A 144,179-nucleotide genomic window follows, 5' to 3' on the forward strand; every position below is an offset into this window, starting at 1 on the left:
AATGACCTCACTCTATATTTCTTCCCATACAGCGTGGTTGTGAACCATTCTCTCAAACATGAGTTGAAAGCGCTGTTCTCCCCTCACAGATATTAAGTAGAGAGTTTTCTCTCTTGTCCAGTTTCTTTCCTTTGCACGCTTTCTCCCGTTTAGCACCTTGTTGGTTGCAGTTAGGATGTGTGGAAACCATAGAAACGCACGACCTAAAGGAAGCAATATAGCACCCACATGGTGACGGGAACGTGACAGCAGGGCGATAACAAACGTACTCCTCCCAAGTCTAATAAAGTTATTGAGATTTCTTGTCCCGTGCGAATTGAGCATTTATTACAGACGTCCTGAGGTAAAATTATTTTACCCCACGTCCCCACGTCAAACTAATCCTGTGCGAATAGGGCTCAGGAGGATAAAACCATCCACCCGTGCATTGATTTGAGGAGCAAATGACAGAAGAGCAAAGAAGAGATCTTACTTTAATCAAGTCTTGTGTGTGAATCAAGCTAGACCTTCACTATACGTTTACGTTGGCCAGTGCCCAGGTTGATCTTATGTGTTGTTGTGGTTGGGGATTACTGCTTGAAGCACAAAGTGTTTAATTTGGGCATTTGAACCACTGCTTGCTGAAGCTGTCATTGATCACCAGTCATGACAACCGGTTGTAAAATGCCTATTTATGATGTGGAAAGATTCTTTTTTTTTTAATGAAATAAAACTGGATGGTGACTGGATATTTGAAGTGCTGCTTTCAACGAAGTTAAACAGATAGATGGGGAGCGACCAGCACTGAGCTGAGCTGGTGACAGCAGGTCAATGGAAGCCTCATCAGGGGTATGTCGCTTATAAGTCACAACCAGGACACGGCTGTTGTCAGGATGGGGTGTCGTACAGTGCTATACAACCCTCCCACTTCAATTTACAGCCTGCTTGCCCTTGACAGCCCAGACACACAGAGGACTGTTAGGAGCACAGTTTGCACTGTCAATGCGGCAGGACCAACCTCTCAGCAAAATAAATTCTGAAACTTTCTGTTGACGTACAGTTCATTGCACATATTGAGCCAAATTGTAAACTGTCTCAGTTGACCTCCCTCAGAGACACGGAGTAGCGTTTCCTACCCAGTGAGCGCCATGCTTGTTGAATCAAATTCTACTCAATTACTTTCTCCTATAAGTGCACCATGACCCCGGTGAAAATATCCAGAAGTGCAGGGCTGGCAGGAGTGGAGGAAGATGGGACTCATTCTGACAGTCTCCAGCAGAGTGTCTGGGGCTGATAACATCCATAACACCCCCCACCCCCACCCACGTGTCCAATTTTTCAAGGTTTCACAGAGTTTGGACATATAAAATACTCCCCCCAAGGCAATCATAGCGGCTTGATTTTAAAGCCACACTATATTCCATAAAATCGTCATGTCATCTCATAACCGGTGTTACTGCACTAGTAACAGTGTATTAGGTTTTATTGATGATGATTAGGTGGTTTTCTTTTCCTTGAACCACTTTCATGGCTCCTGCCTGCAGCAAACCATGCAAACAATAGGGGGTTAATGTCTTTTTATAGTAGCAGCTTCCTAACTCGCTCCTGTGTATTAAAATGTGTTTTTATTATCATTCTCATAGGTGCACTGTCATCCTAAAAGTTTCCCCCATACAATGATGCACCAGTAGCACAGCGATGGCAATATTATAGTTTCAGCAAGTTCTGAGTGTACTTCCAAGAGTTTGCCTAAAGGGGGTATAAAAAATAATTGAAAGGCAACCTGTTGTTTTATGGTCCTTTTCATTTTTGTCAGAACTTTAAGGATTTTCAGATTCATTTCTCTCTCAGGTGTATGATTACTGGGTTTAATTGTAGACAGACTAGATAACTGACAAAAGTCATCATTTCAGAAAGTCGTACTGCACGCAGTGAGGGAGCTCATCTATGAAACTTCCAAAAAGGTGACTCAAAACAGACTAGGAGCTGGAGATCTGCATGGTGCTACAGTCAAATGTTGCCTTACGGCTTCAAGCATAGAAATAATTGCCATTGTTGTTTAGTTATGGAATTATTTTATGTCATTTATTCTATTCATTGGAATGGGCTGTGTAATTTATCCAGAATTTTGTTGAGGGTTTTTTTTTCTTTTTTTTCTACCCATAACCAGCAGTGTAGGGGCATCAAAATATTCATAAGCATCCACTAAAACATTTTCTTTCTTTTTTTTAATAGAATTCACAATTCTGTTTCAAAAACTAGTTACTGATTATATTGCAATTGGTAGATGTGTTCACTGGTGCTGTTTGGTCATTTCATTCTAAAGAAAAAGGGAATGAATTGAAACAAATCTCTACTACTACTACTACTACTACTACTACTACTACTACTACTACTACATAGATATCTACTTTGAGTCAGCAGTTCCATCATTTTCTGCTAAATGGATGGCAGGAGGCACTCCTTACTGTCCTCTTGACATCTGAAAGTGGAAGTTATAATGCGAATATGTGGAGTCGACTGCATGTCAGCATTCGCCCATCGGGCTGGTCGTTCAACACGTCATTGTCAACATCTGAAATGCTGACATTTGAAAAAAAACAAAAATAAACGAATATTCATTTCAACTCCTGCTCTCATTTGTTTCCAACCAAGCGGTGACCCTCCGAGATTAACAACTGAAGTAAATTCAAGCGACAAAAATGGCCATTTGAAGACCTGAATCATGTTCAAATGCTTGAGTTCCCATCCTGGAGTTCATTTTTCCTTTCACGTCACCTGTAGGGGTTTACATAACTCACCTGTCCAGTGTGTTCACTGCTTCATCCAATGTTCCAGTGAAGCTGTAGACCGGTCTTTTGAGATATCTATTTTTTGTTTTTTATGAGCTTGTGCTCATTTAGTTCACCCAAACCTTTGTTTAGTTCACTCTGATTCAGCTGCAGTCAGAGTGTTTGTGTGTTAATGAGCACACAGCTGGATAAAGATGACATGGATGATACCGAACGATGCGCTTGAGAGTTTGGAAACCGACGTTTTTAAGCCATTTTGCTGTTGTTAGCCCGTTTGCTTAAAGTTACACCTACATGGCTGCCCCCTTTTGAATTCTTGGGTCACAGAGAATTGATGCAGGGTTTTAAAAAAAAACACCTTTGTGAGCTCAAGACATCATTCATAGGGAAAATGCACTTATTGGTTGAAGTATCACTTGAACTTGAATAAATTCAGCCTGTCATATTTCCTACTGACACTTAATATGGTTTCCTTGGAAATTATTAACCTGATGAATTAGATAGTGCTCCCTGTAGTTTTCTGGAGGATTTAGAACATAGCAAAATGCAGGCCAAGACTTTTTGTAAAATTTTAATGGGAAGCTGTGTGTGCCAGGTGCTTTGCCAGAGGGCATTAACAGCATGCCGTCCCAAATGTCCTCCTTGGTAAAGTGAACATTTGGATGAGCTGGTGTTCTGACACTGCGGGGTGAGAGCGCCTGTCCACGTATGCCATTAAATTCTTTCATGACGAAGCGCTTATAGTCATCTTGGGCGAACGTCTCTTGGAATGTGAATGCGAAATGTGAAAGCATAATGCATGGGTGTTTTTATTAGTAAGACACTGTTTCCACCAACCCGTGGAGATCATTACATCATTAATGAGCAGCCCACAGCTGATTAAATGAAGTAGGGACAGTCTGTTTAATTCAATCTGAAAAAAAAAAGAGCATCATTTTGAAAATGATTCTACCACTATGATCGTGCAGCAAATGATTTTCGCTAAATGTTTGCAATCAGAGCAAATGAAAAGGCAACCCAATAGAGAGAATATGATAATAATAAAAAAACACGAAATTACCCTGTTTTCTGTTATTCTGATACTACAGTATTGATTTCTAGCTCAAAAGTTCAACTATTTCTTCCAAAGCAAGGCCAGAATATCCAGGAAAGTCCCCAGGCCATCCAGGATTCCACCAGAGAGGCCAGATGTTTGGCCTTAGTTTAAACTTGAATGCTGCCTTAAGAAGAGAAAGCTGTGCAACGCCAGAGAACCAATGCAGCTGGTGCCTGCAGACTGTGAGGGAGGATGTGTTTTGAAATGATCTGTAATCTAATCCCATGCAGCTCCCCAGTTCATCCCTGATGGGGTTCCCTCTCCAGCCTTCTGTTGTGTTGTTCTTTTTTTTTTTTTTTCGAGACAACGCTGGAGAAGTTTCATCTGTACAGTGAGAGACCCTCTTCAACCTCCAGGTGCCTTCGGTTCAGCATGACTTCCTCCTGAGGGGAGCAAACCACAGGCTTTTACTCTAACAAGCCATTCCAGCTGGACTACACAATGTTCCAAGCTGGGTACTTTTATCATGCAGTACGACTGTGATTGTGTTTCACAGAAATTACGAATAAATGGAGGCTTAAAACGGTCCTGAATTTGTATTTATTAATGTTATGACTCATAGGGAACTAGATGTTATACCTCTAATCCTCTCCAGCGGGAAGGAGTTTCTATCCTCAAACTCTGGTCACATTCTATATTCTTAATGTCCTTAAATACACTAAAGACCAACTACAAATGGCGAATATCATCCTGTGTTTACATGTATTTATCACCCACCCTCTCCCTGAACAAATTCCCCATCGCAAATGTAGATGCTTTGTTCTACAGACAGGGTTCAGACATCTAATAACAGGAAATGATACAACAGAATCCCACAGTGCAGTGTCTTGTTCTATACTTCTTTGGGTACGTACAGCTGAAAAATATAACCGTCTTACTCTCACTACACACTCAATAGAGTAAAGCTAAGGTAATACATGGATAGTAGGTGGTAATTTGCAAAAATACCTAGTAATGTACCACCAAATGCAGTGAAGAATACTCCAAACTGGCTGATAAAGTCATGCATCTGAATACACTGAAGTTACACTCTGATACTTCTCCCTGCACAATCAGAGCGATTTCATTGTAGATTCTGTAATTTGAAATGCCTAGATGACCACATTATTAAAAAACAAAACAAAAACAGAAGCCTTATTGTGGAAAAAATATGCATCTCTCAACAAACATGATCAATGTTGCTGCACCAACCGACTACGACGATTATTGGCTACAAAATCGTGGATTGAGTATTTCACACATGAGGAAACAAAAGATGCAAAATAATCTCAAAATTGGCACGTCATGAAGGAAATGAATTAAAAAGTGCTTGTTACACCGACCTCCAAGATTTAAACTTCCATATGTCGAGATCAACTGAATAGGTTCTAACTTCCTGAGCTGGCTCAGTGGAGGAGAAGAGTGAGTTTAAATTTTTGAGGATTATTTCTTGAAAATGTATGAAATTGATCTGAACTAAGTGAAGCAGTTCTCCTATCTTATATTTTCACCTGCTAAACGTACGTCTGCACAACTTTGATTTATATGGAATTCATAGATAGGAACCTCTTTGTTTGTGTGTGTTTAGGGTTTATTTAGGGACTTTTCTCCAATTTTAAGAAGACAATAAGTCGTCCCAAGTGCCCAAAGGCAAACTATAACATTAATAAGGCTCATAAACTACGAGGAGCACTATTACCTGTCTATTGATGCCATAACACGTTGAATATATACAGTGCAAAGAAAAACGATCCATATATAAAACATTTAATGAAATCTTGTTTTTTTCCCCCCTCATTTTCATAAAGGAATTGCACTACAAACGTTGATTGATCTTGATCTTGGCCTGTAAAAAACACATACAAATAATATAATAAAAAAGGAATCAGAGCAAATATGGCAAGTCTCCCTAAAAGTGATAATTGCTGCTAATACTATGTATTATAAACACTAACTCTACAGTTGGCTCCCCTGCTGGAAGTTCTGTTTTGCTCTCAATATCAAGATTCAAATGTATTTCACTAAAGTTTGTGTTCCAGCATTATTATGATATGCTTTTGTGCTTCTACTTGGCTTCTTCTTACTCTGACAGACACAGTTACTCATTGAAATGTTTTCCTCTTTGCCTTGCAGCAAAATTTTTCTGCAAAAAGTAGGCTGCACAGCGAACTCCAACTCCATCTGGCCACCAAATGACAAGTGGGAGGAGAGGCGTGGGGAGAGAGAGGGAGAGAGAGAGAAATAGAGAGAGAGAGAAGTACACAAGAGTGTCTCCCCAATGTCAGCTCAACAGATACAGATTGCAGTGGGAGGGACATGTCCCATGTCTCCATGTGAGTAACACTGAAGGCAGATGACATTATGATCCCAATTACAGAGGCTGTCAGAGATGCTGGGACGGATGGATATAAAGAGGGGAGAGAGCCAAGGATGTCAATAAAACACTACAGACACAAAAACAAGAGTTGGTATGAATGGGTCAAAACAAATCTGGAACTGCTGGGACTCTGTGTAGTCGACTTTGAAAATCGTCTGTGCTGCTCTGTTCAAGGACCCCTTAAAGCGATGCTTCACCCACAATGTGTATTTTTGCCTTTGGAGTACTCAAAATAGTTGTTGAGCTCACAAAGACATTTACACCATTACAGTTCTTTCTGACTCCAGAATACAAAGACAGCCAGCCGTGTATATTTAGCTGGAGGCTAATGGTGGCTAACAACCGCTAAAGCAACGAAACAGCAGCAAAACTGTTTAAAAATGTCCAATTACAAACTCTCAAGGACACTGGCCGGTACAACCCACGTCTTGTTTATCCAGCCATACGTTCTATAGTGATACAACGGCAACACTGTATATATTTTCTTGTTCATATTTTTGGACATATTTGTGGGAACAGCGTTATACCTTCAAATCATAGACGGAAAAGGGACAGGTGATTAACTGTTTAATAAATGCTCAAGTAAAAAAACAAACAAAAAAAACAATACATTTGACTGAAAGAATATTGCAACACTTAATTTCCATATCAATTTTAATGTTAAGCTAATAAATCTAGGTTTTCCTCGCAGCTAACGCTTCAGGTATTTCCCCTATTTCAAACCAATAGGGGGCAGCATATTACCAGAAATTTAGTGCGTCGTGCCTTCCACAACAAACAAGTAAATGCTCACTGAGTGTGACTAGTATTTTATAATTAGCTTCACTGATGAGATCTGGAATGAATAATCCAGATCTGTGGAAAACGCCATCTGAGGCAACAATCTAGCAAATGCCAATGTGAGTGGTGGACATATATCTTTCATTTTGCAGATTCTCTACAGATTAAGGGTTTTACTATTGAATGGAAACCCTAGTAATGGCAGACAAGCATACAGAAGAGGTTGGAACATGAGGGAGGGAAAAAAAATCCTGAAGAAAAACTGACATCACCGAAGTTGTGGAAACACTAAAAACGAGGATTTTTAATGCTCAGCTCACTCTCACAGACAGAAAGCAAACCTGACGGCTTTTTGTAAATCTTCGCTCCTTTAACTGCTCCACTTCCTGCCCGCAGGGCTAAATTGAGGCTTCTAAAAAATTCCTACCCTATGTAAGAACAAATTATGCACTAGAACATTTCACGAATGAGGCCCATTTTGTAATCTTTCGATGACTCTCCTCGCTGTAGCACCCGTGTGGTCCTGTAGAGCAGAGTGAATGTGCAGTTCGCACCTGGACCACCCTGCAGCTGGCTCAGCCCCTCAACAGCTACGCAGACAAATCATGAATGACCCAATCGGATAATTCAGTTGCTGTCCAAATGAGTGTCTGATATGCCTGGATGCTTATTAACCTTTGATTACAGCTCTCACAGATTGCCTTACACACTACAGCCTTCCACGCTCATGTGCCGCAAGCCAATACTGGGTCAAATGAATAATACTGCAGATAGCAATGCGCAGCATTTAGAATGAGCTGATGCCAGCAGCTGTTTGGCTCGGCAGACGGACAACATTCACTGGATTCATTACAAAACTGAACTGAGAGCAATTAAGAAGTGCTACTGCCAGAAAATACTGTTTGCCTTTGTAATGGGGATTAATGATGATGATGAACTCATTGTACCTCAAAAGTCCATGAACCCACCCAGTCAGATTCATGAACTTAACAATATGGATTACTAAATAAATGAAAAATAGAAAGAAATGATTTAATTTTAAGGTCAGTGCTCTTTTCATTGAAGAATTCAGAATTTACAACAGTACAGAGCTGTTGAAAACTGATACATTTCAGAACTTCCTCCCCTATTATGGTGTGAGTGACGACCAACCATTCAACAGATGCAACGCAACATCATGGTTGATGCTTGCAGTTTAGTTTTCAATTGAAAGCCCAAGAGAGTCCATGATGTACAGCAGCTCCAGTAAGACTGTGTTCTTTTATGCTGGCAGGCAGTGGCGTGATTGCTGTTTCTGATAGAATGCTCTGAATATGAATTCATATATGCAGGCTCTGTTGTAGCCAGTCTCATAACAAGAGTTATGTTAGGATCCTCCCAGTGCGGTCCATGGCCGTCCTCCTCTGGCCGGGAGGACCAGCAGCACAGGTGCTGCTAATCAGCAATCAGCCACACCTGCAGCCGATTACCAGCCCAGCTATAAGAGGAAGCCTGGACCTGCACGCAGTGTTTGAACATACTGCACCAATGTGAGTTCCTCTGTGACGCCAACGCCGCTCTAGAACAGCGCCATGACGCCACTGCCTTCCAAGTCCTCCTCCATGATTCCTCTGCCTCCCAAGACCTCCTCTGTGACTACACGACAACCTCGCTTGTGTCCGGGACCCCAACAGTCTCCTTCCCCCTCCGCCTTCAGTTCCTCTGGGACCTCTGACCTCCAGTGTTAGGTATTACCCACCCTGGACTGGTTAGTGTACACACATCTTTGTGAGAACTTTAATTGATATAACACATTCCCTAGCACCTCGGGGCTCCTAGTCACCCTAAACCTAACCATTTAAACTGACTGCCTGACCCTAAACCTAACCAGAAACTTAACTTAGTCTTAGGGTCAAGGTTAGAATTTTGACCTTCAAATGGCCCTTTGAAGATATGGGGACTTGCTAAAATGTCCTCACTCTGGTCCTGTAGCAAGTACAAGAGAACACACCATTCATATAAGGCTCAAGCATCATACCCCCCAGTTCTAGCCCCCTAGTACAGAGTAGGTTTGTTCTCTATTTTTAATAAATAGCTTCCGGGCATTATCCTGCTTCACCGGTGTCCTGTCTGTATGTGGTTGCGCTACTCGGGTCCAAACCCAGTTCGGATCAGCATAACAAGTTACGCAGCATTACTTCTGTTAAAACCAGCCTAGTACTCTTACTGCACATTTATCGGGTTGTGATATTCTGACAGGAGTGCGAGGCGTGTTCACATTCATGACAAATCTGCAAGTTTTGTCCTTTATCAATAGAAATGGCTAAGTTTGGAAAAAAATGAGGCCCATCCACATATTTGCAGGCCCACTATGAATAATGTACTGTATTGGCATTCTGGCTGCAATGCTGGTCACATTCATCCTCCACACAACAGCATCATACAGCAGCAGCATATCAAATGCGCTACATTTTGCTTGCCCTCCTTTAGATGTCACATCAGACATCAGGATACGCGTCAGATACACAGTAATTCATAATTCACATGACAATCATCTTCATGTTTGGACGTTTCCTGATACGACAAAACGCCTTTAGTCCGTCTTGAGAGCCAATCCAAATCTGCACGGCATCACAAACACAATCATTGGTGGTATATTCATTTACTTTAGTCATGTCAATAGCTTTGTAGGACTGACGTGATGTTGGTACATTACGGCACAAAGGCAGATCAGCATTTATTATCCTCAATTATCTGCCTTTTGTATTTTGTCATCTCTCATTTTCTGCTACAAACTAACAAAATAAAAACTTTGAGCCTCCATCTGTGGGCAGACACCTGCTTGTCGGCTGGTTTGAGTCACAGCGTGTGGTTTATTATTTATTTCAAAGAACCCAAATATCTCTAGCTGTCTGTTTGAGACGAGCCTGACCTCTCAAATGAATACGTCTTGTAATCAAGAAAGCAGTTGTTTACCGTACGGAATTCAACAACGGTGTTCTTTTTGTGAACACTTGCGGTGGCATTTTGGTGTGGCACCTGCAGTCAGGAGAGAAGTGTTCTCCCTGGAGAGACGGCTGACTAGCACCAAGTTCTGAATACAAGCCGAAGTAACACTCAAGACTGAGTTTCTACCTAGTGCTCAGTCCAAATACTGACTGTGATTGAGTCGGTTCTGCAGAGAAGGGTGACACTGACTGGATCAGTTTATTATAAAGAATTATTACATCCTCATTGCAGCCATCCAACACTGATTCAACACCCATCCAGTCATATCCGGCATCATCCTCACCCCAGTTGGCAGTTGGGCTGATGAGTCAAGGTCAAAAGCAGCAGGCGATGGGGGGCTGTGAGGAGGAAAAGCTGCCAGCTCCCTCCCTAATACACACACACATTCTTAGTCGTTATATGGGCTGATCTGTGATGGGCCCATATGTTTCTCTGTGCAGTCAGCATGATGCTTGATGTCTTTCTCTCCACGTCCTCTCCATATGGAGTATATGACTTCAAGTTGGTGTTCTGAGCTTGTATTTTCCAGTACGGTTGAGCAAGTGACAAACTTGAGTAGAGTTGACACCGATTCCCACCTGATGATATCCAATGAGTTGAAAGTGGAGTGGTTTCCACTGATCACACAGATACATTTTAAGGAGTATTTAACATACAGGTAAACATGTCGATCTTCGATTTATTAGTTGTATTTGGTTATTTATTAACTCAGTACTTCTACCCCTTTTTTTCAGATCCTTCATCACATTTTTTGCCTTTTCATCGATACATATAGATACTAACAAATCATAATTCATTGGTTTCTTTGTATTTTTACATTGATATTCGATTAGTTAAAAAGTAGTGTCTATATGAACACATACAAATTCATTTCAAGCCATAATATTCAAATGTCAACCTTAATTTCATATACCTTTTTAGTAACCTTAAAGTATGCGTCTACGAGCTAAGATTTGAGTTAGTTAGCTTGCAGTGTCCTTTTGTGGATGTCTGTGTATTCCCTAAATTTAATTTTAAGATTGAATAAAGTCTTGTCTTCTCATTTTATTTATGAAAATTGACTTTTTGTGAATGGCAGCATGGTGGTGCATTGGTCAGCACTGAGGCCTCACAGCAAGAAGGTTCCAGGTTCCAGTCCCGGCTCCAGCACAGGATCTTTCTGTGTGGAGTCTCCATGTTCTCCCTGTTCCTGTGTGGGTTCTCTCTGGTACTCCAGCTTCCTCCCACAGTCCAAAGACATCAAGAGGGGACGAGGCTGATTGATACTCTAAATTGACCGTAGGTGTGACTGTGAGTGTGAATGGTTGTCTGTCTCTATGTGTTGGCCCTGTGATGGACTGGTGACCTGTCCAGGGTGAACCCCGCCTCACGCAGCCCTTAACAGGATTAGGGGTAGAGAATGGATGGATGGACTTTTTATAATGTAGAATTCATACAAATAGAAATAAAAGAACCCGTGTTTTAAAGTAATGTCACTAATGCAAATGTAGTAATAAGTAGCGAGTACAGTAAAATGTTGTCTGAGTTATCAGAGCACAGCTGCCTCCTCCTATCATTTCAGTGAACAAACAGCCGACCATCTGCTTTGCAGAAATGCATTTAGGTTAATGGGCTATCATTAGATCCCAATGCCTCCACATGTTTAACTTGCTCAGTTTGGAGATGCATTTATTGATTCTACTGCTGTGTGACAGCAACAGCTATTTAATGTCAAAGGAAGTAAGCCTGTGTTCTACTTTGTTTTTGAGAGACTAAGATTCAATTTACTTCCTGCACTCTCTCAGTTTAACGTGCCAAGAGTTGTTTATTAAAATGAGAAAGTGTAGCTGATGGAAATTTCATTGGTGTTTTGCAAGTTTTTAAGTCATGAACTAAAGTTGCACACACATTGGTAATATTGGCTGTTTCGACATTTAACAAAAACTACGCGTCAACCTCATCGCAGCACTCGAGAAGTCAGGTGTCCACATCTCCCCAGAATGTCATCCGTACACTGGCTGAGACCATTTATTGCACACTTTCGACACACTGTAATAGATTGTTTGACACCACACACACGCCGCTCCTTGGCAGTCTCGTTAGTTGAATTCTGCTCTGCAGGTGCGCTATTTAAAGAGTCTTTGTCAGGCCTGAATTATCTGGAGCCTCCACCCTTTCCTTTCTTTCCCCTTAATAGTACACTTGTGTATCCCATTGCATCATCTGAAAGTTGGCAGTGGCTTCAATTAGCAGAATGCTGTATCTTATTACAGTGAAACACAATACCGCAACCCTCTGTTCTGACTCCTCACCAGTGTTCCCAATCCACCCAGCATATAATAGCAGGATATATTTCCCTTACTGGGTGACATTTGAAATTCCTTCCCTCTTCATTTCATTTCATCTCTACGTCCACTCACATGAAGTCTTTACTGTTGCTGTCATGTTGCCTTTGAAAGCTCCGGGCTTCTCGCTTACAACTAACATTGATCATTCATCTGAGAAGCATCTGGATGCTAACTGTTTTCCAGTGGCATATTTTAACGTCAGGATTCTTCTTGACCCGGGGTTAGTTTAGCCCTTCCGTTTTTTTTGTTGTTTTTGTTTTTACATTTACATTTTAGATTTGTAACGAAGTCAGGTAGCAGATCACTAATTCCACGTTTATCAGAATACCCTTTGTAACCCGAGCAATAGGTTATGAAGGGTATCCTCTCTTTTTGTTGATGAGAGGAAGGAATCTTTTAATAAAAACTAGAATTATATTTGTATCTATCGGATGTTTCTTTGAAATATAAGTGTAACCAACCCGAGATAATACAGTATGTGCTTATGTGGACAACATCATGCAAAAATTGTGCAAAAATGTTTATTAATGCAAAAATCATGTTATTTACAGATACATTTTGCCATTTTTTCAGCTGGAGGCTAATGCAGGCTCCCCACCAAAATGTTTTTCCTGTTTAAAAAGCCAAGCACTCTCCTGAAAGCACCCAGCTGGGAGCATTAGAGAATGTTTTAGAAGGGCGCCATTTGCTTGTTTTATTCAAGGTATAAAGGCAAAGGTACTTCCTGAACAACAGAGGGGTTAAAAAAAAAAAAAATGGACTCACCGGTTTGTGTGGTATTTTGTTGTTCACAACTCATACATGTAGGATATGGCATTTTGTCTTTGTGGTATTTGTCTTGCCCCTCCCCAGCTGTCACTGAATGATGGAAAAAAGTGGCAGCGATGACGGTGGTGTTTCACTCTAAATGGAACATTTTTCAACTCTGAAAACTCTTAACTGAAAAATATACTTGAAGACTCAGAGCTCGGCGCGGAAAACGCGCTCAGCACTTTTTCATGCCACTGACTTACGTGTTGTAGCATGAAACCATGTTGATCCCATTGAAAACAATTAAAAAGACACGCCAGCTGCCGGAATACGGCTTTGGTAAACAAAGGTAATGCAAACAAAGCAAGCACATCAAGCAGATGTCAGCCACACAGCGAGGTTGCTATTATTTCCTAAGTAATGAATATTTGACTAGAAAACACTTCTAATTTTGATAGAACACTGTCATCACATGTGGGTGGCAGCTTTTGGTGGCAGCGGCAAATTCTACTGATCCAGGGTGAATTATTTGTCACCAGTGGGGGCAAAAAATATCCTCCTAAGATGGAGGGACGAACATCTAAGTGAAGGAACGTGAGAGTCTTAAATGAAAACAACTTTGCAGTCAGATGTGACAGTAGACATGACATACAGTAGCTTCAGGGTACAAGGGTTGTAAGACACTGCTGGGGGTTTGCGAGAGGATTTAAAGAAATCAATATAAGATTGAAAATTGATTGAAAAGGCCTTAATTGTTTTTCTTAAGATAAAAATACTGCTAAAGTGACCAACAAATAATAGTTAAATCATTCAGTTTTGCGATTTTTAGACAGGCCTGTCTGTGTGTAATGTGTGTCTCTGGCACATTTATTTTGAGGGTACTGAGCTTAAAAGTATGGGAACCCCTACTATATATCTTGAGAGCTCCCAAACTTTTCCTGTTAAGCCCCCCCAGATGTACAGGTCTGGCCCTGCACTGCAGTTCCACTCAGCTCTCAGCATCTTTCAGCTGCTGGATTTGGTTTTACAGCCTGCAGCTTTACTGCTTTGGTTTACTCCCACTGATCAGCGGGATCATTACTCATCAGTGTGCAGCTCGGAGAAGCCAACTGCCTGCTACCTGCCTAGCAACTCACTGCCTGCGGTGTTTCCAGCTGGAAGACAGAGCATTTAGCAGCTGAACACAAATAATTCTGATGTTTCCCACAAAACATTGGTGGAATGTTTGGTGGAAGTTAATGGGTACCAAAATAGTGAATATCTGAGAATACGTCACTCTCTGTGGACCTCTCTGAAGGTCCTCTGTGCTGCAAACAATGGAGAATTGCATCAGACCTGCTCACACTGCAGACCCACCACTACTTGAGCTCGAAAGTCGTCCCACAAGTATTATTTTACATATTGTTTTTAAAAAAATACAGAGCAGATTCATGTGGTTTTCATATGTTACTGCAATACTGTCATCACTCTAAAAAAATAAAAACCTCCTTATGTGTTGAAAATGATTTCATTGTATCAGTCCTCTGACCGTCTGGTGATATAACAAACTGCTCAGTCCACTCTGTGCTGATAGAGACTTTAACCCCTTGCAACCACTCACAAGAGAAAATAAAAAGTGAATGAATGATGGAATACTGCATCGCATCACATCCAAGGTATGAAATAAACCTCGATTGCACCTAATAAAGCGTGTCAATTTCATTTTTCCCCGTCTAAAGGAAACTTTACCATCATAGAGCTTTGAGCCATCCAAAACTTTTTATTATTTTTACAAGATTTTCTTCAAACTTGGTGGGACGATGGAGCATCGGAGAGCCCGATGTTTTCAGTGCCTATCCAAATTATGGATGGATTCGGGGTTTTTAAAAAGAATCATTTTATACCACAAGCCAAAACATGTTGGTCTGAGTTAGTTGTTTGATTAACTGCAAGTATCGATGGAGCTTTTTGACCTCTTCGTTCTTTTTCTGTAATACCCGTGCCTAACAGAAAGCATATTATAGTGTGGATTTTGAAAAACTAACAGAAACAAATGTCAGACTTTTTGCAGGTCACTGTTAGCACAGATTTTGATCGAACTTTGGAGGGTAACACAACTTGGGCTGAGTAACAATCAGTGGAGATTTTTTGCATCAATGGAGACCTGATGACTTAATATCAACTTTATGTAGGTATTTGCCCTCCAGTTGACCTCCTAGTTATTTCATTTATGACCTCTGCTAAGGAGGTAACTTCATATTTGTCCATCTATCTGTTAGCAGGATTGGGAAAAACAACCTCGCTGATTGTCACCAAATTTGGTGGAGTGGTGCCGCTGGGAGAAAGGATCGATTCAGTTCGGGGGCGCATCTGTTTACTAAAGAAAAAAAGAGTTTTTTTAAAAAATTTTGATAAACTGAGAGAATTCCTGGTGCATAGCAAGAATAGTGCAGTTAGGGATTAGAACAAGTGGACATGGTTTTGAAAAGTTATTTTATATTTGCTTTCCATTTTAGCTAAACTGACAAAAACATTCTACCTGTTACATTTGCACCGCGACTGTACGTGAACACGGCGAGTTATATGAGGGTCTGACACGAAGCGTAGGAATTCCAGATTTCAGATGAAGCTTCAGGTGTTAGCTAACAGCTAGGTCGCTCCAGTCACAGAGACTCACAGTAAAGTCCGTCCAATGTAACGTAAAGCACCGGCAGTCCACTGTGCTTTAAAAGGTTCTTGTCTGAAATGGGCGTTTGAGCAGAGCCTAGTTAGTGCTCTGAGACTGGTGTGTGTGAAACACTTGGGAATTCTAATCAATCAGAATTGCTCAAAGCAGGACGGTAAGTGCATTACTCATCTTTCTGCTGTAGCACTTAACGCTGAATATTCAACACTCAGCTTCTATTCATGCAGCACATCAACGTGGAGAAAGCAGTGAAAGGCATCCACAGTACTGGAGGCGGTGGATCCGTTTGACCTGAGCGTCAGCTGTGTCAAAACGTAATGTACAAGAGAGGATCCCATGTCATACATCAGTCACCTTCAGCCTGTGTGTTTCCTTGAGGTCAGATCCAACTCTTATATCTTTACTACACACACACACACACACACACACACACACACACACACACACACACACACACACACACACTGACGTTTGAAAACGATGATGGTGATATCATTAGACCCTGACTGGTAAATTATAGATCAGCCAGCAAAATCTCTCTCTCTAACATCATGCTTGAAATTCAGTGATTCTTCATATCAACATTTTAAAATTAGAAACAAACTATTTTGTATTGTTTATTTGTTCGTATTTCTTTCTCTATTGCTTCCATATCATTTGGACTAGTATTTGTGCGTGTCGGATGGGAAAAGCCGTAGATTTGTGAGCTTTTTTTGACAATTTTAACCCAATGACTGATCATGATGTTGAGATTTTAACATTAGACTCCAAACGTCTGGGTTGCCCGAGCGCAAACTTTATTTTTTCCTATTCAAGTGCAAGAGGTGGCTTTTCCTTCTTTAGCGTTCCGCTTCCTCTCCAAGATTCTCCCACTGAAGTTATTAACAGCCCTATTACAGAATCGCTCGGTTTTATTCCCACAAGTACAAGTTTGAAAAACAAACTGTTGGCCACACTGAGCTAATGAGAGAGAGAGAGAGAGTTTGCCAATAGCACCAAACGACCTACTTCCGATCATACGGAGATCCGTTTCAAGTTTTTGGCCCATGGGTGGCAGCTTGGTATGAATGTTTACCCCGTACAGGAAGGGTGGGAACATTTTTGGTGCCGAGCAGAGATTTTGGATTTAAGACTTGCTGTAACCACAACCAGTCACTCGGGAAAGTCTCTTCAAAGCCATATGTGGGGGTGTGAGAGTGCGTGTTGCTCTGACTTTGAAGCTTTCAGTTTTTAGTCCAATCAGAACCCATCTACTGAACAACCTTTTTTTTTTTTTCTCACTGATGTGGGCAGAAATAGTACAAAGGCATAATAATGTATATCAGCTAACACCATCAAAATGTGTCAATGGCTTTTGGGATGAAAGGTTCACCAGTTGCCTAGAAACATTCCTTTCCAGGACTTATTCCCTTAGAAAAGTCTTCTATAATACATGCCTTCTTTGTCAGTTTAGAATGATGAACGATAAAGTTGGCTCTTTTCATGTACGTGTGGTGAGGGAGCTGTGTGAACTCCGCGTGTCTAAATTATGGTTTTTCCATGGTTTTTTTTGTTGTTTTTTTTTTAGACATAACCTATGAAATTCATGTTCATTTGGACAAATCCTTAAAATGTATAATACCGCATTCATTTGACCTCAAAAGGGATTAATAAAAATGTTTTGAAAACACCACATTTTCCAAGCCACGATACCCGTTTATAACAGAACATGTCTCTCTCTCTCTTTTTTTTTTTTTTTGCATTCATAAAGGTTGCAGGTACATTTCTACAGATTTAAAATTCGTGGGAGTCGATATGTGACGAATGTGACACAGTTATAATGCACTAAATATGATATGTCACAAGTAGTACAGTGAGGCATGGAGCAGCCCATTCAGATTGTGATCTCTAGTTGAAACTTCCAAAAGGGAACTTGGAAATTCTAAACTTCGGTGATCAACTAGAATGCTGTAAAAGAGCAAAGGGTAACAAGCAATTTCTCTCTAAAGCAAGGTGATTCCCCACCACCACCACCACACACACACACACACACACACACACACACACACACACACACACAGCCGGTGATAGCAGCTTAGCAACCCACTTGCCTCACTCATTTGCCAATCTCACCAATCTGACCCTTTCTCCAGTAATGAGTCATGTGAGTGGACACGAGAAGAAAAAAACTGTACCACCACTTGTTTGTTTTTCTTCCTCTTTTAAATGAAATACCCTCTCGTTCATTTGTGGCGGACCATCAGAACACATGATGACTATCCTTCAACCGCTGCTACTGAATTCTGAAATTTTATGCGAGGACAAAAATGTAAGCTATATCAGTAAGTGATTACTTGCATCATATTGGAAAAGGTGTAGGGACAAGTTCCCTGGAGACAGATCCCTGTACAGTGAATGTATCGCTGTTGTAGTTAACCTATCTGCTTTGGACGACGTGATTTTTGAAACAACAAAGGACTCTGGCCCTGATATATTGAGCACTGGTCACTCTTATTCCCCACCTTCTTGATATTTAAACCAATAAAGAATAAGACGGAATATTTCATTTGAATATTTTGGGATTGAATAGTGTCAGTGTTCCTGATGTCCTCGAGGAGGAAGGACCAGCACGCTTGGACACACCTGGCTGATGCCTCTCAGCCTTGATGCACACTTTTCTCAGCCCTCCTCTACACCTTCCCTCTGCTGCTTTATCTGCCCTCTCTCCGCGCAGGCACACAGCAGGTCCATTCAAGTGAGCGGCACATGCAGACATTTGTTTTACAGATAACATGGCCCGTTGCCTCTGGTGGAATTGTTATCTAACTAGAAAGGTAATCCGAGAGCACAGATGTTCAGCAGGGCCACTAAACTTCCTTGATGTGCAAATTCCCAGCTGAAACCATAATATATATTTCCGAAACACACATCAATTCACGAATACACTTGTGGTTGAAGGCTTCTAGCCCTTTTTGTGTCGTGACTTTTTATCAGAATCAGGTCTTATAAAATAAATATCTTCACTGCAAAGCAATCCCTGGTATATTTCCTGAGAATTTAATGAAAATATCCAGCAATGTCCTGTCTCAAAATACTTAAAGTGGAAAAAACAAAACAAAACTGGCATTGTTCTTAGATCCAGTCAGTCGTCTTCGCTCAATTCTGCTTACAGAGAGACAAAACTCTGCTCAGAGGTTAATATCTAGTCTGTTGTAAGTAGTGGCAATGTAACACTGTTCAAGAAAGGTCCAGCTGGCCCATTTCTGCTGCTGGTCTGTGTTTCCACTGTTGAAACCCTCCCTTGCCCTGCTCCACTGCAGCTGCATGGCCACGGCTAGTGTCTTATATACATTACTACTCTGACTTGTGTCAAGGACGCCAAAATTCTAACGTACAGCGGTTGTTTCCCGAAATGTATATCATACCTTTCGAGTATTTATGAGTCAGTGTCCCGAGCTCACTTAGACATTCTTTCCTTTCTACATTTCTTCCTCTAGAATGCAGACTGAGCCAGTGATATATACAGTATTTAGCTTGAATATATATTCTGCTGGTTAACAACAGCTACAGCAAAAAAAAACAAAAAACAAAACTGAAAAGCAAGCACCACCCTTTTGATCTGATGTTTATTCATAGTTGCACCGAGCTTTGACCAGCCGGTGCGTTTAGTTGAACCAACTTGTTTGTGCTCAACTTTACTCATTCACAGTCTCACCAAACCGAAGTATTATACTTTAGTTTGTAGCTCAAATCAAAGTATTCACAGATCATAAAGTTGGATAAACAAGACATGCACTTTACAAAATAATATGTTGCCATCAGCTGCTATGAGCTGCTGTGAGCTTCAAGCTCGACATACATGGCTCTTTCTGCATTCTGGAGAGATGAAGAATTGATGCATAGAATGGAAAAAAAAATGGATTTGTGTGCTCAAGACACCTATTTCTGAGGACTTGACAGGCAAAAGAAAAAGAGAAAAAAAACACTTTTTGGGTTGAAGTATTGCTTCAAGTGAGGTTAATGTAGATTAGCAATCTGCCACATGTCAAGTTTTCACTGAAGGATCAGAAACGAAATTCTAAATCAAACCAAAAACTCCAACACACTTGTGAAATGTGCTGGATCCTTAACCGTGACTTTACTGTTGCATCGTCACACTTATTCCATGCGTTTCCACTTTTTTTTTTTTTTTTTAAATGAAATTACAATCTTTAGGTAAATTAAACAAAAAAGTATTGCTGACAACCACAAACAATTTGTGGTTTCGAGGAATTTTCATGTAAATAGAAAAACACACCAAAATGATTTTGCGGTTCTGCAGTGAAACGTCTTTTGTATAATAGACCAGCTATTTCTTGCTGGAGGAGTTTTTCCTTTTAGTTGGCATCAGCTGGCTTTATGATAACACGGCAACCATGGAGACCTTGTTGAGAGGGCGGCTTCTCACTGCTCTTCCAAACCGAGCCTTCATCTGGAGTGAAAACATGATCTGATCGTGATCCCACCCAACCTCAGGAAGCAGTTAACGATGATGTCTGCCTAAAGATGAGAGCCTTCTCCTTTGTCAAATTTCGGAATTATAGTTTACAATAGGCTCGCAAATACCTTCCATGATGCAATATTTTGGAAAAGCTCATATATTAGAATTACCGGCCTCCTCTTCCTCTCCTTATTTGTCTTTATTCCTCTAAGCAGAGATGGAAAGGGAGACAGACGGGTAGACTTTGGCTTCATGCTGCCAGCAGATTCAGGAGGTCTGACTGGGAGCAGATGCAGCAGTTATGAGACAGTCATGTTTGGAGAGGGAGGCTTTGAGGATCCTGGCAAAGCTCTGCGCTAGTGGGAGGACCAGTTGGAAGAGGCCAGAACCTTTCCAAAAGGGTATTCAGGATTACTGAGCAAGAGAGGAAATCATTAAGGAGAGGAGAGGAAGACGTGGCGAGAGAATTAGGAAAGGATAGAGAGGAAGTCAGAAGGAGAGCAGCCAGAAAACTTATAAATGAGCACAAGGACACTCACAAATAGAATATTCACACAGGCACTTTATTCTCAACTTTAATCACTTTAAATTCAGTAAAGTTACAAAGGTACAAGTGTTGCATACAAATATATGCTGCAACATAATTGTTCTCATTTACAGTCATTTATTTTGCTAAATTGAGCTTCCACATTTCCACATTTCCAGAACCCAAACTCTGACCTTTGTGTGTTCGGCATGTTTAGGCCTATAAGGCACTGAAGCACGAAGCCCAGATGTTGTAATCAGAATGGGGAATTATTTAGGTGATTAGAGCGCCCACTGAGTGCACCTTTCAACGCCATGAATGCGGCATTCTGGTTGGAAGGTACTTTACAAAGGAAGGTGTAAGTTTCCTGAAGCTCTTTAGAAAAGATTGCATGGCATTCACTTGTGAATGACAGCTAACTGTAGGAATTATGGCGAATTCTGTCAGACAGAGCTGATAGCGTCACAGCCTGTGACTCATAAGCCACAGAAACAGCCTTAACAACAACACATTGATAGACTGACACAAATACAGAAGGATCTGCGCGGAATTTATTCATTATTCATGTTTTCAGATTAGGTTAATGGGTCAGAGCATGTATACGTGAACACAATCATTATTTTGATTTAAAGACATGTTGTGCTTGAGGCATTGAATGGTTTCTGGGACATTTATGAAATACTGACTCCAGACCAGTCAGCCCACTCTGCTGTTCCTCTTGTTGCTTAATGCATGGTTTCTAAAAGTGGGTGTAACAAGACACAGATGGAGGATTGCAAGATGATATAATTATTTAAAAAAAAATAGCAGTTGAATTCTATATTAATTTAAATTGACTGTGTTTGGATAGACCTATTTGTGTGTGTGTGTGTGTGTGTGTGTGTGTGTGTGTGTGTGTGCGCGCACGCACACAACATTTGTATGCTTCAATGACCTCCGGGAAAAGTAGGGGTTGTGAGTCTCTGGAATCTTTAGTTTTGGGATCCTGAGCTGAAAAGTTTTGGAACTGCTGGCATAGTGTATAGTCCTGTTCAAATAGGCAAGGAAAGAGATAAGCCAACATATTCAGCAGAATGTAACTGAATCCAAATAAAATAAAAAAAATTCCATATCTCAAGAATAGCTGGATAAGCATTTAAACTTGTCCTTATGTGTAAAATAATTGTACTTTCCAAAGCTGGTGTTTTCCTTAAAGCCTGACAGGACCAGTAAATGTTGATATGAGGGAAGTCAGGAGCTCGCTGTCATTAACTGAGATGAAAACTTTGGTGGTAAATATTGAAAAGCAGGACATATGGAAGTGGGACAGTTCCAGACAAATACATGCTTTAGCGTACACTTTTATGTGGTAGCACATTAATATTTAACACACACAGACACACACACACACAAACATTCCATATGAACAAAAGTCAGCCATCTGCTGGTGATTCCTTCGACAAGCTCATGGTCTTCTTATGGAGTTCCTCAACTTCCTCTGCCTCTTGGCTCCTCCTCTCCACTTCGAAGCAGCTCAATCAACACGCTTCCACACAGGGGTCAACCAGATCATTGTGATGGAAAGCTGCACTCCAGAGTATAACGCCGCTTCAAAAACTATAAATGGAGTTTTCCATTTCATTGTTATCTACCTCAGAGCAGTGTGTGTGTGTGTGTGTGTGTGTGTGTGCGCGTGCATGCGTGTCACAGTGAAGTTAGGTAAGCCATTACGCCACTGATGAGGTTTTAGCTTGCATATTCATAAGCACTCTCTCTGTGTCTCTCTCTCTCTCTCTCTCTCGCGCACACACACACACACACACACACACACACACACACACACACACACACCCACGTTCCTCATCTGTCGGTGTTAGTCTAAGTGGAAAATCATTGATCTGGCTCATTACACCTGACCCTCCTCTATTAGCTGAGGAGATTAGAGATTAATGAAAAAATTAGATTCTGCTTTGTTCAGTGTGTTATGGAGGTGCCACAATTCAACGTATACCTCGTTAGCCACTCCGTGTCACATGTTTTCTCCTCTTAATTCATGTTGCATAAAACTGCAAGTGAACAGCGTCCTTAACTCTGAAGAGAGAGGACAAAGAAGAGACATGGATGAAATCCTGTAAAATTACAATGTGGGTGACTTCAATTAATCCATGGCAATGAAAACATCATCATCAGCATCATCATTATCATCTTCATCATCACCTGCTGGAAACTAAACTGAACACTGAGCCTATTATTGCCCTCTAGTGGCAATGAAAGTTTAATGAAGTCAATGCAGTCAAGGTAATTACACAGATACTGATTTGTAAGCTTTTGATTGTTCGAGATTAATAAAATATATCAGTATAATATCATACAAAAGAAAACGATTTTTTTTGATAAAACACACATTTATATACAGCAATACTTTTAAGTCACTTGTATTTTTAACATGAGAAAACACAAGTATATTTAATTGAGAGGAGGAGTTGGAAGAAAAGAGAGGAGCTGGCTTTCTGGTACAGGCTTAGTCCTGGTGCAGGCACGGTAAGACTATAAACTAAAGCTGCCAAACTGACACGCACCCGAATTCTCCTAACATTTTAGACATGTATACCGTTCATTGTAAAATTAAATCAGCCACTAAAACTTAAATGGGGTTGCACAGGTGAAATAAAGATTTATTATTCCGGTCTTTACGTTGTTAGCAAATTTGTGTTTGACTTGTTCCAGATGTGAAAACAGAGCTGTTGCCCCATGAAAAACTCCACGTACCGAGAGCTAACATGACCTATTGTACTGACTGACCCGTTAGTATTTCCGTCACAAACTGGGTGGGATGGAGGGGGGCGCGCGTGCCAGTCCGCGCATGCGCAATAGGTGGGAAACGCGATTGAAAACGAGCAGCTATGCCGCGCGGTGCTGGAAACGGGCTGGAGGCGTCCTCTTGGAAGAACGGTTGGTGCACTCGAGGACTGACCCGGGGACGGCGGGACTGGGAGGCTGCTGACGGGCGTTAACAACGAGTCTATCCCCGGGGATAAGCTCCTCCTGAGACCCAAGCGAGAGTGTTCTCCCCCCTTTCCCCTCTGTTCTGGTTCGGGCACCGCAGAAGAGACAGCGAGACATCCGTGATGTTGCTGCCAAACGTCTAGGATTTACTCCCGTTGTCCGTTCGTTTGCTCAGTCTGTAAATAAAACTGAACCGAGACCAAAGGCAGCGACAGCGGGGCTCACTATGGTTTTATTGGCGGTCCGCAGTCGGAGATGTTTTGATAGCTGCTGTATGGGGACGTTATGCGTGCAGTTGTTGCTGTGGATTTTATGTGCCGTGAACGGAGAGGAGCAGCCGTTCAGCGTGGAGGTAAGGAGCGGGACCGTTCCTCGCTAGCATCACAAGGTTCCAATAAAGATGCCAACCCCTCCTCTCGGCAAGGAACACCAGTGTTACCCCGTTCTACGACCATTTTACCACATTGTGCTCATTGTGCTGGGGTCCAGTTTCACTTATCTTACATATATATATATATTTTTTTACATTTTTTTTAAGTAAAATATTTGTGACTGAAAATCATTCCCCAAATACAAATTTCCACTCAACCCAAGTGCCTGTTAAAGTTTCAGAAATAGTGTCGTTAAGTTTTACCAAACAAAGTGAGCAGTGTAATGTAATCTAAAAGCTATTCTGCTTTAATGAGTAAACCCGCACCACTCATTACTGAGTGTGTTTTCGACGGTCAGAGCATTCACATAACTTGTGTTGGTGTAACAAAGGCAGTACCTTCTTAAAGGCTGTTTTCTCCTTAGAAAGGGATCTAATGAGGCCACAAACAACAATGTGAGACCCTCGCCAAAGTGAGCTGTTAATCCGATCTGTAATGGGTTGTTAAAAGCCTCAAGGCAGCGTGCTGTCACTTTAATACTCAATCAGCTTTTTTCAAAAGCATCATTGTTTGTTCTTGCTGCTCTCATCCTCAAAAACTGATTTTTTAATCATCTATCGGACTTCCCCCTTTGTTAGCAGAGCTCTCTCACCAAAGTTGAAAGCCTGCAGTCAGTTTTTGCACATAGACACACCGCACAGGAACATCTTGGCATCTACCGACAGTCATTCAAGTCCTGCAGCCACATATCCACATGATTTGCAAGTTTGGCATGCCACAGTGTTCCCTGTGGAGAGGCAGGCATTCGATTTCATCCAGATGCTACAGGTTATCCGGTTAAAATATCCCTGCTCGCATTACAGTAAGAAGGGAGAAAGTTGGAGGAATATAAAGAGGCTTTTCATTGAATCATAACTCGCTGACCATTTCCCCTATTCCTGAGCCAATCAGATGCCCCGCTCTTCAATATCTGCCTTGTTCTTTGTGCTGAGGTGCAATGAACAAGATGAACAAATATTGATTGTGGCTGGTATTATTATTATTGTTATTATTATCATTATCACATTCTAGAAGTCTTCCATTTCCCCACATCTTCCCTACTCCATTTCCACATTGTCCTCCCTCAGCTCTCACTTTGCTTTGTCTCTTTTCTTTGTTGCCCTCAGTGTCATAACTCTCTGAACCTTTCTTGTCGTCTGCTGCTACGTATTGTGATGTAATAGTAGGTGGCAGGAGGTAAAACTAGAGACTGCAAGTGCTTTGATCTTAAACATGCGGAATGTGGCTGCAGCTCTTGAGCAATCTTTGGATATTGATAACATCAATTGGTTCTTAAACTGGCAAAACTTGAACATGAGCTGTTGTAAGTGTTAACTATGGAGTCGAATACATCCGTTGAAAATAGTACGCATTCAATGAAAATATAAAGAGGAGGGTACAGCAGAGCTTCCATTCTGCTGGAGGAGACAAAACACTGATTTATTTGTGTTTCTGTTAGGCAGTCTTAATCGTTAGCTGCAACGATGAAGACAGTGTGCTGCCTTGCAAGCTAGCATTACAATAAGTCATGCTTAACATGTGAATTTTTTTTTTTTATGACTGATGGGCAAATATGTAAGAATGTCCCTTTGCGATTGCAAATGTTCTGAACATATTCATGAAGTTACAATAAGGATGCATCATATTGGATTTTTTTGTCAGTAACCAATTTGCTGATATTTTATATCTGAGTTGCTCAATATTCAGTATTTGCTGATGCTGACAAGATCTGTAGCAAAACAAGTTGAGAGTATATTTGCATTCTGTATGTACTGACTGTGACTGTGAAAAGAGATGGAGTCCGAGGAAGACCCGGGTCCATCTTTATTGCATGATCCAAATGTTACCATTTTCAGCATGTAGGTTACTCCGAGCTAGAGAGATAAGAAGTTGTGTTATGAAGCAAAAGAAAAAAAGGCAACACATTAAGAATGGAAGGGATGAAGAATACTGTCTGAACTAGTGGCCCAGTGGCGTGCCTCTACCAGCAGTAAACTAGAGTAATGTTGCACTAAATCAGATGCAGTAAGTGCTTAACATACATTTGTCCTAAAGACAGAGACCAATTTTCCTGCTCATGTCTTTACTGTTATAAACCGTTACTGCTGGTGGCTCAGTTTGTTTGTGCCTGAACTCTCACACCGCAAGGTATGAAGGGGGATAATGATGAGCAAATTGAGTATTTTGTCTGAAACCAGGTAGGGTGGGAAGTGGAAGGTCATCCTGAACCTGCCCTGTAATCTCTGGTCAGGCTGTCAAAAAATGTACCCTTCTGGATGGCTGACTTCCTGGATTTAATTTCATGGCACAATTGGCTTTACTGCTGCCATTGTTCTCCAACAATGTTTCTTCTTTCTTTTCTCCAGGCTTTGGATTGCATTTTTACAGACAGTACAGCCTGTCAGCGAGTGATAAAACAGTAAAAATACTAACTTGTAACAGCTCACTCCAACTCTGTAGATGCACCAGTCTGTGCTTCACTCCTGAAATATTCCTCAAAGCTCTTCTGCTTTTGTTTCACCAACTGTCTTAGCTGAATAAGTCATTTCCTCTGCAAATTAGGCAATGTCATTAACAATGGCACAGCTGCCAGTTAATTTTGGTTATCTCCTTGTGAGTTTTTTTTTTTTTTTTTTTTTGCCACTTCCCCTCAATATTGACTTCATGTGGGAAAATGAACCGGTTTGCTTGTACCAGCTGGTCATTAGAATTTTTTTTCTCTGTGAAGCCAGATGCTGCAGGTGAGCTAGGCTAGAAGTTGAGCTGTAAAATAGGACTCCAGTGTTTTGCTAATGTTGTTGTGGACACATTTTCCAGAGCATTTTGGACATTTTTTTGTCCAGAGTTGTTTGGCTCTGAGTGCTGTAAGAGTTTCCGCTAAAGATGAAGAGCCCATTTCGTAGGTTCATTGTTGCTTTGGGCTGATCCTACCCCAAAATTTTGGCTTTGAAACCATGGCATCATGGGAGTGATTTGCCAACACTGGATTGAAAAAAAATCTTGATATGCTATTGTTTCCATCTGTCTTGAAAACATTGCATACTGTTTTCATTGGATTATCACATCTCTCCTTATTTTTGGGACATTTGAGTGATTTTTTCTCATCGGGGTATTCTTCTTTTTTTTTTTTTTCTTCAAATAACACAACAGCAACAGCAGCACTAAAGCAGCCTGATTAATGTCGCTATGCCTTGGCCACACTGTGTGTCTAGAGAGGCATCAGGTGCAGCGCTCTCACTCTGAGTCACATAATGTGTTTGAATCACACTGCTATGCTCACTAGAGACAAAGCCAAGTGTCTTTGTCAGAGATAATGTGCTGCACAACAAAGACGGCGCAAAGTTGCTCTGGCGTACTCTCCCATCTGTTAGCACGTCCTCCTTCCGGTGGATGAATGAACTCATCAGAGCTGGTGTGACTACGCAGACTGTCATTTGCGGTTATTAACTTTGACAAGGATTTGATCTTTTCCCTCGGTGTGTTTGTGCAGCTGTCAGTACAGTCACTCAAAAACATCAGTGAAATTCAGTGACAGGTTTGCCCGATCTACAACAGATGAAAATGGCTTATTGCATCGACATGGTTCATAGCAATGTGAGGGGACCTGCTGATCCATACAAAGCAACACAGGGATGATGTGTTTTTATTGGCCAGTCCGGATGTTGGCATCACCATGGGTCCCCTCAACCAAAAGCCACTGGGATTTTAACATTGCATTTTGTTCTATTGCAGAAAATAAGGTCTGTGGTAAGGAAAAGTTTCAAACTTACAACATAATCTCCACGAATGAACACCACTTTTATGATTTTTTTTTTTTTCATGCAGAAACGAAGTTGTGCAAACCCTAACGTTATGGTTTGAACAAAATACACTACAGACAAAGGACTTTGAAGTCTGTTGTGTTTTTTTTTTTGTCAACCAGAGAACTTATTTTGGGCCATAAAACAGAAACCCTTTTAAAAAGCCTGATTTTTGAGGCAAGGGAGCTGGACCTTCAACAATGTCTGCGTATTTGCAGGTTTTAAGACTCATTCATGTGTCACTCTATTTAGCATGTTAATGGCAGGTTTTCTCAAGGTGCCATCCTGCATCAGATTTTTTATTAAATGAGTTAGTGGGACCTCAAACATTGCTGCAGTACATTCAGTGGCATACCGGACTCAGGAATGAAATTCCACTCATTGTGTTGTGTCAACCTTACATTTTTATGAACTCCAACTGCAAATTTTTTTGTTGCTTTTCATTTGTAAATGTGAAAAGCAGTGGTCCTACGGAGTAAAAATTCTGTCACTGCATAATTAATACATCGATTATGACAGGACAGTGCAGATAGCGTTAGCCTAAACGACTTCCATGTTCATGACACACACGAGTAATGCTGGAGAGGTTGCTGACGTGTGAGAGGTGTGAAAGTGCATCAGGATCATTTGCTGTATGGTTGACATGTTGATACATGAATTGTTAGAACCCTACTCAGTATCATCATGTAGACTGAGGTGCTTACATCGTCGCTGTCAGTACTCTGCTGATGCCAAAACTACTTAGAGCTGAAGTCTCTACGGGGAATGGTAGAGCCTCATTCTTGGTGCAGGTCAGGTTACTAGCTGGCATGCTCAGCCTCTTAGCTGCATCTCAGTAATGGACATCAACTGTTTTGTGTGTGTGTGTGTGTGTGTGTGTGTGTGTGCCTGCGTGTGTGTGTGTGTGTGTGTGTGTGTGTGTGTGTGTGTGTGCGTGTTTTCCTCCCCATCATATTTACATAGTTTCATTGGCCTCACTGCCCCGAGCTCTCCCTTCAGTCACATTGGTCACCGGACCAAAGAAAAGACCCGAGTGACATTTGTGATTCTGCAAGTTGTTGCTGGGCTTAAAAAATGGGCTGCATAGAATCCAATACAATCCATCTGTTTGATTAGATTTACTATTAAATTTGTTCTTTCTTTCCACCTTATCAACACATATGATAACAATAACAACTTTACACTTAGTCCAGTCTCAGCGTAAGAAGACAGCGACTTCATTAATTTTGCTGACCTGAATACGTTGACTGTTGCGTTAACTGGTGTTTGTTCACCTACGAGCGTCTCTCACGTTGCCCTCGTGATTAATTTGTTGAAAGTTCTATTTATTCTTGGCAATTAATTTGTCACACTTTCAAACTAGCCTTACTCTGTATGTTCTTCAGAATTAGGTTTGTTGCTCTTTGAAGGCTGTGCTGGCATTATTTTGCTATTATGCAATATTATCATTACACCAGTACAATGACAATAAAATCCATCCATCGTCATCTTCCGCTTATTCCTTACAAGTAAGGGTCGCGGGGGGGGGGGGGTGGAGCCTATCCCAGCATCTACGGGCGAGAGGCGGGGTTCACCCTGGACAGGTCACCAGTCCATCACAGGGCCAACACATAGAGACAGACAACCATTCACACTCACAGTCACACCTACAGTCAATTTAGAGTATCAATCAACCTCGTCCCCAATTGCATGTCTTTGGACTGTGGGAGGAAGCTGGAGTACCAGAGAGAACCCACACAGGAACAGGGAGAACATGGAGACTCACACAGAAAGATCCCGCGCCCGAGCCGGGACTTGAACCCGGAACCTTCTTTCTGTGAGGCCACAGTGCTGACCACTGCACCACCGTGCTGCCCTTGACAATAAAATCATTCAGTGATATAATTTCTGGGGCAGTTTATTGTCACTTTTTCATCAGATGCATTTTCCTTGAAATGTAAAATGTATTAATTTATGTTGTGTGTCTGTATGTATATTTGTGTATTTATATTTCTGTGCTTTAATTTTTCACAGGGGATTCATACAGTACACTCAAAAACGCACATTTGTACATACTTCTTTACGTCATTTTTCTCCTTGAAGAAAGCAGGTTTCAAAGCCACTGGGGTGTCTGTATCAGTCTGTTCACCCAGTCCTACAGAAATACACGACACCTACACTGACCTAAATGATTCATAATCTCTCTCTCTCTCTCGCTCGCTCCCTCTCCCTCTCTCTCTCTCTCTCTCCCTCTCTCTCTCTCTCTCTCACACAGTTTTCCTCACACTTGTTATTGCCATGTTTTTCATTCTTTCTCTCTACACGCTCCTAAATCTTGAGTGTGACTGAATGCTAACAGACGATGATGCTAATGAGGCATCACATGCAAGCCTGTCACTGATGTCGTTTGTTCGTATGCTGTGTGCGTGTTCGTGTGTATAATTTTATATATTACACCAGGTTTGTGAGTCGAAGCAACTTAAGCAATTTGTAGTGGTTTGCAGCATCAAATGTTTGATATTTTAATGTATGTTGATTCCAAAGGTACCACAGGTGTGTGTACATGAATGTGAAGCAGCGCTATGAAGGGTTTTCTTCAAAGACTGAGAGTGTTTATGAAAAATCTGATGTCAAATGTCATAATTCAGATGTTTCTTACATTGCCAACAACTTAAGTCATCAAAATGCATTTGGAAACCCTCAAAAAAAGCATCCTCTCTAAAGATAGTATTCTGATCAGTATGTATGATCAGGCTGTGACATTTGTGGGTGACATTTTTGTGACATTTTGTCCTAATAGGGCCTCTGAGATGGCAAGCATGGCATGCGCAAGTGTGTGTTGGGTCCATGGGCTGAATATGTAGCAAATGAACTGCTCAGCCTTTTGGAATAAGCTCAGGGCATCAGTACATGACACCCAGACAGTTGTGTTTTGGAATGTTTTGCTCTCTTCAGTTTTTACAGCAGTATTAATCGAGCAGTCCAAATTACACACACACACTCACTCACTCACTCACTTGCACACGCACACACACACACACACACACACTCAGACATATGAACGTATATGTGTGTGTATATATGAATTATGTATGTATAGAAGTACATATATACACACATGTGTGTATATATGTGTATGTGTATATATGTGTGGGTATGTATGTGTATATATATATTATAGTGTTATTTTATTTTTATTATATATGTATATAATTATATATATAATTATTTATATATATATACAGTATATAATTATTTATATGTATATATAAATAAATTATTTATATATATATATATATATATATATATATATATATATATATATATATATATATATATATATATATATAAATAATTATATTATAGTGTGTGTGTGTGTGTGGGTTTGTGGTTGCTTGTGTGGGCAGGAAGGTCCGCGGTTGCCTTGACGACTTGAGGACCCTGGCATAATCATGAGTGGTTTCTGCTCCCATGAATTATTGAGAGTGGTCACAGGCGGCAGTCTCTCCCAGGAGGCTGGGATCATGTTCCCACGAGTCACCTGTACTAAGAGCTCTGGTCACTCTCCTCACTGATCCACGATGTTTCTGTTGAACTCAAAGAGAACAGATCTTTGATGGTTAAACTAGAAAAATGGAAAGTGTTTTTATTTAAAAAAAAAATACATTAACATGTATTTCCTTAGAATTTACAACATTCAAGCAACTTAATGCTGTAATAAATCTGATGAATGCCAGAGGCATGCTGGTGTGTGTGTGTGTGTGTGTGTGTGTGTGTGTGTGTGTGTGTGTGTGTGGATGAAGGGGCAGTTTACATCCTCTAGCCTGTTCTGGCTCAGCTGTTGGCTGACTTTATGTCAAATATAGTATCTTTTATCTACAGGTTCAAATAGAATCCTATCCTAATTGTCATTTCTTAGTAAATACAGAGCAGCTGACTTACACATGAAACGGTGTGGCACTTGATCGCTGGGTCAGTTCACATGTTTATGTAGTGTTACGGATCAGCTGTATTTTAAAGTTTGAGTTTAATACCAGCCTGCCACACAGAGCTGCCATACGCACTGACGTTGCAAGGTACGCAGGTCCCTTTCAAGTGCGTTTCTGTGTTGGAAATAAACTTCTGGTCATAGGAAGTGTGACTTGTGGGAACAGCCAAATGTTACACAGTCGTTGAAAACTGTTCTGGCTTCACCACCTTGCCTCTTTCTTAATGACAAGTCCTGGCCTATACTTTCAACCAGTTCAAAGTATTTGATAAAACTAGTGTGGTTAGAACCTTGTCAGTGCTGTCGAGCAGCAATGCTGGACCACCACTGGACTGCACAGTGGGAAATGCATGTTCCTCAAAATAAAAGTGTAGGGTTAGAAATTCTGTGCAGACCTTTTCTATACACTCAGCACTTTACCCTTTGCCCACTGTCGTGTCAGCAGTATATATAAGTATAATGGTCGTGACTTTGTGTCTGAAAAAAGTGTGACAGGCAACTGTAAATGTTACATTCCTTAAAAGAGAATGGGCAGTGAAGGTAATTGTCACATCAATGTCAAAAAGGCACCCGAACTTGTCTAAAGCTCAGCTTTCATGTCCTCAACTCATAAATCAATTAATGCACGCAGCTCAAGTCCCTCGCAGTCTCTGTAACCGGAGAGATGAGCTCCTATCAGCTGATCGGCCACAACACCGACGTCAACATCGGCTGCTACCGCACATGCTGTGAGCGTGTTGCCATGCCGACCAGACTTCCTGTGGCACACCTTATCCATAATTGAGTTATTCCATTGCTTTACAGGATGGCCTTTTGGTGGCACCCATTGTCTAATTAGGCCTCCTTCTGCTTGTCAGGTAGTGGGCCAGACCTGCTGCTTGAGAGGTGGTCTGAAGACAATGAATACTCCAAGTTCACATCAGTTCAGTGGTTGTGTGAGGGATCTGGATGAGGACAAGGCCTCTGTCACTGCTGTTCTCTGGCCTTTATTTCACTGTGTGTCAGGGTTGGTGGAGTTTTTGTACACAGGATACAAAGACCATTGACACCTGGAAAGTCTTAGCTGCCGATGTTCAAATTTTAAGTGGTCGGACCATCTGGACCAGGGTTCCAGTGTAAGAGTGTGGATATCATTCACTGAGACCCGTTTGAATCAATCGGCATCTTGTTACACGTTCAATGTTACTGTCTGTGCATCTGAATACGTTTTAAGAAGCCAGTGAATCACTGTTGTCATGAGGCAGCACGGTGGCGTAGGACGAATACAACAACCATCAATGCTATATTTATATTATAGATTTAATAAATCCAGTGACACGAGCAGCCGCACCTATAGGTCAGCGAAAATTTGTTAAAACAAAAAACTGTCTTTAAAAACCCGGAGCTGATCCTCTGCTCCGTATGAAGAATGCTGTGGTTTTGGTGATAGAATTCGACTGCGTGGAGGACGTGGGTGGAGGAACATTTTGATGTTACCTTTTGTGCTTGAAGCTGCAGGTGTTGTTTGCCCTCCCACAGTGAGTCCACAGCATCTCTGGATGTGGGTTAGCAGATTGGTGACTCTATTTTTCTGAGCTTTTTCCATGTTTTGCAGCATTGTCTACCATCTTTCTTGCAAAACCCCAACTTCATCTGCACTGTTGGTGCAGTTTCTTTACGGAAGAGAAGACACTTTTTTTTTTCTTTTTTTTTAGGAAGGGACCGGCTGAGATCCATGAATCCGTATGCCTTATCAATTTAATTGCGATTCCTTTCCAGCTCTTTACTGTTGCAGACTGTCCGTGCATCGTGATTCATCTGTGAATCTTAACTCCCCCACTCCAGTGTGTCTTGTAGATACGGCGTAAAAGCAGCAGCAATGTTTCCCTTTTTAGAGTGCCTATTTCAAACCACAAGCTGTTTTTCTTGTAGTTTAACAAAGGTGAAAAAGAAAAGCACTCTATGTGGAACTGCAGAGCACTGAGGTGAGGCTGGACTTGTCTGACATCAGAAGCAAGACAGAATTCTACTTCAAAGTTGAGAGAAATAAAATGTGGAGAAGCCAGAAATAGGCACTGATGCGTTTCGGACATTTTGGCCTTCATCACCCCGGGCATGCTGCTGGACTCCTTATCTTTCCCTTTCTTAAGTCATTATATCACTCTGCTCTCTCTCAGGAACTTTTTCTTTGTTTTTCTTCACAACGTAAATGGTCAGGTTGCACATGAGTGCCGGCCAGTTTAATTACATCAAAGTTTGGACGACTGGATCAAACAAACATGCCAGAAATAGCTTTGGATAGTTTATTTAGCAACATTTTATCAACTCTCATGGCGTCTGTTTTCCCTTCATCATGCGGCGAGTTATTAAAAACCTTGGTAGTTATTTATAGTAGGTTAAAGGAATTTATCCTCCCTCAAGTAAATCATGTCATTCTTCAAACTGGGGGATTATTACTCGTGCCCTTCCTGAGTGTCGACTCTTAATGTGTTTGAAGGGAAATGTACAAATGTATGATTTTGGCTTGGCTTTATGAATTAATTCATCGAGCCCCCCGCTATGATTCAATGTTCTGGTCAATTATTTTGCCTCAGTGACGTTTTAGACGTTCCAACAGTTTACCGAAGCTCTGTCTGCATTTGTATAACTACGACTGCTCAGTGCTCAGCACTACATGAAGTGTGGTTAGCGTCCTCTCTCATTATTATTACACCAACATGGAGGCTACACCACCGACGCTTACGACTTAGCTCCCTCCATATCCATTTGAGGAGAGAGGACACTGAGGGATTTTTGTCTCATTGAATGAGGAGGCTGTAAAGCTCGAGCCTACTTCTCTCAGGAACCCTTACATTGGCAGAACACTGGGAACCATAGATCATGAGCAGAAAGAGTGAATCAATGAAGAAGAGAACAGGGCAGCAAAGAGAGAGGATAAAGAAAGAAAATGGAGAGAAATCATGACAGAGAGAGAATGAAGGGTTGAGTACAGAGAAGACCTTGGGCCTGATTCAGCAATACATTTTTAGGATCTGCACTCTTCCTCAGAGGATGATAGAAAAAGGTGGGCTGGAATTGAAGCCTTGGCCGACAGCCTCAGCAGTCACCTTTACTAAAATGAGCGGAGTTTCCTAAGTCGGAAAAAAAAAAGACCCACATTGAACGGTACATTCAGTTTTTACTCGCTACCCTCTATAAACAAGACTTTGTCCAGCTGTCTCTTTGGCTTGGCCGCGTTTGATCAGTGTGCGTTCAACCTGCAGTCACAGCAGCAGGAGGATGCTGCTGCCTGGACATTCAGTTTATCTGCAGGGCAGGTGGAGAATTTGCTGCTGTCCCCTGCTGTCCGTAATCTTACTTCGTGGTGGTTGGAAACGAGCTGCAGCAGGGACTTGGAGCTCAGCACCCTCTATTTTTGAGGACCCGCTAGATGCGAGCCATGGAGTTGGTCTGAGCGTCAGAAACTGCTCAAAGGTTGTTGTTTTTTAAGAGGAAGTCTGCATAGAAGATGATAATTGCTTGCTTTGCTTTTTTTATTTTTTTATTGGGCTCCAGACTGTAAATCTGAAAATACAAATATATCACAGTATTTTGTATTAAATATATATAAGAGCTTTACTTTCAATTTAGCGTTGCAAAAAACAACAACATATTTTGCTGTATCTTCTATTGCAGAGTCCTCGTATGTATCCACCTGCGTGAGTAAAAAAGTTCATTGCAGTGTCAAACCCTCTGACTTCCTGTAAGAGGAGAGCTAAGTGAGCAGAACTGCACTGAAACAACCGGCTGCTCTTTTCCTTTCTACGTCTGTCTGACAACTACCACCTCCCATGTCCTGCCTCAGTCTTCATTTGTCATTCTCTCTCTCACTCACTTACTCACACACACTCACTTACTCACACACACACACACACACACACACACACACACACACACACACACACCATCCACATTCATGTTAATGTCAATGAGTGACGGACATATCTAACAGCAGTTTGTGTTTGCCTGTCTCTTCTTTTGGCTGTATTGTCTGGCCTTGCCTCACTTACAACTACCTCCTCTTAGAAAAAAAACAAACAAAACCTTATCGTCTTGTTTTCTTCCAACACGTCATTTACATAAAAGTAAAAAAACCAAACAAAAAAACCTCTTCCTGATACCTTTCCTGAGCAGTGTTCAAGACAGAAGAACTGTTGAGACAAACCTTTTCTGTGCTGTACGACGATGAATATCATTAGAAATACATCCTAGATGTTTCAGACTGAAGTGTCTCACTAATATGACTGCTACTAATATAACTGCAAGTAAATTGAATTTAAAAAAATACTCAGTAAGTGTATGCGTGAGGTGCGTTTTTTTTTTTTCCAAAGGAAGAGGAATAAATAGGACCTTTTCCTTCATCTTCAGAGAAAGTGGTTTTGCTCCTTAAAAGATGAAGTGAGAATTGCACTGAATTGAAAATGTTCTCCACAGTCACTGTCAGGTTGTGTTCTTTAAGAGAGGCTGGGGGGGAAAAAAACATCGACTTAGCCTTTAGATTTCAGTTTGGTTAAATTAAATACGCTCTGCCACGTCTAAGCTGGGTACTTTATAATCAATATCTTTTTTTTTCTCTCTCTCTCTCTCTTTCCCTTCTTTCACTTCAAAAACACCAGGGAATTCACCGGGGCAGTGGTTAGGACAAAGCCAAAATGTGGCTCAGATGTTCTTGAGGAGATCTGAGGGAAGGACGTGGGAAAGGACAGATGATTACAGGAGGAGAAAAAGGGAAAGTAGACATTAGAGAAAGTATGGAGAGTGACATGACACAGCTAAGATGTGGGGAAAGGAAATATTGGAACCAGCACAGCGGAAAGTGACAGAACAAGTCAAGGTCTTACTCTGTGTGTGTGTGTGTGTGTGTGTGTGTGTGTGTGTGTGTGTGTGTGTGTGTGTGTGTGTGTGTGTGTTATGAGTCTGTGAGTTGACGCCTGCGCCGGCTGGTTCAAGAGATTTGAATGAAATAAGCTTTAATTTTATAGAGCCATTAAGATTATTGTTTAGCAAGGTTGTAATTTAATGTAAAGCTATAATTGGAATGTTGCTTGAGATCAAATCTAATTTCCAATCCCTAAAACTGAAATTAAGTTAACCTACAACATGGGGTTTAAAATGTTGAAAGACCATAAGAGACATTTTCAAGCTGCATTTTTGAGAAGTGTGTTATCGTCTCCTTGGAGCTTCACTAATATAAAGGACCAAAATTCAGAACATCCTTGCCTTTCAGAAGATTGTTTTCCTCCTGCTTTATGTCCTCAACATCTCCAAAATAATGTCTTGGAACGTCAATACGAACGTAATAGGATTTGGCCCGACTCAAAGTTAAAAGGTAATTCCATTATTTTTCAAACTCGGCTCTGATTTGTGTGTGACAACGCCATGAAACGGTTACAGCAGTCATAATGCAATGATATTCGATAAATTTCTTTGTCCGTAACCCGGCTTTAAAGTATTTTCGACCTTCCTTTTGAAGTTTCCTTCTCATTTTCTTTTTCCAGATGTTGTGGGGTTTTAACTTGGACACGGACTAAGTGTTAAAAATGATGTATTTCTCAAGTGATGGATAAATATTTAGCTGATTCTGACATGAGAGAGGTATTTGAGCTGCATGGCTGTTCTGTTGGTCGTAGGCATGCCTTGAAGAGATTCAACACTTGTCCAGATTGAAATATGCCCGCTCGGTTTTGCATGCTGAGATCAATCAAACCCTTTTATTGGTGAAGGAAAGGAAAGTCCAATCCATTTGATTTTTATAACCCCATATATGTCAAGTCAAACACAATTCTATTTGTTTAGCGCCAAATCACAACAAAAGTTCTCTGACACAAGTAGAGCAGGTCCAGTACCTCACTCCTTCAATGAATTTACACCCAACAATTCTCCATCAGCAAGAATATCCTGCAACAGCGGCGAGGAAAACCTACCTTTGGGGTGGAAGGAGAGCAGGAGAGCGGGGCAGAGACAAACACAGCTAATAGAAAAAGACATAGAGAAGGGAAGGGATGGACGGATGAAGACAGATAGAGAGAAAGGGGGAGAGAATGACGGACAGACGGGGACGTGAACAGGCTGGTAGGAGAAAGATGGCAAACAACAACAGCTAGTGACCAATAACAACATCTACGGGCTCCTCAAGCAATAGGTAACAACAGTACACGATATGTAAGTTAATGCGCTATCCTGAGGCTCCCCGTTACTGGAAGGAAAACTCCTCTAAAGAACCCCATAGATCTGGTGAAAAATGGACAAAACATCAGATAGCGTAGATGTGTACAGAGTAGATTCTAAAGGCTCATTCAATCGTTTACAGTATGCTTTTCTCTTGGAAGGAATAGTTGTAGCGTTTTGAATTTTCTCTTCATTTTATGAATGTTTAACTTTGATTTGCTGGGGTTCCTCCGAACCAGATTCAAAGGCCAAAACCTGATTAAAAATAGAGAATATGAGAGTGTCTTGTTTTTGATATTTCCATCTTGAGGCCAGTCCTACTGTGGACTGTCGTGTTTGTCAAAGCTAAGCTTTGTCAGTGTTGCTGGACTTAACCAAGCTCCGTCTCTGCACACGTGTAAGAATGTGCGCAGTGCAAATGTTGGATTATTTCAGTACCTGAGCAGCTGAATGAGAGTGTTCATTCAGAGCGTTTAAAAACCTCACACACATCACAATGCTATCACCCCTTAAGTGAGCGCGAGGGGAGGAGGGTTAGTGTCTGTGGCTAGAAACAGGGATGCAGTGGGAAAGCCATGAAAAACGAGAGAGCGAGAGAGAGAGAGAGAAAATGAAAAGGTCAAATTGGAAAGAAGGGTTATATATTAGGAGGAACCCAGTTGTCCAGGAAAGTGCCAAAAAGAATATGAATTGTGGCACATGACTATTTGACATCGACTTCACTTATGACAGTAGGTTATTACAAGCTATTGCTGCATAATGTGCAGCCTAGTCCTCTGGGATAGGAAGTGGGTAGGTAGAGCATCTAGGATTTGTGCCAAACTCTGTACAGATCAACTACAGCGAGAACGTCTGGCTCAGACACCGCAGGTTCCTCTGTTTATTGCTTCTAAAGCCAGTATAAGACACTTATGATTGGGTGGGTTTTGGGACCTTTCTATTGTTAACATTAAATGCAAGAATAGACAGTCCTTTACATATCATGTAAAGGACTTTACATGATCAATATCATGATGTCAGACCCAGTGATGCGCGGGATGGGTTTGCTGAAAACTGGAACAGGAACCCTTAATTTTGGGGTTCTCAATATTTTAAAACATCTTCTCAAGGGTTCCTCATCTTAAATTGTCAAATTTAAGGATGAGACAGTGTTTTTGTAGCTGTGATGATTGTAGATATCTAGACAGCAGCCGTGAAATTTTCCTCGCCAACCTCCTCCATCTGCATAGAAGCTGATTTAAACCTTCAGGCTTTCTCCAACTAAAATCATCCGCCATCTTTACATGTGTAACAGGTGTCTTTTTTTCCCCCAGTTTTGTTGCCCATCCGATGAGTTTCTAAAGCTTGTTGTTACTGCTTGGAACCTGAGATAAGACCCACTCAATAGAATAGATTTTGACTCACATTTGTTCCATTGTTGAGTAATGGTTCGCCTTTTATTGCATTCTCCACACCCCCCCCCCCCCCCCCCCCCCCAATGCTCCCATCCCCGCTCAATGCATTTCGTCCAGTGTGTGCGCTATCACGAGCGACTTGCCGGCCGAATGACTGAAGCAGCTTGACAACTTTGTGTATTGGTGTAGCACTTTCACATCATAGCTCCGCAGAATGAGGGGAATTCACAGCCTGACAGTTTACTGGGTCTTTGAGATTCTAGGTCAGTGTTTTGTGTTGTTTCCATTTCTGTACACTTCAAACAATAGAATGTATTCTTCTCTTTTATTGGTTGGTTGGCTTTGTGTTTCTAAATGCAGCAGCTTGCAAATCTGTTTACCATTTTTATGATGAAAACTGGTAGAATACAGAGTGACTGGGACTATCCAAATCCCTAAAGCCTCTTGTGTGGGGAAGTGCTGCCGATCTCCCCCTCTCTCCTGACTTGTCCCGAGATCTGAGCTGTGATTCCTTTTGGCAGGATTTTATAGGGACACTGAAAGGTCTATTACACCAAAGCCTTTTCCTGACGAGCCAAACAACATGATAACAGATGACAGTCCGCTGTATAAACTTGAGTCTCCTCTATCTTCTTCTGCCCTTTCGAACCGAGATGCACTGAAACAAGAGTCTCTAGAGGGTTGTTTTTTTTCCCTGATCATTCTAGGTTTATCTCTGGCATACGCATAAGGGCATATTTTGGTGACATTTAGCTGGTGTTTTAGGTGACACAAAGCAAAGACTATTTTTATACCTTCATTTATTCAAGCTTAGTCTGTGGTACATAACTTGTTAATATTGTTTTTTTTTTTCCTTTTTTTTTATAGTATACTTTTATATTGTGAGTGCACATTGAAGGAGCTGCTTCTCAAATCTCATTGTACTGTGCATAATGACAATACCGGTAAAGGCTTTCTATTCTATTCTATTCTAATATTACATCATGTCGCCCAGCTACTAAAACATCTAGCATATATTTTCTTTTAGGAAACGGTAAACATTTTTCACTGAAACCCTTTGATTATATCATAACTGCTAGTCTGGCTCTGTCTTAGGGCAAAAAAACAAATCGGATTCATATACCAGCACCTGCAAAAGTCACAGACTACCGTATCGTCTCTCATTTGTTTAATCCATAGTGTAGAAACAGTCGAGTGTTGTTCAGTGTGAGCATAATAGGTTCTAGTAGGCCATTTTTACATCAGTTAGCTGTTTTTCCCATAAAGAGTAGCGAATACGGCATCGGAGGCTGGGCTGTCATTCGTTTTGTCGAATGCTAGTAGGGCCAGAGACTTGCACCGGCAGAGCACTACCTAAAATTGGCTTACATGTCTGTCATTTTTCCTTTAGCAAGGTCTTTTATATGCATTCTATCTCCCTTCGTCCAGTTTTAATGCTGAACTAGAACTGTTGACTGGCTCTAAATCTGTATTTTTACTGTACAACAATCTTATGTAACTCGGCAAGAAAGACTGATGTGTTATACACTTTACATTTAATCCTAAACCTTTAAGCCTCACCCAAACTACCATGGGTAACCCTTCTGTAACCTCTCTTTTTGCATGTTTTTGTCCATAGGCTTGGCTCCAGAGGTATGGCTACCTCCCTCCTGCAGACCCCAGAATGTCAGTGCTGCGGTCTGCTCGAGTCATGCAGTCTGCTATCGCTGCCATGCAGCGCCGCTACGGCCTCAATGTCACAGGAACTCTGGACAGCAGCACTATAGAGTGAGTCACACAAACACGCACACACACACACACACATCTCAGAAAATGTTTTACGGCTTTCTTGAGTATTAAAATCTAAGAGGCATTGATTGGAACTTTGTATTCTGTTAGAATTACATTGCAGATGCTATTCATGAAATTGTAAACAAAGATTTATTTATTAAATGTTAGGATTTTGTCAGTGTGGTAAATGATTGAAGAAAGGCTTTTCAGATCTTTGTAGATGTGGCTTTTAGATGGGTGTTTATTCGTTCCAGTCACAAGATAAAAGTAAGTAACAGGAAGAGTTAACAGGGGCCTGGAGGAATAACGTGCAGAAAACAACAAAGGATAACCACAAAGCACTTGTTATGTTGTAACAGCAATTTACTGATGCAGTGTGTCAAGATGCACAAAGTGGTTAAGATGTCCTCATGAACTTGGACAAATGGTGAAATGGTTGGCTCATTCATCCCCCGCTTTGCATTCTGGAGATGAGCAGGTATTTGGCCAGACACAAGTAACCTTGACATGGATTAAGTGGGTTGTTTTAATTTGATCAAAGGGGTTTTGTAAAGAGAGCACACCTCTGTTGTCAGATGAAAGACTGCAAAATGCCAGAGTATTAATACTCAGTGGAAATGACTTAAGAACAGGGAGAGCTTGTCTGCTCCACGTTTGATCAGTCAAACCTGAACACATCAACCGTGAGCAGACAAGCATGGAGTTTGGGTGTCAGGGAAATCCTCCAATATTTTTTTGGTGTAAAATAAAAGAAAGACACGCTGTCATGGTGTTGAGGTAAAAGTGAATGTGTTAGGATTAAAGTATTATGGCGGCATGAGGTAGACTGGTAGATTGGCATTTACCAATCCATTTACAGTCCAAAAGAATGAGATTGTGGATTCAAGTAAAAGAAAATAGTTTCTCCCTTCGGGTGGTTAATGTTCATCCTAGCCCACATTAGGAGCCCAGACGTGTGGAGTGAGCTCACAATCTAGGTGCTGCTCCTTCGCACCATCGTCTTTTACTGTTGTACTAAGAAATGGTATGGGTCTCATTAGCATCATTCCATATAGCACCTTTTTTGAGTCAAATAATTATCTTAAATGTCCACATGAAGAATCAAAGGGATGTTTGTCACATGGCTGACTGTAGTAACCATAATACGGAATTAATACTCAAACCTGTATGCATGCGGACATCTAAAACACAGCCTAGTTTGAGCTTTTGCACTTCACCCAGACATCACTAAAACAGGCTCGGCCAATGTTTTTCCCCACTGACTCCACGCCCTAAGCAGTGATGAGCTCCATTCGGCCTCCGACCTATAAAATGGCAACGTGGTGGCCGGTGTTGTGAAGGCAGAACATGGATGTCCAACAACCAGATACAGAGTTAAATGTGATAAGCTAACTGTGTGCCGTTTCTCTCTATTTCTTCTTGCTTCTCCTTGCCAATGCAGCAATAACACAATAAGGTGAGGCGTCTTTTGTATGTAATGTGTGTTTACTGAAGGTACCAGTTAATGAATCTCTTAAGACTGGAAAGGTTGGGAGATTTCTACATATATATATATATATATATATATATATATATATATATATATATGCTCAGAAATGACCAATATATGAAATAGTATCTGCTTATTGTAGGCAATTATGAGTGTGCCAATTGTTCATAATCAATGCATCCAAATTAATCATTTACTGTACAGTACATACAAATGCACAAATGGATTCTCTGTCACAAGTATGCTGGCTACAGTGGCTCAGAAAAAGCGTACTGTGTCCGTCATGTGATCCTGCTCTGCGCTCGGCTGCAGGTGGATGAAGAAGCCCAGATGTGGTGTTCCTGACCAGATAGGAGGCGTATCCAGATTCAGTGTCAGAAAACGGCGGTACGCCCTCACAGGGCAGAAGTGGCAACACAAACATATCACATACAGGTGGGTGTTTTTTTTGTTGTTGTTGTTTTTTTTTTTCCAAGTTTAATGGAGAGGCAGGGACTATCAGAAATTTGTTAAGATACAGACAGTAGCATTTACTCGAATATTCAAAAAAATGTTTGCGCGTCTCTCCTGTCACATCCAGATTAAAGCATCCATATTTGTTTTTACTTCTTTATTCATCTCCTTGATGTTTAAAACCAATCAATTTTGGTAGAAATTTGCTGATGTGTTAATCTGTAACCATGAGGCTTTGGGTTTAACATTGTTTCTCATCTCCACTGGTCGAACAAAGGCACATCTACTTATCATAGCATGTATTATTTGAACCTTTGCAATGATGATTTCAGCTACAGAACGTGTGGTTAAACCATAGTTCAACGCATAGCTTGTTGTTCAGAACAGACCGTAAAAACCAGCTTGTCCTGGTAGAACATGGAGCAGAAATGTGAAAAGCATGTACAGGCAACATAAACACACTTAGCAATTTCACGGTTTCGCAAGTGGATTTTCTGACATCCAGCTCCAGGAGTCTTAGCGTATATAGCAGCATCGTTATGTAATATTCCTTTGTTGATTAAGTGAGGTAAGTTGCCCAGATTTCGTAACATTTTACATGTACTATATTGCTGGTTGCCAGCTCCATGTTTCATGGGATAATCCATAAAAATTGAGTTTGTTTCTTTTTTTTTTTGCTCTTCCTTAAGGATAAATGTATAAGCAGTATTACATGAAAAATATAATCTCGTGGATCGGTGGCCTCCGGCTGAATAAGGACTATATATCATTGGTGGCAGAACTGCTCAGGCCCATGCCTATAAATTTGGCTTTGTAAATTATGACTCCAGGCAGTGGTTTCATGTGTGCTTGGTTCATTTGTGATGCCATGGGTTGCAAAGCAAGTAAATGATCAGGCTTGATGAAGAGTGGAAGAGAAGAAATGTGGAAATGAGGATGGAGGGGAGAAAAGGAGATGAGCTAAGAGGGGGAGAGGAGGGGGAGGAAAACCCCAGTGGAAAGCAAAGGGTGCTCTGACAGATTAGGGTTATGTAATGAGAGAGGACAATTTTGTGTGTGTGCGCTCTTGTGGGTTAGGGTCCTGCAGACATCTTAGCTATCTGTCTTTTTATCTCTCTCTCTCCCTCTCTCTATATGTCTATATATGTGTAAATATAAACATATATATGTATACATACACACACGTGTATATATGTATACATATGTATGTATATAGATATACATACACGATATGCAGGAGTAAACCAGGAACAATTAACTCTCATGTAACCGTTTTGCTGTAAGTTAATTGTCTATTTGGGGCGCAAGCAAACCCTCGATTCGGATTGTTTTGAAGTTTTTGTGTCAGAGTTTTGGTTTGCTTTTGCATTAAGGTGGAGAAAAAAACATTCCTACAGAAAACAGCAAAAAGCAGAATCACTCACGTGCGGCTGAAATTATAAACACAAACATGCAGTCGCTACTACGCTCTACTGTCATTTCCTCTGCACTGTCTCGGTGAGCGTGGAGCTGTCAAGCCATTCATAAGCAGATAAACACACCTCTCTAGGCTCTTCAAATTCTAGCACCACAAAGGATATTTTACTGTTCGGAGGAAAATTGTATTCCTTCTCAGAAATATAAAATATATGTTTTATTATTATGTTTACTACAGCTGGGTTTTCTGGATATCCTCAAATACAGTGAGTTACGCCCGAAGCATAAGAAATAAGGCGATCGGACGAACAAGCAAAAGATTTACCGAGATTATTTGTTTGGAGGTCAAAACAAAAAGTCACCACACTCATAATCATCAAACATTTTATGGAGACACAGGGGTCTGGATCTGGGACGGGCTGAAGCGAAAATATATATTCATTTAACACTTTTTACTATCTGTATCTACATGTCTCAATATCCCATTTTAATATACCATAAAATAAACAAATGACAAATATGAATAACAATTTCAATACACCTGGAGTGTTCTTTAAATGGAAGTACAAGGTGTTATGTATATTGTGTCTTTGATCTTTAATTTGCGTCCTGCTGGCTCACACTGAAATGTTTCAGATTCATTTCCAGCTTTGGTCCTTGGACTGATGCCATGTCGCGCCGTCTCCTGTCATAACTTCCTGTTATAACTTGCCACGCTCTCCTTCAAATGGTTTTAATAATCGGAAAAAAACAAACAAACCCAAAGCTGGCATTCGTAAAGCATAACGAATGCATGGCCGCCCCATGTGTGCTTCTCCCTGCGTCAACACTTAACAGCACTTGCCGTTGATGCCACTAATTGGCTTTGGCATTCCTACTGTTTTCCTTGCATGCTCGTACAATTATAGCACATGAGGTGCATCAGTAATAGTTTTCACCTCATGATATGGGCTTTAATATTTGATAAAGGTTTCTTTCATTGGTGAGGTTGCTGGTTCGCCCTGCGTATGTTTCTGTTTCACTGTTTCTTGCCCTTCAAACAGGATGCGCATATTGTGACTTTGGTTGTGGAAACTAATGTGTCCAGTACCTGTGCAGCATCCTGGGCATGTTTCAAATTCTCCTCTCCATTTGTATCTCATAGAAAATATTAGCACCTTTCCAGGCTTGGAAGACAGCTGAAATTGATTAAAATGCATCATTGTTGCCTTTATCATATTTGCACTTTGCCCATCATTACAGTGTCTTCTCAAAGTAAGCACTTCTGAAGGCCCTCATCCTGTCGCCTGCACAATCAAGTAAATGTAGTTAACCCATTCAACAGTCAGCCATTGCACACTCTCAGTGTTGGTTCGGAAATTGGAACATGTTAAGATCCATCGGTGAGTCGCTCACTTGCAACAAATCGAATCCCCGGCATCAACAAGTTGTCAAAACATGGTCATAGCCTGCAGTGATGTGAAACTGCTGCTGTCTGATGTGGCGTCGGAGTACTTTAGATCAGTAATGTCCATGCACCGTTAGTTGTGGCAAAGCATCGCACAACCCCAGCGAGTCATTCCGCTTTTGCAGTTGACTCACCTGATCTCATATTTGGGAAGTCTGAAGGGGTGCACATTTAGAATAGTCACCCACCTTTGTGAAAATGGGTTCTATTCATATATTTATCGTAATTGATTCAGTAATAGTGAAAAGCTACAATTTCAAAGCAGACCTCCTATATCTCGGCTGAAGTGGAAGTTAGCTGTCAGCCTGTCAGAGGAGATGATGTGCACATTCATATACTGTGTATACAATGGTTCTACAGATGTGGCTCACAGTAGCAGCACCACAGAGTGGGAGACAAAAGGCCTGATGTAAGGCTCTGATAGTCATTCCTTTTACATGACAGGCTGACAGCCAACTGGAGGTGCCCGGATTAAAAAAAAAAAATTGAATAAAGGAACATGGTAGGTAGAGAAAATTAGAGAAATTAATTTAAAATTGACAAAACAAATGATAACATTTCATTTACAAACTGTATGTCTGTACACTGATTTGCCAACTCGCCTTCCACCCAACTCAGACACTTTGCTAGCAGCAACCCAGTGTGTGTATTCAAGTATCTTAAGGTGGCTAATGTAAACTATAACTATCTTTCTATCCCTGGGGTGAAACCAAATTTCAATAGAGCGTGTCACTGAGATATTTTCAGAGCAAATAATATGCGGAGAAGTTTTCCTGATTGCTCAGACCAGACTGGGGCTCTCAGCAGGCAGTGGGCTGGTGATAATCCTTAATTAGAAAATAAATTCCAGCAGCAGGAAATTGTCCCATCCTTTCCGCACCTGCAGCAATTCAAAGCCGGCAGGGGAGGACTCAGCTGTTTTCTCCCTCAAGTCGCTCCATTTAGCACTCTGCTGGCTAACAGAATGAGCATGAAATGGTAGCATGCAGGGGAAACTTTTTTCTAGCACCGTGGGATTGTGCAGATTGACATACTATACGATATCCTCTTCTCTGGCACTTTGTCGTACATTACAGTCAAAGGGAAACTCCCCTCCTTTTTATCGATGCATCATAAAAATGAAGGGTTGTATGGTCATATAAGAAATGTTTCAGAAAGAAGAAATCCTTCGACGTTCAAAGACTGTGCTGAAGTGGCTTGTCAATAAAAAAAAAAAAAAAAAGACGGCACACCTGGCAAACAATGTAAAAAGCTTCATTCAGATGAGTGTTACATCATTAAAATGTTAAATGGTAGACAGCACTTTGTCTAAATTGAGCTCAGGAGCAAGCCGCACATAGCACACAAATAGCTTTCCGCTAAGGACATTCTTTTTCATTTTAGTAGATGCAATATCATTTCAAACACCAGAGCGAGAGATCAGTGCATTCCCAGGTGACAAATGCAAATTGAGCACTACAAGCTGTACAAGTATGTTGTGAGAATGTGATGGAAGGAGAAAAAAAAACAACAAAAAAAACTGGAAAACTGGCGATTGAATGCGTTTGTACAACTGGAGTGTCATGAGATTTTTTTGTTGTGATTTTGACGCTATAAAAATGAAACTTAATTGACTTGATTGGTAACAACAACCGCATTTTAAAGACCGGCAGGACACCATCATGTTAACCCCCCTCCCCAAGTCTCCTGCACCAGCATTGTATTAAACAGTCAGATGGAGCTCCTCATCCATTCATCCATCCATCCATTTTCAATACTGCTTATCTGTTGAGGGTCATGGGGGGTGGAGCCTATCCCTGCTGACATTGGGCGAGAGGCGGGGTTCACCCTGGACAGGTTGCCAGTCCATCACTGAGCTCCTCACACTTTTACATCAAAGCAGCTTGTCCACAGTGTTGTCATAGACACCAGGGGCTGGCATGAATATCTGAATATGGAGGAAGTACAAGTACTGTATTGTTACCGTTATCACAGTGTTACAGTGGCCCTGGAAGGTGACTATTCACTGCATTCTTCTAGTTTTTACATTTTCTACCTTGAGTAAAAGTGAATACCACAACCCCTTTCTCTTTTTCAGGACATATAGTACACATTTCCAAATTATATGTGTCTTTCTTTGGCATAGACTGCTCTTTTTAATCAAAAGACAATAACCCAGTGGTGGACTACTTTAAATTGACTTAATTGTTTTCAATTCTTTCACATCCCATTCTTCGAGGAGGCCTTTGTGTCGACTGATTTGATTCTTTTTTTTCTTTTTCCTCTTCATGGTGGACATCCAAGTGAATAAGTTAAACTTTAAGTGTGTTTGTTTCAGCGTATGTCTCGGATCTCTGCTTCGCCCCAGACAAGCTTGAAGGAGAAATGTATGTAGATCACTGGGGCGCGGTCAAGGAAAATGATCTGTTTGTGTGAGACATTTACAAAGACTTAAATTGTTTTCCAGCCTAACGTTTTCCTTCCTGTATGTGGTGTCTCTCCAGCATAAAGAACGTGACGCCCAAAGTGGGTGCTGAGGAGACCCATGATGCCATCCGGCGAGCATTTGACGTTTGGCAAAATGTTACGCCACTGCGCTTCGAGGCTGTACCCTACAGTGAACTCGAGCGTACCAAGAAAGACGTGGACATCACTATCATCTTTGCTTCAGGTTTCCATGGTGACAGTTCGCCCTTTGATGGTGAGGGCGGCTTCCTGGCCCATGCCTATTTTCCAGGTCCAGGAATAGGAGGTGACACTCACTTTGACTCAGATGAGCCATGGACACTGGGCAACCCCAACCATGACGGTGAGTACTTGGAATTTTTATCAGGAGGAAAGTTCGGCTCGTGTTGTAGTGGGTTTTTACATGAAGACTGTGTGTCGGATGTAGGATGCAGCGAGAGTGTGGCAGTAGACTGAACTAGCTTGCAGGCTTCGCTTCACTGACAACAGATTATTAGTCACCATAACGTGTTGCACTTCTGTAATTTATCACACAACTCACACTTCCTGGTTTTCCCTTGATTGGACAAAAACTCATCACCTTACATGAGTTACCTTTGTGAGAACATTTCCAAAATAGAATAACGATAACAAAGTATGAATGACTTTATCATCCGGGATGGTGATGATCCATGTTTTTCAATTCATCAGAATTATTTTGAATTTATCAATTTAGGCATGTATAACCGTTCAAAATGTTGCTATTCAAAATAGATTTTGGTTCATGTGTGAATAAATGAGTAGATAAATGATGCAATTTTATTTTCCATGCTTTTCATTACACCGTTCACACAATCAAAGATCTCCTTTCATAATCAAAAATATGAACATATATTAACTACAGAGACCCAATTACATAGTAAGTAACATCAGGGCCCTGCCCGCCTCCATCATTATTTTACAAAACCACAGAGCGAATTCAATTATGTGAAGGGTCGTCTTCTTTTTTAAAAATTTTCGAGCAGATGAGATACAGCCAAGACATTTTTCTGCCCTCTACTGGTGACTTGCAGCTCTGTATGTGCAAGATAAATACATGCATGGGGTAAAAGGCTTGTTAATTCATTGCATTATTTGTCTTTAGCATTTTATGTCCATAATTGACTAATTAATTCTTTCTTTGTTAAGAAATGCAATCACGCTCCAAGTGTGTAACTACACAGAGCAGAGAACCTCCAAAAACAATAATGTTCCTGCATGAGTGTAGATGTTTCTTTTTCCTTTTCCAGAATTTGAGAGGATGCTGAGAATGTCAGAAAATATGATTGTAACGTTTTTCTCACTACATTGGAGTATGCATGGTTCATACAGTCCCGAATAACCTGGAAAAGCTGTGGAAAATAAATACAAGCAGAACATTTTGGAAGAAAACATGGAAGTTGTGGAAAATAAATACAAGCAGGACATTTTGGAAGAAAACACGGATGTTTTTCCTCTCAAATACCTGGGATTTCTGTATTATATCAATACTTGTTTTAGAGAATCTATGGCCATGACAATGTGCCTCTAAGGCATGTTAACGTCATGGAAATGTATTGATTGGAATGTGTGAACCTTTAATGTTGCATGATGCACACAGTATTACAGGGCACGTGTGTCAAATCATTTGTTGCATTGAATTGTGTTTGTCAAGTCGGCTGCATGTGCGGCGAGACGTTTTATGCTGTTGGGGAGTTGTGTTGTTTTGGATGCACAACCAAATTCATGGAAGATTAAAGTGATGGCTAAAACAGATATCTGCTCTCACTGAACTTTAAATTTGGAGGCTTTGCTAGAAAGTTTCCTCTGATGAAAACGTGAAAAAAAAAAATAATGGTTTTGCTGGTCACTGTCTGTTTTTCTCCCTGAAAACATTAGAGTAGAGGAATGGAGAGCACTGTTGGCGTGGTACTGCACTCATCATATCTGCTTTCCCTCCGCTGTGACCTCAAGCAGGTGCCCCCACTGCGTATTTGCCCTCAGAGATTTACAGCTTGTCGGGCTGCGCGTTTGCCTTTAGCAGGGCCTGAATTACATTCTGTTGTTCAGGTTGCACAATGAACATCTGTGCTAGTGTTTAGTGTTTCGGTGAGGTTCAACTAATCTGTGTGTATGTGTCCATCAATGGCAGCCAGTGGTATGTGGACTAAGCTTTTAGGTTAACCTCTGAACCTTGTGCAGTCTCTGTGTTGTGATGAAAGGGCCATTTTTATCTACGTGAAGAGTAGAAGGGAAGGATGGTGGAAAAAAATCCTGACGGAGACACAATACAACTATAATAAAAGCAAAGAAAATCAAAGCGAGCAGCAAAGGATTCCTGTCACACCAAGGCAACACATTTGTCTCTCAGGCTCGAAAAGATGGATGTTGGCAGCATTCTCCTTATTAAATCTAAGGGGCAAGTCTGCCCCATGGTGCATGGAGACAACTCAAGAGGAGTCATGATGGTTACTGAGTCATGAGTCAAAACAATGACAGAGACGACTGAGCAAGAGACTCCTTAGAAACAGGAAGACAAATGAAAGATTTTAAAGGCTGGCGAGAATGTGGAGTGACTAGCAGTGAGGCGGCAGAGATAAGAGAGGTAGTAGAGGGAAAGAGAGGATAAGAGAGAATGGTGGAGTATCTCTAGACAAATATTGGATGTTCGAGAGCTCACAAGAGAGACAGACGGTGAGGGGAAAGCCTGAGAAAGCAGCATAGCAAGAAGTAAAGAAAACATTTGAAGAGGAAAGGGGAGAGAAGAGATGAGTGGGAGCTGTTGAGCACTGTGTCTGAAATAGAAGTGAGGAACTTGCTGTCGATGACAGAATTTTAAGTAGAAGTGGAGGGGCTTTTGTCGGCTTTGATAATACATTGTGAATGGTTTTATTTAAGGGTTAGTTTGATGGAATCCTTCATGCTAACTGAATATTATGTTCCTCAAGTAAACTATTGATGATTCTGTTGTTCATCTCCCCATGACACACTCATAACCGCTGCAATAAATTTAGACTCACAAGTGAAGGTGAAGACCCACAGCACGTGTGTGCGCACACGCTCACATGCGCACACGTCCAGTGCAGCGATACCGTCCCTGCTCACATGCCTCAGAGGAAGGGGAAGCAGCTGTCATTGAAGGCTATGATTCACTCTCCAACACATATAGACAGTCAGATGCACACTCTACCCTTCAATGCAGTTTTAATGCAGCCCTGCTGTAGCCCACACTTCTATAAAAACATCCCATAATGGGATATTAGGCAGTTTCCAACTGACTTTCTTGCCAAATATGAACATGCACTGGTAAGATCTTTACTGCTTTAGTGGCAGGGGGTGCTCTTCTTCCTCCATGATGCCTAGTGTTACATGTTGAAGGCTCGCACAGCTCCAAGCTGCCTGTATTTTGGGCTGAGATTGTGAATATCTTCACCATTATTGTGCCAAAGAAATGCTACAACTATCAGGTGCTCTGTATGGCTGCCATGTTTTCTCTTGGCGCCATAGCAAAAACCTCTTAGGCAGTGTGCAGCTCTTGGCAGGCCTTGGTTAAAGCCCTGTAAGATAATCTACTGGAAGTCTTACTATTGTGACAGCTATTAAATTTTACACAGCCAAGTGTCACCGTCTGCAGCTGCAACCAGAGTCACAACGATCAGCTGGGTCTGTCAAGACACGGTGTCTACTGAGGCGTGATATCGTTTAAAATTAAAGGTGCACTCAGCTTTGCTGCCTGACGTCACTTCCGTTGACGTTCGTTGTAAATACCAAAAAAAACACAGAGCAAGCAAGCTAACATCGCTAAGATGAGTGAGCAAAACGCCAACTGTTAGGTGAGTAAATTTATATTCTAAGTCTTTATATAATATCTTTAGATATTAGGTTGTGAGTTACAGCTGATATATACACTATGTATATGTGTGTGTGTATATATGTGTGTATATGTGTGTGTATATATGTGTGTGTGTGTGTGTGTATATATATGTATATATGTGTGTGTGTGTGTGTGTGTGTGTGTATATATATATATATATATATATATATATATATATATATATATATATATATATATATATAATGACTTGTTATTGACACAAGGCTCAAGTGAGCAGCACGTGCAGATACAACAATCAATCTTCAGGTTTACCTACCTGTCAAGTAAGACCTTAACCAACTGTGCATCAGTTAGGAAGCCCTTCTGTCGGCGGAGTTCTACCAGCTTTGAAAGGATTCCCCAATGTAAATGCGGGTCTCTTTTGATCGTTCCTTCTCAAGCTCTCTTCTTCTTTCCAAATATTCATCTGAGCGTCTTTTCTTTATGCCTCGGCCATTTCCCAAAGTGTATATATTGAGTTGTTTGATGCCGTCCAGCCATCTAGCCCCCTTGTCTGTAAACGTGGTTTGTTATGTTTATGTTGCACATCCTGTGCAGTCAGTGTTTGTTTGTGTTGTCTCCAGAGACTGGACTTTTTCATAGTGGATTCAGGGGGCAGGCAGCTAGCGGATCAAGGGGAGACGCCTACCCTTTGAGACAAAAATGAAATTGCGTTGAAACCATTCAACAATGGTTAGTGCACCTTTAAATGCTGTCATGATGCTTGTGTTTGATCACCAAATAAGTTGCGTCTAAGATATTCACTCAAAACTTACGCAAGTTATCTTCAGGTGGGTCCTCGTTAGGGATGCACCAACTGCCCAGTCAGGGCCCAGAATCAGCCTGTTTTCAGCACTGCCGTTAAATGAACATTTTATAATTTTGTTTTTGCATAAACCGGGGCAACACATTTGGATATTAAACATATTGTGAGACATTTCAATTATACTGGCGCTCTGTGTATGAAAGATGCAAGTAGTTAGAGAACAAATAAATACAGTTATTCTCTGTTAATAATATGTTCATTCCCAGCTTTAGTGTATGTCATCGTTACTCAAACACATCCCAGTCATATCACAACATGACACTGATAATTCATCCCTGCATCTGTGTACAATGTTGACCTCCTGAAGTGTAGCATATTGTTATAATTGGAGACCTGCTGTAGCTGGTGAACGAAGAGCTAACACATTCTTGGCTGGCTTGCCTCTAATCACTTACAGTTACTAGTCAGTACTGCAGTAACTGTACTCATTGCTAGTATCCATTCTGGACTGTCAGGTGTTTCTTCAGCTATTGTTGGGGGATTTACTGTCAGGCAGCAAATTTGTTATGTTTTGTTTCTGTCGATAACGTATTTTATTTGAATTTGATTTGATTTTAATTTTAATGTAACTGCTGTCTCTGCCAACAGTTGAGCCTGTATACCTCCGATGCAAGCGTTTGAAATTGCAGTCTCCTTTGTTCTGTATGTAGCCTTGTAGTCTTGCTTTCTAGAGAACAGCTGATGCTGCTTAAGACTTGAATAGCACATTGTCTGGCTTTTCTTTACTCTTTTCTCACTTTTAGTCTCTTATGTCTTGTATAGTTCTATATGGAAATGTTATGGCTACACATACGCGTGCACACGCACTCACCCTCTGTCTCACAAACTCGGCAGACACATGCTGGAGATGAGTTCCTGTCCGGTAAGCTGCCCCTGCCTGTCATTTCTAATCCCCCACACTGTTGTCGAGGAGGATCAGTCATAAACAGCGACTGTTGGCAGCATTGCACGGTCGATGTTATTGTTTTTGTTTTTGAATGATGACATCACTTGTGCACACTGGAGAATTAATCCCTGTCCGCATGGAGATAAACACTTGCATGCACGTGTTTAAGTACTTACACATACACTTTCTCTTCCACACACCCACTCCTCACACTGCAAGTCAGGCGTTTGAGAATAGAGGATTACCCAGAAGCAACATCCAGGGGAAAAGTTGTTTTTAGCACCCAAAGCAGAAGGAGGTACTTATTAGGATTAGCTAATGGTGCTTTAAGAGAGACTTGGATGTACAGGATATAGCAGCCACTGTCTATGAGGGTAATTTGCTTCATCACCAAGAGGAGAAAGAAGTGGTCTGTAAAAAAACGGACTTGGAAAAAAATAAAAATGAGACCAATTTGGTTGTAAATAACTTCACCTATTATTGAAAGTTGTTTCTAGTAGAACAATCCATTTCTATTCATCCACCAGCGCCTCTTAACCATTCTAAAAGCGTACATTAGGTTATCTATAATGCACAAAGGCTACGGAAAGCCAATAAATTGACTCTAGACGTTCATTGTCAGCCGGGACGAAGTAATCAGAATCTCAATCTATACGAGCACTTGTATTACCCCCAAGACTTCTGTTGATCAGATGCATGTGATGCAGTCTGTCAGTGCAGTATTGATATTTAAGAGGAGATGGAGTCAGGTAACATGCAACAAATCTAGTCAGAACCAATTTTTAGCATCCTGAATTCTACACCTACATGCTTTAGATGTTTCTCTGTGGTTTTTGTTTTTTGTTGGTATCATTTGAATCACACACATGAGCCACATCCCAGCATTCGATCCTTTTTACATGCAGCTGTGATATATGAAAAGACTTCGGAGCTCCAGTGCGTTTGACAGACATTTGGAGAAATCTTTGTTATGAGACCTGACACACAGATTTTCAGTTGTTTGCTGCAAAGTGCATGTGTCAGCCTTTGGTGCTGCTTTAAAACTTTTTTTTTTTTTTCTCCAGTTACGAGAAGCTTTTTGTTCAAGCAATATAAATTTCTTACTGCGGATTATACATCCGGTTTTAGCTTTAAAAAGTTGTTTGTGGATTGAACTCCGTCACAGATATGGGTTTTATTAACGGAGTAGAAGAACAAATGCATGTCAAACGGACAGAACAGATTAGTTGGATACAGACTGTAGAACCAAACCGTGATCAAATGTGGGTTGGAGCTTGATGTGATTTTGTGTGTGCATGAAAGATCCTTAGTTGATATCTGAGGACACCGTAGACTGACTGTCTCTGTCGCACAGCTCCGTTAAGAAGGGCTGGCTACTGGCAAGGACTTCACAAAACGTGTTATGATACATTAACCTCAGTAATATTTTAGCACATTATATGACTATATAGTACAATATGATACATATTGCAATTCTCTACTTTTTAATAAAATTCAACGTAGAACTGAAAATACAAATTGCTTTGTGCTAGTGATGGGCGGACATCTACTTTTTATCGCTTGAAGCCACGTGTTCATACATTTTCCACCTGCCTTCCACCTCTAATGATTATTTTGCCAAGTTATAGATCCACACCCACCCACCTGCAGATGAAAGATGAACGATACCGTCCAGATAAAACACAAGTAACATTTCACTATTGAAATACAGCTTCTTATTACTCCCGCAGATGCAACAATGTTGTAGACTTGCTTGAAAAAAAGCTTAAAATAACATAAATAATGTTGTCCTCATTACTGATGTATTATGCCACCTGCCTGCGATCCATCCATTGTTAATCGTTATTTTGACCTGCCCATGATATGCAGGTGTAACTGCATCATTTCTTTGTATGACCAAAAAAACTACGACTTTAACATTCTGTGGATTTAATGGCACACCTCAAAAAATGGAGACAGGTTGGCTTTTTGGGGTTAATACTGATATCAGGGAATTAAACAAGACTCTCACTACAATATGATAGATGGTATTTTTAATAATGATGACAGCGACGCTAATGCTTTGTTCTGGTTCCACAGTAAAGCGCCTAGCATTATTTTAGCCTGGTTAGCGCAGTGAGAGACAGAGCACAAGAGGGTGGGCGATGAGCCAATGATCTCCACTGAGAGTGGGACATCCCTTTGGGCAAAATAGTGAGAAGTGATCCTGGAACTCCTACAGCTGCCCTACATTCTCAGCTTGCTTGCTTTACAGACTAATAGATGAACAGCAGTGATGGATCAATAGATGGATGGCTAGAGAGATCTATTGCAGAGTAATCCAAACGCATAATGGGATGCGATGGGAGAGAGCAAAGGTTGGAGGGAGAATTATGTAGGAAGAAGATGAAATATGATTGGCCGACACATCATAGAAAATGTTTCAACAAAGGAAGAGTGAGATGCAAAGGCAGAGCATGGACGGACAAAAAGGAAAGGATTTGTTGGGGATTTACACAGGATAAGAAGGGAAAAAAAATGAAATTCGAATAAAAAGTGATTAGGTTGTCTTTTCATCAGATCTCAATGTGTCACGATCCCTGTGAAAGGGAGCGCATCTGAAGGAGGTGTTTTTCTTGACAGTTTTCGATTTCAGAACCACACAAAAGGCAAACAAGGAGACGCTCATCCGCGCTTTATCACAAGGTCATCTCAGTGGGCTGAAGCCGCTGTGTTTCCTTTGTGAAAAATCAAAGCGATGCGCGCAAGAAGAGATAAGACAGATTCCATTTTGACTTTCGGTTATACTGAATCTGATTGGATTTAAGGAGAAAAAAAAACACAGCAGCTGAAAGAAAGTTTCATAGCAGCCACTGAATACCATGACCAGCTCGATGCACAAACACCCAGTTTCACCCGAGGGTGACTTATAAGGCCTGGTATGTCTCCAAGCACCTCCTGTAAAAACTATGTAGCATAACACAGCATGCAGGCTAGACATACTCAGGAAATTAGAGATTCCTGCACTTTATTATTTACTTCACCCATGCCCCTAAAAGAGGTTAGAAAAACACATCAGCGGGGTTAGAATTTACGTTACCAGGTATTGGAATTAGATCAAGTTGGCCACTCCACAACAAACAATGATTGGCTGCGGGAGTAGTTGTAGGGAGGGGCTTAACATTGATTAGCTGATTGATTGATGGTGCAGAGGAGAAAGCTCAGTTCCCTGGCGTCGATTTGCAGAACAGTTTATCATTGATGGCCGATCCTGTAACTTGATAATACATTCAAAGCAGCAGTCTTTTTTCATCCGTACCAGAGGACAATGAAGGATCGATCTTTAGATTCTCAGCAGGAGACGTGTGAAGCAGAGCTGCATCAGTCAGGGTGTCAAAAAATGGAAAAAAAAGAAAGTAACAGAATAGAAAATGTCCTAGCAGGTTGAATAAAACAGAGGCAAAAGGAAGAGAGATTGCGGAGAGCATATGGTGCCCTTGCAGGTTTATTTTTAGGCTGCTACTCCTACTGAGTGATGAAGAGGATGCAGTGGATACTATCTTTTACAGACTGTTTCTTTTTCTTTTTTCTGTTTGCTCTGTCTTGACATTCATGCTTTCACTCTTTCCGTGAAGGTTTTTTTTGGCATTGCGTTTGATAGGTCGCCAAAGCACTGCTCAAGCACTGTTAATATCACAATGACTTCAGAGGAAACACAGTCAAACCAGTAAAAAGATATGGTTACCTTTAATGGAGAAACCCAGTTCAGTTGCTTGATTCACAAGATGATATTTCCTGATGGTATTTTTGTTGTTGTTGTTGTTGTTGCTGGCAGTAACATTTGAAGTTAGCAGTGTTCATGTTCCATGGTTGTCTCAAGTTTACGATGTTGGTGGGACTGTTTTGTTCAGTTCAGAGCAGAAAAGGGCTTGATGAAGTTTTAATGTCACTTTTTAATTTTAGGATGTTTCTGATGTCGTTAAGTTTAAGCCAATATCTCACTTATGATAGACCGTTAAAGTTCATGAAAAAACATGACATGGCACATCCCATAATGTTACCAAAAGTGCATAAAATCACAGGGTCAATTCAGAAATGTTCAGTTTGAAGTACTTTATGTCAAGGCCTGAAACATTCGGTCTCTTTAAATGGCTGCTGCACCATGTCATCACACCGTGGGAAACAAAAAAATAGACCTTCTGTGGAAAAAACAGGGACATTTTCAGTACGGCCGCTCCAGTTAATTAAAATGATTATTGACTGCATAGACTGCCGCTACATTCAAGTTACGCGTCATGGATTGACCCCGAGTGTTGCGGACTTTAAAGAAATACTGCTGATAGGCGTAATTACCAGCGAATGACGCTACCGTTTAGCAGCTGCTCTCTTGTCAAAGCGCTCTGAAATGCTTTGGCTTTGAACAGGTGATGTCCAACTTCCTTGGTATTAAGCTGTCGACTCTCTTTGTGAACTACTCCTAAACGTCGAGCTGGAGGCATTGATGCTTCAGCTGCTTCTATCATGATTTCATCCATTTCTGCATTGTCGAATGTCTTAAAAATACTGTGATTGAAGAGTCAGTACCATCCACCCTTAGGTTGTTGAGCTTTTCAGAATACCTGTCTTCATCATTGTGCAGGTCCTGTGAATATCTTCAGTCTCATCTTCGTTCTTCCGTCTCTATCTTTGCCTATCCATCCTCAATATCTTGACGCTCCTTCTCTCCACCTCGCAGAGAAAACAAACGGGAGCATTCAGATGCTTTTCCGAGGTACAGATACAGATCTTAATCTTTTACTGGAATCACGTGTATGTGTGAGTCCTGAGGACGTCCTGCCGTGGCTTTGGGGCCGACATTTGGACCAGTATTGATGGCTCGTGGTAAAATAGGTATCCACAAAAGGGTGCACACCAGCTGAAATCGAATGAATTTCAAGGATCCAGTCATAACATGATATCGCATTGTGTTTTTGCTGCACGGTGGTGCAGTGGTCAGCACTGTCTCCTCACAGCAAGAAGGTTCCAGGTTCCAGTCCCAGCTCAGGCACAGGATCTTTCTGTGTGAGTCTGCATGTTCTCCCTGTTCCTGTGTGGGTTCTCTCTGGTACTCCAGCTTCCTCCCACAGTCCAAAGACATCAAGAGAGGACGAGGCTGATTGATACTCTAAATTGACCGTAGGTGTGACTGTGAGTGTGAATGGTTGTCTGTCTCTATGTGTTGGTCCTGTGATGGACTGGTGACCTGTCCAGGGTGAACCCCGCCCTTAACAGGATAACTGATAGAAAATGGATGGATTTTCATTCCCGGTCTGACCCTGGTTTACCAGTATAACAGTCCTTGGAAAAGGAAAAACACATTATTGCCTTGAGGAAGGATAAGACATTTACAGTTTAGCATCGCATTCGCTCTTTGACAAAGAAATTCATGTGAAGAGAAAGAAAGCTGAGATATCACCAAGCGTTTCAGCCCACCAGGCAGCCACTAGAAATAGATGGCCGCCTACTGACAGCAGCAGCACTGTCCATGTGGGCGGCAGTACTCTCTTCCGCCCACACATGAGTACACACACGCTCACACTTACAACCACAGTAGCGCGCGCGCACACACAAACAAATCATGCTCCTGGGGAGGCTTGCCCTCCCACTAGTCAGTCAGATGCTCTTATAACCTCATACTCATAATCCCTCGCAAAGAAAAACTGTAAACAACCTGGCTGTGGTACAGCTCCTTCACACAAGTCTTGACACTTTTCAAGGAGTGTCACTTGTGTCACTTATGGTATGTGCTTTTCCATTCAGAGGTAGCGGGTGCCATGTAATCAACAACATCATACAACACATTTCGAAGGGAACTTCTTTGGTGCACTCCAAGCCGCTTATGTGTAAATAAAATCTCCCCTTGTTACAAAATGGGTCACTGAGGGAAAATATGTTCGCTGCAAACCCAGATACTTGTCACCTATTTACACCTCAGGCTAGAAACGCTGAAGCTCATGCAAAGAGACAGCATTTGACAGTAAGTATCTGAGTTTTAATTCCATTTTTCGAAGCACATTTTAGTGTGCCACATAAAACATTTGACATCGGTGAAATACTGAAATATCTGAAGTTTTATTACGACAGTTGAAATGGAAGTACTGAAAGAGGTTGAAATGACAGAAATGTAAATGCTGAAAGACGTAAAGGTTTAAGAATGACTGACTCGAGTTGGTATCAAAGTTCTGAAGTAAATTTTGTGGGGATGTGAGAGCAGTCGTGGGTGAAGTGGGGGTTGAGGATGGTTGAGGAGATTATGGCAAAACTCATAATCCTGGTTAATTTGGTCAATGTTGAGATCACAATTATTGAATTTGAAAACATTGTGGAACATAAGGCTGGATATTGGCAAGGATCTCACACTATGATACGTAGCATAATTAGGAAATGAACCAATTGTATTCAGAATTTGCGGTTCAGATTTTCCTTCGAAGAACTATACTTAACAGATTATAAAAACATAAAAATAAACTTTTCTTTAAAGGAAAATATTTTTATTTCATTATTACAGAAGATATAACCCCTACAGTTTCCTCCAAATTGTATCTGTTTACTGCGTATTTTCTTACATAAACTCTTCAAATAATAAATGAATAAATCAATAAAGCGGTTTCCTACTGAAAAGAGGTACATATAAAGTCCTACTGAAGATGAGCTGCTGTATATGCAGCTGTGTCTTATCTTTTGAACAAAAGTAGTTAAATGGGCAGCACTGTGGCCTCACAGCAAGAAGGTTCCGGGTTCGAGTCCCGGCTCCAGCACAGGATCTTTCTGTGTGGAGTCTCCATGTTCTCCCTGTTCCTGCTGGGTTCTCTCTGGTACTCCAGCTTCCTCCCACAGTCCAAAGACATCAAGAGGGGACGAGGCTGATTGATACTCTAAATTGACCGTAGGTGTGACTGTGAGTGTGAATGGTTGTCTGTCTCTATGTGTTGGTCCTGTGATGGACTGGTGACCTGTCCAGGGTGAACCCCGCCTCTCACCTGAAGGCTGCTGGGATAGGCTCCACCCTCTGCAATCCTTAACAGGATAAGCGGTAGAAAATGGATGGATGGAAAAGTAGTTACATACAACAGCCAATGAAGGATAGGAGAGGCTGCAGTCTTGTTCTTGTCTCTGACCTCTTCCTGCTAGCCTGAGTTGGTTTCTCTCTGTTAGTTTCTTCAAACTTGATAGGCTCAACGGGGTGATGGAGTTTGAATTGTCTGATAAGGTTTGTAGTTGAGGACAATTTCATTCTTGACTCCCCCAAGGAATATTTTGGCCGAACATTTTTTAGAAATTGGGAGCTAAACCCCGAATGTCCAACCAGGAATGGCTGCACCCTGTTCTAGCTGTGATGCTGATCACATGGTCGTCCACAAAGCTGCAATTTCCAGCCGCCTGCCCGGCTTTGTTAACTTGCTCAGATTCTGCTGATTTGGCTGTTGTCTCTTGATCTTTGTGTTTCTATCACATGCACATAGAGTACGGGTTGATATTGTGTCCTTTTCAGGTCGTTTTTTTTTGCCATCGGGAGCCTGCACATGGTGTTTTAATTTGTAAATTGACAGGATATTCGATGTCCTTTATATGAAGCTTTCCTTTCCGTCTGATCTACTCCGTGCAGCTTAATGCACCGTCCATCAAAATTTGATAAGGTGCTATTCCTGGCGAAAAGGTGCACCGTGATAGGTGACCAGTTAGGAAATAGAAAGACGTGACACTGACCGGCCGGTTATCTGCCAGGCACCCTGAAAACCAGCTAGTTCTGGTCCCTAACCAGGCAATCGGTATATCCCTAAACACGATACTTGAATCACAGTATGATCTCATCACAGTATTTTGCAAAACTATTTGGTATCCATAAAGTATATTGATATCCAATATTGATACAGTGTTCCGAAGAGATGTAATGCAATACCTTGCTTTATTGATTTTATTGCACTGCCCCAATCCAGGACTAGAATACGCTGATGTTTCGCCAGTGAAAGCAGCTGAATTTTCACTGAAGAATCAAAGTCAAAGTCTATCGAATGGCTTGATTGCCATACTTACTTCTAAGTATAATTTAAAATCATTGAAATTTCAGTGCAAATGGAAGAGCTGAGAGAGGAAATTGACAGAAACCTCATCTTTTTCATCCATTTTATTTTAGCCACAATTTCTTTCATTTGTTTGGAAAAAAAGTGTCATTTCAACTTGTTCTCTGCATTCAGCGCTAACAGAAGAGGTTTGAGCTTCCTCCCTATAAAGACAATCTCAGGCACGGCTATTTTCTGTCAGGGTCAGGCTTGGTAATGTGTAGCTTGCTAAGATTGAGGATTCATATTACGTTCGTGGGCGGCACGGTGGTGCAGTGGTTAACACTGTTGCCTCACAGCAAGGAGGTTCCGGGTTCGAGTTCGAGTTCGAGTTCCCGGCTCGGGAACGGGATCTTTCTGTGTGGAGTCTGCATGTTCTCCCTGTTCCTGTGTGGGTTCTCTCTGGTACTCCAGCTTCCTCCCACAGTCCAAAGACATCAAGAGGGGACGAGGCTGATTGATACTCTAAATTGACTGTAGGTGTGACTGTGAGTGTGAATGGTTGTCTGTCTGTCTGTATGTGTTGGTCCTGGTGACCCGTCCAGGGTGAACCCCCCTCTCGCCCGTAGCTGCTGGGATAGGCTCCATCCCCCCCCCCCCCCGCGACCCTTAACAGGAATAAGCGGAAGACAATGGATGGATGGATTACATTAGTATTTTCTTTTCTCAGCAGATGTAACAACGCTGCCTGGTTTTCTGGTAAAAACTCGAAAGTTCGAAAGCATTCTTTGGTAAAGTAACACAACTGTTTGGACTGTTAATAGACAAGAAGTGTGTGCGCTCTTGTTAAAGTCCATGCAGACACACAAACAGCCACCAATGATTCATTAATGATGAATGATTGCAATATATATGTACACAGATCCCCTGTCTTGCTCACAGGTGCTGCACAGAGATAAACATGACAAGAATAAAAGATGTTCTTTCCTTGGCAGCATTTATTCCCTCCTTTCTGCTGGTTTATTTACCTCAAGTCCATGGGACCGGCCAGTATTTGGATCCCTGGCAATGTTCCACTCACAGAATTTCAGTCTCTTGCTGTTTCTGTAAATAAATAATTACTCCAGTGTACATATGTTGCTTTCATCAGCTGGGGTTTTATTCTTTGACAAGCTTGTGAGAATTAAGTGTAATTGATGCAATAGTACAAGTGTTGCTCAACCAATGTCAACAGCCTGGAGTGGCAGAGAGAGAAGTGGTAGACAACAAGGGAAGGGAAAGCAAGTGAGATCAGTGTTCTGGCCGTCAGGTGGTAGAGCTCTATGGATGTTGGCCGTGAAGCTAGATGTTCAGGCTCAAACAAACACTATTTTTAACATATTATAAATTCCTATTAAATGTTAAAAGGCCATCCATTCGTCTTTGAAAAAACAACAACAATTGTGATCCGTTCATTCAATCACTCATGAATTAATTAATGATCCGATCTAAATCAGAACAAGTCTGCGTGTACTTCTACTTTTTTTGTGTTTGCTCTCATCCGAGGCAGTGCTGATGCAATAGATTTGCGGCGGTGTAGTTTGTGACATGATCCCTGAGCAAATGAACGTGACAATGAGAGGTAATAAAAGATTAAGACAGCTGTTTTACAAGCCTGTCCTTCAAAATGACAGACACTGAGAAAGTCTATCCAATGCAACCTCTGCTCGGTAGTGAAATGTTCCTGTTGTGTCCCATGAGAATATGTTGGACGCAGAGAGAGTGTGAAAGCAGAATGCAGCCATTGTATTATACATTATCTTCACAATGGTCACCATGTTAAGTCAGGCGCACAGCTGTGGTTTGACAGCCAGCGAAGCTCTGTGTGCCCAGAGGCCCTCTGAGCCAGGTCCTCCACCACTGGGCTGAGATCCTCCAGCAGTCTGCACTCCTGAATGACTAGCGCTTTCATTGACTCACTTTCTGCTCCCTCCCTCTGCTTTCCTTTGCACTTCACATGTCTCCAACTTCTCTCAGGGTCAAGGTTGCTCCAATTCCTGATGGCATACTGGCTCAGAGAAACCACATTCAATGCCAGTATTTTGAACTTCACCCTGGCGAGTGAATAACTGCTGATTTCCTTCCTTTTCCCGTTCATCACAGCTGAGAGTTCAGCCAGGATCAGGAACAGCGACAGAGAGTCATGCCACCAGCTTCCTTTTCATTTCTGTCAGACAAATCCTAAATTTTAAATTTCCGATTACTCAGTCCTGGACTTCATCCTGTACAGTATGAAAGCTAGTGTTATCGAATGCCATCAGTTATTTCAGGGTCCCCAAAACACTTTGGGGTGCACCTGCACAAGCTAAGGGGTGTATTGTGGTGTATCACATACCTTGCATGGCAGCTGGTTTTAAGAAATCCTGACATTGTGAGATCACATCAGAAACCATTAAGCCGGGCTTAAAGTTATGCGTTATCAACTGGACTTTGGATCAGGATCCTTTGAGGATATTCCTGTGTGGTTTAGCTGTACCAGAGATGAGAAGCAACTGTTCAAAAGACGTGAACAAGTATGAGTGAAGGACAAAGAGCAGCACTGAAGTGTTTTCTTGATGGAAAAGACATTTTCACTTGTCTACTGAGCGGCTCTGGCTTTAATCTCAGTTTAGTGTTCGTGTATACATGTTGTGATCATAAGAGGATAAATACCTGGCAACATTCGAGACAAGTTAGCTAAAGCTAACACACGATTAGTTTTTATGGTGCTTTGAACAGGTAAATCAGGTAAAAAAAATTTTTTTTTTTAAAGTTACATTAGCTACGCATTTTTGAAAAGTTGTTTAAAATGCTAAACGTAATGGAGAAAGGATCTAACCCCCCAGGTGGTACAAATGCAAACTTGACCCAGTATTGACACTTGATGTATGTAAAACCAAAGAAACAACAGCATTTCTACAAGTGTTGAAACATTCCGTTCACTTGGAACATGTTTGGTGATCTTGAAGACTAAAGGTGAGGACTCGCAAAATTCACTGCAATTGCAATTAACACGGTTTGTGTTCATGTGACCGTGACGCAAGATTTATTTTATTTTTTATTTTTTTTTACCCTGAGACCATTACTGAAAACGCAGTGTCAGCCAGTCAGGGGATTGTGGGAGCTGAACAATGGGAAATGTATGGGGTCCTGTGGGACCAAAGGGAGCGCTTGTGCTTGCTTTGACAGCAAAACAACAGCAATGTGATGACAGCAGTAACAGTCACAGCTGTGTTTTCAGAGAGGAGGATTCTTCCAAGTGAAAGCACTGAGGTGCTGTGAATTTAAGCTTGTTTAAGATGTTGATTTGGTGCAGACATGGCAGGCCTCGCTGTGTTTTGGAAAATCTTTCTCCACAAGAGAGGAGAAGTTGGTTCCTTGACAGTGCTTGTAATTATTGTACACTTGACGGTACAACAAGTGAGGGATAATGAACATTTTAAAGCAGAGCAAAAACTGGCTTCGGGAGTAGTGAGGTCACTATGTTGTGGTCATCCATGCTTGTAGCTCTTGTCAGATGTCATGTATTGAGTGAACTGCTGGCGCTTAGTTAAACAGCAAGGAAGCGGAGAGCTTTACAGGCCCCTGGAGTCCCGTACTGACAACCTGAGCTATTACTGCAATTGAACAGCCCCATCTAGGGTCCCATATCTGATTTGTGGGCCAGTGTGTGTTTATCTGTGTGTTTATGTCTGAAACCTGTATTGTTATGTGTTATGTGTGCCCTCAGCAAGCAGATGGTCTGTAGCCGCAGTGGCATGTGCAGGGAACCGGTAAATTATGGAGAAAGAGCAGGTAGAGGTTTCTGGTGTCTAATCGCACCCCCTGTTTGCTTTACTGCAGCCCCTTTGAGGAAAGACAGAGAGAAATCCGCCTAATAATCAATCTCTGTTACTCTGTACCTCTTTCACCTGATCCTCCCTTCTTTATTTCTTTTTTTCCTTCCACACTATCTCATTAGTTGCAACCTTGACCTGTCCTGAGGCGATAGCCAGTAAGACAGCACTCTGCTGCCGCCACGTCCTGCCAGTGTGGTTGAAGCCAAATGATAAGGGTTCATGCGGTCACGGAAAAACCTAGAGAAGTACTGGAATGTGAAACTGGTAAATTACAGGACTGGAAAATCTTTTGAAGAATAAATAAAATGAGAAAAATGTTGGAACAGTCACAGAAATTTGCTTCAGACGTACCAGAATATTAGCCTGTATGTGGTTCGGTTGAGACCGACTGATTTCAGTGAAATAAATGCTTGTAAATTTTCGCATGGACTTTTCTGTTCATTACATGTTAACAGACTCAGACTTTTCCTCACTGGTATGGGAAAAGTAGTGAAAATGCATTGGTAAAAACATGTCTGAATTGTAAATGCTTAAAATGCCCTATGATATATTAATTAAAATAGAGCCTTTATGCTAAATATTTTGAAATTTTCTGCATCTGGTAAAATAATAATAATAATATTGGACTGTTTACCTTTGAAAACTGCCATCAGCATGTTGGCCCTGGCCATCATTGTGATGTATTCAATCTCCTGGATGTTTTTGGCATTGTTAACTGCTTCATTCTCTATGAATGGGGCTGAATTATGTTCGCTGACAGGAAAGCAATGTTACAAAATACCAAGGTCAAGGGTTAAGGTTGTATAATTCATCATTTCCATCTTTTGTGATTGGAGGAAGATCTCAGGAGATAACAAATAGTCCAGAGTCTTATCATTTTCCGTACCTTCATTTTTTTCCTGTCTCTTTATCATCAGTTTTTCCCCTGCTTTTCCTCGTCCATCACTCTAAATGTCCTTTCTCCTCAGTTGGCCTCATCTTTATCTTTTCTCCCACTCACTTTTTCTTCCCTCCCATGGCTTTTTCTCTCACCTTCATCTTGCTTCTTTTCTCTCCTTCTATAGCATCCCCTCGCTGCCGTACCCCTCCCCATCTCGCTCCTTCCAGCTGATAATTAGCCAGGCAGTACAAGCTGCCTCGGCTTTGTTTATGGATCCAGGGGTCAACAGGACATCCCTGTCTGCCACAGCATGACTTACGTAAGCAACACTGACCTCGAATGGCCCAGGAGGCACAAAGGCTGACTCAAGATTGAGGAATAGAACAAGACAGTGATGCAAAAGGACACAGACAAAATGTGGCCACAGCTTCTGTGTATGAATGTGGTTATTCAGGCTTTAACTCTTTTTTTTTTTGGCTGAAATTTGATTCCGTCTTAGTTTTCTGTCTTTTCGTTGTTGGGTTTTCTTTTTTTGTTTTTGTTTTAAAGAATGAAACAAGGATGTTGCATTGCTGCTGGAGACAGATTACGTTTGATCACAACCATCTTTTCTAAACTAAGCTGACCACCTGCCTCTATCTCCATATTGAATACAGGCACGACATTGGTATCGCCATTGTTGAATAATTCCACCAGCTATTGTGTCACCCTTAATTTGAAAAGTTTAGTTTGACGCCTGCCTGGCTGAGCATCTCCCTCCACAGGTGATTCCTAAATCACTGAGCCGCTTCTCTCTTTATTTGCTATAAACTTTATCTCCGGACACTTGTTTGGTATTTCAAGTGTGCATGTCTCAATTTATGCGTATTTCTCTACTTTTACAAGCTTTCCCCGAAGAATTTACCTGAAACGTCCCACCTTTTCAGTGAGACTCCCGGGTATTAATGCAGTCTTTTTTTTTTTTTATAACCGCACAGTGGAGGACGTTACATTAACCTTAAAAAGAGTCGCTGACATTTACACAGTCAATTATCCTTCACGAGGCTCCAATTAAACCATTTCTCAGTGGCGTGTCTGCTCGACAAATTCTTGCGCATCGTACTGTACCTGCTGATAAGTGATCTGCAACACCAGCTCGAACTGCTGATGAGTTATTCATGTGGCAGATTTGCACTTGATAAGTGCCTCGCTTTAATTGCAGTGAATAAGTGATGGCTTTTTTCTCTCCTCCCAAGTCTATTGGTGTGATGAGGGAGAAAGAGAATAGTAAACAGAAGGGACAAGGGACAACCTTGAAACTGCGTAGCTGAGAAAACCATTTGACCCAGCCAATTCCAATTAAAAAGAAACATTTTTGCCAGACTTATTGTCTTTAAATTTGAACTTTTTTTTAACACTCTACTTTGAAGTGGTGTAACATTTCTAAAGTCTCATTGGATTTAGGTTTATAGCTTGCCACAGGCAGCCAGTTAGAAATAATACAAACATAGTCTAGCCTTAATTATATACCGGTGAGTTCCTTGACAATAATTATGAGTTTTTTTTGTTTTTATTTTATGGGCTAGTTTGGCTGAGGCTAGGGAGGAAGAGCTATTTTTCTGTTGTTGTTTTTGGTGTGTGTGGGAGGAGGTGACTATAAATGCAACATAAATTGTGATCCCAATACAGTTGGGATTGAGTTTGGGGGCCGGCTGTCAGGTTTCTGAGTCAGAAGGTCACCCCAGCATAGTCATCGGCTTACCACGGCTCAAGACTAATTACAGAGAACGGGGTTGTCTGTGCTTTGGGAGTGTGTAGTGCAAATATGTGTGTACGGACATGTTTCTGTAACATGCCCAATCAATGGCTGTGGCTTGCTGCATAATCCACTCATTAGGTGCATAAATGATGGGTTATCCATGCCTGTACAACCATAGTCATTTATCTTTGCATGCATATTCTTGCATAGACGTTGGAAGGACTATTTTTTACAAAGCAATGATCTTACCTAAAACTGCTACCTTATCCTAACTTAATCCTTTATTTTCATATGAAGTCAGAATTTTTTGAAGTATATTGCTGTCCTCAAGGACGCTTAGGTTTATTCTGAAGGAACTCAGCTGGCACTGCCAAATAGAACAGGTGCAAGCTGTGAGGTGACAAAAAAACAACCAGAGGGCAACTGAGGATATCAACATGAAATGTTGCGGTCATATTTACTCAGGGCAGCAATAACAGAGCTGATTTTCTTTTCTTTTCTTTATTTTGTTTCTCAATTTCATTTTGTTTCTAGGTAACGATTTGTTCCTGGTGGCAGTCCACGAGCTCGGCCATGCACTTGGACTGGAACACTCCAACGATCCCACGGCCATCATGGCTCCTTTCTACCAGTACATGGACACAGACAACTTTAAACTGCCGATGGATGACCTGCTAGGCATCCAGAAGATTTATGGTAAGACCTTGCTACCATAAAATCCACAGGAAGGTTTTATTAGTCCAGTTATGTGCTTGTCAGGTTTATTTGAGTTGAACAACAGATGCAACCGATTTATTTAATTACTTAGCTTGCCTTAAATGCTGGTGTGACCACTTCTTTCTTATACTTTTTCACACAGAATATTTCCTTATTTATTTGAACCCAGCTTAAAAACCAGGTGGAATACAGATCTAGGATTTCACAATAAATCAGGGTTGTCAAGGGAGAAATGCTTTGTGTTCTCAAAAAGCTGATGAAAGGAAGTGTGGAATTTAATTTGACGTTAACAGATTAATACTGGAAAGTATCCGGGGATCAAATACTGTAACTCCGCTAAGGTGTTCCAGATCACTTTTAAAATTGAATAGGTCATACCTCAACCTAAGATCTATTGTCCTGCCAAATTAAATCAAAAGCCGTCGACGACTATTTGATTTATCTTGCACACAAATGCCGGTTATCAGCTTACCGCCTTGATTGAGGTAGAGTATCAAAGCGTCTTCATCCTTTCGCTCTTGAAATGTCGTTGAATGAAGAGCTCTTAGCAGATCTCATTGATTAGGCCCTATGTTAATGTATTCTGACATGGGGTTGGTATGGAGAAACCCGTAACTACACACTGTCATTTCTACCTCCTCAGTTTGTCCTCTAAGTGAAGCAACAATTTGGAGGGGAAATGACAGAAATGTTCCTCATAGCTATTCAGACTGTAAACCAGTCAGTCTCCACTGAGGTGACTCTGGTCTGTCACATGAATGACTACACATGCGTGTGCACACACACACACACACACACACACACACACAGGAGCGCGCGCACTCACACACACAACCACACAAAACCTGCCATCTGCTTACATGATCAGGGCACGTACCGTTGGGAGTGACAGACCTGGGCAAGCGATCAAATCTCTCCTCATCCCTCTCGTGTTTTACTCTCCCTCCTCTGTTGTACTAAGAGTTGAAGGGCAGGACAAGCGAAGGCAGCTCCTCTCCCAGCAATCCCTCACCCCCCCATCCCCACCCCTGAACACACACACACACACACACACACACACACACACACACACACACACACACACACACACACACCCCAACACCCCACCAATTGGCCTCATTTCCTTTTTTCTTGTTGCTGGATTTAAAATCTAAAAAAAAGAAGAAAAAAAAAAAGAGCTAGTGGGGAGAGCTCCCCAGTTTACATCAGTAAGAAGCTGGGGTTGAACAGGAGAAGGTGTGAAATGATTCCATGAAAGTTTGGAGGTATCTTGAGGACTAGAGTATAAAAGGATGGAAGAAGAGCAAAGGGGAAGTAGTGATCTTGTGGACTTTTTTGCAGTCAGTGGAAGTCAAACAGGCTCACCCAGTGAACTGTGGGAACCAAAGTTGTGATTGTCCGGATGAAATCAATTCAGTGTTAGTTTTTGGCATGTTGCTGTCCTTCATGCCAAGATGATACTCTGTCACAGCAAGGGAAAGTGCCTGCTGCTTCACATTATTTATAGTCCCTTCTTAAAAACACAAAATAATTGCACATGAATAATTAACAGTTTAAAATTCACTAGATGTTCGGCCCCATAAAAACTAATGAAATGTTTTAGTAGTCTGCGCATAATTATAAATAATGAGGACGGACCATATCTGAACATATTGGAGTGGAATTGCTGTCATGTACTCTGTACTCTGTTCTCAACAGGCTTTGAACATAATGACTTCCTGCCCTTCTGAAGATAAGAGCCTACTTCCTGTTAACACAAGCAGCAAATTTAGTAACGGTCACATTATTGCATATGATAATGGTTCCAACAAAAGAAGACATTTATTTCACATACTGTATATTTACTCTGAACTCTTGCCTTAAATCCGGCGAAGGAGGCCTAAATGAAAAGAGTTTAATTGTGTGGCATTTAATGAACTTCGTTCATACGATATTTTTCAAAAGAGAAATAAAAAAAAGTGTGTTGGACGGTAACATCCTCTTTCTTTCTTGACCCTCTCTTCTGTGTTGATTCTTCTTCCTTGAGGTTGAATTGCGATTGAGTGGCAAACCAGCTTACGGGTAGATTAGTGCCACCAACTCGCTGCCGTGTGGTGGAAGAACAGAACTGCAAATGTTTCATAAATGTGTCTGCCAACTTCCAAATGGCAATCATCTGTTTCTTTTTTTTCTTTTTCTTTTTTTTACAATTTACTCGAGCAGGAAGTCCGCTATGTTATGTTGTCAAATATTTGGACCGTCAGCTTAAGTTTTGGATAAATGCGGGCCCGATTTGAATTTAAAAAAACTCAACAGTGACTTGAAGCAAAAAGATGGGTGTTTGTTTGTTTTGCTACCACCACAAAAACCAGAACCACCACTTCAACGAATTTCATCAAAATACGTTCAAATATTTTCGGACATATCAGTAAAACTTGGAAGTCAGATCAGAAGCCAGTGAGGGGAGTACAGAATTAGGGTTACGTGATCGAATTTTCTTGTTTTGATAAGGTGTTTAGCAGACTCATCTGAAGACGTTCAGCGCTAGAACTGGGTAGGCTTGCAACGTCTTGTTTGTCATGTCCCTGATATGTCCCACCTTTGTCACATGAGCCTTTTCTGGGAGAGAACAACATCCCCCCATCGAGATCTCTGTTTTCCGCCACCATGGCTGCTTTATATACATGTGTGAATTTAAGCTCCGCCTGCTTGTTTGTCCAAGAGAAGACGTTTGATTTTGCCGTTGCTGTTGTGTGTTTGTACTCTCTGCTTTCTGTTTACACCATCATCTGCATGCACACCGTTTGTTCATGTGATATACATTTCCTGGCACATTTGTATGAATGTCATGGTTGTTGACGTCTGTTATAATTACGATAAATGCGGACATATCTTCAGCCACCTCTATACTCAGCCTCGAGTACTGGCTCTCAATTATGCCATTGCAAACCCAGGAGTATGCGGATCTTCATCGGCCATTCCGGCGATCAGCTGGAAATCGGTCTAATCATTGGAATGAGCTGCCGCAGTGACGGGCCAGCTGGGATCTAACCGAGGATCGCACAGTTTGCGGGGCAATCAGGGAACATCAGTGGGCAGATGCCAAACATACTGCACATTTAGCTGCTTCTCTTGTGTACATGTTCAGCTTCTCTTATCACTGCACTCTTTCTGCCTTGACATGTTTGTCTACGTGTCGAGCTGATTGCAAGTCTCCCCATGCTTACATAACTGTTGAGAGCTTTGGCTCTGCTAATCTGGGATGTATTTCAGGGAAGTTAATTCAGTCAGTAAATGAAATCTCTCTCGTGTAGACCTGCTGATCAGTTTGTGGGCTGGAAGATGTCTAGAGTAGTGCTTACTGTTAATCCTCTGATCAGCTGGCTGGTCTTTGTCTCTTTCCTTTTTTTTTTGCTTTCTTTCTTTCTTTCTTTCCTTACTTCTTTCCATCATTTCGTATTCGCTTTTGTAAAGCTCGTTTCATTCGCTGGCTTTTACAGCGTTAAGTCTTTGAGTGATTCATGTATATGAATGTTTACAGTAGCAGCAAGTTCATTATTAATATATGCCACCACTATTCATTGACACATTTCATGACTCTGTGTGTGTGTGTGTGTGGGGGGGGTTGCTTGTCACATTTGCATCTTTCATATTGCATTGCACTCATCTATTCCTGCATCTGTTGGCCCCAATCAACACATGGCAACTCATATCCTTGTTTTCACAGTTACAGTGTGTTATCCCTACACCATCACCATCGCAATTATTCATACATGCAACCCACTCGCTTGCCCTCTCGCTACCTCTCTCACCGTGTTCCTCCGCAGTGTGTTCCTCACTCCCTTTTTCTCATGTAATTCATGAATGTTAAATGAGACCAAGGCTCAGCCTCCAAATACGGAAGTTTTTTTGTTGTTGTTTTGTTATGCATGTTTAAGGTTAAATCCACAGCTTTTTATATTAGCTGGCACTTCATTTCAGCATTGTCATTGTAAAATGTGCAATGTGGAAATCTGCTATTTGCATTGCCTTTCTCTCGCTCTCTCTCTCTCTCTCTCTCTCTCTCTCTCTCTCTCTCTCTCGCTATCCTCTCCTTTGCTTCCCAGGTATTCTTTATCTTTTTGCTTCATCTTTTTGTTTGATTTCTTGTTAACATATTACCTCTGCAAATTGTATCGTTTTCATTTCCATGTTGGCTCCGGTTACAGGTGAAGAGGTTCAACTTGGCTTGAACATTTGGCTCTCTTGCAAGCTCAGGTAGCTGCTTGGTTTCAACTGGCACACCAATAATGAAAGTATTTCATCCATCATCCTTAAAAAAACTGAAGTCTCCCAGTTTACTTACTCCTAAACATATAAACTTTTTTGGATGGATGTTATTTTTCTTTTCTTTTCTTTTTTTTACAGTCACACATTTCATTCTGCACTTTGCCCCTGTATCCTGGTGATTCTCTCAAAACACAGTTTTAGCTACACTAAGGATGCCCAGTTTAATCCCTCACTTTCCTCTTTGGTGACCAGACTGAAATATCTCTTTGACGTTGCTATGGGTCACATTGAAATGCAGTTTTTACAATCGTGGTTTCTGCTGGATGAATTCAAGTATGAGTTATGTGATATATGTACTGTCATCAGGGTTCCAAGTACTTCGACTCACATTTAGAAGTATTGTTTTAGAAAAAGGTTGAGGGAAACGGCAACATGGGGCAAAAAAAAATCCCCCAACTGCATCAGCATTTGGATGCTAGCTTGAGCTGGTTTCTGCTTGACTCTAAAAAGTGTTCATGCACGCACCGGAAGATGGAACCCCAATTTCGTAAAAATTTGTACATTGTGAATCTTCAATGTGACGACTCGCTGTTTCTGCTGCTCTTCCCTGTACCGCCTTCTTCTAGCGGCGTTATGCAGCCTATTTTATTCACCCCAAACCAGTTGATGGAAACACCCCTTTATGCACATTTCGCTTAAAATCTGCTTGTCATATGAAGACACAACATGTATCAAAACTTTTTTTTCTTTAATTTCCTCTAGGACCTCCTGATAAGATTCCCCAGCCCACCAAGCCTTTGCCAACGGTGCCCCCTCCTCGATCCCATCCCCCTTCAGACCCACGTAAGCCAGACAGGCAGACACGACCTCCAAGGCTCCCCCCTGGGGACAGACCGTCCCACCCCAACTCCAAACCCAACATCTGTGATGGAGGCTTCAACACCTTGGCCATACTGAGAAGAGAGATGTTCGTCTTTAAGGTAAGCAAGGAACCTGAGATATCAAAACAGTCGTGGGGCTTTTTCACATGTTGTCATGCGGAGCCCCAGAGCGTATTCTTAGTCGCTGGTTGGCTCTCTTTGCAGCTCAAGAGCACAAATATCAGTCTTTGCTGTTAAAAATAACTCATGAAAAGCTGTTGGGTCTTTCTGTAATATTGTCCAACGCAACCCCTTGGAATGATCCATGATTTATTCAAATTTGGAAAGTGCCGTGAGTTACACACTTGAGTTCTTCTTGAATGTGTGTGAATACTTGGTGAAGAAGATGCATGCCTGAAGAAAGTCCTATCCTTCATGAAAGCCGGTTTCCCAAAAATGTGTCCCTTAATTACAACCCTGCAAACAGCAGACATTTTGGAAAACACCCCCCATGGAGAAAGCGCTGCTTCTGACAGTAGACAAGTGGTGTATGGATTGAATGAGAGCTTCAAGGATTACCTCAGTAAACATGGGATGGGAGCGTTCCTCTAATCTGCTGCATGTTTACTATGTTCATACAGCACATGCTTGGATAAAATCGGATGGTTTTCTTCTTTTTTGAGACTTTTAGTGAAAAGTTTGTATTTTGTACAAATACAGTGGGCTATGATTTCATTTAAGAGGGAGAAAATGTATTTTATTGCATTATTAAAAAGCTGTTATCTCTGAAAGGAGCTCTGTCCACTTCACTCTGGGCGGAATTGTCCAAACTCTTTGGACAAAATGGATATTTCAGTCAGAGGAAACACTGCGCACACTGCACTAGTCTCACTTTTTCTCCATAAACCCTGCCTTGTCTTTCTTCCAGTACATGAGAAAAAACACCCGTCTCTTAATGCGTCTTTATCCTTTGGTCTAAGCTTGTGAGCACAAGAACTCTCAAACATGCAGCAAAGGAACAGAGGAAAAACTTGGGGCAACACAAAGAACTCCTGTGTTCTTCAGAGAGGAGAAAGAGCGCCTCTCATGTTTTATGTGAGTGTGACTGTATTTGTCTGGGGATATAAATAGTATTCACTGGTTAAATAAGAAGCTTGTGGAGGCAGAGAAAAACCCTTCCTTCCTTCCTGTCCTCTCACCCCTCACTGAGTGTGTTCCTCAAGCTAAAAAATATAAAATGAAATAAATCTGGCATCGAACGAGAGCTATTACCTGTGGAGTTATTTAACAGCAGTTGCCCACACTGTCTATTTTTGGTGGAAATGGTATTTTGTTGTTGCAATCCTTGAGTTTCTCTCAAATGTCGCTGGCAGCACCTCCTAGCACCCTTGATTACTCCATCAGGACAGGTTGTTGTCCTGATGGAGTGATGAAGATCATGGGGACTTGAACAGAGAGGTACTGCAGGGAGAAAGGACATCTGCGAAGGAGACGAGGACAGTTGAAATCATCTACTGATTTCCTAAATTATATTTTGATGTATTGACGCATCAAACAGTTGGCACGAAAGGCAGGACTTTTAACAACCAGCAGGCAACCATCAAACGTATTAATGTTGTGTTTCCATCAACATGTTTTGATGCACACTTCAAAGTATCCGAAGAGGCAAAATTAAAAAAAAAAAAAAAATCCTTCACTTTCAGAACAGTTTTTAATGGTTGATTATGTAATCGTAAATGTACAAAATAGGAGATGGAAATCCTTTAATGCTGGACGATACAGTATATCCGTATACTGTATATCAGACATCTAAATCTTTTCATGGGATTTTTGGAATGTCAGGTGAAAATTACAGTTTGACTACTCGTGACCATGTGGAACCAATATGATGAAACTTAAATGATCTGATGTGTCATTTTCCCACACCATTATAAATATCGCGATGTACTTGGAGGGCTTCTGTAACATTGTGATATTCATTTGCACCCGGCCTTAAAACCCCTATTGTGCTATGCTACCTACAAGCTAAACCAGTCAACGGAAATGTATTTAAAAAGTTGACACTTACATAAAAACACAAATCCATCCATCCATCGTCGTCTTCCGCTTATTCCTTTCTATTAAGGGTCGCGGGGGGGCTGGAGCCTATCCCAGCATCTACGGGCGAGAGGTGGGGTTCACCCTGGACAGGTCACCAGTCCATCACAGGACCAACACATAGAGACAGACAACCATTCACACTCACAATCACACCTACGGTCAATTTAGAGTATCAATCAGCCTCGTCCTCTCTTGATGTCTTTGGACTGTGGGAGGAAGCTGGAGTACCAGAGAGAACCCACACAGGAACAGGGAGAACATGGAGACTCCACACAGAAAGATTCTGTGATGGAGCTGGGACTGGAACCTGGAACCTTCTTGCTGTGAGGAGACAGTGCTGACCACTGCACCACCATGCAGCAAAAACAAAAATACTGTCTGTTATTATTTCATAAGTGTGTTTCTCCTATGTTGTGTTTGTGCCAGTGCTTTACAGACTTTAAGTGTATTTCCTTGACCAGTAATTATTATTATTGTTGTTATTATTATTATTATTATTAATACAATTAATTTGCCCTGTAGCGCGCATATTCCCCCCCCCCCCCCTTTTTGCACAGTTTTACCCACAAGTGCAACTGCCCTGTAGCGCAGCTCACTCGCCGATCCATGGACAGGCTGCTGCAAATATACTGTAGCTCCTTGAAGCAATCGGCTCCTCTCCCGTTTTACGTCATTCAATCTGAGTCCTACTGTGCCCTCTTTGGTGTGTCGTTCTGTCCGTGCTTGTGCTCTTGTGGTATTTATAGTATGATTTGCCTCAACAATTATTGCTCTGTCTGCTGTTCTACACGTCCTATATAATTACTGTTCTTTCTTCGCCATAGTACTCGTACGCAAGCACAATTAGGGACAACAAAGAGAGATCTCAAAGTTTGCCGGAGATATAGGACCACCTTTTGAGCTTAAGCTCTTTTGTTGTATGCAAATAAGCCTCCACGTACATGTTGTAGGCTGTTGGCCACCCATGTAAAACGCTGCTCAGCATAAACTGTGCGGCTCCTTGTCTTTGTCAAACTTCCTGCAGAGATCCAGCTTCCTAATTAGTGCTTTTTTTTCTTTTGTAAATTTAATGTACATAATTAACCTTTAAAACAAAAGGTTAATAGGGTTCTGCAGTTTGTTTGTGCTAAGTGGAATGTGAAGTGTGGGGTTTGCACAAACAACAATCATCATGCACTGGATACTACCAAGACAGGCTGTATTGTTGCTCAGATAAATTATTAATGAGTATCTATAATGTCTTGGGGAATTCTGTGGCGTAACAACAAGGGAAATCCAAATAAAATCAAAGAGAAAAGAACTGAACATATGCAGAGTGCTGACAATTCAGTTCTCCACATGAGCTTCACCACTGATAAAGAGGTTTTTCCGTTGCTTTCACCGTGAAGGCAACGATGAAAAGGGTCTTTTGTTTTTAAGTGCAGTTGTTAATCCACAGTGTTTCAATTGTAAGGACCTGTATTAAGGTGATCTCAAACCACAGTTTCATTGATCTTTTATTCCACGATTCAGATGTGTTTGATTAGGTGAAATCGGTCAGAGGTCACAGGATCAAATTCAATCTGAAAGTGTGTTTGACTGGAAGAAGAGGAGGTGGTCCTGATATAACTGATCCTGAAAATGAGTCAAGCCGATTTCTGTTGCTGCGGAGGAGATCTGACACATAACGCTATAAATCAGCCGATGTGGAATCCTACTGATGTTTGCGCTTCTCCAGAACTTGATATATTCCCCTTGGATCATGCCAAGGGTGATGTAGCAAAGTAGAATTGGGTTCAGATGACAGTTGACAGAGTAGTGATGATTTATTTATGTGTCCTTGGGTCCCATTTCAGTTTAATGTAAAAACGTGTTCTTTTGTTAAAAAGGAGATTTTATTTTTCCTTTCTTCGCAGTTTGATTGATTATTCAGTTTGGGTACTTTGTGCTCTAGGTCCATTTGGCCTGCATGGCTTGGCTGTAGTCACTGGCCCCTCTTGATTGTTTGGGAGACCAGAGTCTGGTGGGTGCCAAGTCATTATAGTGGAGAGCTCAGCTGTTTCACAGGCCCTTGTCCTCAGGTGGTCCAAGCTTATAAAGCTTTAGGATCCAAGGTGATGTGAGTTTATTTGTGAAATAAAGTGGAAGTTTTGGAAGCGCTGTTTCTATAGCCCCATTCCCACTGACCTAAGATCACCTGCTAACATCTGGCTTTTTTTCTGCAATGGCAACAGTTTTACATGGCAGACACTCCCTCATCTGGTTACCTTGCATTGGAAAAGGTATTGATCGGCTCCAATCGACATTGACGGGAATTCAAAACCTGCATGAACACAGTCATTTTTGGTTGGCTTCTTTAACCTCCAGTTCTGGAATCGTGCAACAAACAGTCAGAGATCCACCATCAACAATATACATGAAAGCCACAAAGTCTTCGTCCAAGCGGTGGCACTCTTTTTTTACAGCACCTCTGACTTCTTTCTGGTGCAGTAACTACGCAGTCATGATGTTGATGGTGATGCACCACAAAAAGAAAAGAACTACCTTTTTCTACTCCCTCGCCGCATCAACTCCCAATGGGAGCAGGTCGATTTTTTGTTTTGAAATAAATGCTGCGCATCGCCCATTATATATTAAAAACTGATTGATATCATGATAAAGATGCACACAACACAGTACATTTGATTATCCATTGTCAGAAACTGTTTTGTTCACACTCCAATATCGTAGGAGACCCCCCCCCCCCCCCATTACACTCATATTTTGAATATAGGTAGTTTGCCGAACAAGAATGAAAACACACCCCAAAAACACAGAAGTTTTATATCAAAAACTCTTGGATTCCAATCAGGAAGTGAGTATCTTGGCAACAGTTGGCCCAATTTAACATTAAACTCAGCTCAGTTGTTTCTGATGCCCAAAAAGTCAAAAATCTGCACAAGGTCCGCCTTGGCTCAGGTCCAGTGGGTGCAAGGTTTTGACCTGCACAGGGCTTGGACCCTTGCTCGCATATCTAGTTTTGTTTTTGAAAGTGTGGTCGGTAATGTAGAGGTCCTCCGACCTGACCATTTGCATCCAAGCAGAGCATTTTAACTCTCAATCTGAATGGATATTTCCACCATTTTTAAATTTTTTTTTTTAACCTTTGGCTTTACCCTCCGAAGGTTGTCGATAAAGTTATGGACATGCTGTATTCACATGCACCACATTCATATGGTATTGCGACACATTAAGTAGCCTCTGTGACAGTAGTTCTGTACGTCATCTCTCTGTATATATTGTTGGTAGATTTATTTCTCATTTCTCCTTATGATCAGTTTTAGATAACACAATAATCCATCCATCATTAATACAAATTACTGTGTTAGTCGTTGATTAAAAAAATACATTCTCAGTATTTTTGGTGTCATACACTTCACATTTATGATCAAAGTAGAGTCGTCCTCAGAATTGGGTCATTCCACCATTCCATTAACTTCCCTCACATGTTTTGTTATCCTGCTCTACAGCTCGGTAGCTCTTGAGCTAAAAGTACTTAGCCCTCCATCACTAAATCAAGTACATTTACAGGTGTGCATCTGAGTCACTGCTGACCTGGAAGAACAAGTGGAGTACGAACGTAGGTCAATTGCAGAAAACATATTTGTCTTTTGAAGGATAGGCTGCACGTATCACTTGTAATGAAAAAGCCGGGTCAGGAGTCATGCTTGTTAAGGTGGCTGCTTTATGCTCGATCATTTTTCTCTCCTGTAGGGTGACAGAGGGTCTTTTAAGGTTCACAGACGATGGTGTACAGCCGCGTGGATCTCGTGTCACCAATAAATGTTCCATAAAACTACAAAGCCACCACTTTTATGATTGTCGTCATTCAACTTTATGTGAACTTGTACTCCACGTGGTTTCCCTTTGAAAATATTCTGTACAGTCGAGTGTATGCGCCCGTACAATCTGGTCCCTGAAAAAATACACACAGGGAAAAAAGGGTAGTGGTTTTCTTAGGAGTGAGTTCTGTCAGGTGTGTTTCTCCGTATTCAAAATGTACTGGACTACCGTGTCAGAAATTAACTTTTTACCTTACCAGCCAAATAACTAGTGGAGGAACAAACAGCCAACCCTTTTTTCCCCAGCAGAAAAAAAAATCAATGTCATACACAGCTTTTTTGTGTAGCATAACATTGATGCATACATAAGACATTATTGCTGTGAATAAGAACAGGGGTCAAAGCGTAACGTAAAACATGTTTTGTTTTTATTAAAAATGTGCAGTGCAGCAGAGCCTGAAAACCACTGGATTGAATTAATTTATGGAAAATTGCAATCTATGATTCCGTTGTGCTTTTTTTATGAAAAATACTGGCGTGAAAGAACGAGGGAGTAGTGAACTTTAGATGAAAGTCACAAATGAGTTGGCAACGTGCAGTGGAATGCACCATGAAGTCCCTCGTTTACAGTCGTGGTTGGCGCTTTGCAAGGTGTTGAAGCCAAACTGATGAAGTTTTTAATTCAGAATAGTACAGTTACTCCTGTGAAGTGTAGATAGTATGCATGTCCTGCAGAGAATATATCAGAAACGGAAAAGAGTGCTGCTCCAAAGTCAGGAGCCAGGAGATGGTCTGTGGCTTGAGCTTCTTCGTCTGATCAGAGGGTCTTTAGAGCTCTGACATTTCTGTTAAAATGTAATCATGCAATACAGTATATTTGATTAAGTCACTCTTTGGGTACAAACATTTACACGCAACAACAACAACAACAAAAAATCAGCCCTCCTTTGGTACTTGGTGAGTATTAATCATTAGCCCGACTGGACTGTGACCTTAGCAGTGATACTGAAAGACAGCAAACAAAATCGATGCTATCCAAGGTCCATTTTTTTCCCTTTCATTTGGAGCTCCGTATAAACAAAATGTAGGGAGGTCTGTATGGGATATTATGATGTTTGTCTATTTGCAAGTATTTTTCCAATCATGTCCTTACACTTAGAGAAACTGAAGCCCCTCTATTTACTCCAATCATATACGTAAAGGTGTAAAGTTTCTTAAAAGCATGGATCAATGGATGTTTCCATTGTTGGTGTGTTAGTGTTTGTCCTGAGTGTCCATTTGTGATGCATGGATGCCTCTTAAGAGACTCGGTGTCAGAGCCCCTTTCCACTTCCCGCCGTCAGGTCGCACCGTCACATCGACAGTGTTTGCAGAGAGCCTTCCTCTCTGTGGTGACTCTTCACGTCAAAGCTCCCTCAACAGTCGTTTTCTCAGCTCTCAGTCTGAGACAGTCTGCTATAATGGAAACCCTCTTCATCCCTTCTCCGTACTCCTCTTCTTGTCCAATCACTCTCAGTTCACTCACAAGGGTCTCTCTCGTCACTCTTACCTTGATGAAGACAGTTGTAGGGCAGGAGATTTTGGGATACCGGAGGGTCCCTGACAATTCAGGATCTGCTTGCTGCCTGCCTGTGTTGGAGATGTGCTTTGAGTCCAACACTTATTTATGAGTGCGCAATAGCGGTCGGCACTAAGCTGTCCTTTCGTTTCACTTTCTTCCTCTTTTAGTCACTGGAAGGACAGAGATGAAGAGTCCTGCAACAGCAGAGGGAATACACAAAATTAAACTCCTTTCTGACTTGGAACTGAGTTTAGGTCCAATTTTGCACTTCTGTCTTTCTTCACTAGTATCTAATATAATAAGTGAAATGGGGCAGCATGGTGGTGCAGTGGTCAGCACTGTCTCTTCACAGCAAGAAGGTTCCAGGTTCCAGTCCCGGCTCCAGCACAGGATCTTTCTGTGTGAGTCTCCATGTTCTCCCTGTTCCTGTGTGGGTTCTCTCTGGTACTCCAGCTTCCTCCCACAGTCCAAAGACATCAAGAGGGGACGAGGCTGATTGATACTCTAAATTGACCGTAGGTGTGGCTGTGAGTGTGAATGGTTGTCTGTCTCTATGTGATGGACTGGTGACCTGTCCAGGGTGAACCCCACCTCTCACCTGAAGGCTGCAGGGATATGCTCCACCCCCCATGACCCTTAACAGGAATAGGTGAAAGAAAATGGATGGATGGAAAAAAGCGAAATGTCCTATGATTACTGAGTTCAAGTTTTTTTAAGAAATTCAGATTTTTAACTCTCCCTGGACCCATGAATTACCTTACTCAGAGAAAGAACTGACGGACATTCAAATATCCCCATGTGGCAAGTTACATAATATCAATGGGGCTCATTCATGAAATTCTCTTAGGTACTAATTTGTTCTTACCACCTGGAGGAGTTTTTTTAGCCCTTAATTTCGTTTTACAGATGTGAAATAAGCCTGATGGCTGTTTTTAACCCCTTGCTCCTGACATGGATTATGTAACTCTTGTAACTGTCAATCAGTCCAGCTTGCAAAGACTACTGTTACAGAGATCAGCTTCTGGTTCCTGTCTTTTAGACTAATTTGAGGATTAAAAATGTCGTAGAGTGTGTAAAGAAAAACTTTGTGTAACATCATTTCATGAATAAGGCCCACTGCCCCTCACAATTCTAGCCTGTCCAAATATGCCATCTTAGCATAAAACGGTTCCGAATTATGAATTGCCACATTATTTCTTATATTTCTTTGTGTTTTCATAGTGTTGTGAAAAGGTTAGGTTCTTTTGTAGTGACAGTGGCAGTGGTGGTGGTGGGGGTGGGTTTTAGGATTTTATCTTTATATTAGTCTTTCTCTCATTTCAACGGGGAAGGCAAAAAGCAGCTGTGTGTGTGTGTGTGTGTGTGTGTGTGTGTGTGTGTGTGTGTGTTCTTGTACTTGCTACATATTGAGGACTAGAATACATATTTAACCAACAGAGTGAGGACATTTTAGCCGGTCCTCACATCTTCAGAGGGCCGTTTGACGGTCAAGACTTGGTTTTAGGGTCAAGGTTAGAATCAGTTTCAGGTTAGGTTCAGGGTTTAGGGTGAGGGGCTAGGGAATGTATTATGTCAATGAAAGTCCTCACAAAGATAGGTACAAGGATGTGTGTGTGTGGGGGGGGGAGCTTTTGGAGGGCTTGATTTAGCAATAACTTCTAGTAAATAAACACCCTGATCAGAGGCTTCAACACGAATCCTCATCCCTCTGGATTATTAACAGCTTCAGTCTGCTCAAAGTCAAGCCGAGGAAGTGTGTGACTGACATTAACTGGGCGAGAGGTCAGCAGCAGCACTGTCTGTCACCTACCCTCCTCTTCACACACACAGATAAAGAGGCCAAAACACACCACAGAGCATATTCATCCAACTGTTGAGAACCTAAAGCCATTTACTTTCATTATTGCCCACAGAACCAGGAATAAATGCTTTTCATCAACTGTCTTTTGACTTTAAACAATGGCAGAGAGCTCCAGGCATCTGTCAAGCTTGCATTCGAGGCGGCTACAGTACACAGACACTTGCTTTTTTCAGCTGCTTGTCAGTTTTAATCCCCAAACACATGCTTCTTTGTTTGACTTTTTGAAGGAAGTGATTTAAACAGTCAATCACCGATAATTTATTTGAGTGAACTGAACTGGAATGCTGATAGATTGGCAGCGACAATTCAAGTTCTGTCCTGTAAAAGCAAAATATTTGCACTCAAAATCTGCACAATTCAACGTGTTTAGTTCCAGCGAGTTAATTAATAATGACTGCGGCCTAGGAGTCTAAGATGCTCCATTCTCTTGATGACTTCAGGAGAGGAGAATTCAGGTGTTTTGACAGATATTTCTGAATACAGAGGGACCACCAACATGTTTGCGCCTTCCCAAAAATTCCCCGTGAGCGCCCTGAGACACGCCAACTGATGAGAATACGTAGCACGCCACTAATCTAAATGTTCCACTTTAATTTGTAAGACTGTGCAAAGTTATATATTTGTTCAAATAGAAACAAATTCCACTTCAACAATGTGTAAATACCATTAATACCATTAACAAAGCATTGTCATCATCTTCCTTTGTATGGTGCTAAATATTAATTAATATTAATATTCGATCAGCTCTGATGTAGTTTATACTGCAGGGTCTTCCCTCCCTTGCCTTGTTTCAGTTTTATTTTCTGCGTCCGTCATAGCGAATCTTCATATTTCATCCTTACAGACGGTTCAATAAAATGCATCTTTTTAGACACAAATAACTCTTTTTTAGTGGAGTGTCGCCTCAGGAACGCACAAACATTTCAGGAAATAGATTATTTGCCCTCCTCCTCTGTGCCGACAAACGGCTCAAATCCGGGCGTGGATCATTTGTGCAGATATAAGTTGCTGAAGTAAGTCTTCTCGTCATTCACAAAGGTGGTGTCTTTCTTGGCAGAATTTTTTAGGTTGTGTGTTGAATTGCCGCACCATGTCAGGGCAGTAGTACTGGGTGTGCGTCTAAAGTAAAATATTTCACAATTTTAGTTTGTTTCATGCCAAATGTTAGGCGCAGCTTTAGTTCTGTTATGGCTGGCAAAGACCGTTTTGGTTAAAAAGTATATTTGACAATGTTGGACAGAGTTATGGTGCACAGCCCATCCACTACCAGTCACGACACTGACTACCTCGCATTCATGCTTTTGGTTTTTGCCTAAAAAGAGGATGAGACAAAAGCCCCCCGCCCCCCCTCCCTTTTTTTTAATTGTTCATCCCAATACAGAATTTTTAGTCAAGGAATCAATTTTTAAATCAGTTAATCTCTCACAATAATCAGTTAACTAAAAAATCAATCCCTTATTCAATAGCTGTGTAACTATGAACAAAATACTAAGCAGTTATTACTCTATTTATGATATAAATACAGTTAATACTATCTACTATCTACCACATAAATACAGAAAGAACCCCTTCGTATTTATATGGGAAAGAGGCTTCATGAGTGTCTTTCCGCCTTAGCTGGACTCTGAGTTCCGTGTTGTCTCATTCATGCATGGTCACACACTGATGGAAGCTGCCATGCATGGTGCCAGCCTGCTCATCAGGAGCGATTAGTGGTTCAGTGTCACAACATGAAGCAGGAAGCCTGGTGGTGGCCACTCTGAGCTATGCTGCAGCGATGTCTTGTTCAATACTCAGTTGGAGCTCAAAGACCTCTCAGTGCATCTGTTGCCGCAGCAATTTTTATCACCCACCAACTTTCCTGGATTGTCACAGATACGGGACAGTTGGGATAGTTTATGGATGGTGAGGAGGAATCCTATAGAGAGGGTTCGTACTCCTAAAGGACGGGGGAATCTGTCTCCTCTCTGAATACATGATACAGACCTGAACAGGCTTTTCTCTCCAAGCATGGAACGTGAACCATTTGATTTATATTATTTCCAACTTCTGCAGACTTCAGCTTGTGATGAGTTCAGAAATTCTTGTCATTGCAGAGAGGAGGCTGAAAAGTTCTTCAAGATGACATGTCTTTTTTGTCTGAGCTTTATTTTCAGAGTAGATTTTAGGGTGGTGGGCGGGTGGGAGGAAGAACATTTTCTCTTTATAAATTTACAAGGATTCAAATGGGTCCGATTACTCAGTTTGATCTGTTTTCAGTTACTTGGCCAGGGTTTGTGCAGAGGGAAATGCTGAACAGTTGCAATCTCTGGAGGCAGTAGGTGTAAAGCAACAGAGGAGCAGAGGAGTACTTGGAGAGTAGGGAAAATGAGAAGAAAGAGGAGGAAGAGTCCGCTGTGAGTGGGCGGTCCCAGGGAAATAATTCAATTAGTCAGAGAGGGAATGAGATAGTTTGATAAATGAGCTGTTTATGGAGCTTTCACTGTAAACGAAACGGAGTTTGATGATGCTTGGTCTCCTCTCTCGCCGTCCCTGCACCCATTGCCACTTGAGGCCAGGCTTTTTTAGCTCCAGCCTTCAGTGGATGCAATTGGCTGTCCGTTGCCAAAGGGTGGGACATCTCAATGAGACCAAATGGCTTTAACAGCTGGATCTCCTTTCAGCTCCCTCCATCATCAAGTTTCATCCATCATCGAAAAGACACACCTTCCACTTGGCTGCGCTCAGGTTTCCCCCGAAAGGAAATCAGAATCCTGGCCTCTCATAAAGCTCCTGGCTATCAGTTTGACCCTGTAACTCGGTGGTTTTCCCAATGTGCATGTGTAGTTACAGTCTGCTGTTTTGTTTTTGTTGTTTTTTTTCCTTCAGGAAACCTGCAAATTGGGTGGTTAACATTGTCGTGGTAGTCAAAGCAACAGCCAGAGCCGACCGTCACCATCAAGCTTTGACGTTAGAGCAGCAAACTAAAATGTTGGCCTCCATCACCAGTTTTACATTTGATCACACACTGTGGCTGCTTTTACGCAACTGTTCCACTATATCGCCATAGGAACGACCCTGCCATTTTGATGCTTTCTTTGTTAACGCAGAACCAAACCAGTCTGGTGTTACGCTGTCTACAACAGAGGCAAAACACTTAAACACACCAGTGACGGTGTTGGGTGTGAGCTGTTCCGCTGTACCTTCTACACAGTCATCACATCTTCTTTGCGGTGACCTCCACTACCAGATCAGTGTCCCAGACAACCAAGAGTTGTTTAAGAATATTGCAGAAGCGATGATGTATTCATTCTCTCTTCAGAGCTGTCAACGATGTTTGGATGAATGCATTTTCTTGTACGTAAGAAATTTGGATGCATTCACACCATATGCAGTTTGTTTGACAAGTATAAGTAATATAAGTTGAGGGGCTATTCCTGGTTTAATAATATATTAGAAATAAGAGTATAAAAATGGACATAGCAGACGCAGACATAGAAATATTTTAATCCTAGTAAAAGTACAACTCTGCAAATAGGACCCGATCTCATTAGGTCATAGTGCTGAATAAGATCAGTATCTGGCAGGATGCGAAGACTATTTCATAGAGGATAGGGAGGTGGAGATCCATGGTGGACGCCCGATGCTCTCATGGGGGCTTCGATGACTTACCGGGGGTTGAGCTCTAAAACACTTCCTTTCACATTTTCAAGTGCAGTTCCCAATGAGACTCAACTTTATATTTTGTTAGACCCCCGTCGCTGCTAATCAAATATCATATAACACTTTTAATTGTAATCCAAACGTGCTCCAGATTTAAGACTCCGATGACCGATAAAACGGAGGGTGGAGCAGGTTTATCTGAACTTTATTGAAAATGTTGCTGGAATGGAGAGGCCAGGTCAAAAAGTGATGATTATTACTGATAAATTACAGTAACATTCCCTGCAATGGCTGTGCATTATAGTACTAGTCAATCCTCTTACCATTTCGTTCTCTCTCTCTCTCGCTCTCTCTCTATCTCTCTCGCTCTCTCTCTGTCTCTCTCTCTCTCTGTATCTCTCACTCTCGCTCTCTCTCTCTCTCTCTGTATCTTTCTCTCTCTCTCTGTATCTCTCTCGATCTCTCTCGCTCTCTCTCTGTATCTCTCTCTCGCTCTCTCTGTCTCTCTCTCTCTCTCTCTCTGTATCCCTCTCTCTCGCTCTCTCTCTGTCTGTCTCTCTCTCTCTCTCTCTCTGTATCTCTCTCTCTATCTCTCTCGCTCTCTCTCTGTATCTCTCTCTCGCTCTCTCTCTGTCTCTCTCTCTCTCTCTGTATCTCTCTCTCGCTCTCTCTCTGTCTGTCTCTCTCTCTCTCTCTCTCTCTCTCTCTGTATCTCTCTCTCTCCCTGTTCTCCAGTCCTGGAACTGTGGACTACATTATTTTTCAGCATACTGCAGCAAGCTAAACTTACACTTGTAAGCTAATATTTTCTTAGACCCACTGTCTGATAAGATTGAATAAGGATGTATCTTTTGCGTAAGAATTCCAAAAGTCATGGCTTTAACTTTACTTACTTACTGTACTGTACCTTCCTAATTTTTATGCTAATAAGCAAAAACTTTAGTTTGGAGCACTTTGTTTATTATTTGGTGGCAGTTTGTGGGTCAGTTGGGTGACTAGTAGCATATTTTTGCAGAAGAACTCTCAGGTTAAGGTATAAGAAAACCCTGATGTACGCATCACCACTGATGACATTGCTGATGTGATGTTTTTCGGTCAGCAGCTAGCTGATCATGTCTTCGCTACTTTTCAGGACCACTGGTTTTGGCGAGTGAGAGATAACTCTGTAATGCCAGGGTACCCCATGCTCATCAGTGTCTTCTGGAGAGGTCTGCCACCCAAGATAGATGCGGTCTACGAGAACAGCGAGGGCAAGTTTGTCTTCTTCAAAGGTAAAGTTACACACTGCACCCACTTCATCAAGTTTTTGTCCCCAAAGGCACCTCAAGCAGCATAAATTCATCAGATCTAAATGTTTGGTTTGCATTTTTTATCATCAACCTCAAGTGGTCTTCAACCACAGCAACTGTTAGACATGTTCTGTTGATTGTGGGTTCTCTTTTTGCATAAAATAAACACACGTGCCTTTTTTGGTATTCCTGCATGTGTTTCCGATGCGTTTCAGCTCTCAGAAGCCAACACAGGCCTTTTATCTGCGCTCTCTGCTGTATGTTATCATGCTCACTGAAGGAACCCCCTTGATCTTATCTGTGCGTTTAAATCTGTACAAGATTAAAGCAATGTTTTGCTCACTTGGTTGGAAATCTACCGTAATCCACCAGCTTTGGCTTTTTAATAACGTTGGTGTTAAGTTTAGTGGAAGCGGTAGCAATATGTTTGAGTTTAAATCTCCAACTTCAGCTAGAATTGATTAGAATGCGCTTGTGTTCACTGTCCGGCATGGACAGAGCAGCTTCGCTCCAAGTGGAGCAACTGTTGTTTTGATGTTTCGATCTTTCTGAAGAGATTTGTCTACATATTAAAATCTGACTAAGCTGAGTTCCAAATAGCTGAGATTTAAAGCTAATTGTATGAAGCCCAAAAAGTCCCTTGAAAGAATCAGCAAATAAACATAACATAGTTGTAAACTCATTTTCGAATGCTCTCCAGAGAAGAAATCAGACGGGGAGGGGGGGGGGGGGGGGGCGTTGATGAAAGGGGACATAAGTAAGCACTGAAAGCCATAAGTAATGAAGGTCTTCTCTCAACCCCATTTCTATTTTAACACCAGACAATTCCTGGAAATGCAGACTATTCATCCTGTGTGCGCCAAAAGCTCTGGAAGTTTTGATTTGTGCTCCTCAGTTATATATAATATAGCAATAGATAACCTTTCTTCAATGGCTACATCATTGTGATATCCTGGATGTTAAAATAGAGTTGAAAATTCTCTTAAAATAACTGCACAGCCTTTAGACTGCAGCTTGTGCTGAAGTGATTGCTGAGACAGCACACATATTTATATTGACTGCAATATTTGGTATTTGAATCCAAACCCAATGAAGGAAAACTCTGAATAAGATACTGCCATGTTCACTGTATTTTCTAACTACCTTATTCTGTATAAGGTCTAAATAGTCGGTCAAGTCAAGTCAGTTTTATTTGTTCAGCGCCAAATCACAACCAAAGTTCTCTCATGACTCTTTACTAGTAGAGCAGGTCCAGTACCTCACTCCTTCAGTGAATCTACACCCAACAATTCTCCATCAGCAGCACATCCTGCTACAGTGGTGATGAAAACCTTCCTTTAACAGGCAGGAACGTGGAGCAGATCCAGAATCAGTGGGGACGGCCTTCTGCTTTGACCGGTTGGGGGGAAAGAGAGCAGGGAAGTGGGGCAGAGACAAAGACAGAGCATGGAGGAAGACAGATATGCAGAAGGAAAGAGAGGGACAGAGATAAAGAGAGAGAGAAAAGGAAGAGACTGATGGACAGACGGGGATGTGAGCAGGTGGAGCTACGGGTGGCAGCTTGAGCCTCTTCAGGTCTACAGCCTCCACCAGCAGATCTGGATCAGGATCTGGGATGAGGGGAGCCTGAAGGCTCTGGAGAAGAAGACCAGTTAGTAACACATATGAGTATGACACATAGGAGGACAGAGAGGAGAGAGAGAAGCCCAGTGCATCATGGGAGATCCCCCAGCAGCCTAAGCCTATTGCAGCATATCTAAGGACCTGCCTAAGCAGTCCTAACTATAAGCCTGATCAAAAAGGAAGGTCTTTAGTCTGCTCTTAAAGGTAGAGAGGGGGTCTGCATCCTGGACTGAAACTGGGAGACGGTTCCACAGGAGGGGAGCCTGATAGCTCACAATCACAATTCAGATCATGCAAGCAAGATTAACAGTTCCATTGTTTCATGTTCCACAGCTCAATATTTGCATGTGAGAACTTCATTAGCCAAAATCAGCGGTCAGAAGCTGGGAAAGAACTTCAAACTAAATGTTGTGAAATTAAATCAAAGTAAATGTGGGCAGTGTCAGGCATACAAATAGATGCCCTACACATGTCAGAACATCTACACGTTGATATGTGTTTTCCTCCTCGGAGGCAGCCAGGGCCCAATCAGAGCTTGATTGGTGCTGAGGATTGACGGAGCTACTTGCTTCATTTACCTCATGCAGCCCTGTCTGAGAGTGTGTTATTGTAGATTAGAGCCAGAGTGATAAATCAGCCAGGCCAATACGAGGTCGTTGGAGTTCTATCAGTATCAGCGTGTTGGTTGGGTGATAAATAACAAGACATTTCCGCGCAGAAATGCCAAAGTTATAATTGAGGTCATGTAGATTAAATAAATTGTCAATTTTGTTTTTTAGCTTGTAAATATCAGCATGTCTTTTCCACCAGCGACTATAACCCAAACCCTTTTCAGAGTTGCTACGCCTGTGCAGCAGCGGTGTAGCACATCCTTTGATTACAGGGATAACGATAGGAGATCCACACCTCAACACTGTCGCCAAAGGCGGTTTGTTTCGAGTGACGGATTCGTAGCTCACAGCTGTGAACTTTCCCCAGTCTATTATGTGGGAGTTGTTTGAAAACTGTCCCACATATGAGATCATGAGAAAAGAGGTCTTTACAAACCAGTGACGTAGTTTCTGTAATAAACAAACAAACAAAAAAAGCACCGCACATTCAAAGTGTACTGGGAGAAACATTAGCTTATAATGAATATAATTAGCAGGTCTGCTAAAGGTTGAAACATATCACAAGTTTAGCTGGAGTGTAAACTTCAGCAAAGCGGGCAAAGTTGCTAATGTTACTATTGCTAACCTGACGTTGTAGCATTTTGGCATTGAAAGGGTGGATGATGTGGTACTTAGCATTACAACATATTTGTAATTTACAGTCACCTACTAGATAATATGATAAAATGCCCTGTGCCCCTGGAGGGAACACCAGGTGGCTACTGTAGATAGTAGGCTAGTTAGCTTGACATGCCAATAAATAATTCCTGTATGTGTTCTCCATGAGCACTGGCAGTTAACATTGTACAGGCCGGAAATATAATCATTTTTCATAGCACTCCCAGAACTACAAGGAACGCTGGCAAAATATAACGTCATATTTCCATACATTTCCCAAACCTAGAAGGGATTTTCAACCAAAGTAGTTCATAATAATTGTTCAATCAGACTTTTGGCCTTAAAAAATAAGACTTTTAAAACACACAAGCACCCTTGCTGAGTATATTTTTTTTTTAAAAGATCAAATAAACCTGTTGTGCACCAGGCTCACAACTGTGAACACTGCTGTGTACGTGTGGCTTTAGTAATTTCACAATGCACAGTCATCCAGTGTTTGTGCACCTTGTGTAAAAGAGGTGGCAACTGTTTTTGGAACAAATCCTTATCCTATACAAAACTCTTCATACACTGTTGAGGGCAAGCAGGGATTAGTTGTTGCACTGCAGCAGATGCTGGAGCCGCCGCTACTTCAAAGCAGCCCTCTGAAGATGGAGCCAGACTTTTATGTGGAGGTTCGATGCAAATTGACTTAATGTGAAAAACATGAATAAAAACAGAAAATCCCCCAAAAAAAGAATACAATTTTATACTGTATACAGAGAACGATAAGACATCTGCTGCTATGAGAAGGTTTATTTTTTTTGGGTGAATCAAGATCTTTTTCTGCGTGGGTGGCTAAATCAATGTCAGGAGGATGTGGTGTGTTTTTCTGTGTGTGTGTGTGTGTGTGTGTGTGTGTGTGTGTGTGTGTGTTAAAGCCAGAGGAAGTGTGACACAGAGTGTAGCAGGGCATGTTAAAGAATGAGGTTAAATTAATTTCCTCTCCATTAAAGAGGCCACGACAGGTCTCTGTTCCAGAGTGGCCGCCAAACACTGTTTTATTGTTCCATTACCACATCAGTGTCCCGCTTCCACATCTGTCATTGAAGCAAAATTGTCAAATACGCACGCAATACAATTGTCCTGTTTCATAAAACCTTATGTACCGCTAGTTTCTACCATGTGTAAAAATCCATTCACTCAATCCCTTATTTTCCTTCCTTCTATTGATATATTTGGATGTCAGAGAGACCATTTACTTTCACAAGTCTAGACATCAATGGAGAAACTATATATGGTATTCTAAGTCACAGCTGTTATTACATGCATAGTCTTTCTGAAGAGCCTTCTCTTCTATGCGTGAAATGTGAAATATTTCAGGCTTGTGACACGACAGATCAAATAAAACAAAGACATCAGAGGCCGTCTCTGCTGTGTGGCGCTGCTATGCCCTGTGTCCCTGCTGTCATTTTGCATATTCCCTTTTTCCCCTTCAGCCACACCTCCCACTTCCTCCCAGTCCACCCTACACCTCTACCAGTGACCATGGGAAAGCACTTCCTGGGGTCACACTGTGTCAAAAGTGTGCCGTTTAACCTAATTACTCCACAGGAAGGAGGTTCAGCGTAAAAAAAGAATTGTGTGGCGGAGGGACAGGCAGAGAAGACTTTAAAAAGTCTGATTAAAATGAAACAAACACATTCTGTGTTACACATTCACATCTACAACAAGCTTCTGTTCTAGTCAGGGAGCACAACTTCTGCTTCAAATCTTACATAACGTGCCAAAATGTTCTGTGTGCTCTACTCGACAAAGAACTGAAAGGTCATCAGAACACACCATCAGACTTCTGTGCAATTAGACCTTTTTTCAACGAATGTTAAGGTTGTTGGTTGTTTCACACATGGCAGCTAATTCCTCCGTATTAGAACACCTGGCAAAGAAATTAGCCAATCTATCTGGAAAATTAGTTTTCTCTACCCTATATATGGAAATTAGGTCTCCTGTTTACATGACAGTAAGGAAACAAGCTTACTGGCAGAAGCTGACTTCATGCTGGTTAAATTCATGTAAACAAAGCCATCTTTGAACATTATTATCTGCGCTGTTTCTTTTTTTATCTCACCTGAACAGTTACTTGTTCATTTTTCCCGTAAATCGCCAGAATATCTCAAGGCGAGGGCAGCAAGAACTTGTCGCCATGTGTGTGTCCTATTTTGAATTAGGAAAACAAAAGCTCAAGATGGAATACAAAAAGAAACGCAAGGCAACAGGTTATTGCCTGATATTTGTTGCAAAGCCTCTATCCGACCTTGTAAATCTGTCCTTCTCCTGCTTTTTACCTGGAGGCTAATCCCCGCTGCTGTCCTCCCTCCTTTAATTTCTCCTCCCTCTCTTTTCTGACTTGCAGGAAAGCAGTTCTGGGTGTTTAAGGACACAGTGTTGCAGTCTGGATACCCTAAGGACATCACCCAGTTTGGCCACGGCATGCCAGCTCAGAGCATCGAGACCGCTGTGTGGTGGGAGGATGTGGCCAAGACCTACTTCTTTAAAGGGGACAGGTAAATATGGATGTTGGAGGAACGCTCTTTTCAATTCTCCCCATTTTAATTACACCCAATAATTCCTAATTCCTACTCCACCTACTAGCATGGTTCAGCGTTACATTACATCAGCAAAGCTGTAAGCATTTCACACAGGCTGAGAAGAGCTGAGTTGACCTTGCTGTCCATGCTTGTCTTTTATCAGTCAGCCTACATAAGAGGAGATGACAAATTAAAGGAAGGGACGCAGGTCTCCAGTGTAAAAGAGATTTTAGGGCTCGCCTTAGTAGACACAGGTATGATACTGGCCTAACGTACAACTTGTTTCATTCAGTTGAGTTCAAAGACACTCACAAATAAGCTCTCGATCTGACATGTGGTGTAAAGATCAGAGTTATGAGTATGAAATTCCATCTGTTGTCCGTTTTAACCGGCATTCACACACACACACACACACACACACAACCTGATTTGTGGTTCATCATTTTTGCTCCGGTGCAGGTACTGGAGGTACAATGAGGAAATGAGAACCATGGACCCCGGCTATCCCAAACCCATCTCAGTGTGGAGAGGTGTGCCTGAATCGCCACAGGGGGCCTTCGTGGACAAAGCCAATGGTAGGATTTGTCCTGTCCAACATTCTGATTTGGCAATAACAGTGCGGCTCATGTGCCAGGCAGCATTGATTTCAGCTGGTCACACTGTGTTGGAGGTAAACCAGGGTAGCATTGATTGAAATTTGCCCCAGTTACTACACTGTGTCATAGCAGGTGGCATGCATCCCCGCTGGGAGTATCAGGGGAGATAGGCTAATACACAGTATTTGTACGTTGCAAATGGACTATGAAAAGAGGTCAACTTGCCTTTCTGCTTTATGGTCTCTATTGTTTTTCTAATATTTTTATAAGCCAAATGTTCCATCAGTCCATCTAACTCAGCGTGCTCTGAGATCCAGTCGGAGTGGGATTCTGGAACGAAAAAAGGACAAGACCACCGCTGGGTACATATTCCAGTTTCAGCCAGTTTCCCCTCACCAAAGATGGGAAGGCGGGATTTATAAGTTTCAAGGAGCTCACCCATTGGCCTATCAGATAGTGTGAAGGAGAGAAAGCCATCCCTCCATCCAGTGCAGTATGCCAGGTGGATTTGGGCCTGGTTTTGGCAGTGCCTGGGCTGGAAAAAACAGGACAGGTGGTGCTGAATGCTCAGGCCATCTGTACTATGGAATGGCTGCCAGATCTGTCGCCAGGCGTATCTGCCGGTGAGGCCAGGTGGAGCGGGCATCAATCAGAGCATAAAGGATGGATATATGAGGGGCTGATGGGTGCTTTGGTGCATCGCATGAATTTCCACTTCTTTGTGTGCTGACCTGCATTTTTTTGGCGGACTTAGTGGCGTGCTTGTGATATTGACCCAGATAACCAGGCATAATTGAGTATTCTGCTGCTGATGACTGTGTGTGAGCCTACAGGCCCCAAGGCGGTGTTGACCTGGCTCTACACACAGTAGCTCATCCTGCCTCGCCTCTCTTACACCCCAATACGCAGTAAAACTGAAAATAATGCTTCCGTTTTGTGTGCACATGAGCTCACGGTTGCTAGCATGGTCATGTGATGCTTGTCCCATTTAGATTATAGGAACTATGACACAATTATTCTCCATCAGACAGTAAGATTAGAGGCTGATCACCTTGCTCATATCGATGTGTTAGTGGCTGTGAACCTGGTTTCATTCGGCTTATCTTAGCTTAGCATATACTTAGAAGCAGAAAGGAGACAGCCTGGCTCACTGCAGATTTCAAAAATCAGCCTGCCAGCACTAATAAGGCTTTCTAATTGACATTCTCTCTCATACGTCCTTTTAATTAACCAAAACAACCATTTCTGTTTGGCTCTTGTACACCAAGTCCTCTTGACCTCCTCCCCTTGATGTAAAAGATAACGATATCACCAAAGGAGCTGCTAGGCTGACTTCTGGAAGTGACACGTGCTATTAGCCCCTGACAGTCTTATTGCACAAAAAGTCTTCTTGACCTCCTGTAAAACAAAAAAAAGGTAGTGATAAAAGCTACACGCATCCGAGCTTTAAGAAGGTAGGAATAAGCTGAAAGTGACAGGCTACCTATTCGCCCGTGCCTTCCGTCGCTATGCTAAACTAATTATTTGTCTAAGTTAAAGGCCTCTTGTCAACCACAAATGAGATGAGTATTGATCTTGTGTAACTCAGCAAAACAGCCATTAAGCTTATTTACCAAAATGTCAAACCACTTTTACAGGATTTATGGAATCCTCCTATAGCTCATAAATTAGTTTTCAAGATGTCGGCTGTGAAGACACACACTTCGCCTGATGCTGAATGCCTTGTTAAAAAAAAAAAAAAGAAGTGTCTATTAGCACAGAAAATAACAAATGGCTGCAAGGGCATTTAATTGGGTTTGCTACTACTTGTCAAACACAAAGCATTGGCTGAATCTGGACATATAAAACGGTAAATGGCGTACATTAACGCTGCACTTATCTAGTCAGAGGGCTTCAGTAACAAGTGGTTTGGTCCTCAGTGTCTTGACAAGGGTTCTGGAGGGGCTGAGGATCAACCAGGATCCTACTGAGCCCTGCCGTCTCATCAGCTGTCCTTCAAAACAGCTCTACCTCCTTAATTTGTTATCAATTACAGATGAACACACACACACACACACACACACACACACACACACACACAGTTCTTGTGCAATTTGCTGCTGTTTCTTCCTCACCAGAGACATCTTCACCAGTGGCGACTGGAAGACCTGGCTGTCCTTTACCATCTTACCATTGACAAGAAAATTAGAGCTTTTCTGTCCTCATTCCCCCCAAAAAAGAGTGGACATGAATAATTCATGACAAGCCAGGCCGCCATACTGAGAGGAAGGCCCAGTTTTACATGACATACATTTTCCCAGTGAGCATGTCAGGGACAGTGACTTGCAGCAAAGTTTCGTGTCAACCCAAATGTAATTTACCGTGGGCCTGGAAACCCTTTTTAATCAATTTTCAAAGTCGATGTTGCAAACCTACCATTTATCCATCTTAAGAAAGTGTGTTTGGGTTTATCTGATAAATAGAGAGCAAGGCAATGTTTGCTTCCTGGTTTCTGTCACCATTTTTATTGCTCTCCTCATCATCAAACACAGAGCGACAAGTGTTACCGAGTGAAATAACCCCCGCCTGTGCTCCAGGGGCGGGAACCAAAGATGAACACTAACTCACTGTGACTTTCTCATTTGTGTCACCAGTACAATTGCCCACACATTCTCAGCAGGAAAAAAAAAAAAAAGAAAGAAAAGAAAAGCCACCACCGCAGCAGCAGCATATGTCTGGCTGACATTTGTTGCGCTATGGTGCGACATTAGCCGTTAGGGTTTGTTTGGGCATGTTTTCTTTTTATGACCTGTTATAAGGAGTCTTGAGAGACACCTCAGCTCAACGGCAGACTCAACATTTCTATTTCTGACAAAGTTTAAATATTTGAACTACTTGTGTTCGTATACTTTAAGATTATAGTCACTCCTGGTTTTGTTTTTTCCATGACAGGTTTCTCAAAGCCACGTTATTTAGAATTTTAAGAATTGAATTGGATTGAACTGAACTGAATGTGAGTGGAACGAAATCTCCGTCCCATATTGGACAGCAGTGCACTCGACGTCCAGTGTATACAGACTTGGTACGAAACAAGAAACCAACACCAAAATGGCAAAAAAAAAAACCAAAAGGTAAAACTTACAATTCGTGCAGAGATGTGGGGAAAAATTCTCTGGTCTCACAAGGTGACCAATGGAAAACCTCTCACGAGAGTTCCCCTGGAAAGTGAAACAGATTTTTTGAGACTTTCACAGGGTTAGCCCCCTCCGAAAGTTACCCAAGATGGGCAACTTTTGGAGGGGGCTTTTGGCTTCATTTGACAAAATATTTGTTTTGACCCATTCCTCGTTCACCCGTGATGACGACACATTGTCCTGTTTCATTTGTCATTTTAAGGAAGCCTCAACACAGACGACCCCAAATTGTCACAAGAAAAGCTTTTACCTTTGCTTGAGGTGATTTTTGGAAAAATAATGTCCTAGCAAATGTTGAACTCACGTGATGGACCAGGTGCCTATCAGGCTGCGCCAAAGGATACGTGTAGCTAAATACCCTACGTTGTACCCCGCAACCGATTCAAAGTGACCTCTTGACCTTTCTGATACTTGTCATTGGTTTATGTTGAAGGTGACATGTTAACATACATCCTGAAAAGTTTCTGTGTGTTCTTTTACTTCCGTCCAGCGGTTTAACTCCACCCACTACGGTGGTGCACAAGCATGGTGAAGTGTGACATCACCGATGGGGTTGTCCACACGTGCACTAGATCAAAAGACGCTGACAGCTTTTTCTTTGCTCCCCTCAGGTTTCACATACTTCTACAAGGGGAAGGAGTACTGGAAGTTCAACAACCAGTTCCTCCGAGTAGAGCCAGGCTACCCACGCTCTATCCTCAAGAACTTCATGGGCTGCGACCTGACGCCCATGGACCCCGCCCGCCCGCCCGCCGACGACGGTAACACAGACGTAGTGATTGAGCTGGACAACGAGGCGAACACAGTGAAGGCCATTGCCATCGTCATCCCCTGTGTACTGTCACTGTGCCTGCTAGTGCTGGTGTATACCGTGGTGCAGTTCAAGAGGAAGGGTACGCCACGCCACATACTGTACTGCAAACGCTCCATGCAGGAATGGGTCTGAAACACAGGAAGGAGAAGAGGGGGTATGAAAAGAGGCCAACAGCCCTCTCATCAAGGAGGAGGGAGTTGCACATGCCTCCTCCCTCTTCGGGGCAAACTGATGTCTTCATTCAGACCCTCAGAGGAAGCCGAACAGTTGGTTGGCAGCCATGAACACACAAGGCAGGACCCCTGGACTTCAAGCTGACTCTGCTGACCCTCAGCCTTTTTCACTAACAGGGGGAGCAGGCGACCACTTTAAGGGGAAACCTTTGCCTAAAAGGACCTTCAGTCCCAGTTAAAAAAAAAACAAACAAAACAAAACGGAGGGTCAGCTTCTCTTTGTATCTCAGAAACTTTAGTTCCTCTCCCCATCCTCTGTCTTTCTTTGCCCGACTGCTCTTAATTAAAGGGAGGACGTTCAGGGGGACAGGGCACTCACTGCATTGTCATCTGTCATATCAGGTGTTTTCTATTTTCTGACCTTGATGCCCCTCCCGTGCTTCACACTGCAATCAAAAGAATACCAGTTAATCACATCTCCTTTATTTTCTATTTGTTTTTACTTCTATTTTGCCTTTTTTTAATTATTATTATTATTATTTAATTATTTTTTTGAGAGAGGGGGGGTCCTCACTGTTCCCTTTAACACGCTCCTGAGGAAGAGACCAAACCAAACCAAATAAAAGCTCTCCAAAGAGGATCACTTTTCTTTCCTTTCTCTTTTCTTTAAGCTTCTCCTTTTCTTTCTCTTCTTTTTGAAAGGTTCTTTTTTTTTTCCCTTCCCTACTCTGGATCCAGCAACGATTAAGAGTCAGGGGGTTCCGACTGTTGTGGCAGTCTGTTTGAGACACAGGGGCCAAATTATTCTGCAATAGTTTAACTCGCCTTAATTATAGAACATACTACTTGTGCTTGGTTTTACTGGGTTTTGTTTTGTTTTTGTTTTTTTTTGTTTTTTTTTTGTTGGTTTTTTTCTATACCACTTTTATTCTTAAAAGAAGCGAATTGAAGGATTCTTGTGATTTCTGGATTTTTCATGTTACCCAGAATTCTCAGCACTGGCTTGCTGAGCTCTTTTGGACAGTCTCTTGTAAGGTCCGCCTGTATTGAGAATAATGTATTGTCTGTTAGAAGGTGCTGGAGTCAAAGCCACTATTTTTGTGTGTTATATTTGTTCTCGTCCAAACTTATCATTTCCCTGTGACAGAAATCTGGCTAATTTAAAGCTCGAGGGTCCTTTTTTTGGGGGGGGATTTTATTTGGATTGTTTCTTTTTGTCCTGTATTCTTTAGTTTGACAAAGAGTTAGTGTCATTGTGTATGGTATTTGTGATTTTTTTTTTTAAATTTTTTATCCTGTATACTGCCTTGTTTGATGGAGCTCTCCGATTCAAGAATGCTCTTCGTCTTCAGACTGAGGACCTGCATAGTGAGACACCAAGTCAAGACCAGTGCCTGTGTCAACATGCATGCAAGCATTTACACCCGACCGGTTCTGCTCAATGTGGCTTTGGACCCCTCAAAAGCTGAGGAGGACATTTTCTCATAAAAATAATGTTCTCGTTTATTTTTTATTTTTTTTTTACATTTTAATTGTACCCCCAACTTATCGCCCTCAACTTCTAGGTACAATTAATTCTAAAAAAAAAAAAAAAAAAAAAAAATCAAAGAGGTACATTTGGGAAATTATGGGAAGATCTAAGGGCAGATTGGCAAAACTAATTTAAATACACCAACCAGTTTGTGTCCTCGCCGCGGTGGCGAGCAGTCCTGAATGTGTGTCTGTTCTCATGATCATGGTTTTTCTTTATTTCATACTTCCTGGTCAAAACAAATCGGACATCTCACAGTGGATACTTTGTGTAAGACTGGGACTACAGAGCAAACGTGTTCTGACAGAATGAATAAATTGATCAATATATGATTAAGAGCCGCCTTCAAACTCTCTGCTCTTCTTTTTTCTGTGTGTAAAGTTTGTACATTCAAAACAGATCCAGATTCTTACTTTTATTTTTATTTGAGAAATGTGTGTCTCGTTCTCAAGTACGTGTCACTGACTTTAAAACTGCAGCAAGCTGTCGCTCAAGTGAAATGATATCAGTCAGCTAATGAGGATTTACACCTCAAGATAGATTTTTATATTAAATTGCATATAAATGTAGCAGGCAGCACGGTGCTGCAGTGGTCAGCACTGTAGCCTCACAACAAGAAGGTTCCAGGTTCAAGTCCCAGCTCCATCACAGGATCTTTCTGTGTGGAGTCTCCATGTTCTCCCTGTTCCTGTGTGGGTTCTCTCTGGTACTCCAGCTTCCTCCACAGTCCAAAGACATCAAGAGGGGACGAGGCTGATTGATACTCTAAATTGACCGTAGGTGTGGCTGTGAGAGTGAATGGTTGTCTGTCTCTATGTGTTGGTCCTGTGATGGACTGGTGACCTGTCCAGGGTGAACCCACCTCTCGCCTGAAGGCTGCTGGGATAGGCTCCACCCCCCAAGCCTACCATCTTGAATGGTTTGCTAACTTTAGCTTATCTTCACAGATCACAGCGTAAAACTGACGATTATGGGATTGACATCAGTAAACCCCTCGACAAGAGGAGGCGTCAGGGCTACGACCAGGACGTGTGCCTTCATCCTGCTGCCCGCCAACAAACAGAGCCAGTTACTGTACTGTAGGACACCCAAACAAACAAGGATATTAACCCATGTCACCATTGTCTTACAGGTTCAATGCAACAGGGAACCCAAAGAAAAACTTCAAAATATATTTAGCTTTGCTAAACTTTCTGGTTCAAACTCAGCTTTCATCTAATTAGTCCCAATTTCTCTCTGTTTCTTTTTTTTTTCTTGGAAGGGTTGATGCAATTTTACACACACATGTACACTGAATCCTTTGCAATCCTTTTTTTTTGCTTCAATTTTTGATGGATGGATGGATAGAGAGAGATAGATAGAAAGATACTTTTTGATCCCTTGGGGGCAGTTCCCTTCAGGAAATTCACATTCCACTCTACAGTTTTCAACGCATAGAAAGAGGCACATGACATTAAAAAGGTAGTATAAAATAAGATAAGCTAAAATAAAAATAAACTTACAATAAAGCACCAGTAAGAATAATTTCCAGTGATGAAACGGGCAGGTCACTGATTCAGCTGGCACAATCAGTACTGCCTCCACCTGTGAGTGTAACTGTGACGGTGCAGTTTCATGGGATAAAAACCGTTTTTGTGGTCAAAATCCCCCTCAGTCATTGTTCAAGTGTTCCAAAGGGAAAATGTCCCCTCATGACATCTGGATATTGGGACTGATTTGCTGCTGTCCATCAAATCCTTCAAAGTTGTGAATAGTCGTGTGTTGTAGTGGACCCGCTGATGGAAGCAAAGCATGGATAAAATACATCTTACAGCGCTCGTAAAAGTGAAGACTTGGCAGCTTGAAAGTCATCTGGAACAGCATGTCCTTCCTGCTGGACAAACCAAATGACTCATATATAAAACTATCACTCCAAGCAACGGTGAACCCAGCCAGAGGCAGTAGAGACAAATGAAGCAGCATTTGATTCACTGAAAACTTGTATATGTGTTGATCTGGGCCCAGAAGGCCACTGGTGTTGTTTACTGCTTTTTTTTTTTCTTTTGGAAGATAAAAATCGAGGATTTAGACACAGAAGCCCAGCAGCACATTGCTAGCATTTATTACAGTTTGAGTGGGAACCAGGAGCCGCTAGTGTTTGTTCTACCTTCACTGGAACGCCAGACCCGCAGTTTCTGACAATAAAGAGTGTGAGGTCAGCGCATGTGCACGTGCCTGATGAAATTACACTCTTCATTGGCTCTCATCACAGGACTGTTCAATGGTGAAATTGCCTCTCTACTTTTAGACAAAGGCATTATATGCTCAGCTATGTTTCGATTGGTGCTTTTTCTATCCTCTCTCCATCCCTGTAAATACAGAGTCTGTGTTTGTGTGTATCCATTTTTCCCTATTATGTACCCTGCAGGTTTGTCCTCCAGGACTGACACGAGCAGTTTAGTGTTAAAACTCAATCAATAGTCTGTCTTTTGCACGAGAAAAATTCCCGTGGGCCCAGCAGCTTTCACGAAAACATTTGGTGCTAAGCACACACACACACACACACACACACACACACACACACACACTGGTCGGAGATGTTGTTGTCGTCTGAGATGTTGTTGTTGTTGTTGTTGTCTGCTATTTTTGTCCACCTTCCACCTTCCACCTGCTGTTATTGGCTCAAAACTTGAGTGATTACAACGGCTGCTGGAGGAATACATTTTCATTTAACCTATGCCCCTTGTGGTGCGCTGCTTAATGGCCCCTCCTAGGTTAAGGACCATTTATCCTTGTGATAGTTATTAGCCCGGCACAGTGAAGGAGCTGAAAGGGGGCTTGGTGAAGGTCAGCAGTGGTCAAGCCGTTGCCATGGCCTGGAAGACAAAGGTAAAAATGTATTTATATTTTTAAAAGCTGAGACACACAGGAAGATGAATGTTTTCTCTTGCGGCTGGGAGGCAGCTGGACCATCCATCTTCACAGATAACATTGTAACATCGCTTAAAACCATCTTTTCTTCCAACTTCCTGTTTTTTAGATGTGCGTTAAACCGGGTGTGTATGTGTCCGAGAGAGAGAGAGAGAGAGAGACATGTTAGCACTAACTCCTTGCTAATGTTTTGCTAAATTACAGCTTCAAATTCCACCTGGCCAATCATTTTTTTTGTACAGTAACGAGGAAGTACACATGGCGGTTAACCAGCTTTGTAGCTACATCAGTAATCAAGCTTCCTATTTAAGGCCAAGGAGCAGCTTTTAATTCATTGTGTTGCATTTACAGTTTTTATGGTTCTATTCTCTTCTAGAGCCGTATAGAACACACACACACACGCACACGCACACGCACACGCACACACACACACACACACACACACACACTGTCGGCTATTTCCGTACAGAGTCAAAACGATCAAGAAGAGCACAGGCAAATATCAGAGCCATAATTCAGCAGGAGCCATGACAGCTGGCTACACGCGAGAACATGAATATGATCTTTTCTACACGGTATTAAAAACATAAAGAATATACATTAAGATGTACCTACAGTACCTTCATGCATTTTTCTCAGTACGTCCTTTCATTGACTGCAGGCGGATGGAGGAGGAAGTGACCACAAGCTCTTGACACCCCATTTCTTGGTGGTGGAACATACAGTGATACCAATGTGAATCGATGACAGGGCGCCCGGAGACACCAAGTTGATATGGCGTGATCAGATCAGACAATGGTCACAGATTATTTCCAAAATCCAATCAGCTGTTATTCAAGCTAAATTTCCGTCGTCCAACAATTCTCTGGGTCGTCCTGCAAACAGTCAAACCAACGCTGCCGATCACATGACCTCCTTTGCAAAGGTAAGTATTTTCGACCCAGCTGTGTTTTCACTGCTGGCGGTATTGTTGTGGTCCCAGTGAAAGAGTATGCCGCACGTCCAGATCTAAAAACAAGGGATCAAGTAGATCTAGGAACTGGAGGATTCAGCAGATGGGTCTTTGATGAGGTTCTCCAGGGGGCTGTGGAGCACTTCTGTCAGAGGTGGCAGATGGATACATTTGTTATCTAGAGCTGCAGGTCCATGTGGCTCCACCAGGCCATCATTTTTTTATTGTCCTTTTTTTTATAGTGTACAATTAAAGATATGGGAATGAGAGAAAGTGTTAAGGGTGGGGGGGGGGGGGGGGGGGGTGGAGCCTACTGGGTCACCAGTCCATCACAGGGCCAACACATAGAGACAGACAACCATTCACACTCACAGTCACACCTACAGTCAATTTAGAGTATCAATCAGCCTCGTCCCCTCTTGATGTCTTTGGACTGTGGGAGGAAGCTGGAGTACCAGAGAGAACCCACACAGGAACAGGGAGAACATGGAGACTCCACACAGAAAGATCCTGTGCTGGAGCCGGGACTGGAACCTGGAACCTTCTTGCTGTGAGGCCACAGTGCTGACCACTGCACCACCGTGCCGCCTCCAAAACACATTGTTTAGCTTTCAGCGTTTTATTGAGTGTTTTGGGGCCTGAGCTGAACATGTAAGTATGAAGTTTCATGACAAAATTATTTATTCAGCATTGGTGTCCTTAAAACCACACAATGTTTATGAAACCTCATCATAGAAATGCCTCATTTTTTTAATACCTATTTCCCACCGAATGCCTTTCAGAATATTTGTTTTGTTTGAACAAGGCTGATCTAATTTTCTACCTGGAAATGTGAACATTTTCTTAAATGTGCTCCTGTCTTGTTCAGGCCAGCTCTTCTGTCTGCTTGTCACATGATAGCTTGAATCAAAGATGCATCTTGACAGATATTCAGTACCTGGGATCTGAAATGTTGTCAGCCTCTTTTCCCCAATATTCTATATTCAAAGCCTGATCATATCTTATGCCTTTCATATGTCTTTCATGCCATTCCTCCTGCACCCATTTTCATTTTTGCACAGAAACAGAATGGTTCCTGTCATGATTTAGAGTGTGACAGATGAAAACCGTCTTCCAACCTCCCTCAGGTCCATTCAAAGGAAAGAGCAAAGAGTCTTTCTCCTCACACCGCAGAACAGACCATCTTCATATTTCGGGGGCCATAAAATGTCTCGATGAGGATGGGAGAATTCAACTGGAAGATGAAACACTCCAGTTTTTGAACACCGTCCACCCCTGTGGAATGATATTGAACGGACAAGTCAATGACACCTCTCGACTGCGACACTCCTCTACAGAGAAATTACAGCCATTACGGTGACTGCTGCTCTGGAGCGAGCAGCTTGGACCAGATGTGCTCGTAATCTGTTTCCAATTTGTATCATTTCTATCACTGGTTTCAAATGGTTGTGGCGCACCTTCTCGCTGAAATCTCCTTAGAATAACACCTAGATGCATATGAAAACATACCCAGGGCATATTGGACATTCCAGACACTCAAATGAGACACATTACACTTCTGTTGAAAGTATTTCTGCCCTAACGGTATTTGATTTTTTTCTAATTGCTGACATTTTGTTTAGCGTTCCTGCCATGTTTTGACTGAAAGCTTTGGAGTTTCTGCCTCCCCAACTGTCTCTGGCAGTGCTGTTATGTGGGCTACGTTCACATCATTAGCCTCAGCGGTCTGGGGCTGATGAATAGAGACAGAAGAGAACAGAGCTTTAATGCAGAACAGACCTAAATGAATGAAATCAAATAGTTCTTTGACTTGCCTCCCTGTGGAGACCATTTGGTATCCCTCCTAGCAACCATTTGTTTTGATGATATGGCGAGCCGAAAATGGCACCATCTACAATCAGGCTAATGAGGTCAGTGCTGCAGGCATGAGCGTACTACATAGATTAACCCTGGGCTGCAGGCTATTTTCAGGCTACTTTCGCAACCTTTACTTCATGTTTCATTTGATGTGCACTCCACCTTGCTAGGACGAAAACTTCAAGAGCAATTCAACTGAGAAGAAGGGACGTGAGGTGGGACATTAAAGCTCCGGGGGTTAATTAAGGTAATATAGACTCTTAAGGACCATCTGTTACGAAAGCTCTGCGAAGTCCCCAGATGTCTGAAGCCCAGGTATTCTATCCTCTCGACTTACGTCACTAATTTCACCGTTTGACCACCAGGGGCCTTCAGTTCAGTTCAGCTTCTCCTACTCCTTTAATGGCCTCATCAACAATATCCCTTAAATTGCACCCATAAAGAGACAGGAGTTACTTTTCTGTGGAGTGATTTTATTCTCCAAGGTGCAGGATATTATTTGCTTTTAAGAGGTCTTGTTCTTGAAGCAGGCGAAGCTATAGAACCAAACACACTTGTCAACAAAGAGTGTCACTTAGCATTCATCCACCCATCCATCCATTTTCTACCACTACTACATTTGGGAGGAGCTGGAGCCTATCCCAGCAGCCTTCAGGCGAGAGGCGGGGTTCACCCTGGACAGGTCACCAGTCCATCACAGGACCAACACATAGAGGCAGACAACCATTCACACTCACAGTCACGCCTACGGTCAGTTTAGAGTATCAATCAGCCTCGTCCCCTCTTGATGTCTTTGGACTGTGGGAGGAAGCTGGAGTACCAGAGAGAACCCACACAGGAACAGGGAGAACATGGAGACTCCACACAGAAAGATCCTGTGCTGGAGCAGGGACTGGAACCAGGAACCTTCTTGCTGTGAGGGGACAGTGCTGACCACTGCACCACCGTGCTGCCACCACTTTGCAACAACTTTCATAGACTTTGAGTTAAAGTTTTTGGAGTAACAGGTAGAACAAATTTAGGCACAAATTTCTTTGTGTGTGTTATAATCCTCAATTATAATCCATAAGAATTCAAGTCTGCTTCAAAATGCTGATTGAACAAATGCTGACTCTAAGCCTGAACTCTGAGTTGATTGATCCTGAAATCTGAGAAGGTTTTGGTTTTAGAAATGAGGTAAATCAAGATCATCCATCATCTGTGGACCTCTAATATTAACATGGCAACAGGTAAAGAAAACACCTTCCATTTTAATCCAGTGGAGCTAGAACGTGTATCAATATTCACAATATTAACTCTTTAAAATTACACAGATGTGGTGAAAAGAGTCCATACATTAACATAATTAATTGACATTTTATTCAGCGCATTTCATTCATTCATCATTTAGAAAACTGGATTTTCCTTAAGGTGGAGGTAGGTAGGGAAACTGTATCATTAGTAACACCACTTACTATGAATTTGAATGACATATTATGATATAAGGCGGCACGGTGGTGCAGGGGTCAGCACTGTTGCCTCACAGCAAGAAGGTTCCGGGTTCCAGTCCCAGCTCCAGCACAGGATCTTTCTGTGTGGAGTCTCCATGTTCTCCCTGTTCCTGTGTGGGTTCTCTCTGGTACTCCAGCTTCCTCCCACAGTCCAAAGACATCAAGAGAGGACGAGGCTGATTGATACTCTAAATTGACCGTAGGTGTGACTGTGAGTGTGAATGGTTGTCTGTCTCTATGTGTTGGTCCTGTGATGGACTGGTGACCTGTCCAGGGTGAACCTGCCTCTCACCTGAAGGCCGCTGGGATAGGCTCCACCCCCCCCCCCCCCTTAACAGGATAAGCGGAAGAAAATGGATGGATGGATTTTCCTTAATGGATGATAAAATGCAATCCTCCATTTTTTAAATCTGCCTATGTTCTACAGCCGTAACCTGACAGGAATAAAATGCTTGTGGCAGCATCCAAAGATGAAAACATGGATCAATATACACTCTGACCCAGTAATAAGGATTTTGATGATTTGTAGTTAAAAAGGCTCAAACTGACAGTCGATTTGTCTAAAAATAAAGAGTTGAAGCTGAGACGACACAGACAAAATGTTAGTCTCACGATGCCACCTACATATTTCATTTCGTATTCATAGCATTCATTGGCTAAGATGAAATTTTAGCACATGAAACGAAATGTAAAAAAAACAACAACAATTGTTTTATTTGTTAGGCTGCTAAAACATCAGAACCAAGAAAACACAATCTGCTTCATTATCTTTGGTGAACTGATCCAGTAGTTCAATAGTTCACGGTGGGAAAGGAACCCAGCTGACTCATGTTGTCACACTTGCACATTTATCCTGTGAGCCCCTCTGGGTCTTTTTTCCCTCCTCTTTTCTCCTGCGTGGGTCACAGGTTCATATTTCGTAGAGGTCATCCTGTGAAAACTGCCCCCTGGAGGGTTCCTGTTTCAGTCATAAGCCTGTGGTCTCCGGCGGCTTCTGCAGCCTGGATTTACCCTTCACACATACAGTACTACCCTGTTGTTCTCTGAAACTGAAGGCTAAGGTTAACTAAAGATGCTGTTTTTGTTGTTGCTGTCAGATGAAAATCTAGAAAATGTCAACTTTTCAAGGGCTCACTAAAACACACTGACCTTAGGTGGACCTTATGGCAACCACAGTACATTCTGAAAGGGATTCATCTACTAAAGTTTTTAATAGTTTGCTTCACTCCAATAGAAATATTCTAATATTTCCAAGGTTGCCGTGCATAAAAGATAACATTTTTTAAGCTTGGCGTCAAAGGCCTGTTGAAGCTTAGTGACTCTGACGAGCTCGTTGGTCTGTGTTCAGATTATTGATGAACTTAGAGATGGTCCAACGCCATCTTCAAAGGATATCGAGTGCTGGTCGGACAGCAGAGTATCAAAATAAAATACATGCTGTTTGTTAAAAAAAAAAAACCGCTAACCCTGTATGGTGATGTCATCATTGTTGTTTGACCCGGCTCAGGTTGAACTCTCCAAAAAACAAATTCAGCAGAAGTCACAGAATGAAGCCATATTTTGTCATCAAGTTTGGAAGTCAAACTTCACATCTTGATGAGCTGTCGTTGTGTTCGTGGGATGTTACACTTCCCAGTGTTGCCGCATGGAGGACATTTTATAAGCCCTGTCCTAAAATGGTTATCTCCCTGAAACAATCCGTCTCCCCGCTAAAACAGCAGCTGGAGCTGATACTGGATGTTGTGGTTGGGGGGGGGGGAGTGCAATGAAAGGTAAATATGATCGTGCTGGAGGTTCGAATTATTGTGAAGTCACACATCATGTGGCCCACATTCATCACCATGATGGGCCGCGAACACATTAAACCCAGATTTGATTTAGAACCGAGACTTACTCAATTCGTTATGACGCAAAATGAGCAAATTGTTGCACAGAGGTCATTTTGGATATTGTTCACGGTCCATTTTATAAAGAGTGAAATCATTGGACATATAAGATATTTATGGTACAGCAGATAAAACTGTTTCTGTACTCAATGTTATCGCTTTTAGATTTTTACCAGTGATCGGAGGCCTTTCTTCTCCTGTTCAATCTACTCTAGATGACGATGATGATGATGATGATGATGATGATTCCCCGACACACAGTGCATGTTGTTCAGTCACAGGCCGTAAATGAACGGGTATAAACTGTTTCTTCGTGCAAAGTTCAGGATATAAAAGGCTCACGGTGAAAGTGAAAATGAATTCCTGTGCTGAAAGAGTTTAAAAAAAAAAAAGGAGAGGCAGTAGAAAATGCCCTCTTAATGAAATATGGTTACGAGACGTGTGTGGAGGATCAAGTAAGCACACTGTCAGAGGCAGGTCCCATGGAAAAGGTCACGCTTGTTGCGCTTTCGGCGGGCGCCACATACAACGTCACCGCTTACCAGGCTGAAGTCCCAGATGACTCGCTTTACCCTCCGCTGTCCTCCATCTCTCGTCGGGCCTATCATTAGTGAAGCGAACACTTTATCCACCATTTCGTCCCTGTAGACAGGGGAAGAGAGGAGATGGAGAGCAGGAAGTAATGATCCACAGTGTCCAGGTAAAATTAGCTCCATTAATCACCTCATTGATTGGTCAGCTGCCGAGCAAAATGCCCTTCTTTCCCTACCTCTCCCTCTCTCTCTCTCTCCCTCCCTCTCTCTCTCTCTCCCTGCAGCCTTGAACCCAGCGCTGGCCATGAAAGGGTTAAATTAAGTCTTTGCTGAAACATCTTTGTTCATCTGGAGGCTCTTTTCTTGTTTGTTTTTCAGTGCTTAGAGGAAAAGTCGATACCTGTCTCCTTGTAAATGAAGAACAATTGGGCTGAAATGCTCCTTTGCTCTTTCAAAGAAGTGATTTGCCTCCAAACTTTTAAGTCTCCGCATCGCCAACCTCCTTCTCTCTCCTTCCTCCCACAAATTGATATCTGACCCAAACATTATGAAGTTTTCGTTTTCTTTTTGCGCCTGAAAGGAAGAGAGAGAGAGACAGAGAGAGCTTTCTTTTCAATTGATTTCCCCTTTTCTGAGAGATGTATGAGATCTCCAGATGGAAACAGACCATTACCGTACGTATCAGCCTCCAAAGGCACATACATGCGCCGAGGAGAAATGCTCCTGTTACTTGTCACATGCAGCTCTTGACATCACCAGCAGAGCGACAGAAATGCAGGCCTTACTGAGTTCTAGCACACAAATGTTTTTAATCAGATTAGAAATTTAAGGCTGCAGTGGGACACCCCTCTTGGCGAATTCATCATCACTCCTTGGGCAGTAAAAAAAAAGTTGATAAATTGCGCAGAATGCAACATGACTTTTGATCCATTCGGTGTGACAACGTTTGGAAAGTTCTAAGCTGCGTGATTGCATTTTTTTATTCACATGGAAACTGGCAACACCGTCTAGCGTAGTCGACTGTGATTAATAGTTTTAGTTCCTCCTAAGATACGTTGGTCTTATTCAAAATTGGAAGTTTTGATGTTCGCCAGTTTTCACTTGCGACTCACGACAACTAGTTCTGGTGGCAAAGTTGTACTCCGGCAGTTCGCTGTGGTAAAAGCAGTAGCTCTCCAACAAATACTGCCTTTTAAAAACAGAAGTATTGTCACCATAATATATTCACTGTTGAGGCAAGCAGAAGTCTTAAGTACCTTAGTCCAGTAATGATCCTGGGTCAGACCTGAGGCACCTGGAGTTGGATTTGTTGATTCAGCCGACTTCCCAGCTGAGTCAGGACGTCCCCCCTTGCACCGGAGCCTGGTGCCGACAGGATGCCGGTGTTGGGGGGCTTTAAAAGTGTCCACCCCTCACTTTGGTTCAGCTCCGTCGTCTCTCTCGTTCAAATATGATGATAGATACAAAAAAAACCTGATGGTCAGCTCGGGCTTCCTCATGTACGAAGCAAAATGTGATGTCACTCTTGCTCTGTTCTTTCTCCTACGGTCTCCTGGGCTCATGCTCTCGTACGAGCGTGCTGGCCATAATCCACACACCTGATACGCAGGCTGTGAAACACGCACCATTTTGTCCCGCATCAACGTTTATGTCACTCTTTCATCTCATCTGCCGAAAAAACATTTATGAACGGGATTTTGACTTTTCTTTTTCCCTTGGGGATAAAAATGCTAACGTACCTTTAAGGTGTGGGCTTCAACTACCAGACGTGTTATCAGATCATATGATGGGATTTTGCCTTGTGACCTTTAACACTGATACGTCTGATTGTATTCGGCGAGTGGAAAGTCAGACTCAGCGAGTGCTGCACGTTTCTAATAGCGTGGCAGCCACTTGTCCGACTTGCTTGTGTCAATCTTTGATGAACAAGATAAAACGGGAGGGGCCCGCTGCCCCGCTCTGGACTTTATTTTGGTGTTCCAGCCATGATCAACCTTTACTGCGCTCAGCAGAATTTCACTTGTGCAATTAGGATAAGAGCTCTGTGTTTTTCTTTGCAACACATCTACATCTTTATCAAAACATATCACTCACATAAGTAGATTTTGACGGGGATTAGGTCTCCGGGTAAAGGTGGCGGTTAAAATCAGACGGCTACAGCCCATGTGAGACAAATGACTGTGGGAATGAAGCCACTCTGTGAAGCAGCCAACCTGATGTAAATTACTTTTTACAGAGGAAATGTGGGCTCTGGCCTTTTTAAAGCAAAGTGCATGTTATGTATGATCACAATGTAGTGTATAGTATGGCATTTTAATCACAATGTGTGTCCAGTGGCCTGAACAGCAGCAGATACGCTCCTGTGTGGAGGTAAAATGTATGTAAGTATAGCTGTGTTTTATGTTGTGAGTAGATGTTCTCCCCCAGGAGTTCTGTGTATATTTGAATTTCACACATTCAGCTGCTGGGCTGCGCAGCTTCCTCATGGCCTTTAGGCTGTGTGTGATGGATGGTATTTGTGAACACACACTTACCAGGTTGCATATAGATTTGGCTCTGACACTGAAAAATACAGGGTGGAAATTTTCACCCTCAAGATAACATCGTGCCGTAGTTAAGAGTCAACAAGCGCAGGAGCTTGCACATGTGATAGAGAAAGGCAGAGTGAGTTTCACACAAAGCCGCACAGTGGTGCAGTGGTCAGCACTGTGGCCTCACAGCAAGAAGGTTCCAGGTTCCAGTCCCAGCTCCAGTACGGGATCTTTTTGTGTGAGTCTGCATGTTCTCCCTGTTCCTGTGTGGGTTCTCTCTGGTACTCCAGCTTCCTCCCACAGTCCAAAGACATCAAGAGGGGACGAGGCTGATTGATACTCTAAATTGACTGTAGGTGTGACTGTGAGTGTGAATGGTTGTCTGTCTCTATGTGTTGGCCCTGTGATGGACTGGTGACCTGTCCAGGGTGAACCCCGCCTCTCACCTGAAGGCTGCTGGGATAGGCTCCATCCCCCCCCCCCCCCCCCCCGCGACCCTTAACAGGAATAAGTGGAAGAAAATGGATGGATGGAGTTTCACACAAATAAATTGCGTCAAATAAAAATAGACTACTAGCTCTCATGGAATTCACAGGAGGACGTGAAACGTCCACGACCCATCTGAAGAGGCTTCTCTTACAAGCTAGTGGGAGGTTTCTTGCACAGTAAACTCTAATAATATTGTCCAGGAGAAGATATGTCGAAAGACAAGATGCAAGAGCTGTTCATCGTCTTCTTTCACAAGCCGATCTACCACCTATAAATGTAAGAACATTTACTGACTTTTGTCTCTGTTTCCACCAGCAGCGTTTCAGTCGCTGCGCCTTTTGCCCGGCCGGCGTTTTAACGAGCTCAGAGTCAGACTCATTGATTAGAGGAGCTGTTAGAAGTGCACCTTGCAGCCAGAATGCGGTATCCTGTTTAAATTAGGGGTCCGAGTTGGATGAAACAACACAAGCACTTGTCGAAAGTTTATCAAATATATGGATGTTTGAGCCAGAACAAGAAAAATAGCTACAGATTGGTTTAGTTATGCTCCAATAGTTTTAGACTTAGCCTGATACCATGTCTATCCATCCATCTATCCATCCATCCATCCATCCATTTTCTGTACAGTTTATCTATTGAGGATCGTGGGGGTCTGGAGACTCTCCCAGCTGACATCGGATGACAGGCAGGGTTCACCCTGGACAGGTTGCCAGTCTGTTGCAGGGCCATCAGGAGCAATTAGGGGTTCAGTATCTTGCTCAAGGACACTTCAACACGGTCACCTGGGGAAATGAGAATCGCACTAACAACCCTTCGGTTGCAAGACAGCCGCTCCACCTCTGAGCCACGCCGCCTCCACCCCTTGCACAAGCAGAAACTAATCTTTAACTCTTCACGTTTAAAACCCTACGTCAATTAAAATTATGGCAGAATCAACTTTTGTGACTCTTCTTTTAATGCCATCAGCTCCTCCAAGGATTCAACATTTAACTGGACTTCTTGAATCTGGTTATCACTTCATCGTGGAGGCGTCATCATTAAAGCTTCAGTGGCAAGCATGATACAATGGAGGCAGTGAACCACAGATGGCCCTTTGTGGGCAAACAAAGTCGTAGATTGAAGCTTGAGAGTAGAATGGCTGCAACCCACAGAGGACACGTAATGTCTTTTTAGGCTCTGAGACAAGAGCTGTGGAGATGCACAGACGCTATGTATTTATAGAAAGCAGCTGTGTCAGTGGTGAGCAGTCGGAGTTACTTAGCAAAGCCCGTGGGCTCAGACTATCTACCCCTGTTACAGGGAAGTCATTAGAGAAGTGGATTATACACGACAGCAGAATCTCATTTCCAAACTGCGAAAGAATGAAGGCTGAAACTCTCAAATTCAAATACTTTCTCTCAACATGAAACATAAATGTGAGTTCAGTCCAAAATGGGTTCAGTGTGTAACTGTTTGTTCATAATGCATTTGTCAGTGACGACAGGGGTGGAATACTTAGTTGATTATAAAACTGAAGGCATCGCAGACTCTAATCTGATTCGATTCTTTTCCCTGAATCAAACATTATTCCGATTCTTTGACCTTCCAAAGTCATGAAATACTGCTGTCCAATGCATTAAAAATGTAAGGTTTCAATTGCATGCACCAATTGGTGACACCGTGATAGAGCGATGAACCTGAACCCTGCAATTTTCACTGAAATCCAAGTGTTGGTGGATTAACGGACATGGATTATGGTGGATTATGTGCCTGCGAGATGGCAAGAAGTGTTCTTGGACAGTTTTGCTGTGTCTTGAAGTAGGTGACTACGGGGTGCTTTTAACATCAAATTTAATGTTTGTGGCTGACGTTCTGTATTCTGAAGTCACAAAGAAGTAATACAGCAGTAAAGATACATCTTTGTGAACTCAAGACACCTATTGTGAGTACTTGAAAGGCAAAATGTACTACTGACTGAGGTATCACTGTATGCGTTGTGATTAGTTGCAGTCAAAATGCTTGCTTTTGGATTTGGTTTTCTCAGAAATTGCAACTGAATCTGCAGTTTTATGTGATTTTTTTTTGTGCTGAAATTGCAGAAATTTGAGGAAAATGCAAGTTGAGTAAAAGAGTTACTACATTATTACAGTTATGTTGTGGATGTTGGGTATTTTGTAGGATATGAGAGGGATTTATTTCATCATCCTGTCTTCTACAGGATTTTGACCTGAATGAGCGTGATGTTATGATATGTCATGTTTGTTAGTTTTATTTGACTGACACAGGTACGGTGATTAGTGTTGAACTGTGTGTCAGACAAGTGAGAGGGTTTGTTTATTGAAACATCGTCATTTTACAAACAGACAGCAGAAATTATCCATCCATCCATCCATCTATTTTCTACTTCTTATCCTGTTTAGGGTCACGGGGGGGGGGGGTGGAGCCTATCCCAGCAGCCTTCAGGTACAGTCAATTTAGAGTATCAATCAGCCTCGTCCCCTCTTGATGTCTTTGGACTGTGGGAGGAAGCTGGAGTACCAGAGAGAACCCACACAGGAACAGGGAGAACATGGAGACTCACACAGAAAGATCCTGTGATGGAGCCGGGACTGGAACCTGCTTCTTGCTGTGAGGTGACAGTGCTGACCACTGCACCACCGTGCATGTTTCAGAAAAAATGTAGCCTATTCATAAAATGGATCAATGGAGCAGGATGGAAAATAATGAAGACTTCCTTGACCTGTTAATACATTTTGAGAATCTTACTTTCACTGACCCCTCCAACAGTATGGAACCGATATCTGCCCTGAGCATGTACTGTGGTGGGCCGCTTTATTTGCTTCACATTAGTACAACTACACAACTTCCTGTTTGTCTTCCACAATAAATCGAGCATTAGCGTTAGTTCTGTCAGGCCGGTAGTCAAGCACTATTGGCTTTCCCGTCCATCAATCAAACTGATCAATCAGCTGATCTACAGTTGCTCCACTTCAGCTGATCAAACCCCTTGCTTCTGATTGCTGCTATTTGCTGTACAGTTGCTCCTCTCGCAACTTGCTAAATATAGCTCATGCTCATGCCGGAAAGGTGTTTTTTCTCTTTCTGCTTTCTGTTTACCTGTCTGTTGGCCATGGCTTTCACCGACAACAATTCCTGGCAAGCTGAGGTCTCCACGACTCCCAGCCGCAGCAGGGCTCACCTAACCCAACTGATGATCTCTGCAAGATTAGCCATGCCGCTGCTGTTCGTCGGAGCACCCGTCTAGCGAGGAAAAATAGCCCCAGGCTCGCCGACTGGCCCCTGTCCAAGATCTTGGAAGCCATGTTCAAAAACAGCGTCCAACCTCCAGCCGGCGCCTCCCATGAGGAGTTGTTTGCCATCCTCTGTGACTCCCTGGTTCTTCCTCCCGTAGACGCTGCACCGGTTCCTCCACGTCAGTCGTCCGGGAGTCAAAAGCATACACATCACGAGCCGGTCAGCGCTACATCAAAACGGCCTGCCGCGGATGCTCCTCTACTTCCCGACCCCATGTTGGATGCCCTGGTCGGAATCCAATCCGCCGTAGACGACATGAACTCAAGGATTTCGACGCTGGAAAGGAAGTCCCAGGCGTCTCTGGTCGTCCCTCCGGTCTCCATACCCCCAGTCTCTTCTGCTCCTGTCCACGCTCAACACTTCACAGCCCCCGAAATCATCCCAAAAAGAAACCTGGCTACAGTTGTCCCCGTGGTCACTGGGCCGCAATTCTTCGCCCCAGCTGCAGCCATCTCCCAGCACCTGAGGAGCCAGATCATAGCAGGTAATGACGTGAATTTAGTGACAATCCTGCTCGGCTCCAAACTGAGTGACAAACGCGTGGTTGACTGTGGCGACACATCTGTTGCACACAAGGACGCAGATCTAAGACTGTCAAAAACTTTAACCTTTCCTGAGTTTTGTGTTGCTTTTGGGGTTTATAGAGATGTCCTATGTGAAGTCTTTCCGGATCGACGAGCTGAGCTCGATAATTATTTAGCAATTATCGCAGATCTAGCCGTGTCATATGGCGGCACCTTATTTTACGAATAGCACAAATCATTTTCAGCAAAAGCCGCCATGTTCATTCAGCGATTTAACCAGAAGCTAGACTGGTCCGTGGTCGAGCTCTCTCTGATAAGCAGACACTTTACCGGCCACCAAGTCCTGTCCTGCTCCATCTGCGGCTCTAAATCCCACTCTACTCAACACGCCATTGTGCTACAACTTCAACGAAAATGTCTGCCGAATGTATAATTGTAAATAACTCCACATCTGTAGCTATTGCGGGGATGCCCACCCCAAGTCTGTGTGCCCAAGGAGGAGCAAATTCACCAAAATGGAGCAGAAAAAATAAAGCCATCCACACCTATCACTGTTCCCAGCCTGGGACAGGCACTAAAAAAGCACCCAAATCGCTGTCTCATGAATTATTTGTTAGCAGGTGAATGAAGGAGTCCAGCCAGGAAACCTTGAATGAGACCAGTTGTGTCTTTCTTCTGCCCAAACTTATCTGCAAAAAAAGAACCTGAAATAGTGAATGCTTTGCTCAAAAAGGAGGTTAAAAATGGCTTTACGATAGGCCCATTTGAAAAGCCTCCCTTTTCCGTTTTTCAGATAAATCCAATCGGCGTAGCCACCAGAAAACACTCAGGCAAAAAAGGCTTAATCATCGACCTTTCCGCTCCCCACAACGACTTGGCCGATAGCATCAACAGCCTCATTCTGCTGCCTCCATTTTCGCTGTATTACAGCACTGTGGATGACGCCATTAAATTAATTAAAAAAGCAGGACAAGGAGCCTGGCTCGCAAAAGCCGACATTTCAAATGCATTTAAAGTATTGCACTGCATCCATCTCAATGGCCTTGGTTCGGTGTTCAGTGGAAAGGAAAAATGTATTTCTCTGTCCGACTTACTTTTGGGTGCAGGAGCAGTCCAAAAATATTTGACACGTTAGCCGATGCCTTGTGCTGGATCCTGTTAAACAACGCTAAATTATCATTTGTCCTCCACCTTTTGGATGATTTTCTCCTGGTAGATTTTCCCTCTGCGAGGCCAGGATTTGCCATTGATGCACTCAAAAACACTTTTGCGACGCTCGGCGTTCCGCTTTCAGAGGAAAAAACTGTAGGTCCAGTTAAGGTTATCGAGTTTCTGGGCATCTCACTCGGCACGAACCGCATGCAGGCCTCTCTGCCCACTGAGAAATTAGCCCGCATCAGAGAAGTTATGCAAACTGCTCAAGAGTCTCAGTCTTTCTCCAAATGGGACTTGCTTTCTCTTTTAGGCCACCTTAATTTCGCCATGAGAATAATTCCCCAAGGCAGATCATTCGTTTCTAGGCTCCTTGATCTCGCAAAAACCGCAAAAAATCTAAGCGACGTCATCGTCCTAGACTCAGGATGCAGGTCAGAACTTAAATTTTGGTCTCATCTCCTCACACACTGGAACGGCATTTCCTTTTTTCACAACCATTTTCTCGAATCTTCTCTAGCCCTTAATCTGTATACAGATGCAGCACCCTCTGTAGGATTCGGAGGAGTTTTCAAGAACAAATGGTTCGCAAGCATTTGGCCATCAGAATTACTCGCCCTTCAACCTGGCGAGTCTTCCACAGCCCTTTTAGAACTCTATCCAGTAGAGATCGCCTGCCTTCTCTGAGGTAAATACTGGGCAAGAAAACCAATGATCATCTTCTGCGACAACGAAGCAACTGTAAACATTATCAACAAAGGCCGCTCCAACGTCCCACTAATTAATAAATTCATGAGGCGTCTCAGCTGGTCATCCATCATGGGTAATTATCAAATTCGCGCCACTCACGTCCCCGGTCTGGACAATCAAGTAGCCGATTCTCTGTCTCGCTTTAACTTCCAGAAATTCCACCGCATGCGTCCAGGGGCAGCTCCATCAAGGCTGAGATGTCCTCCCTTCAACCAAACCATCTTAGACTAAAGTCACTCCAGCCCTATCTACACGCCGCAGCACAACACATGCGTGGGGGCCGAGCTAAATCAACATTCAAAATGTATGATTCAGCATGGTCTCAATATTCTTCATTTTGTACCACTTTTTCTGGAGCAGCCATTCCAATTGACATAAATTGTATAAGCGCTTTTATAGTCCGCTGCTTCGAGTCCAGGAAAATGCAGCCATCCTCGATAAAAAAGTATGGTTGCCGGCATCCAATTCCACATGCGCTGCCAAGGTCCATCCACCACTGCCATCCTGGAAAATCCATCCATTCGCCTCCTGCTAAACGGCCTTAAAAAGGAGTCACCTCAAGGCAATGACAAACGTCTTGCCTTCACTCTACCTCTGACCAAAAAACTCGTCTCACAATTCAGGGCAGGGTGTTTTGGGTCCTACAACGATATATTGTTAGAAACTGTCATTCTCACAGCATTTTTTGGGTTTTCTAAGAGGTGGTGACTTTTCTTCACGCACAAGCTCCTTTGACCCGGATCACGATCTCACTATTTCCGACATTCCATTTCATTCCATGAGCACTATTTCACGTCTCAAACACTCAAAAACTGTAAAAAAAAAAAAAGGTCAGAGCACAGTCGTCTATATATCAGGATCCAATTCCATGTTTTGTCCTTTATCTTCCATGCGGACCTACCTGCAAAGCCGCCCTCACGCCTTTTCGCCACGCAGGAGGGGAAGCCTGTGTCCAAAAGCTGGTTTGCTGTCCACCTGCGCCTCCTCTGCCAGCTCTGCGGCCTACCTCCAGGTCGCTACACGCCTCATTCCCTCCGCATCGGAGCCGCTATCACTGAAGCTGCTCCCACCTCTACTCCAATCTTGAAAGCTATGGGACGCTGGTCCTCAGCTGCTTACGAACGATACATCAGACCAGACATCCGCGCCATTCTAGATGCTCAGAAAGCTACAGAATGTGCTCCACCCTACCCGACTCTGCAGACCAGTAGCTTCAGGATACCACTTTGCAACATTTAAAATAATAAATTTGCTCAGCTGATTTCTTACAACCCTCGCTCTCAGTTGTCCTGCCATTAGTGGCTTCGGCATTATGCAGTTAATTATATTATCTCACCAATTAATTTATGATACTAGCCTACTGTCTACTTCCAAGCATGGTTCCGCCCATATCATTGGCTTCTAGAACAACTTAGTAGCAACATCTACTGCACGTCTGTCCCTCCTGGGTGAGGGATCCTCCCCTCCTCACCCTAAGGTTTCTCAGATTTTTCCCTGTTAAAAGGGTTTTTCTATGGAGTTTTTCCTCAGTCGATGTGAGGGTCTAAGGGCAGAGGATGTTGGTATGATGCCATGTGAAGCCCTTTGAGACAAACTGGTGGTGAAAATGGGCTACAAATAAAATTGCCTTGCCTTCGCTCAGTACAGGTGTCGTTATTATATTCAAGGATTATTACAGTTTATGGCTCACGACTATATTGGTACGGTATTATTCCCTCACTCTAAATTTTAATTCGCTCGGTAAAGCACTTAAATTTCGTTGGTTTGGGGGGTAAATTATTATGCTCAGCATCCTCTCATCAATTCAATCGAGAGGATTGCCAGGTATGGTCTGTTTGGGGGGTATGTTTGCTCTTCCAGTCTTAAACTGGGAGAACCTTCCCTCACGCTGCTGGTCCCCTGTTTCATGGCGCTCATGAAAATGATCAGGGGACTCCTCTGAACAGAGCCATACCACCAATTTGTACTATAATAAACAAATCAAGCTCATTATCATCTCTTGTGTTTCTTGACATGAATGGACCTGACAGAAACGCTTTTTTTAATGTGACGGCACTGAAAGCTACAGTTATGAATTATACACACAAAGAATCCAATATTTCACTTCTCTTGAAATGAAGCTTGGTTATGTAATGAAGTTTTACAAAAGCTCTCTGGAAGCATCATTACAGCATTATTTACCTTTCATAAGAAGTATTATTGATATATCTTCTTTTTTTTGCCTTATCCCCCTTTCCTCCAACTGCATTACACACTGCATCGTAACAATGAGAGCACTCTTTAGTCACACACGCTCTCTCCTCGGTCATTTCTTTTTCTTTTATTGCCTCCAAGAAAATTACTCCTATAAAAGAGGCTAAATTAAAAAAAAATGCACTGGCTGCAGATCTTGTCTTTGACAATCTGTGCATTGCATCAAAAGCAATTAATGGAACTGGACGTGCTACGTTGGCGTCTGTTCCCCAGTCAGTTTAATTATTGTTATGAATCGTAGACCAACCAGGATCTAAATGCCTTTCAGATCAGAACTCACAGGGCGATAGCTCCTTTGTACTTCCTCTTCGGTAAGACTTAGTTAAGCGGCTGTCTGCTTTACCGTAACTGCGGTCCCAAAAGGCCAAATATTAAAAACACGGAATGTTGTATTCACGGACAATCGCCTTGAATCACCCTTCTGATTCTCGTAAAAAGTCGGCTGACAACAAAACGATAGCGAAACCTTTGTAAGAAAATCTATTGTCCATATTTGCCCCTCCAACCCCCGAACAGCATGTTCACATCCTTGCTGCCATCTCTCGAAGGTCTTAATAATTCAGGCTTTGTGATTCAGTGAGCGTCTGCTTACGGAGGCCCTGAAGTGCTTCATAATGGCTATTATTCATGCTGTTGTATCATGACTTTTAGAACTGCAGTTCTGCCACAACGGGCACTAAAGGCATCTGTGTGATGTGTGCTTGTGTGTGTTTCAGACAGACAAGAGGAAGACATTGCTTCATACCAATCCCCAAGAAATTTGGATCTACCCAACTATTGGAGGAATTGACGGAGTGTTGTAATTATTCTGCGATGGAAAAGGTTCTGAGGAATCATGCGTCTGATCTGTCGTGTTTCAGGGGTTATATCCAGGATCAGGCCATTACAGTTTAGACTCCCCCAGCAACAGTTACCCACCCAGAAGTATGAAGGCCTCCGCCGTCTGTCTTTGATGCCACTGAGCCCTGTCATCATGTTCCCCTGTTGTCTAGGGGGGGATTTCATTTCAGATTTAATTTAGCACAACTGAACTAGAATCACTACTACTCACTAATTTGAATTGTGTTAACTTTTTATCGCTCCAACTTTTGCTTTTTGGAGCGATGATGGCTGCAATACTCATTAAGCTCATTTAGGGATCATCTACATTGAATTTCCTCACATTGTCAGGGGTGGCAACAAAGGCAAACTCATGTTTCACAGAGGTGTCGGCAGGTTTTTGCCATCAAAATCATGCAGAAACAGCAGGTTTACTAATTGTCAGCCTCTTTAGTCGCACTATCAGTGTAAAATCCAAACAAAAATATGAGCATATCCTACAATTACGAATGTGCTCTCTTGGGATCACCAAAATAAAATGAATGCAGTGTAAGAAATGTATTCCTCTCTTCATGAAGATCACATTTGGATTGAACAAATTGTTTTCTCCATATTCTGGAGGCTGTATGTTTTATGCTAATATGTTTGTTTTGTAGTCAATTGTCATTTTATTTCATGTTCTCAATAGATATTCACACCAACACGTGCCCACCAGCCAAAAATATCAGTAACGTTTCCACGACGTTTAGCACTTTTTGAGAATGTTATGTAAGGTTCTCTACAACGTCCATCCACTGCAGTTCTCCAAGCTTAATGATGCAGCAGCATCCCCCAGCAGTGCAAGCCCACGTTTCTGCTGCGACGTGATCTCCTTCAGCTGCTTGAACTGTGGACTTAAATGTGAGTTGTGTGTTATTCTGTACATTTATTGTGAAACCAGGCATACAGAGTTACTGTTTAGTAGCCATGTCGCTTCCCTCCAGACCAGTAGAAGAGAACACATAAAAACACGCTCTACCGCACCGTCATGTAGGACATCCACACTGACAAATGAATCAGACGTAATCTTTGGATTTACTCGAATTACAACCTCGACCAGCCTCCTCCGTGATAAATGAGGCGTGGTGATTTCCAGCTGGCCACTGAGATGAACAGACAAGTGTGTGTGGTGTTCAACCAACAATCATGGAGAACATACACATGCAGGATGACAGCAACGCTCGGGAAAACAGATGATGCTGATTCCTTTCCCTTTATGAAAATACGCATGCATATAAAATGATAGATAGATGGCATTTTCTCATCAGCCCATTAGCTTTGCATGCCGTTCTCCCTCTCCTCCTCCCACTAAACCTCACCCAGGGGGTCAACAACAATCTAAATTTCAATTAAACTGGAAAATGCCGCTGATAGAGACCAAATGAATGTTTATGCCTCTTCGTCTGAGGGTTCAGGTTTCAGCCGCTGCTCAGGGAAAAAAGCATTTGGGGCAATTATTTCATTATCTCAAATCCGCTGGCTGCGGGCCGGGGTCAAAGCCCGGGCCGAGATTAGCCGGAACCACAATTATTATTACAATTAGAAACCAGACAGCACCAGCAGAAGTGTTTGGCCCCCAGGAAAACTGACTGTCAACTTAAGAGTGTTATTATGAGCTGAAGGTGAAGAGAAGATTGAGAATGTGGAGGGGGACGGGGCAGGTTTAGGGGAGACATTTTTTTTAATTGCTGGTTTTTCCACATAGTTCACAGGCTATGGCATGCAATTTGTGTTCTCTTGCAAAGTCTGAAGTCTCAGGGAGGATTTAATGAGCAGAAATAAAAGGAGGCAAAGTGAAGTGTCTGTCTATAAACGCACTATATTTGTATATTTGGATTAAAACTCAACTGCTGTAGTGATACATGGAGGATTCAGTCTTAGCACAGATTAGCTGATCAGAGCAGCAATGATACATTAGTACCGTTAATTTGTGAGGGTTTAGAGGGTTTAACTGGTGATCTGGAGCAGAATCAGGCTCTCCAGCTTGTATTCACTGGCTTTTCGAAAAAGGGAGATGTCAAGAACTGGAGATTCACGCTCTACCTTAAGAAAATCAATGTATTATTAATGGACTCCAGCTGCATCTTCCTCTCCAGCTCCTGTTAACAAAATAAGACGGGGCTCAGCAGCGTCAATGTGTCAGCGGCAGATCAAAGAAACAGAAACAAAACATGTCGCGGTAGAAACTAGTGTTGATGCAAAAGCGCCAATGACAGGTAACGTCATGGACAGATTAACTGCGTCTGGTTGAAGTTCTGGTGTAAAATAACACTGACCGTCTCAAAGCCCTGCCTCCAGATGATTGTTGCAACACCTGTCAAACATCTGTTGGCTTATCTGAGGTGGATTAGGCCAAGTAAGTCAAATTAGAGGGGGGAGATGCATGTTTAGATTCAAGTCAAACTGCCCAGATTAAAGCTGAAATATTCACTTCGTCTGGTCTTTGACTCTTGTCCTTCTGAATACCAGAGTTTTTCAGCGTCTCTCAAAGTCCCTACGCTCGTACTCATGACTCATCACCTCATACCTTCCAAGAGACATCATTTCTTTGCTTCTGTTTCCGAAGTACAATATCATCAGTGCTTCTGCACAAGGCATTTTGTTGATGCACCATCTTCAGTAACTCTCACAATTTCAATTGAATCTTGGAATTTCGATTTTTTTTTCAACCCTCTAATTTTCAATTCATGTATCATTCACATGCAAATTTCATTGAAGATAAATACCAGATGCACTGCCTGTGTACCTCAGACAAACTGTGCTCACTGAATGGATTGACGGTCAAAAACCAAAATGGAATCTTTACCCAAAGTTGGTTTGGAAATTTTTTTTTCAAAAAATCCAGGTCCAGGTCCTTTTCAGGCTAACCTGGAATGACGTGGAGTTTAAGGCCGTTTTTGGTCATGATTCCATTTTGGTTTCTTAATTTAAGTGAATATTATGAACATTAAACAACAACAACAAAATGAAGAAACACCATACACAAAACCATCACCCTCTATTTTTCTATCAAGACATTAATGATGAACGGCACATAATGACAAATAAATGGTATAGTTCATTAATAATGTGCTCAATCAGTTGGCATTGAGGGTAGCCACCCAGGCATACGTTTGTAGCTTAGAGCAGCCACAGCATTTACCTTTTCGTATGTTGGTGGCTGCTGTAGAGCTAGAATAATTAAATAGACCTAATGCAGCGAGTCAATCCTTCTAAAAAGATATTAATATTCTGGTCTCATTCGTCCTCTCTCTGTTTCCATTAGAAGAAATTGCATGTTTTCAGTTGCTATGCTATCATCCAGGCTGCAACAGCAAGAGATTGCATTGCAATTACATCGACGAGAGTTGCTAACTTGTCAAGAAATCACTGCAACGCATGAAAGTATGTGAATACACTTTTAAGTCTTGATGTCACTGTTGGTGTATGTACGGGGTATAAATCCCAGCTAACACCACAAGGCCTTTCCATCATGTTCTCACACACACACACACACACACACACACACACACACACACACACACACACACACACACACAAAAACTCCTCCTTAATCAGTTACTTCTAGTTAATAGCAGTGCTACAAAGCTATGAGAGCCAACCAGCAGCAACCAGAGGGTTTTTAGTGTGGAGATAATAATTCGAGATGCGAAGGGGTCATCCTCCCAACTAATTGACTCCAGCTTGGAACTGGGTCCCGGTCGACAGTTTCCCTGCCGGCTCCCATCAGGCGCTGATATTAGTGTCACAGTGAGGTAGAAGAGATGCCATTCAGAGATGGCGTCTTAACCGGTTTTTGATTTGTTTCACGGCAGGACAGGAAATAGAATGAGGTTCCAAACGGCTCCGTGTGTGTGTGTGTGTGTGTGTTTCCAGGAGACATAATGATAATCACAGTCATAATATTAGCATTTAAGGGTTCTAATGTAGAGCAACATAATGACTGCTGGTGGAAGGGGTGGAGATTGGTTTGGTTTGTGCTGGAGTGACTTGACAAGGGAGGAGCGAGCCAAACGCAGATCAAAGACATCACTCTGAGTCTGACGAGGCAACTAAAACAGTCCAGTGTGTTGTGTAAGCCTCATCATTCTCCAAAACAGCAGACAGCTTCCCCCAGTGGCTTCAATTTATTAAGATGAAGTTTGCTGATGTATTTATGATCTCAGCTGATATACGTGTAAACTTGTGCAATCCAGCCATTGTTTTCATTATAGATTTCAAGCTCAAGTTGACCTGTAAAAGAGCTCAGCTTTTAACAGATTTCTTACAGCTGGTACTCATCATTTAACAGTCCATTAAAATATACTGAAATGTACTGCACCCAAAGCTTTTTGGACATCGTTACTCATCCTGAGTAACTCTCCCAATGAGAAGGTAATAACAGAATAATGGCCAAATATATCGATGCAAAAACTTGAGCTTATCAAAGATTTATAAAGTATATATTTATTCGATCATGTTACCTTCACCGTCTGTTTTTTTTTGTTTTTGTTTTTTTTGGGCACTTTAATTTACGTTCAAACTAACACCACTCTGTGGAACTAGCAGGTCGGCGGCCAATCAGCTCTTAATTTGGAATCTGTCCGACTGAGTTGACCTTCAACAGGAGATCTCATTATCAGAGTTTCAGAAATGGTCAGAGAAGTGCTGCGGTTGATAGGTCTGTTGAGGTAATTTCAACACCAGAAACGATCAATTCTCTAGTCGGTGCACGGGGAACCCAACACAATCAATATCACCAGGGTTGTCCATTAGATGTTACTGGTCCCTTCATCAGGCGTAGTTTTTGCCTGAAAAGTGGAAAACTTCAGTTTAAAAATCATTGCATGTAACCTGTGAAAAAGTGTCCTGGATCAGTAGCTTGCTATCTTTTTCGAGTCACAGTCCCATCTGGATATTTAGTTTTGGATTTGACAAAGGGTGGAATTTCATTTTCCAGTGTGGTTTAAGGTTTTGGACTTGGAATTGTTAGCCTCTTGTGAGTCTGTCAATCACCCAGACTTTTAATCAATACTTCATCCCCATTTTTTTTGTGTGCTTTTCTTGCACTCACAAATGGTATTTTGATATCAAAAAGACATTTTTTCCATCATGCGTCACTTCTCCATGTCCAGAAGTCAGCCATGTTTGTTGATGTCTCACAGCTACAACAACGAACAACAGCAAAACTGTGAAAAGAACATCAGTTTACAAACTCAGTCCAGGAGGAGGGCGGCATGGACCGAGGGGTCGCTGGGTCGATCCTCACTTCCCCCGGTGACCATGTCCAAGTGTCTTTAAGCAAGATAATGATACCCCTAATTGCTCCTGATGGCCCTGTGACAAACTGGCGACCCGTCCAGGGTGAACCCCACCTCTCACCCAATGTCAGCTGGGATAGGCTCCAGCCCCCCCCCCCCCCCCCCCCCCCCCAGCAATATACTTACAGTAGTAATCCACAGACACTTTACTTTTGGCTAAAGAAACCAGCTGTTTCTTTAATGTTGCAAAATGTACATGATTGATACAAAATACTTACAGATGTCAGTCAGGTTTTATTTCCTGTCTTTAAGACATGAGAGCAATGGCGGCCCGGTGCTGCAGTAGTCAGCACTGTCACCTCACAGCAAGAAGGTTCCAGGTTCCAGTCCCAGCTCCATCACAGGATCTTTCTGTGTGAGTCTGCATGTTCTCCCTGTTCCTGTGTGGGTTCTCTCTGGTACTCCAGCTTCCTCCCACAGTCCAAAGACATCAAGAGGGGACGAGGCTGATTGATACTCTAAATTGACTGTAGGTGTGACTGTGAGTGTGAATGGTTGTCTGTCTCTATGTGTTGGTCCTGAGATGGACTGGTGACCTGTCCAGGGTGAACCCAACCTCTCACCTGAAGGCCGCTGGGATAGGCTCCACCCCCCCACGACCCTTAACAGGATAAGAGGTAGAAAATCGATGGATGGATGGATGGAAGACATGAGAGCATTTAATGAATGAGGGCCATTGTGAGGTCATGTGGGTCATGATGAATGCCCGTAATGACAACACTGATAGCTTTGTTGATGGACCTCGTCAAAGACAGAATCCATTTTGAAGCGATGATGCTCCTCCCTCCCCGCCCGTGTCTCACAGTCTGGAATCGTGCTCAATAATGTACGTCTCCACCAGCTTTCAGTTTTGTTGAACTGAGAATGTATGAGCAGCAACAGTGTTTCATATGAAAATTAGTGAATAAGAGATGTGTCACCCTCCATTAGGAACGATTGTGGATGTAAGGCTCATGCATGATTGGGAGAGTATATTAAAAAAAAACATTCATATGAACAGTTTTATAAATCTGGTGAAAAACAAAGCATATTTGTGCTTACTAACAGTTATCTACACACACTTGTGTTGCCTCAACATCGGCTCTACAGTCTCCTGATGTGACCCAGTCATGTGCTGACCGACACCTCGATGAACTCCACGTGAATGAATCAGCTTTTTGTTTATTAAGTTTTGAGCTGGCGGCAAGCTTGGCTCCCTACAGAGCATCACTGCAAATTATTTATGAGTCGCAGCAATATGGATGTGAAGTGCTAATGAGATGACACCCCCTGCTCTGACCCCCCCCCCCCCCCGCCCCCCGTCCACAGCAGCAGCTCCGGTCTTCAGTGAATCCTCCGAAAGGGTGTCATCAGCTGACATGTGTCACATGCTCAGGTGCCATTAAAAGATCAATTCATTGTGGTTGTGAAAATGACCATTTTTTTCTCTCTCACTGTCTCACAATGAGTTCACCAGTACCGTCTGTAGTTTAGCTCACTGTCAGTAATCAGTAATTTGGCCCCAGTTGTTCTCCACCACTTTCAACATCATTCCATCATGTCATGTATATCATCTCTTTTCAATCATCCTTCCCTCCTCTCTGTCCCTCTCCCCCAATCCTTTTTGAGGCCATTGCCCAGGCTCATCACGCAAGTGCCGCTGGCTGCAGCTGAATACATCTCTTTGGGCTAGCGGTGGGAGCCAGGAGATAGGCTGGAGGATACATCTGCCATGACACTAAAGCACTGACTCAGCGCTGTAGTCTGGACAAGCCCCAGAGGGGTCTGGACGCACATGCTTGTGTACACGCACACTCAAGTCTGCAGAGAGATACGTGTGCATAAACAAGTGCACAATGAAAGTTGAAGAAGATACACAGACAAATACAGAGGCACCAAACCTTCTACTGTCTCCTCTTTTCGCATAGAAACCCAGACAACAGCCCATTTTCCAGCTAGCATCTGGAATACAAAAACATCATCAAACCCTCTGGCCTCTGCTCTCTGCCAAAATAAAATTTGCTTCCTTCCAACAGCATCGTTTGTTTGCCTCTCTTTCCCTGAGTGTTATCTCTCTCTCACATCATAAATGGCCTCTTTTGTGAAATTTACAGTGTGAAATGGAGGGGTTTTTAACCCCCCCCTCCCCGCACGCACGCGCACACACACACACACATACTTGGGCGATTTTGTGGGGATGCTGGAAGGACTGCAGCTGTCGTCCTAACAAAGATAAACGGCAAAGAGACAGGTTGAGTTGGTTTTGTCTTTGTTTGCATCGGCATCAACTGTCCCCCTGAGCAGTATGGTAATAATACCTTTAACGGCTCAATCTCCATCAACTTCATGGGTAGTACATGCACAGGCGTGCGTGTTGTCCATGTGCCTCAGTTCCCACTACCCTTCCTCCTCCTAACTTCAGCTCTTCTCTCCCTCTCATCTTCTTCCATTTTTGTTCCACTTTTTTATGTCAAGGCCACCTCAGTGAACATCTCTCTCCTCATAAACTCCAAAAGCAACATGGGAGGAAGGACGTCATAGATCATGAAGTGTTGAGACAGCAAGTTGGATGAGAGGATGAGAGGCCACTGCAAAAAAAATGCTGTTAGAATTTTGTTTAACTTTTCGCAAACTTTTAGATATTCAAATGATTTAAGAAATGGATAAAAAAGACACTCAATTTTCACCAAAATCAGTTTGACTCGGACGAGGAAGTTCTTTCAGACATCACCTACAAAGCTGTCTTTTCATTCTCTCCCAGCAAGATTAACAGCCGTTCATATACTCCAAATATGCAGACGACTAGACCTCAGGTGACTCCAACAACAACAGCCAAGAGCGTCACCAATGATCTCACTAGATACCAGGAACCTGTCCATCACAGCTGAGATGAGAGGCGAAACGTCTTCAAGTATACAGTCAAGTCTATGTGGCCTTGATTCAACCGTCTTGGATAAACATGACCTGGATAACTCAGAATCTGCAGATTCTACTTACTCTGTTCATAAGTTTCAGCAGCTATCTTTAGCTATCGCAAATCTAGACAGCACCTACTCAAGTGTCAAGTTCATGTCCAGTTTTACGTACCAAAATCACAAATCACAGTGTGTCTCACAGGACTCTACAATTTATGAAAGTAGGACATCTTCTGTCCTTTAATCCTCAATTCCTTTCCATCGCCATCCATCGTGAATCCTTCCGCTTATTCCTTACTAGTAAGGGTCGCGGGGGGGCTGGAGCCTATCCCAGCATCTACGGGCGAGAGGCAGGGTTCACCCCGGACAGGTCGCCAGTCCATCGCAGGGCCAACATACAGAGACGAACAACCATTCACACTCACATTCATACCTACGGTCAATTTAGAGTATCAATCAGCCTCGTCCCCTCTTGATGTCTTTGGACTGTGGGAGGAAGCTGGAGTACCAGAGAGAACCCACACAGGAACAGGGAGAACATGGAGACTCACACAGAAAGATCCTGTGATGGAGCCGGGACTGGAACCTGGAACCTTCTTGCTGTGAGGTGACAGTGCGCCGCCCTAATCCTCAATTCAAGCGAGGAAAAACAACTCAAAAAATCCAATTAACATGGAAAAAAATGAAAGAAGCTTCATAGAGAGCCAGGAGGGATCCCTAACAATATACAACATATCAGGACAAACACTTTTATTCTTAAATCTGTTTGATGAATAGTGACATCGGGATAGTTTTTGAGGAGGGGTTGTATGAGGCTGTCCTCCAGTGTCTTATCTTCATTTGATTAAAAAAACATTTTCACTGCTTTACATTTGCATTTTGGAGCAAAAGTATACAGCATGCACAGGAATACAAAGGAAGCTCTGACAAATGAGGAACCAAATGAAAGGGCCGATGGCAAAAGTCAAGTAGTAATGTAAAGTAATTGTAAAGTCAAAATGTGGCAACCACAATACATGCAAATGTTTTCTTGTTTTTTTGTTTTTGATGACAGGTGATTTAGGTCGATAAAAATAAAACTAAAAAATATTCTGGGATGCTCTCCATAGCAGTGCAGTGTGGAGTTACAAAGCCACCTCTGCTTTCAGCCTTCTGTCCAGAAAAGTCCGTCATGTTTTCAGCTCCTCTATTCACTGTAGCATGTAGCACCCAGCCAGAATGCCTTTTTGATGGAGACATGGCACCAGTGCTGTTTTTCAAAAACAATTTAACATGCCGGGGTTGCGTGACGCTCGGATTACTTCGGATTAGCGGCGTGGAGGCTTTTCGTGGTTTTATTATGTATTTTTACATTCAAAAATTAGTCACCATTTAACTGGTAGCTGGAATTTCATGATAAAATATGGTGAGTAGATAAGTCTCGACTTTTTTTTTTTCTTTTCTTTTTTCTTTCTTTCAGATATGGACAAACTGATTTCAAAAAGCAAGCTAAAGCATGAGGATTTCACTTTTTTTTTTTCCCGGCCAAAGCAGCCGTGTGTTTCATTTTAGAGGGTTTAATTTTTAGTCTTTAATTACTTGAGTCAGTGTGATTTTTCTTCCGGGCCTGGTTTGAAGGTTTCAAATTGGTTGTCTTGATAAAACAAAAAATTATTTACATGCTGTGGTGACTGGTGCCTCTGGTTGATAAAGACATTTTAAAATAATATTTTTCTTAGATATTTTCAATGCAGACAGTTCCTTATTCATGTGAGAAAATATTCTAGGGTTCAGCCTCATGAGCAGAAAAAGATAAAGGTAAGAGTGTTTGCTAAATTTTTTCAAATACAGCTGCGCTGAGACAGCACTTCAAAAGATTTAATTACATGTTGATTTGAATTTGTTGAATACCTCAATAACAAGAAAGAACTTCCACTATGTTGGGAGAGGTTTTTTTTTTGTGTTTTTTTTTTTTTTTGCAGCGCTCAAGTCAAGCGAGACAAAGAGAAAATGGTCCCAGTTGACCTCTAACTGTAGAGCCAGACAGTAAAAACTCCTCTGTGTTTGTGTGCTTGGCAGACGCCGTGTACACACAGCCACTGAGACCTAATAATATTTTCCAGAGGAGATGAATCTGTTTTTCTTTTTGTGGTTGTACGGATGGACCTCAAACCTTTTTTTTTGGGGCTGAACTAATTGAACAGATGGCTAGCCGAGGCATAAAACATGATCCCGCAGAAATACGTGAAATGACCACGGCCTCCTGACAGGACTCTGTGCGTGTAGAGATGCCACGCGGCATCTTTTCTTTCACGAAACTGATTCTGACGACAGAATTATGACTGCATCTTTGACCCGGCTAAGGCTAAGAACTGTTTGTAAAACGTGAACAAACAGATCCAGTAAACGAAGCCGTATAGAACTTGTTTTATCGTCACCTAAACCCTTGGTATTATTATGTTATCTCTTGCTCCACCTACTGTTACTGTACATCTCAATCAATTCACTGTTTGTTGGCTGGTAAGGAAGAATGAATTCTTATGTCAGGGCCAATAATTTTTGTGGTATCGCATTGCTGTATAATCTTTTATACCCATTGAAAACAATCTTGAGGGGTTTTTTTGCCCAATGTTGAGGAAATCTCCAATACTGATGTTGGAGTTGGAACAACTCACATGCTGTGCCATCAGGTAAAATTATGTGCTGGCATCTCAGAAACAAGGACTATGCCACTAAGGACAGTGGGATTTGCTCTTTGCTCCTCCAAAATCCAAAAATCCAGTCCAGCTGTCACCGCAGCCACCAGGGACATCTTGAGCGTATGCAGGAACGCTTACGCCTGGGAGCCCATTACACTCTGATGATTGGAGGTTAACATGCTGTTGAGCAAAAGCAACTACCACAGCACCCTATGTTTACATCGAGAAAGGTAGGATAAAATAGCTTAAATATTAGCCACCTTGCTAATCTATTTAACCCAGTCAATCACGGCACCATGAATGATGTAACTGTAGCGTTACGGTACCTCAAAGTACTGTTACACTCACTCAGGAAGCTGCACGCTTCCACACCAGATAAGACCGGAGCAAATGAGGATAACGCTTCAACGCCGTGCAAAAACCATTGTGGGCCGCATTTCCTCTCAGCAGCATGGAGTGTGTTTTTTAACTTATGGCACTGAGGAGGAAAAAGCGCTTCTGGTTATAGTTCCAACATCATGGAGGAGTGAAAATGTGAACGCACATTGAGAGGGCATCCAAGAGGCGCATTTCATATCATGTTGTACCAGAGTTTATCCAACCACCTGTCACCGACAGATTTACACTAACACACCTCTCATTTAGACTCTACTACCAGCACGACCATGAATTCTACTTCAGTAAATGTAATACTTTGTAAGTGTTGACACTGTCAGAGAGACGTCCTTATGTTTGCTGAGATGATGGTGGGTGCTGCCCTTCAATTTAGATCTTTGTAACAAGTATACACACACACACACACACACACACACACACACACACACACAAACTAAAACCAAAAACAACAATTCTTCTTACTAATATTAGCAGCATAAATGGGAAATGAGGATACATTAACGGTGGTTAGTTAATGCTTCGCTAACCGCTAGTAACGCTCAGTTAACCATCATTTAACAATTAACTTTTTCGTCTAGCAATCCTTTACCGATTGTGTCAAAGTTTATTTCTTTATTGAGTCTATTGAATTCGAGCAGGTAATCAACACATCAGCTCTAGCATCAATGTAAGTACAGAGGAATTAGCACTGTAGCTAAATTATACCTGTAGTCATAAAGCTTGTGTAATAAAAATAGTGCAGGACATTTCATCGGATTAGCCACAGTTTACAGATGGAACATTGAAAATGGATACAAATCACATGAGTACTTCCAATAAACTGTCAAAATGTATAATAAGCCAAAGGAGTTGCAGTAAAGGTGGATGGGAAAAGGAGTGGAGGTTGGGATGGGTTAGTGGCGCTGGAGTGAAGGGGGCCTTGAAGGACACATGTTCTCTGTTTTAAATGAAGGGTCACCAATAGCAGTGATAAATTAATAAGTTCTTACAAAGAACTCTTAAATATAAAACTAAGATTTAACTCACCAGTACGAATGAATACCCTTGTTGTAAAGTGTTTCTAAATAGTGTGCAATGTTCAGACAGAAAGATCCAGAAAGGCCTCACTTTTTTCTCTACGAAGAGCGTTGATCAGGATTTAACAGAAGAATGGATATAAAATCGGTCTGATCAACTGAGACGATGAGTAAAATCCTGTCAAGTCCCACCCATACTTGAGGGAGCGAACACATTGGATTGTGCCCGATCGCTATGATTATGCGTATCTGATGTTGTCCCTTGCCACAACCTCAAAGCTCTGGATGTTTCTGATGAGTCAATAATGTCCAACAAGAAAAAGTATACTCAGGACATTTCCTATATGAAAGCCAGCACCAGGAGCAGCGTGATCTGGTTTTTTTCTCACGCTCCGGCTTGGTCTCGTAATACAGTGTCTTTACCGAAGCCTTGATGATTCACGGGTCACCGACTGGTGGGAAACAAGGGGACCAAGAGAAACCTGATTGAAAGTCAATGGAATAGAATGAGGCCCATTGATCTCCGTCAGGGATACACAGTGGGACACCAGACACCGGCTCCCAAACTGACCCGATCTAACTAATGTGTAAAGCCCCAGTTATTGAATCAGCCTCCGACACACAGGTCAGTCTGCCAAACTGGCCTGCAAATCAAATAACCTGTGTCTGACACCAAGCGTTACAGTTGATGGTGACATCTGACGTTCTTGCAGGCCATTAAAGTAGTTTGTAGTAAGTTGCTAGAAACTAGAGGATCACATCTCCCGGAGTGACAAATGGATACGTGGGTTTGTGTTGCGCTGCAGTGGTTTCAACAGTTTAATTTAAATAGTTGGGGTAATCAACCTCTCCCAGCGAAGTTTACTCCAAAACTATAATTTTCTTCAGCCCTATTTATTTTCACCAGGATCACAACTCTCCTCTTGTGGTTTACTCGGGCACGCTCCCGGCTCAGCCGACTGAAATGAAGCTATCGAGCTGAGACCAAGAGATGGCATTGATTTTATAACACCAGGAGGAAAAAAAGTTGTCTGCATTTGCTGATCATTCATACACAGATAGAAATCACATTGTGCAGAAAATATTGCATGAAATGTTAAGTCTCTAAGACATTTTTCTTCAGATGCAAGCGCGATATGCTTCATTTCCAAACCAGATAGAATTCATCACCAGGGTGAAAGCAAGGCCTCTCAGGGTTCCCAGCCTGAGAATGAAATTCCTCTCAACAGGATTATTATGAGAACTGAAAACAGGTGGCTGTGTGCTGAGATGCAGGTCTGGTAGTTGTTTGTCAGACCCTCCGTCCGAGGCCAGTTGGACCTTCCTGTAGGTCATGGCTGGCTGTCTTCAGCGACACATCTGTGTCTCAGTCCAAAGAGCCAGCTCTGGTTACCTGAGGGGCCTCCCCACTACCCTGAGCCCATACAAAAGCAAGGATTGGGGCCACTTATCAGATGTCTGGGAAGAGAGGGCGGGAAACTTGCTTTTTCTTTACTTTGGACACATCTCAATAGTTAGAAGGCTTGTTCTTTCTATGACTTCAATCTCTTTAGCTTTTAATAAGCCAAAAAAGATGTAAGAAAAAAAAAGTGAAGAGATGTTAGCTGACTTGTGTAACCCTGCTCAGCTGTGATCGGCAGACTAAGATGATTGAAGGAACGACCTTTGTTAGGAGATCAATGGCCCAAAATGACCAGGTGCTGACATCATTCTGTCGTTAAGAACCAATAATGAGGTGACATGAGGACAAATTCAATCGAGGAGAAGGAAAAAGCCTGAAACCAGAGGTGGGGTGAACTTGGTTTATGAGAAGGAGTGTGAGACCTTTCATCTCCTTCAGTTTTCCTGGAGGAGCACAATGGTGGATTCTTTCTTTGCCTGCTCTCATCTGGTAATTTCATGGATCATCATGTGCTGGAAAAATAAAAATTAACTGCAATTACTCTTCAGACGCAGCAATTGTACTATTTTAAGCATGTTAGGCAGCATAGCCGACATGCCACTTTTGGATACTTGGCATATATTTTGTACAAACATTCATGGTGAATTACATTCGTTTCATCGCTCACAAACATGAAGCATTTGCAGGGCGACTTCAGCGTTGATAGTTGAATATTAAACTCATACTGAGTACACGGGATGCATTCATGTGTGTTCATGCCATAATCAAGTCAGCCAGATAAGAAATCAACAAATCAAATGTGTTTACAAGAAGCAGAATTAGCTTCACAGGCCAAGTATTAAGTGAACATAAATATACCATGCAGTCGTACATGCTTTGCCCAAGAGACATCCATCTCAGAGTTCACAAGGTGTCCCTGAATGCATCATGAATTCTTCCATTTTACAGGATATTCACAGTCATTGCTTCACAAAGCCATGTAGGGACAAACCTTCACATTAAAATGTTCCAGGTTCTAAGCAGAGACGGCGAGGCCACTCCTAAAACTGAGAATGAGCTCATAGGGGGCGGGGCCAACAAATGGGTGCAGGCGTTTCCACGTCTACTTGGGAGACAGAGAGAGCGCTTCCTAAACTACACATCAGCCCCTTTCTTTTAACCGTAACAACACATTGCACATCTCTCTGGCTGTCATCTTGGTCATCTGGTTATACGGTGGGGAGCAGATTCAATACTCATTTGTTCCATAAAGCTTGTTTTAACACCTGTTAAATTACTAAACAAAAAAATGGTGTCGGCTGGAAATGAGGTTTCTCTCTCTCCTCGCCATACTTATGAAAACTCTCTTAACTCACATTATCCTAATGGAGGGGGGGGGGGGGGGGGGGAGGGGTCGCTGGTCCATCACAAGGCTCACACATAGAGAAAGAAAACTACTCCCACCTACGGGCAAGAAGAAGCTAGAACACACCTGGGGAAAACCCAGCGGACACAGGGAGGGCATGTGACCTCGACACAGGAAGGCACGACACCACCAATTATCACCCACCAACACTGATTTTGGCCAGTGGCGGGTGATTTTTTAAATTTTAAATAAAGGCTATAAAATGATCAAACCATTCTGATAAAAACTGGTCTCTGGTCTGGTGTATGCCCTGCCTTCTGCGTGGGTCGTTCATGTAGCCCTGTTAAGAACAAGGCTGATACTTGGAGTGGGTTGGACATCTTGATGGAGGAATGCGAAGGAGGCCAGCAGAACTGTTCCATTAATATCTGTGGGGCTCCGTCTCAGGGATTTCTGGTTCACAGACACACTGTTGGATGCTCACACGTACAAAGAGATTCAGACCAAAATATGGTTTGAGTCTTCTTTGCCTGAAGAAAACAGTTGACTCTGTGCAACTTTCCCGCCTACAGTTCTCTGTCTAGTGCATGGCAAGTTTAGCAGCGTGTGCTGTGCAAGCGCCTGTTGGCCATGTCTCAACTATTCAAAAGTTTGGGTGCAAATTAAGGCACAAGTAAAAATGTTTGGTAAACATGGATTTAGCGCCCACCTCCATGTAAAAGCCCAAAAAAACCTTGTTTTTGTAACTTCTTTGACTGTCAATATTTCAAACCTTTCTTTTTTGTTTGTTTTGTTTTTTTTTTCCACTGGAGAGTTTCCTCTTTTCTGTCAAGTTTATAACCTCAGTTTCGTAGCTTTGCTGCTTCAGTGTCCCACAGGTACCAGCATGGAAATGTCTGCAATTACTGAAAACAGCCCCTCTAACCTTTAAGGTAAATCATTTGAGAAACAATCTATCAATACAGCGTACAACAAATATATCATCTCTCGGAGATTTATGATAATTGTTGAATTATGCAGCTGTGCTTGGAGCAGGGTAACGGTAGGTATTTAATAAATATGTATTTTATCGAACACAGTTTTAAATGGAAAAACACAAACCTGAAAACGGTGAGCAGACCATCGATGGGAGCAGCAGGAGTCAGCGAAAGCCCCCTCGGGAGCAGCGGACGTGATGTACACAGTAATCATTTTTGGGATGGTAATGTTTTTAGGTTTTTTTTGCCTCAGCCAAGATCATTTTTGATACTACAAATACCTTTTCTGAATCTATCATGGGCCAAAAATGCAGCTGACCACTCTTCATTTCAAGAGCTCCTCACAGATGGGTGAAGACGTATGAAATCATTTCAAATCTGCATCTGTTGAAAAGTAGCATTTCAAGGAGTACTTATTTATTATTGTTGTGTTAGTTGCCGGAATTGGATGAATAAGTGCCTCTCATTTGCTTTCTTTTGTCTGTTTTTCCTGCGTGGACTCCCGCTGCTCAAGGCCACCTCTAATCAGACGTTGTTCACGGGAGGGAAAGGTAATTCCTTCCCCACTAAATGTTCATAGGACATAGCCTTTTGGATGGAGGTGCTTTTCCCCAAATTTGAGTCTCCCACCACTTGAATGTGGTGCCATCTGTGAGCTTATACTTTAAGGATGATGATGTCCCAAGGGCTAAACAAACCCCTTTCCCCCCAGCCACAACACACATCTGCAGATGGCTCATTTCACGTGAAAGCAACACACTTTTCCTCATTTAGCTCTGCCTCTATCGCTCATACCTCCGACGTTGGTTTCCTCATTCACATGCTGTTTCTAATCTTCTCCGATTTAGACTCCACTCTCTGCCTCCATTCATCCTTCCTTCTCCCCGATGCTCCATCTGTCAGGTGGAGGGTCATCAGAAGATATATCCGGATGCATTCCCTTATGAAAATGTTTCTGAGGAATTGGCTTTGGAGGCGACCGTGCAAGCAGACAGGGCTGACTTGAGCATAGTGGAGTGCTGTGTAACATGGTTACCAGCACACCAGCTGGTATGCATTTAATAGCCCATTTGTTCCCAAGGTGCACCTCAATCCCCAACGCTGTCAGCACTTGTGACATGATGGAGAAAGGGCTTGCAAAGAGCATGCTTTTGATGATCACATGCACAGACACTGTAAGCACTAACAGTAGGTTAAATGATGTCAGAAACTTGGCCGACACAGACGAAAGTCTGTTTGCTCTGTCTAGGAATGTAGCTGGGTCAGTGATGGTGTTTCCACATCAAATAACCACATTTTAAACGGACCCAAATGTGTTTCCCAAGTATAAATCTGAGGACCGAACTTGCATTTTTTTAACATCATAGAAATGGTAAGTGACGTCCCACGATTCTCTACAGCAAGGTTTTGCCTACTTGGATAATTTACATCTTCCTGCTTTCCCTGCTCAAATAGGAGCACTTCTCTTATGATGGAGGCATCTTGCAAACAACGGTGTAATGTTGTGGAACAAAATCCTTCTAGGCACAGAGTAGCAACGCATTTTGTCTGCTCGATCTACCAGTCACAGGCTGACAATGAGATTTATGGGTGAAACCAAAGCACCCATGGCCTCTGGGTAAACAATGGAAGACAAAGAAAGCAGAATATACTTTTTATCATTATTTCTAGAGATTAAAAAAAAGCAACCAACAAGAGGGGAATTTTTCCCTCGTATCAAAAAGGTGTCTCAAAGAAACATCAGAGCTCCTGTTGATCGAGAGAAAAGTCAACAATAAAATATGGAGAGAAAGCGAGATCTGTTTAGTAGCATGTCTTCAGACAGGTAGGACAGCATAGAAGAAAAAAAAAGAGCATTTACTTTCACGGCCTGAGGGCGTCCTTAGCAATTTTACTCCTCATCAGATGTGAAAAGTTGACGGGCTACCAAGTAAGGAGCAACTAGGATGTACACGTATATCAAACACAGGGCGGTAGGTCTTGATGGAGGCCAGCAGAGGAGAAGCAGTAAGCCTGTAGCAGGTGGCTCGTGCGCTTACTTTGAAGCCACTTTTACACTCCACAGTCTTCCTGCTTCCCTCATAATACTCATCGATCAATGCCAGGATTTTCTCTCTTTCCTAATTAATGAAAAAAAGAAAGCTATATTTCCATTCCTCATTCCTACAAGTCATGATGATCTAATTTCTCACTTCTCTTCCACCTTATGAGTTTATGCGCTCTTTATAGCAAAGGTTACACCACCGCTGGTTTGGGTTGCTCTTCTTTGGTAGCACAGTAAAGATCTGGAAATGACTGGGTTTTATTGCTACTTTCAGTGTCATGAAGCAAAAAAAATCACCAAATTACCAAAAATTGCTCCACCATTGGCGTGTTGAAAAATGTCAATGCACACATTCTTTATTCAGCCGTATGCTCGGTAATCCAGTTTGGAGCTTGGTCATGTTAGCACTGATTTAACCAGAAGACTTTGTGGATAACAGAGCATACAAGATATGCTATGTATTTAGCTTCGAGCTAAAAATAGAGCTCGAGGCTAAATAGCTAAATATATAGTGAGTGGCTGACTCTTGGTGCATTCTGGAGAGAACGAGGAAGCAGCGCGGGAAGGAAATACAAATGTATTTGGGAACTCAAGGTAACATTTCGTGAGTGTTTAAAAGGCAAAATGCGCTCTTTGGGTGAAGTATTACATTAAAAGGGGATATTCTGCACCCAAACCACAATCTGGGAAAACAAAAACAAGCCTTTGATACAAACGGCGAGAGAACGTACAAGCACAGGATCAAAAGAAAATCGACTATGTATCCAGCACAGGCGTTAAAGTCAACTCCTTGAACAACTCTCATTATGCCACATTAGCATGTTCCTTAAGCTGAACCTGGTTAGTTTGAGGATCAAACATGAAATTTGTCTCATTTCTTATGAGTGATTAAGACCCCCTCGCCCATGGGAGAGTAGAAATGGGTCAGGGATATTATTTGGATGCCTGGCCTATTATTTGATGAAGTGCTTAAAAGGTTCCCTGAGGTTGAAGTTAAGATTCTTTAATATGATTTCCCCGCTGACTAATTATATGATGAATAATTTGTAGCCAGTCCATTTCTTTTGCTATCACATCTGGAGCTGATATTGATGTGGAGATGTAGTGTGTGTGTGTGTGTGTGTGTGTGCGTGTGTGTGTGTGTGTGTGTGTGTGGTTAAAAATAAAAAGAAGGGGAATAAAGAATTTAACAGAAAGAAAAAGTTCTGTCTTAGTGACAGAGGAGTTGCAGACAGACGACAAAGTTACTGATGCAATGTCAGAGCAGCAGGCTAAAATGGTCCACAAAAAATGGGTCATTCACTCAAGCCCAGATGATAATAAGACAAGATAATGTATAGAGTTCTAATGAAACCTTTATGAGGGAATCTACGCAGGAGCACTTGATGTGCAGCTCATTTGGACTGGCTCGGTCTGTGGGAGCTGCACCCAAGATACATTCATTTTTTTTAAACTCATGTATTTTGTATGTTTGGGCGTGTATGAGTGGATGTATAATATTCTACCTTCAATAATGTTTTTAAAACAAGTATGCAATAATTGCAGATGTGATCATTGTTCAAGGCTGCCTGTAGGGGGCTGGAGTCTTACTGGCTCATGTAGCAGCTGAACAACAAATGGCTTTATTTATTTTTGCCGATGAACGACTCACTTGACTCATTGCTCGGAGAGAGGCAGCTGGGAGAGGAAGGGGGGGGGCTGAACTTGGGAGGCGAGGTGAGCGACATCTCCACCGCTGTCCCTTTGGGTGTTTTTGATGCTGTTGCTGACACGGTGTAATTTGTTTCCTCTCTGTTCTTTCATTTTGTCATCCATCTAATCGAGTCGCTGTGCTGGTGTGTTTTCTTCCCCGCACCAACATGTAATTGGTTTGCGAGGTGGCTTTTTGTCTGTGACAGTTGTACAGCATATGGCAAAGATTAATGGAAGCTGTCTTAAAAATCCCTTGAAAACTGTTGCAGTTTGGTGGCATTAAATAGTCGTTTGGGTCACAGAATTGAATTAGAGTGTGGTTTTCTATTTGTATACATCAGATGTGTTCTTCTGTGTTTACTGTAGGCCTGAAATGAGAAACTAACAATGGATGAAAGCCTGGTGTTTCAATAAAGCTGTAGTGTACTGGAGTCTGGGGTGTGTTTCAGACTGATGAAGTCCATGTACAATATCTTCTGATGAAAAGCAGCTCGAACTTCAATGAAGTTCTTTGTGGTCCCACTATAGTCAAGGAACACGGAACATTTTAGGGTGGCTTGCACCACCACCGACTGCAGGATCCACCACTGTAGGACCTCTTTCAGAGATATTTTTTTGCGGGAGCAGTACCTTTGAGCCGCCAGACAAGGTTCAGTGCTGACTGGTCCACACTGGGATCATCAGTTGACATAACAAACTTGTAACGCCTTTGTCTAAAAATAAATTAAAATCCACAGCAGGCAAGAGCAGAGATAGTGACCAGATACCATCAACAGAAGGTCTCTGGAGGTAGTTAAAGATGAAAAGATTTATTCCTGAATCGGAGGATCAGTTACAGGATGAAATGACGGACATCAGAGTTTGGTTCCCTTGCATGATCCTGGATGTAGTCGGACTACCACCGGGAAGAAGGAGACTGGAGTGACATGAATAAGTATTCGGTAGTAGCACAGTTGGAAGTGGACTGCGATTGAGACTTAGGGCCTGGATTAACCGGCCTAAAGTGAATGGAACAAATTTTGGCGTTAGCTTTGGCAGAAAGTGCAAAGGGGTTGGCATTAGTCGCTCAATAGATAAATAATTAAATAAATAAATCCATTGTGGGGTTTTGGGTGTAACATGAATGCAGCCAATCACAGCGTTACTGTTGCCTACACCTCCCCTTGCTGCTATTTCAGAAGCTGATCCTGGGAGTGGAGGTTTTCTGATGGGTATGTGATGTGTGCTAACGTGTAGCAGTAGGTGTGTTTTAATAAGTGGAGTGTAAGCGTTGTTGTTTCAGCTTACTGTCTGAATATCGCACAAGTTTAACAGCAGGAAAAACACTGTTCCAGCAGGTGTTGGTCATTTATTCAACTCAAGAGAGGAAAGCGCAGACAAATCACCAGACCACACCTCTTTTCTTCAAATTAAAACAGCCATGGAGACAGCAAGTGTGTTTGGAAGTTAAGCAAGATGGGTTTTTGGTGAGAAAAATGACATCTGGCCCGTTCTGCCAACTAGTAAAAACGAGTAAGGACACCTGCAGTGCTACTTTGTGCTGGGGACAAGAAGGAGCCTTAAAGAGTCTGGTGGAACTTCTGCTCTCCATCATGGGAACAGGGGGTGTTTCATTCTTCTTCGTTTGTTTCTCAGTTTTTATTGTTTTGTTCAGCTCGGAATTTACAACAAAATAGCTGGGTTTACATGCACCCTTTTTTTCATTTTGATTGAAATCATTCTGTTGACCCTAAGACGTTGCTGTTGTTGTGGTGCTCTCATGTTAGGTTGTTCCTCTCTCAGTCTGTCAGGATGATACTGAACATACAGAGTTGAGTTGATTCATGAGTTTTTGAAACCATGTTGAAAAGTAAACCAACCACAAATGCTTATGTCATCAAAAGCAGAAGTCTCCCAGGGCCCTCAAATTCCATGTTGATGGCCGTCCCCCAGTTACTTTAAACTCCTATCTTCAAGACAGTTAAAGACATGGGATGCTCCAGGGCATACGAATTGTGTTAATAGACCCTCTTGGGGCCTTGTCACTCAAATTTTGAGAGTTTTGCCAGTTTATTCCTTTTCATTAACCAATGAATAGAACTACTGTTGTTTAGAAACAACTCAGCTGATCGATTCCTACCTGTATTCTTTCCCCACATGCCCTCTGTCTTAACCTACAGACAAGTTGTTGTTTATTTGTGAAAACGTTGGTTCAACTGAGAACTTGTTTTTCACTACGAGACAGAAGTGTTCTTGACCGACTAGACAGGCGCAAAGAAATAAATGCTGAACTTTTCAAGTATGTCTGGGAATGGAACAAGTGGATCAAACACCAGTAACTAGTTTTTTTTTTAAGACTGAATTGACAAAGTAATGGGGAATAATCTCTCCCAAACTTTGCTATTGATTGGTCAATGAAAAGGAATAAACCACCCCAACCATCCATCCATCCATTTTCTTCCACTTATCCTGTTAAGGGTTGCAGGGGGTGGGAGTGGGGGGGCTGGAGCCTATTCCAGCAGCCTTCAGGTGAGAGGCGGGGTTCACCCTGGACAGGTCTCCAGTCCATCACAGGACCAACACATAGAGGCAGACAAC

The 144,179-nt window shown here is 42.2% G+C and overlaps 1 protein-coding gene and 1 long non-coding RNA gene across 3 annotated transcripts; one reads left to right on the top strand and one right to left on the bottom strand.

The window, feature by feature from the left end:
* Positions 1-23,591: 23,591 nt before the first annotated feature.
* On the top strand, positions 23,592-100,737 carry mmp16a (matrix metallopeptidase 16a (membrane-inserted)). Of its 2 annotated transcripts, XM_086190716.1 has the most exons (11): positions 23,592-24,055; positions 41,079-41,227; positions 42,672-42,686; positions 43,032-43,154; positions 48,519-48,823; positions 69,091-69,252; positions 74,284-74,501; positions 88,478-88,616; positions 93,918-94,068; positions 94,552-94,667; positions 98,473-100,737. In XM_086190716.1, exons 1-11 carry the CDS (start codon positions 23,930-23,932, stop codon positions 98,805-98,807), a joined length of 1,839 nt encoding a protein of 612 aa, XP_086046842.1. In that variant the 5' UTR covers positions 23,592-23,929; the 3' UTR covers positions 98,808-100,737. The 2 variants fall into 2 exon arrangements, with proteins under 2 accessions (XP_086046842.1, XP_086046843.1); XM_086190717.1 differs by lacking the exon at positions 42,672-42,686 and having other exon boundaries at positions 98,473-100,736.
* A 4,249-nt stretch (positions 100,738-104,986) lies between these two features.
* Positions 104,987-111,438, bottom strand: LOC147241895 (uncharacterized). The gene is made up of 3 exons (XR_015110800.1): positions 111,264-111,438; positions 110,017-110,116; positions 104,987-105,516 (listed from the first exon to the last, which is right to left on the bottom strand). It is a non-coding gene; the product is annotated as an uncharacterized LOC147241895 (long non-coding RNA).
* Positions 111,439-144,179: the final 32,741 nt, after the last annotated feature.

The sequence above is a fragment of the Aulostomus chinensis genome, chromosome 21, assembly GCF_037954235.1.
Source record: "Aulostomus chinensis isolate RoL2024-O1b breed Wild chromosome 21, RoL_Achi_v1.0, whole genome shotgun sequence".
NCBI lineage: Eukaryota > Metazoa > Chordata > Actinopteri > Syngnathiformes > Aulostomidae > Aulostomus > Aulostomus chinensis.

Bases quoted from the DNA above. Each gene is read 5' to 3' on its own strand.
- mmp16a (XM_086190716.1), top strand. From the start codon at position 23,930: ATGGTTTTATTGGCGGTCCGCAGTCGGAGATGTTTTGATAGCTGCTGT. The intron at 43,155-48,518 runs GTGGGTGTTTTT...GTGTCTCTCCAG, and splicing joins CACAAACATATCACATACAG to CATAAAGAACGTGACGCCCA. The intron at 94,668-98,472 runs GTAGGATTTGTC...TGCTCCCCTCAG, and splicing joins CTTCGTGGACAAAGCCAATG to GTTTCACATACTTCTACAAG.